This window comes from Polyodon spathula, chromosome 29 (assembly GCF_017654505.1).
Source record: "Polyodon spathula isolate WHYD16114869_AA chromosome 29, ASM1765450v1, whole genome shotgun sequence".
Classification (NCBI taxonomy): domain Eukaryota; kingdom Metazoa; phylum Chordata; class Actinopteri; order Acipenseriformes; family Polyodontidae; genus Polyodon; species Polyodon spathula.
In genome coordinates, this window is record NC_054562.1 from 7,722,805 (window position 1) to 7,862,737 (window position 139,933).

The 139,933-nt window shown below is 45.0% G+C and overlaps 10 protein-coding genes across 17 annotated transcripts in view; 2 read left to right on the top strand and 8 right to left on the bottom strand.

Moving 5' to 3' along the window:
* Positions 1-8,141: 8,141 nt before the first annotated feature.
* LOC121302199 (progonadoliberin-1-like) lies at positions 8,142-9,238 on the bottom strand. The gene is made up of 3 exons (XM_041232019.1): positions 8,967-9,238; positions 8,739-8,831; positions 8,142-8,226 (listed from the first exon to the last, which is right to left on the bottom strand). Exons 1-3 carry the CDS (start codon positions 9,108-9,110, stop codon positions 8,185-8,187), a joined length of 279 nt encoding a protein of 92 aa, XP_041087953.1. The 5' UTR covers positions 9,111-9,238; the 3' UTR covers positions 8,142-8,184.
* A 2,079-nt stretch (positions 9,239-11,317) lies between these two features.
* LOC121302196 (BTB/POZ domain-containing protein KCTD9) lies at positions 11,318-18,443 on the bottom strand. Its single transcript, XM_041232014.1, has 12 exons — positions 18,276-18,443; positions 16,973-17,094; positions 16,591-16,634; positions 16,336-16,432; positions 15,943-16,001; positions 15,708-15,836; positions 15,103-15,170; positions 14,918-15,013; positions 14,484-14,633; positions 14,259-14,364; positions 13,547-13,680; positions 11,318-13,111 (listed from the first exon to the last, which is right to left on the bottom strand). Exons 1-12 carry the CDS (start codon positions 18,321-18,323, stop codon positions 12,995-12,997), a joined length of 1,170 nt encoding a protein of 389 aa, XP_041087948.1. The 5' UTR covers positions 18,324-18,443; the 3' UTR covers positions 11,318-12,994.
* A 985-nt stretch (positions 18,444-19,428) lies between these two features.
* LOC121302197 (beta-centractin) lies at positions 19,429-26,209 on the bottom strand. Its single transcript, XM_041232015.1, has 11 exons — positions 26,033-26,209; positions 24,841-24,905; positions 24,368-24,443; positions 24,046-24,171; positions 23,645-23,769; positions 23,099-23,315; positions 22,840-22,932; positions 22,577-22,751; positions 22,241-22,302; positions 22,007-22,047; positions 19,429-21,047 (listed from the first exon to the last, which is right to left on the bottom strand). Exons 1-11 carry the CDS (start codon positions 26,078-26,080, stop codon positions 20,945-20,947), a joined length of 1,131 nt encoding a protein of 376 aa, XP_041087949.1. The 5' UTR covers positions 26,081-26,209; the 3' UTR covers positions 19,429-20,944.
* Positions 26,210-26,684: 475 nt separating this feature from the next.
* Positions 26,685-31,407, top strand: LOC121302198 (E3 ubiquitin-protein ligase MARCHF5-like). 3 transcript variants are annotated; one of them, XM_041232018.1, is made up of 7 exons: positions 26,685-26,774; positions 27,886-28,013; positions 28,464-28,666; positions 28,947-29,077; positions 29,625-29,808; positions 30,079-30,251; positions 30,618-31,407. In XM_041232018.1, the coding sequence occupies exons 2-7, from the start codon at positions 27,985-27,987 to the stop codon at positions 30,777-30,779; spliced, it is 882 nt and encodes a 293-aa protein (XP_041087952.1). In that variant the 5' UTR covers positions 26,685-26,774; positions 27,886-27,984; the 3' UTR covers positions 30,780-31,407. The 3 variants fall into 3 exon arrangements, with proteins under 3 accessions (XP_041087952.1, XP_041087950.1, XP_041087951.1); XM_041232016.1 differs by having other exon boundaries at positions 26,743-26,890; XM_041232017.1 differs by lacking the exon at positions 26,685-26,774 and adding an exon at positions 27,512-27,622.
* Positions 31,408-34,938: 3,531 nt separating this feature from the next.
* On the bottom strand, positions 34,939-37,455 carry LOC121302458 (neuropeptide Y receptor type 1-like). Its single transcript, XM_041232448.1, has one exon. It carries the CDS (start codon positions 37,324-37,326, stop codon positions 36,169-36,171), a length of 1,158 nt encoding a protein of 385 aa, XP_041088382.1. The 5' UTR covers positions 37,327-37,455; the 3' UTR covers positions 34,939-36,168.
* An 8,160-nt stretch (positions 37,456-45,615) lies between these two features.
* LOC121302203 (cytochrome c oxidase subunit 5B, mitochondrial-like) lies at positions 45,616-47,502 on the top strand. The gene is made up of 4 exons (XM_041232024.1): positions 45,616-45,749; positions 46,520-46,590; positions 46,713-46,812; positions 47,162-47,502. Exons 1-4 carry the CDS (start codon positions 45,650-45,652, stop codon positions 47,272-47,274), a joined length of 384 nt encoding a protein of 127 aa, XP_041087958.1. The 5' UTR covers positions 45,616-45,649; the 3' UTR covers positions 47,275-47,502.
* A 738-nt stretch (positions 47,503-48,240) lies between these two features.
* On the bottom strand, positions 48,241-62,700 carry LOC121302337 (AT-rich interactive domain-containing protein 5A-like). 3 transcript variants are annotated; one of them, XM_041232245.1, is made up of 7 exons: positions 62,316-62,700; positions 58,785-58,864; positions 54,491-54,656; positions 54,170-54,222; positions 52,770-52,867; positions 52,304-52,472; positions 48,241-51,213 (listed from the first exon to the last, which is right to left on the bottom strand). In XM_041232245.1, the coding sequence occupies exons 1-7, from the start codon at positions 62,317-62,319 to the stop codon at positions 49,702-49,704; spliced, it is 2,082 nt and encodes a 693-aa protein (XP_041088179.1). In that variant the 5' UTR covers positions 62,320-62,700; the 3' UTR covers positions 48,241-49,701. The 3 variants fall into 3 exon arrangements, with proteins under 3 accessions (XP_041088179.1, XP_041088178.1, XP_041088180.1); XM_041232244.1 differs by having other exon boundaries at positions 58,785-58,867; XM_041232246.1 differs by lacking the exons at positions 54,170-54,222; positions 54,491-54,656 and having other exon boundaries at positions 58,785-58,867; positions 62,316-62,698.
* Positions 62,701-80,742: 18,042 nt separating this feature from the next.
* On the bottom strand, positions 80,743-90,742 carry LOC121302470 (drebrin-like protein B). 2 transcript variants are annotated; one of them, XM_041232471.1, is made up of 15 exons: positions 90,578-90,741; positions 87,119-87,174; positions 86,658-86,770; positions 86,311-86,385; positions 85,714-85,860; positions 85,223-85,300; positions 84,412-84,563; positions 84,264-84,315; positions 84,088-84,162; positions 83,594-83,705; positions 82,955-83,071; positions 82,515-82,583; positions 82,015-82,124; positions 81,853-81,934; positions 80,743-81,482 (listed from the first exon to the last, which is right to left on the bottom strand). In XM_041232471.1, exons 1-15 carry the CDS (start codon positions 90,658-90,660, stop codon positions 81,340-81,342), a joined length of 1,464 nt encoding a protein of 487 aa, XP_041088405.1. In that variant the 5' UTR covers positions 90,661-90,741; the 3' UTR covers positions 80,743-81,339. The 2 variants fall into 2 exon arrangements, with proteins under 2 accessions (XP_041088405.1, XP_041088406.1); XM_041232472.1 differs by lacking the exon at positions 82,955-83,071 and having other exon boundaries at positions 90,578-90,742.
* Positions 90,743-92,439: 1,697 nt separating this feature from the next.
* Positions 92,440-101,378, bottom strand: LOC121302451 (ubiquitin-conjugating enzyme E2 D4). 3 transcript variants are annotated; one of them, XM_041232433.1, is made up of 7 exons: positions 101,160-101,378; positions 100,141-100,204; positions 99,382-99,413; positions 99,121-99,198; positions 98,309-98,414; positions 96,045-96,138; positions 92,440-92,635 (listed from the first exon to the last, which is right to left on the bottom strand). In XM_041232433.1, exons 1-7 carry the CDS (start codon positions 101,181-101,183, stop codon positions 92,617-92,619), a joined length of 417 nt encoding a protein of 138 aa, XP_041088367.1. In that variant the 5' UTR covers positions 101,184-101,378; the 3' UTR covers positions 92,440-92,616. The 3 variants fall into 3 exon arrangements, with proteins under 3 accessions (XP_041088367.1, XP_041088366.1, XP_041088368.1); XM_041232432.1 differs by lacking the exon at positions 92,440-92,635 and adding an exon at positions 92,886-95,298 and having other exon boundaries at positions 101,160-101,374; XM_041232434.1 differs by lacking the exons at positions 92,440-92,635; positions 99,121-99,198 and adding an exon at positions 92,886-95,298 and having other exon boundaries at positions 101,160-101,375.
* Positions 101,379-108,796: 7,418 nt separating this feature from the next.
* LOC121302353 (transcription factor 7-like 1-B) overlaps positions 108,797-139,933 on the bottom strand; it is a 34,854-nt gene continuing 3,717 nt past the window's right edge. Inside the window, exons 4-12 of the mRNA XM_041232271.1 lie at positions 123,649-123,732; positions 115,114-115,246; positions 114,386-114,488; positions 113,536-113,619; positions 112,434-112,577; positions 111,641-111,800; positions 110,597-110,704; positions 110,396-110,450; positions 108,797-109,645 (exon numbers count right to left, since the gene is read on the bottom strand). Of these exons, the coding sequence (XP_041088205.1) occupies positions 109,182-109,645; positions 110,396-110,450; positions 110,597-110,704; positions 111,641-111,800; positions 112,434-112,577; positions 113,536-113,619; positions 114,386-114,488; positions 115,114-115,246; positions 123,649-123,732 (1,335 nt within the window). The 3' untranslated portion in view covers positions 108,797-109,181. The remainder of the gene's footprint in view (positions 109,646-110,395; positions 110,451-110,596; positions 110,705-111,640; positions 111,801-112,433; positions 112,578-113,535; positions 113,620-114,385; positions 114,489-115,113; positions 115,247-123,648; positions 123,733-139,933) is intronic.

Sequence of the window (139,933 nt, forward strand, 5' to 3'; positions counted from 1 at the left end):
TGCCACAACACCATCGTCAGCAGGGAACTGCACAGGTGTAGAATGTGCCACTAATCATCAAACCAGTCTCACTCTCTCACCTTTACACATTGATGATGCAGACATCCCCCATCGGGGGTTAGTGAGAAGAATCTGGGAACAGTCTTTAGTACAGAACACATAGCAATAAAGCTGGCTCAACCTTTTAAAAAAGTTTCACCTGATAGCGATCAAAAAAACAACCACCAAAATAAGACTTGGAAACCAAACACCCTGAACGATGCATGTGGGTGAGAGGGTAGTTTCATTTCAAACAGGTGCAGTCAGCATTCTGGAGTACTGTTCTCCCCATTGCAAACTGGTCCCCTTGGCGTGGCCCTTGTGCTACCAATGCCACTCAGTGCATCTCCACTCTGACTCCACTGCCTCCCTGCACTGCCTTGCGAAGATAATTTGGTAAGAAAGGCAACAAAGTCTCTTAACAGAACCCCGACAGGCAGGTAATCCAGATCATCTGTTAGCCATCACTGCTGGGAAACGCATTTAGAAAAGCCTTCGCAGCATTCCAGCCATTTAGATTGAAAGTGCTGAGGGTCGCAGGTTAATCTAAAAGCCAGAAGCAGCTTGCTCCACCTTGAGGCCCCAGAGAAAGAGAAACATTTAGAGCTTGTTTTAGTTCTGCTCTTCAGAACAGAGCTAGACGTCTCTGTTTAATTCTACTGGTGCCAAGGCTTGCTGCTAGAACACAGTTAGCTAACAAAAAAAACAAGTAATCAAACATGAAATAATATTCACAAGAGGCGTCGATTTCAATACAGTCTAGTATAGAGAACTCAGTGCTGTACTGGGGATCTGAGAGCAGCTAATTCAATACAGTCTAGTGTAGATAACTCAGTGCTGTACTGGGGATCTGAGAGCAGCTAATTCAATACAGTCTAGTATAGAGAACTCAGTGCTGTACTGGGGATCTGAGAGCCAGCTAATTCAATACAGTCTAGTGTAGAGAACTCAGTGCTGTACTGGGGATCTGAGAGCAGCTAATTCAATACAGTCTAGTGTAGAGAACTCAGTGCTGTACTGGGGATCTGAGAGCAACTAATTCAATACAGTCTAGTGTAGAGAACTCAGTGCTGTACTAGGGATCTGAGAGCCAGCTAATTCAATACAGTCTAGTGTAGAGAACTCAGTGCTGTACTGGGGATCTGAGAGCCAGCTAATTGAGTTCACTATACTGTTCTGAGGTTGTAGGTGTCTTCTCATGTCTGGTCAGTAGGGGGCAGTGTGCGGCACTGATTCAGGGGCGTGTTTTTGGTCAGCAGCGGAAATGAAGGACTTGCAGCTCAGCGGGGGGGGATCAGAGGGCAAGGGGGGGGGGGGAGGGTAGGGGGGGATTGGGGGGGGGGGGGGGGGGGGGGGGGGGGGGAGCTGGGGGGGGGAGGGGGGGCGGGGGGGGGGGGGGGGGGGGGGTGGGGGGGTAGCAAACACCCACTCCCCTGACACCGGGGGCCTGCTTGGGGGGAGAGAGAGAATCTTCCAGATCCCGGCTCTAACTTTTTCCCTCCCTCGGAAGATTTAAAACAGGCCTCACCCACAGCGAGGTTTTGACACCGAAATATAATCTCTTAGTGTCTTTTCACAACAGTTGTCCCGCTGTAACCTCTCAGCTCTGGGGAAGCAATGTGGTCTGTTACATTAGATCTGTGGCCAAAACATTACCGTCTCTGTGACAGCGTAGCAGCTACTGAGGGTTATTACCTACAACCACTTCAACAACAGAAATAAAGACTGTTCTGAAGAACAGCCTCCCGGTACCAGCCATGGCAACACAGCGGACCAGGAGCAGAGTCTGCACAGCGCAGCGGGCCGGACACTGTAGAACATTGTCTGTCTGGTTCTGAGAGTAGAGCGTGGGACTGCAATGGATTCATAGCATTGTCAAGATAACACTGTCTTGCTTTTTAACAAGTGGCAGCTTCATCCCATTGTATCTGTGCTGCCATGCCCTATTACCACAGACCCACTGTCGGTGCAGCACCACTCTCTGGATACACTCTCAATCACCAGAAAAGCTTGAGCAGATTTCCCAGTGCTTTTCACCTCATCTGAAAGAAGATTCACTTAACAGAAAACACTCCCATTTCAGAGCGACAGAAGCCATTCAATTAGCCATCAGTGCCGCGGCACCCTGGAAGAAGAGTCTTCAGATCAGAAGGCGGTTATTAGATTACCACAGGCCAGCTCCATTAGATAAAACAGGGGCTGCTCCTGCCAGGCGGGGAGAGAGGCTCCAGCTTTCAAAGAGGTCCACTTACCCAATTACTGCAGCTTCAAACGGACCCTGCTCTCAAGAGAGCCGGAGAGGACAATGCAAGACAAAGGCTGTCTGGCAGCTGTAAAGACCTGTTATGTTTATTGCCATGTTGTTTTAATAACCTCCAGCCCTGTCAGACTCAAACAGACGCCTCATTTATCCAAATACTCTAGAGGCCAGTCCGGGTCTTGTGCTGCTCTCAAGTGTTGTTAGCTCATCAGCCTCTAGGGGGAGCTCCATTACAGTGTGGTAAAGTATATTTTAAAAAACCTTGTGCACTTAGAAGCATGGGAAAACTGCAGCAACACCACGGCAAACTTTTACAAGGGAAAGTTTTGCTAACGGTGCAGAATGGAAACTGCGGATGTGTAGAGGGTGGAGGTGCACAAATTAATCCAGAAAGCTGGTAGTTCTGCTGCCAGTTGAAGCGAACGTTGTTTAGTTAGCTGCCACTGGACCTCCTGCCCAAACCACAACCCACAGCGACCGTCTATTTAGAGACAGAATAATATCCTCAGCCGGTCTGGCAGGACTCGATGTTGAGGAAGTGGGATTTGGGCGGGTGAGGGACTTTCTACAGTGCAAATAAACCACAGAAACAGAATCCAAATCCTTCGAACCTCTCCACTTTGAACAGAGCTCCTCCGCTCACAGCAGGACTGCTCCATTCAGCGGCAGGGGAGAGCTTTCTCTTTGGCCAGCCCTCCCATGATATTTGATATGGTACTGCCCTCTGTGCAAAGGAAAGAGAGGTCTTGGTTTTTAAAAGTTTTTTTTTTTAAGTTTTGAAAGAAGCACGCATTACAGCAAAGCATTTTCATTTTAAAAAGGGGTAGGCCGCTAGGTTCCACATGCTTCTCAATCTGCCTGCCTTGCCTTCCCAAAGATTTGATAAAAACGTACAAAAAAATAAATGAAAAATAAAATCAACTCATTGAGAAACATTGCAGGGAAAACTGGTAATCTTACAAAAAAGGATTTAAAAAAAAACACACACACACACACACACACACAGCTTTGAAACCATCACATTCAATTATTTATTTGTAGTTGTGTAACAGTGCAGAGGCACACAGTGCTGGAGAGGAATCTCAGTCTAATCACACCTCAGAGAGCGGTGGGAGGCCCGCAGCAGGGGCTCGCTGTGGCTGTCTATCCCTCCTGCTGGCAGCCCTGCTGTTTATTGTCACAAGCACTGGGTGTGCTTTCAAACAGAACCCCTGTATTTAGAGTAGGCTGCACAGCAATGAATAAAACCCACGTCCGTAGATAAACAGAGCGGCCCATTCCACATGGGGGGGATCTCTCTGTCGTCCGTACCCCCCACAGGGGCTGCATATTTATTATTACGTATTGATTTGACTCCTTTATCCCAGGTGACTTGCAGGTGTTACAGGGCAGTACAGGGTTACAGTGCCAGCTTCACACACAATACAGTACACTGTATAGAAAGTGCAGGCGCCTGGGGCATTGTAGAGTCAGTGGATGCCGTATTCGTTTTGGTTACATCTTGAAAACAGCTTCTCTAATTGGCAAGAACCTCAGAGTCGGTTATTTCTTTTGCTTCAGTAGTAAACAGATACCACAGAAAAATATGCACATTCTTTTCAGTTTTCCCATGCGTTTTCCCCATGCTTACACTACGCATTTAACACAGGGAGCCATGATTTTTGTAATATGCTTTACCAGACCTCTCTGTGCTTTACAATGCTTCCCTATGCTTTACCAGACCCCTCTGTGCTTTATAATGCTTCCCACCTAGGGGAGAATCCAAAATTAAAATATCATTTGGGAACAACATAACACACACAATCACCAGAAATGTAAAGCCTCCGTAAAACTAAGAAGGCGAAATAATGAAAGGGCAACGAGATCCTTTCTCTAGATCTATACTGACGACTACCCCGATAAGGAAAGCAATAATCCACAGTTAGATTTCTGAATCAGGCAGCCCCTGCACGCACCCCCCTGACCCCCCCCCCCCCCCCCCCCCCCCCCCCCCCCCCCCCCCCCCCCCGGGGGTGTGTCGTAATGAGATCCAGCCCCCCCCCCCCCCCCCCCCCCCCCCCCCCCCCCCCCCACACTCCCCCCCCCCCCCCCCCCCCCCCCCCCCCCCCCCCCCCCCCCCCCCCCCCCCTCTCCCTCTCTCCGGATTGTGGTTGTGGTACACTCCACAATGAAAACACGGACCAGCCAGATGTGCCCAATGAAAACTTTCCAGATTCACGTGTGGTTGCTGTCAAACCCCGGTGTGCGTCTCCCTCTCCCTCTCTCCTCATAGCCTCGGGGTTTGTATCCTACACAGAAATCAGGAGATTATTGACCATCAATCAATCTGAACTAACGAGAGCTTTTCAAGCCCTCTCTTCCCACTCCTCTGCCTGGCAGATGCACAGGTTTTATGCTGTTCCTCTCAAATTTTTTTTTTTTTATTTTGACAGAACAACCGGTCCAGATAAAAATATCTAACTGACACCACAATGCTTCCATAATCTTTACCATGCTTCAGTTCACCTTGCTGTGCTTTTCCATGCTGAATGAGGCTTCTCGTTGTCCGACAAGAACAGCTGGACCTTTGAGGCTGTTAATGCATTGGGGTACCTACCAGGGTCTGTGCTTAGACCCTCAGTGTTCCTCGTTTATATAAATGACCTGGACCAAGACTCACACTGCAAGGTTGTTACATCTGCACAGGATACCAAACCTCAGGGTGTGGTGAACTCAGAAACCGCAGCCCAGCTAACTCAAAAGGGAACTGGGCAAACTTGTGGCGAATTCCTGTTAATGTGAAGAAATGCAAAGTATTGCAGCTTCCACAGCACTGCAAACCCAAAGGGTAATGAATGCCTTCCACATTGCACAGCCCGCTGGCTCACACAATTTTTTTATGAATGGTTTTTAAACCCAGACACGCGATTCAATGCTCTGCCCCTCAGCTTCACCTCGTATCTCGGGAGCTACAACACGAGGGCGGTCGCCCGTCTTTCCAGACCGGTTCATTCTAACACCGCACTCTGTTTAATCACCCTTTCTAATCAAACGAGACTGACGTGCGCCACACTGGAGATTTATCTGCTGCTTCCCACTGGACAGCTCCTGTGCACTCATACTGCGGATCAGCGCAGCGAACACACCCGGAGACGAGCGCACAGCTCAGGACGCGGACACTGCACGGCTTCTGCAATTTATTTAAATGAAAGTGCCGAGGCAGTCTGTGAAATTGATTTCCTTTCTTTTGCATATGCAGGAGCAGCAGAATCACCTTCATTCATCTTTTGGTTTCCGTTGCTTCTCGGTAATTACTTTGCTGTACTTTTACCTGTGCTGTAGGCTGCAGCGATATCTTGTTTTTAAATTGGCTGCAAACTTTCACAGCAATAACATTTGAAACATCAGTAATACTAGAGTTTAAGCGTTTGGGGATTTGCATGAAAACTAGCACCCTTAATATTAAGCTGAATTGAAGCATGCACAAGTTCAAACCTGGCAGAACAACTCCTGGGCAAAATGCAACTTCTGTCCGCTAGCTGGGCCAGGAGATGTTTACTGTTCCACTCCAGACTTCACATATGAAACACTGATTATTTATTGTCCTGCCGGGGGTGGCCGCAGTGCCAGTGGAAAGCAGAACCTTCCGACCACACGGCGCTCCTGCGGGAGGAATCAGCTAAATGCAGGAACCTTTCTTCTAATTACAATTTTCAGAATTATTTTCTCAAACCATTCTAAATGGTTCTTATTGCAATTATCCAGATGCTGTGGTGGTTTGGTTTTTTTTTGTCTTAAGCAACTTATTGCCAGCAGCACTAAAAGAAATTTGATCCAAAATTGCACTGCCATTCTGAAAAAAAAAAAAAAAAAAAGCATTGCAATATAGATTACATAAATAGGAACCTTTTCATGGGGGCTTCTCAAACTTGGTCCTGGGGAGCCCCTGTGGCTGCTGGTTTTCATTCCAACCCTCAATTACTTAACTATACCCTTAATTGAGCTAATAATTTGCTTAATTAGACCTTTTTATTTGTTTTCAGCTCTTAAACAATTGCAGTTCAAGTTACTTATCAAATGTTACAGCTAACTTGAAATATGCAAAACTGTTCAAGAGCTGAAATTAAGTAAACGGGTCTAATTAAGCAAATTATCAGTTCAATTAAGGGTCTGGTTCAGTAACTGAGCGCTCGGTTGGAATGAAAACCAGCAGCCACAGGCGGTCCCCAGGACCGAGTTTGAGAAGCCCTTTTAATGGTCCAAGTCCACACAGGGAAGGGGATAAATACTGTCTGATCTAGACTGTGTTACACTGGAACTACAACAGAACAGCAGCTCCTGATCCAAGTTAAAAGCACTTTCACAGTATTTCCCATAAGAATCTTTCAATTACTGTAAAAAGGGGCAGTACTTCTGCTCTGAGAACGTCTTGCTGAGTTCTGTTCATTCTTATTAGGGACTTTGCTGCCATCTGCAGGTCATTGATGGAAATGAAATAAGCTCAAGCAGAGTGATTATGGCTCCCTCTGGTGTCCGTAAGACGCACTGCAGCTCAAACAGCAGACAGTGCCGCACGGAGAGGCTGTCTGTCTGCTCGCTCGTACATGATACTAATGTATTTCTTATATAGCGCCCTTCACACCGCGACATCCCAGAGCGCTGTACACTATGAATAACATAACGAGGCAGCTCATGTGAACAATACACTCCAGTGACAACCAATTATACACAAAGCACATTCAAACACCCACTGAGACCCGAATGGACCTGCAGCGGGAGGGGAGGGCAGTATACCGGTACAGCGCAGTGCTTCACTGCCCATCAGCAGAAGCGGGCTTGCCCATGCAGACTGACTCTTACAGTTTTGCTTGGTCGCTTTTATGCTATAATAAGTAAATATAAAGTCTGTGCTCAATGCACACACAAGCCCGTGGAAGCATGGTAGAGACACGTGATCGCACCTCTAGGTTCTGCAGTCTCTAAATCCAGCAGGGAAATTCCGCATCAAAACGCGTTCTGCACAAAAAGCGCGCAGCCTTCCCGGCCACCGTAATTATACTTCCAGACACACCAGTAATTACGCTCGACTTCTAAAGGTTTACCACACCGAGTGTTGTATTTTCATTATTATTTTAATAACCTGGTCAGGCACTCTGCAAAACAAAACCAAAACAGAGGTTACTGTGGCCGCCATCTCACACAACATCCGTGAACGTGGATTTAGTAATCAGCAAGTGGAATTACAAACACTGACCACTGGGTGGCGTGTTAGCAGGACTCAAGCATAATAAATTGTATAAGAGTGCATGTTAATGCATAACAGTACATCTGTACGTAGTTACGTGTTAGCTATAGGTTACCATGGTCTGGCTGTGTTTTACGGTTTACGATGCATCCTTGTGCTTTACCATGATTCAGCATGCTTTGTTACGCTTTGCTGTGATTTTACTGTAATAAACTTTTTAACGGTTGGCACAGAAGCACCTGCCAACCGAGCACTTTCTGTCCACCCTCTATCAAAGTATATACAGAACTGCTCTCAGGTGTTGTATCTGCACAGTGTCAGGATCGACCATTTACACAAAAGTATGTATAATACAGATAATGGTTTTATTATTATTTTAAAAGCGTGTATAATACAGATAATGGTTTTATTATTATTTTAAAAGTGTGTATAATACAGATAATGGTTTTATTATTATTTTAAAAGCGTGTATAATACAAATAATGGTTTTATTATTATTTTAAAAGCGTGTATAATACAGATAATGGTTTTATTATTATTTTTATTCCAAGCCCTGTAGCTGTTTGCACTGTGGAAAGACACACACACACACACACACTCAAGTTATTTAATCTTTTATTACAGAAGAGTTTTGATTTGAAACGTGTTTTTTACACCCTCTCTAAATCCTTTCTCCTGCCGATTCTCCGTCAACCAGACGTTCCTGAAAAAGAAGATATTAAAAATCTACAGGCATCTGCAGAAAATCTACCACTTATTTTACTCGGATAATTTTACTTTTTTTTTTTTTTTTTTTTCAATAACAATTCACAGAAATCTACACAGACAGGAACAACGTTCCAGTAATAAAGTCATTATTCCTGGAACAGGAACAGTGATAATGTTGCTACTGCTAACAAGATAATAATAATAATAATAATAATAATAATAATAATAATAATAATATCTTTATATAGCACCTTTCACAGTGGACCACCATCGCAAAGTGCTTTACAGAGATGAACTGTGCATTATATGCAGAGTCACTTACAATAAGACATTGATTTAACATCTCATCCACAGGACGGAGCACAAGGAGGTGAAGCGACTCGCTCAGGGTCACACACAGTGAGTCAGTAAGTGGCAGCGGTGGGATTTGAACCGGTAACCTTCTGGTTATAAGCCCTGAATTTTAACAACTGGACTACTCCACTTTTTAGTTTGTGCATTACTCACTAGCACCCCCTTTAGGCCGCTGAGTTGGCTGTGATGGAAGCTCATACCGCACTCCAAGTGATCTGCATTGGCCAGCTTCTCCGTGTCAGCAATCTGCAGAAAAACAACACAGCAATTCAAACAGCTCCCCGACACGCACATAACTAATTAACACGCAGTAAAATACACAACACGCATTTGTGCATCGTGCATTTTTACGTAATTTCACAGTTGGGTCAGCGGGCGTACCTCTCGCAGGGTGTCCAGCAGGCTCTCCGCCTCTCTCTTTCCGCCAGGCCGCAGTCCGTACGACCAGTGCTGGCCGTAGCAGACCTCCGACACGGCCGTCAGAGTGAGAAGCAGCCACACGAAGGCACCTCTGCTCACTGCCATGCTGAAACAACAATCATTTCTGGATCTCAAAACTGCGCCAAGTTTTTAAGGATCCCAGTAATTCAGCATCCACAGCATGGCTAGGCAACCCATTCCATCCCCACACCCCTCTCCTTTCCCAGTGTCTCCTTTCTCGGTCCCAAGTCTTGATTTCCAACTGCGTCTCTAGTCTTGGTGTCTGTGCCGAGTTTAAAAGCATTGGTTATATCAGCCAGCAGCATCCTTCAATCCCTTACACTAAGAGTAAATGAGAGTGCAGTAGATTTCCTGGGAACTGGGAAGCTGAGGACTTTCCCGAACCTAAAGTAGCGCAGATATTACAATGAAAAATGCAAAATGGACCATGCAAAACAAGGCGAGATACGTGGTACTGTTTTGTTAGACGCAAATACAAACTTACCTTTTCTCTTGGGCTGTGTGGAGTGCCGTGACAAGCGCTGATCTGCTGTGTGCTTGCTGTTTATATTGTGTGCGGACCAGCCCTCAGCCTCCAGCCCCCAGCCTTGTGCCACAAGACCCCCTGGGCTGGGATTACCTCCACAACAGGCATTGACAAGGGAAGAGTAGGGCAACACACACACTCACACAGCCCTCACAGAGATACAAACCTAACCTGCCGCTCTCAGGATTACATTAAAAGCTAAAAGCTTAATCTTTTCCTTTTCAGCTCTAAGTGCTTTGTTATCTAATAAATAAATAAACAAACATGTCAGAGAAATTCAGCCATAGCTGTCCATTCAAAATGAGAGATGGCACATGATCACCACGACAAATATCCACTGCAGGAAAATAGATCTGTATGCTTCATATAGCTCCAGATTCAGATGTTTTGCACGTCAGAATAAAAGGAAGGTTTGGAAATGAGAAAAGGCAGTTCAGCCCACCCTACTAGACCCCAGTTCACCTGCCAGGCGAGTCCATGCATTTATAACACCGTGTTTGACAAAGTGCTCGGTTCTAAACATACATTTACACAGCTTCCATGTCTGTTCTTCTCTCTGTGCTCAATTTGAAGTCGTGTCTTGGGTTAACATTATCTAGACCATTTAGGATTTGAAAGACTTCAGTCAAGTCCCCTCTTTCTTTTCCAGGCTGCAGAGATGTCCCTATTTTATCCTGTCCTCTTAGCTCATGGCATTCAGTCCTGCGATCCACCTAGCTGCCCTGCTCTCTACCTTCTTAAGTGCATTATTAGTGTATCTTAAGTGTATTATTTTGTAGAGAGTTGGCCAAAACTGGACACAGCATTCTCGATGGGGTCGACTAGAGCCTTGTATAATCTTAGCATGACCTCCGTAGACTGAAATTCCGTCCCTGTGAGATGTACCATGTAAAATCTGTCATGCGTACCAAGGGACTGGAATGTGGCAAAGTGGCCTTGTAGTTAGAGCTGAGGGACTGGGAGGAAGTGAGTTTTAAACAGTTGTTCAACACAAGAGCAAAAGAAAAAGTTAACTTTTGGATTCATACACTTGAATAAACCACTCCTGTGTTTCCCTAACTAACACAGCGCAGGAGACAGATTAACAGACAAGCCCTTTCTGTCATCCAGCCTCTAACGAATGAATCACCTGCTGCGATTTATCATTTGTAAATCTGTTTAAAAGGTGCCTAAGAAGATTAGCCGTCTGACACAGGGGAGGGTTCGCTGTTTTAATTACAAATCTGTTTCCGAGAGCCAGCTGAGACCTGCAGGAGGTATGACTCAGGACCAACTCAGAATAAACAAATAACTCATAATAAAAATTGTAGATTTTAATCCAAACTAGATGCCCTAATCCAACAAGTTGTGGTAAAGTATATCGCAGCTTGTGCATTTACTGCTTGCTCTTCCAAGATACAACTAAAAATGTGTTCCGTACAGATGCAGCTAGAGAGAAACCTCACGCACTCCTGCAATCTGACACTCTCAAGATCGTAATGCAAATACTAGCAATACCAAAGTTTCATCACAACTGGGTAAGCGGTTCTTTCAGAGAGGTTTGCCATGCAGAAGCACGGCAATGCATTCTCATTTTTCAAAGACTTATTTAACCCTTTGCGGTCCACAAGGAAGGGAGCTCTTGTGCAAGGCTCAGATATGCAGTATAAACATGGGCGTTCTCCATTGCTAGTGGCTTTGCTGGCTTTGTGTGTGTTTATTATTATTCTTCTTCTCACAATCACAGCACTCCATCCACAGAAATAAAGAGACACACAAACTTGAGGGATTGGTAAACTTGGTTTATAACAGTCTGTTGGAGCGAATACAATTCTGGGAACCGAAGTGCAAATCCACAGCTGATTATTATTATTATTATTATTATTATTAAGTGCCACGGTTTCAAGGCTGTGTAAAAGACAACCGCGTGCAGGCAGAACCCCAGCTTCCACTGCAGAGTACAGGAATACAGTCTGATATCCTATCACGATAAACAGCCTTCACCCTGCAAATCGCAGGAGTCCGACTCCACGCTGCCTCACTCTGGAAGACAATGTTACTGCCCCTTGCCTGCTATCGAAGGAGCGGGCCTCGCTACAGTCTGAAAAGCTGCGGCCCCAGCCTGCATTAGCTTCCAGTCACTTCTAATACTCTTCACTGTGAAAAGCCTCTGAAAGCACAACACTACACGACCGCCTTTCCCCTCCGCATTGGGGAGTGTCACTTTCCAGTTAGAACGCCACTGAATCACATTGCCACACTTGCTTCACACTTGCTGATTTATTCATCTCTATCTCCACCCTCGGTCTATCTAATCTATTAAGCTGATTTTTTCTATCTATTAAGCCATTTTTTCAGGAACAGCGGCTTGAAACCTGGTTCCAGGAGACCACAGGGAGACCCAGTTTGAGGATGCTGTATCAAACACCCAAGTCTCCCCTGCTGTGCCGTGCAGTGGCCTGAAACCTCGTCTCCTGCAACCAAGTTCCAAGCCACAAAGTGGCTTTGTGTTCCTTCAGCTTTAAGAAGGTGTCTACAGCCTTGCCCAATTGGCCAGGAGATGGGTCCTCTACCAAGCGGGCTGGAGACAATAAACGTTCATGCCTTTATGTTACAGAATTACTAACGATACAAATTCTCTGTGATGTTTCTGAGTTGTAGAGGGGGTGAGAGACTGCTGGAACTCTACCTTCCTGCTGTTTCACTGAAAAAGCGGAGAAGAGGCCGGCTCTTTACTCTCGTCTTTTCAAAGAGTATTAGAAATGAAAACCGAGCTAAAACAAAATCACAAGGGTCTGAAGGGTTTTTAAAAAGCTGCAACATCTTTAAATTCTACTATGACTGCCTTCGTTAGATGGCGCTCTCAGCGTTCCCTCTGTATATTGCTGTAGCATATCGGACTGTAAGGACCACGCCACATACCCTGTACGTCTTTCAGCTGCACCACTCGCAAGATGCAAGAAAAATGGCTTCTTCATTAAGGACAAGCCCAACCGCCCCTAGTTACTTTGGAGGGAGTGAGGGTAGCATGTTCACTCCCATTGAGGTGTGCTATGGGGGTTAGGAGGGGTACAATACCCCAAAATTGGAGCAAACTACTACGTCCCGTCTCAGAAAACACAAAGAGCAACAGCGCTGGATTAGACCGGGATCGGATTTGCAACTCATCCGAACAGAACAAACCTGCAATGCCGTAGCTGTCTTCAATAACCCCAATAAGACATTGTAAAATACATAACAATGCTTGCATCATCCTCATCATCACTGGCGTTGAGCAATGATGCCAAAACCTGTCTACATGACTTGGTTTCCCATAACAAAAAGATTGATCTTGAAGGCGCAGGGGGGAAGCAGCCCTGAGAGAAGCCGGCGATCAGAGCCTGGTGTCTGGGAGTCTGGTCCCAGTGTCAGGGAGAGAAGCAGCTGGGGAGGGCAGGGAGGGAGTGGCTCTGTCTGTTTGTGGTTATCTGACGCTCTGAGACATGTGCAGCGGCGTCAGCATCTCCTCGAAGATGGCCCCCTTCACGTTGGAGCCTCTCAGGTTTGCCTCCTGCAGGTCACAGCCAGAAAGGTCGCAGTTCTGGGGCAGAGGGAAGGCAAAAATGTAGAAGGGTGTGAGAGACACACACACACAAGGACATTCAAGCATCTTTATAGTAAATTAGAGATAGTGTTGAACACATTTCCCCACCCATGTTCAAATATTCTTTCAAAATGCTTTTTCTGACAGATAAAAATAAATCATTCATAACATGTTTACTAATGAAGCTGAAACGATTAGAATGTGTTAAATGCTAAAAAAAAACTTAAAAACTCTTCAGAAATTAAAACACAAACTAACTGAATCCCCAGATCTGGACGACGCACTAAAACAGCTTGTGCTGAAGACTGTCTTTATCAGACCCGAGTTAGGAGACACGACAGCTGCATCTCAAAACGACTTCACAGATACGAGATCGTGTTCCCACCCCCTCGCAACCAGGTCCCGTCCCACCTTGCTCCCGGTCCCTCTCACCTCCAGGTCGGTCCCTGCCAGCGTGGCGCCCCGCAGGTTGCAGTTCTTCAGCTTGGCGTTCTTCAGAGTGGCCACTCGCAGGTTGATTCCAGTCATCTGGCTGCCCTCCATGTCCACATTCTTCAGATTGGCGCCTGGGGAGAGACGCTCGGCTCAGTCCCTGCCCGTCACCTTCAACAGGCAGCAACCCGAGAGAAAAGCTGCAGCTGCAGCCATGCATTTCTCCATCACCCCGTGGAATGAACTCGCCTCGCTTCGTGTAAACTTTTGGCCACAGCAATATGTTGGTCCACTAACACGCATCAACTAAAGATTGATTCTTTTCTTGAAAGTGGAAAAGACCAGCGCTGAAGAGGCCTTAGGCTAAGCTACCAAGTTTAAACTTGCTTGCCAAAACAATCAAGCTCTTGCTAATCATACCTCCAGCAGTAGGAGGTTATACATCACCTTCGCCAGCCTTGACATAGCTCCGGAAGAGACGTACAGAAATGTTACAGCTCTGGTCAAAAGTTTAGCATCGCCCTATAGAATGAACTCATTTAGCCTCAAAGTTGACTACATTCTGAATTACATTCTGCTTGGTATTTTTCACATACATTTTTAATAAAAAACTGGCAACAAGTAAAAAAAAAAAAAAGTGACAATTCAAAATACTGCGTCTTGGAGTGCCCCCTCCCACTGCATCTCAAATTGCCCCCTCACACTGTTTCACCTTCCAGGTTGGCCTTGAGCCCAGAGGGGTCCTCGAAGTTGCAGCCCCGGAGAGAGGCGCCCTCTGCATTGGAGCACAGCATCTTCACCCCTTGCAGGTTAGCACCCTGGACAGAGAGAAAGAAAGATAGAGAGTGTGAGTCAAGGAAAGAAAGGAAAGCCCTCACTTCCAGGTTGCAATGACGGACAGCCCTCATCTCCAGGCTGCAATAACAGACAGACTCGCCTCCAGGTTTGCTCCGGACAGGTCCGCTCTCTCCAGGTTGGCGCAGCACAGGTTGGCATGGGTCAGGTTGCAGCGGCTCAGGTTGGCCATCTTGAAATTTATGTAGCGCAGGTCGAGCCGAGACAGGTCTGCACCACTGAAATTCAAACCCTGCGAGAGAGAGAGAGAGAGAGAGAGAGAGAGAGGGAGAGAGAGATGTTCATGTGTGTACAAATAAGCATCTTTAAATATTTCCGTACCTTTTTATATAGATTTACTTTCTGTAATCATTTGGTGTGATGTGTGTTTTAATGTATTTTGTAATTGCTTTGGTAATACTGCTGCTATAGCGAAATTGAGACAGAGAGATGCACAGAGAGAGGTTAGCAGTTAGAGTAACACAGAGCACAGTCACATTAACTCAGGCCCCCGCGCTGGTTCTTCCCTTCCCCTACCTGGCAGCGCAGCTCAGACTTGGTGGGAGTGGCGAGCAGGAAGCGCACAAACTCCTTCCGCGAGATGGGGGAGTGGTCTTCCGGCGGCTGGGAATTCTGGGAAGCAACAAGGGGAAGAAATTTGATTTCATATCTCTCTCTCTTTCTCTCTCTCTCAAACAAATCCAGCCGTCGGGCTGCCTTACCTTGATCGCAACCTCCAGCTGTTCCACCAACTGTTCTATCCCAAAGAACCGAGCCTCTTCCAAAACCCCTGGAGAGACACACAGTCAGTGCATTTCAATACCATACCGAAAGAGCCGTCCCGAAGACCAGAGACACCTCAGAACAGGTCAGAGTTTAAAAAAAAATTAAAAAAGCAAAGAAAACAGCCCCTCGGTATTTCTGCGCTCGTCAAACGGGTTACACATACACAACATTTGCTTTTTGTCTCTTTGACATAAAGACAAAACGCACACACTGCAGATATCTACACTTTCCCAGTGGTTGAAGTCAGCACAGACAGGAGTTAAAGAACGCTCCCTGCCTGCCTCTTACTGTCAGGTATTCCGTCACCATTTCACTTCCAAGACCTTTTCAACTCCGCGCTCCCTCAAAGCAGGTCAGTCACGAGGGGAAGCAAGTGGCCCTGAGCAAGTCTCTGAACCTCCTTGTGCTCCGTCTTTGGGGTGAGACGTTGCTGTAAGCGTATAGCTCACACACCCTAGTCTTGTAAAGCACTTTGTGATGGTGGCTCACTCTGAAAGGCGCTATATAAAGACTATTATATTGCTATTATATTTCCACACACCCAGCAGGTTGATGCCCTCGTTGACGATCAGCTGCCCATGTCGCAGGTAGTTGAGGATGGGCTCAAAGTATTCAGGGCTGCGGTCAATCAGGTAAGCTCCTCGGGGGTCTTGCTTGTTCCCCCACAGCTCTGAAGGAGAGAGGAAGCGGGATGGGGGGGGGGTGAGAACAGGAGGAGTATCCCTTTGAAGGCTGCTGCCTGGTCTGTGACAGTGAAGAGGTGACGAGTGACCCACCTCTGTCTTGGAACATGTGCGCTAGCATGCTGTCTGGCTCCTTGCTCACCAACGTGGTCCTGAGGAAGGGGAAGGAGGGACAGAGTTAGGGGACAGCATTCACATCTGATTAATTGAATTAACCCTAACGTTGCCGAACAGGGGGGTGTTAACAGTCTAGAGTTTAAACATGGTTAGCTCTTTGTGTTAAACGTTTAAGCCAACTTATTTCATGTTCAATAGTCACTGTCTTTCTCATCCCCAATAAAAGGCTGCACACATACAATCTTCTATAAAATCGATGTTGCAGGAGCAGTGGGTTCTTACACCTGCTTCTCTATGCTCAATGCAATTACACCCAGCCAGCTGAGTCGCTCTGCCTCACACTGTTAGTGAAGGGGTGATCTGTATTACCTCGTGGTCGTGAAGCACCGGCCCCCAATGTTTAGAGTCAGCCAGTCTGTGTTTGCACCAGACGTCACATCAGCAATCCTCCCATCCACCTGGGGGTCTGTGGAACACAGTGCAAAACATCAGCACGACAGGCAAGGCAGGACTCAGCCAGGGCAAGAGCCACAGGCGGGCGCCACCAACACAGGCCAGCAGCTTCTTTCATCCCAGCCCGACGAGTTTGGTGCCCCTCCGCCCTGCTGAAGCTAGTTCACTCACCTATGAAAGAGTCTCCTTCAGAAACATACAGCACGTCATCATCTCTGGAGGGAAGGAAAAAGAGGTGTTAGAATGACGAACAGCTCAGTAACTCTCAAACACTGAGAAGGCCGTTAGCCCGGTCGTCGCTGAGTGAGCCTCTTGTTTGCTGATCCTCTCCCCCTGTGGGTCGTGGTGCAGTTTTACTGTGTCGTTTCAACAGCGGTACAGGGTGCACAGGGGCTTCCCAGAGTGCTTTTGGGAAAAAAGCGATCCTTGACTGTGTGTCTTGTCTTTGGGGATGGGACACGAATGTGCCAACAGGTAATCAAAACGTCATTCTTCAACAGTTCAGCCTTCCTACCCTGCGGACGGTGCAGTGTGTTTCCACTCTCCCTCTCACCTGATGAGGGCGATGTCATCGATGAGACCCCCTTTCCCATTGTACAGGGCGGAGGCATGGATTCCCAGTTTGCTGCTGGCAACGGACAGCAAGTCTGCCAGGGTCCCATAGACTGCAACCACCTGGGCAGGAGGAAAGACAGGGACTGGTCTGTTAGCGCCACCACCTTATGGAATAATGCAAACTCAATAAAAAAATAAAACTCTCATTTTCAAGCTGCAGGGTGGTCCAGCCAGCACTTTGATGGCATTTTTCTGAGTGTGATGAAACAGGTTGAGAGAAGGAATGTGCCCCAGAATGTGCCTGTCTGCCTGCGGGTCATCTGAAGCTTGGGGATCCCAAACAGGTGGACCAGCCTGCCAGCCATGATCAGCACTCACTGGGGACCTCAAACACGAAGCACAGCACATCACAGCCGGGCCTGTACCGCGGGAATGTGCAGCCAGACCAGCTGATAGCTAAAGCATTGCGAGAATGTGGACACTGACCGGTTGGTATGCAATGTATGCCACCGAACGCTGCTTCACAGCGATTGCTGTGTGTCACGTCATGAAAATACATATCGCTTGCTGTCCACAGTGTACTGTAGAATTGCAGTTGGCAAGCAATTGCTTTATGCCATGTATTGCATTGCTGGAATGTTTCTACAAATAGATTATGTATATGGATAATCTCATATATATATATATATATATATATATATATATATATATGAGTATATATATAGATATGTACTGTGTGCCACGTTTAGCATGTTCGGTTAAATATTTATTAAATACAGCACAGGGGAACCTTTTTAATATCACTTCAACCGGACTGAGCAACAGAAACTGTGACAGCAAGCAAACAGAACAAACATATCTGTTTTTGGTGTGGGATATTAACAACAGAAGCCAGTTGTTGTCTTAGGGATCAGATACACTGTGACTCGTTCCAATGTGGACCTCTTCCCGTTTGTCGTTTCCTGCAAACACACACACACACACACACACACACACACACACACACACACACACACCACACACACACACAGCTCTGTGCTTTTGATTAAAAGCAGCATAATTACCAAGTCGGTGTATAACTTCTCATATTAAATTAGACACCCAGCTTTTAGTTAAATCGGTTTTAAATGTATGTCTATTGCTTTGACAACGAGCAAGCTGCAGATCTCGATCACCCCCGCTGTCGTTAAGATCCGCAATGCGGGCTGCTTCCTTGCACCCCCCGCATGAATTCATTTATTAGTTCCCTGGTTGTTTAATTCAATCACCACATCACACCCCCCCCCCAAACTAATCCTTACCTTGCCACTTCTGGAAGTCCCGTTCACGAAAAGAGTTACCCTCCTCATTTAAAAAAAAAAAAAAAAAAAAAAAAAAAGCTTATAAAAAAATAGATTATTTAAAAATAGATATTTACAAAAAATATATACAAAACTTCACACAAGAACTGAACTCAACTACCCTAAAGACAGCCTAGAACACGAGTGCGGGCTGAGGGCGCCGCGGAGCCAATCATACAGCGGCTCCAGAACATCTGGGCTCGGCGCGTCCAATCGGCGGCCGAGTTCCGGACCAGGAATTCAGCAGGTTTGGTTGGCTGGAACACGAGTCCCTAATTTCGTCAACGTCATGAGAGTGTCATTATTTATTTATTTATTTATTTATTTATTTATTCTGCAGTGGTATATTTAGTAAAGCTACGTGTTATTTTAGCCAGTAGCAATCCAGCCCTGAATCAAACTTAAAGCGGCATTCATGACGACATCTCGTACTGTCTGCATAAGGTAAAAAAAAAAAAAAAAAAAAAAAAATAGCACTTTATTTTAAGCATCTCTTTCCAAATGACACGCATGCAATGTTCCCATTTAAAGATGCACTATTCCTCACGATGTTGCATTGAACTCCAGCAATGACCCGCTCAGAGCTTGATAGCTTGCTGGTGTTCAACTGGTCAGCCTTACAGCGTCGACTCCCCTTCAGAAATCGTATTATCCTTATATGATGTGGAACTATAACTGGAATATATTATAACATATATCGCTTTTGGAAAAGCAATACGATATATTTGAGTTACCAGCAGTTGCTGGAATTCTCTGCTGGGTAAAATTATTTGCAGACGGAGAGGCCAGCGCTTTGCAAAGCTCCGTGAAAATGAATGTCCAGGACAGAGGTCCCCTACTCCCCCAGCAAAGGAATCTGGAAAGAAATCAAAGGAAGTTCCTGGAAAAAATGAGCCTGCTGATCTGTGACAGTGCCAACGCCGGGCCTGACCCGCTGCAGCTTATCCGCGATCAGCCAAATCCAACAGAATATCCCCTGCGATTATAAACCAAAGCGATACTAGCAGAAGCTTGTCCCCATTGACTCCCATTATAACCATGCAATCCAAAAGAGAATCCGTCTCACCCCACAGGAGTAGGGTTTGGGCAAATAAAAACACTCGAGACTGTCGTCATTAATTAATTTATTGTTATAATGAATTTACAAAATGAAAAGTACAAGCAAACGCTTTTAATTTATTGTACATTTCAGTCGACTTTTTTTTTTTTTTTTTTCCAAACCACTGATTATACAGGTGATGCAGATCCCTAATGGAGGCAGATGGTATATTCCAATATACACAGGCCAATGGGGCGAATCAATCCTTCAGGGGAAAGGGGGGGCGGACGATTACATTCATCAAAACACTTTAGTGTCACTTCAAGGGAGTTATATAACCCCGAGGTGTTATCAGCACTGCTAACGTCATCACTGCCCTCCCTTGTCTTGTGCAGATTTATTTAAATATACAACACTTCCTGTGCTGTCGGTCAGATTCACTCCAATCTTCCCACACGACCTACAGCACAGGAAGCGACTAGGAAGCAGCAGTTTAAAACTTGACTGTGTTGCATTTGAAAACCGCAGAGCAAAAGAGCCACGCGATTTCTAGTAAACAGTGAGGCAAGAGGATTTTCATCCAGCTAGCGCTCTTTACAAACCTCCCTCTGCAGGGTAACACTCAGACCCGGGGTAAAGCTGGAAAAGCTTGTCTTGAGGATCAGACTACAGGGCTGGCTCCAGGTTCCTTCAGACACCCTCAGTGCTTGCCCACACAAGGAGAAAGGTGTAAAACACACACACGCACGCGTGCATACCCCTCGCTTAAACCCGGGAGTAAAGAAGGTTTGCTTAAGTTTTGGGGAAATCAATACAGTGCACCGTTTGTTAAAATGCTCAAGACTGTTAAAGAAGCCACCATCGCTACACAGAGTTGTTACGCCACTTCATTTATTTCGTCGTTTTGCATGCAGAACGCAATATGTGCCCTCCAGGAGACTTCTGTAGGTCTTACACCGATATGGAGATTATTTTAAGCACTTCTGAAATCTATACAGTTCTGCAAACAAGCTTTAAATTATCGCTCACTTTGTATAAACAGGTTACCCTTAACAGACCTGAATCGCTTGCATGTGAAGGTTTGTATGGGTGCATGTACAGTATGAAAGCTTACCACTAGCTAGATCACACTCCTATCATAAATCAAACATCGACACGTAAGTGTTATGTTCTTCTAGTGTTGGGAGGGGAAGGGAGTTTGGGACGCGCCCCTTTTTCGTTTTAGAACTTACCCATTCCAAACATTCCGGGCGTGACTCTCTGCTTACTCTGAAAGGGGGAGCTCTTGCAAACTAGAGCCCTGTGATGTGCAGCCAGGATATGACAACCAAATTAATTTTTAATAAGAAAAGGACGGGGGAGGGGGGTTGTACAGATTTCCTATTTGTTTTGCATTTGAGGAAGTCATTGAATGTTGACCATTTTACAGATGTACAGATGGCAATGTGTCACTGCTAATCCACTACAGAAGGGGGAAGGGCAGGGAGTGAAGAAGGCATGCCGATCTCGACCCCCTCATTCCTCTCTCTCGGGGTGCTGGAGCAATCCTAACCCACACTCGGAGGGTCCCGGGAAGCCCCTCTTCCTCCCTCTAAAAGGTCTTCCTGTGGATAGCCCGGGCCCCGTCCTCTTCGTACTCTTTCTTGGAGACCCACATCTTCTTGAAGGTGTCCAGAGAAGCCAGGATGGAGCCCCTGCGCACACACAGCACCGCCCAGTGAAAAACACAGCCAGCGAGACCGGGGGGCGTGGGCTGAGTTGCCCTGTTTCCCTCCCCCTTATTAAAAATACTCTAAGATTCCTCTATAGAAATATTCGAAGGGTTTTAATGAGCAATCCGTCTCACAAGCTCAGTGCTTCCCTAAACATGACTCCTTTACTAACAGTCACTGGGTGGAGTATTTGTCCTCTATTTTGCCGAGCAGTGACGGCCAAGCCAGGCACAGTACTCAGTGCAGTGTCGTCCTGGGCAGTCCTGAGCCAGAAACTTGTCTTTGAGGGTAAACTGAAGAGTGAGTCCTATTTGGGGGCACACAGCACTTTTGGGACAGACTGCTCATTAAAAATATACAATGGATTTTAAAGATGTGATTAGAGGATACCAGAGTATTTAATATGCAAGGGTTGAGTGAGGGGAAAATAAGAAATACAATCCACACCCCTAGTCTTGCTGCAAATCATTTACTCACTGTATATATATATATATATATATATATATATATATATATATATATATATATATATATATATATATATATATATATATATATATATATATATATATATATATATATATAAATACATATATTATTATATATATATATATATATATATATATATATATATATATATAATATGTATATATATATATATATATATATATATATATATTATAAATATCATATACGCATATATATATAGATAATATATATATATATATATACACTATATATATATATATATATATATATATATATATATATATATATATATATATATATATATATATATATATATAATATATATATATATATATATATATATATATATATATATATATATATATATATATACATATATACACATATATATATAGTTGTACAGAAGAAGAGACAAACGTTCAAAATTAATAAATGACAAGACGGCTGCATACCCGATCCACGTGGAGTACAATCGCTCCTGAGGCGCGGAGATCTGAAGAAGGGAAAACAAACAGGAGAGAGAGGAGGAGTGTGAGTGGGGGAGCAGAGGAGCCGATTCCTGTCCTGTCCAGTTAAACCACACAAGTTCAGGGCTCCATGCACCACAGCTTTTGTTTGTAATGATATGCGCAGAATATAACGAGGAGAGGGTGCAGCGCAAGTGGGACCCGCGAGTGCACCCTTACCTTAATTTTAACATCTTTGGGTGCCAGCTTCTTCACTTCGCTTAACAGCCGGTCACCGAAGCCTGGAAGAGAGAAGAGGTCAGGAGTCAGATCCACAGAGTCCACCGGACAGCGCCAGATTCTGAGACCTTCAAGAACGAGAGCTATGGAACGCTGCCACCAAGTCCCATCACAATCGAATAAGCGCTTCACGAGACAGAAGACATAATGCATTTCTGCATTCTGATGTTTACAGTAACGTTGACTCCACGTCAGCTCCTTGAAAGCAATGTGATTTGATGTCACTCTCCTGTGTGTGATTTGATGTCACTTACCTGTGTGTTTTGAGGCACGTACCTTTGAAGAGCGTGGAGCCCCCAGACAGCACGATGTTTGAGAAGAGGGTGCGCCGCAGGTCCAGGTCCGATTTCTGGATGGAGAAGGCCAGCACCTCATGGATCCCCTCGCTCTCGTCTCCAATCAGGTCGGGCCGGAACAGCAGCTCTGGAGCCCGGAACCGAGACGGCCCGATCTGAGGGGAGCAGAAATCAGAACTGGAGAACAACACTCACTCACACACACAGACAGAGGCAGACACACACACACACACACACACTCACATCCAGAGTGCTGCCGTCAGGTAGAGTGTACTGAGCCTTCTCCGTCTCCAGTGTCTCGTCCTTCTGGGGGTTGATCGACAAGTAGCACGCCCTCTGCAGGCGGGGAGGAGAACAAACAACGCAAATTACACCCCGCGCTTGTGAACACACCAGCACTGTGAACGAACGAACAGCTCTGGGCTGCTTCGTGGAATATCTTTCAGCGCCCACGTGCCTGTACGGTTTCACAAAGAAAAAATAAATAAAAACCAGCCGGTACCTCTTTGATGGTGCGCACCACCTCGAACTCTGCCGAGGTGTGGAAGTCGTAGCCCTCCTTGCGCAGGAGCAGGCGCAGGTAGCGGGACACGTCCCTCCCGGCGATGTCCACGCGCATGATGGAGTGCGGCATGGCGAAGCCCTCGTAGATGGGCACCGCGTGGGTCACGCCGTCGCCCGCGTCCAGCACCACGCCCGTGGTCCGGCCCGTGGCGTACCTGAGCGCAGAGAAACACTTGCAAATCGATCACTAGTTTTGGTGCCGCGAAAACGTTCAGTTACGGAGAGAACTGGGTAAAGCAGGAGGTGATTAAACACTTGAGGGATTGATTGAATAAGAAGTCTCGTGTGATCTCTTTTGCTTGACAGTTTCTAAAGACTTTACTGGCAAACATGCTTGAGATATTAAAATTAGAAGTAAATTGTTGGATTACAATTATTTTCACTTGATTTATATTGTTAGAAGCCAGCTATTTATACAAACACTAAATCCGTAAGATGCAGTGTGAGCAGAGCAGTGGGGTGCAGTGCAGTGCAGCGGACTCACAGGCTCAGCACGGCTTGCATGGAGATGAAGAGCGCCGGCACATTGAAAGTTTCGAAGAACACCTCGGCCGCGCGCTCGCGGTTCTTACTGGGGTTCAGCGGGGCTTCTGTCAGCAGCACAGGATGCTGGGAAAACAGAGGGGGACACACTCAGCCAATCACAAGACCAGCCTTCACAAACTCAAAGACACAGTCGACGTGCCTCAGAACAAACACTGACAACACACATGTGTAGTGCTGGGATGAACTTTTTTTTTTTTACTTTTGAATATTCTTTCAGAATATTTTGAATTAGCAGGAAAACAGAAGTAGAATCATAGCATTTTTACAGTAATTTATTTTTTTTTTCTCCCCGAAGTAAAATGAAACCAATGGGTGTGATTTATTCCAGCCTCCTCTCACCTCCTCAGAGAAGGTCTGCAGCTGGTCCTTGGAGTAGACGTACTGCCAGATTCGCTCCATGTCGTTCCAGTCCCTCACAATGCCGTGCTCCATGGGATAGCGCACTGAGAGCAGCCCCCTGTGCTCCTGCAGCAACACACACACACGGGTCAGTATCACTGGGGCAACCACACACACACACACGGGTCAGTATCACCGGGGCAACCACACACACACAGAGTTTAATTCCAGCACACTCACACAGCCACACACACACACAGATATGAATGAGCTGGTAGAAGAGAGGGAGAGAGAGAGAGGGAGAGAGAGGGGACAGGGTTACCTCAGCTTTGGGTCCGATGAAGAGGTCCCCCTCCAGAGCGCCCGCCATCACCCGCACGTGTTTGGGACGTCCTACACTGAAATGGAAGCAGCAGCAAACGTCAGCCGGCACTAACGACCTTAGAAGCAGTTTACTTCAAACAGGGATTGTGCAAGGACACTAGAGTCCGGCTTCCTGCTAGCTTTCCACTTCCTGCACTGTAGGTCACGCGATCTCATTGCAGCGCGACCACTGGACAGAACTGAACCGAGAGCACAGAACGTGATTAGCGATCCTGAAACAACAGCCTTTTACATTCTGCACTTATATTTGAAATATCATTCTATCTAAAAAGAACCAAAGCAACGATCGCTGCCCTATAGAAATGGATTTGGAGGGTTTTGGTCAGCACTCCATTAAAGAGGTCCCACGCAAAGGCGTTTTCTGAAGGGGAAACCAGCTGCATCCGTAGCAGAGCGGTCCTTCATACTTACTAGTTTGGGAAGCAGTATTTTGGGATCTGGTCTCCTGCAAACCCGGCTTTGACAACCCCAGATCCCTGGGAAAGGGAAGCAAAAAAATTAAAGACTGGAAAACAGGACGTTTAGGAGCAAGAAATTTGCATTTCATGTTTTTTTTTTTTAAGTATTCTGTGTTGGGCACAGTCACGAGACACAAGCCCAGGCTGAAGAAGGGATGCGTGTTCAACTGCAGGGGTGGGAACAAGACTCCCAGTGTGCAGCCGTTAGAGCCACTGCAGGGCCTGCACCACACACACACTCAGTCCCTTCAACCCCAAGACAGGCAGCTGGATAATCAGGGGTTCAAATAAAAACGACCGGGCAGTTCTCATATGCGGAATTGCTCCTTTTCTCTAAATAATCAAATACTTACCTGAAATATATACTGTAATATATATATATAATGTCCAACTTTTAAAGACAATTCTATTTTCACCAGACAGGCAGCCAGAAATGCCACATGCTTCTAAGCTTGTTGACAGTAACGCTAGTTTGCCCACATGCGGTCTTTCCGGCTCTCTTAATATCTTAGACCCCGCTATATTATTGTGTTACAGCCTGGGCACAGAACCCCTTATAAACACGCCATCAATCTGAGGGCTGGAGCTACACATTAAAAAAAAAAAAAAAAAAAAGAAAAATCCTCCTTAGTGTTAATGTGTGTAAAAACAAACACCCCAGCGGTGCACGTCGCTAGGACGCTTGACTATCTTGTTATAAAGCTGGGTGGAGTCATATTAAAGACAGTATACTCTTAATACCTGACGTTGCGTTTAAACTATGGCATGCCTTGACAGGGAAGGGGGAGGAGGTGTCTGATTAATAAGGATATCAAACCGACACCTCAGCAATTCCTCATAATAATAATAATAATAATAATAATAATAATAATAATAATTATATACAGATTGTTTTGTATAAAATAACCGACGATGCTTCAGCTTTAAATACTACACACAATAACAAAATCAGAACTGCTAGTTACTGGCAGCTAGAAATAATACACAAGATATGAAGTGATTCGTGCATCAATGAAAACGAAAGGCGGTGTATTATTATGAATTGCCCGATGCGCAAATAACAATAACAATACAGCAATAGCCATCTCTCCATTCCTCCCAGCCCGGGGCTGCGGGAGATTTCAATCAATAAATCGCAGACTTACATTATCGATCACCACGGGCTGGTTGGCTATGATGTCGTACGACTCCATGGCTACCTGTGTTTTCAGTGCAAACCGCAATCTGTCGTTTTATTTTTGCAATTTTCGTTCACTGATATAAAGCTCGCTGCCAGCCTGCCGCTTCCTCTGCCTCTACCTAACCCGCCACCACCCCAGGACGGGCAGCAGCGCAGACCAATAGAAGCGGCTGCTTGGGCGAAGAGGCGGGATTGCAGGGAGCAGGCAGTCTCCGAACCAATAAAAGAAGTGAGTAGGTGGGGAGGGGCGGGGCTCCGAGGTTGGTTGCAGGGTAGGGCTATGATGTCATCGGGGATGACGGCGCTGCAGGTCCAGCGCTATGATGTCATCGGGGATGACGGCGCTGCAGGTCCAGCGCTATGATGTCATCGGGGATGACGGCGCTGCAGGTCCAGCGCTATGATGTCATCGGGGATGACGGCGCTGCAGGTCCAGCGCTATGATGTCATCGGGGATGACGGCGCTGCAGGTCCAGCGCTATGATGTCATCGGGGATGACGGCGCTGCAGGTCCAGCGCTATGATGTCATCGGGGATGACGGCGCTGCAGGTCCAGCGCTGGCAAGGCTTGTGCTGTAGAGGCGCTCTCGAATATTTCAGCAGTAGTTTCTAGGATATAATTGTGCGACATATTAATGTATCCGCTCCTTTAAGAAAGAACAAGAGGAGCCGGAATCAGGGAACCGAGAGAGAGAGAGAGAGAGAGAGTAAGTAAGTAAAGGGGAAGTCGGGTCGACCCAACCTGACAAATTAGCGACAGCAAGCAAGCAAGTATTCAATGCATTTATATAACACACATATACAGGCTGAAAGACATTTGATGGTAAGGACAATGCCGAGCTGTGTTTTCATTTCATTTCAGATTAGTGCATTGCAACTCGAGGTACTGTTTGTAGTTTGTGGCGTGACAATCTTTATGTTTTGTGATGTTTTCAGCGCCCGGAGTTACTGTTTTGTTTGCTAGGAATACGTAAGGTGGAAAAGGGATTGCAAAGATGTGTTTACAATGAAAGGCGACTGAAATAAACACAGTGTTTTATACAGTTGAACGTGCAAATATATACGCGTTTCTTTAGGCAAATAAAGTAGCGCTTCAAGCTTCTAACGATGGCGAATTTAATCGCCTGTACGTTTCGGTATGTTACATTTATATGTTATAACTTATTTAAAATATTGCGTCAAAATGAAACTTCAAAAGAACGTGCGTGGAGCGTGTTTATATAGGGAGTGCTTACGCAATGCTTTAAAATTCATTATTGTTAATATATTAGCTGTATTGACATTATGGTCTGTTCTGTGTTTGCTGCTGTACGGCTGGCTGTGTAATTATTTCAAGTGCCAGCGCAGAGGTAAACTCTGTGCGTTTCTGCTGTGGCTGCGCAGATCTGCGGCACACGTGGCCCAGCCGCCGCGCAGCCGCATCTCCGGCGCGTATTGTTCTCTGCAGGCTCGCTGTGTGAGGAACATTCTAGACTTCGGAACAGCTGGTCCTATATTCCAACCTGAGGACAACCACTCGAGCAGAAGAGAAGACTGCGGCTAGTGCTGCTTCTCTGTGCGTTTCATTTACAGCGTTCAGCAGGGTCATGTAATAGTTATTAACAGCAAGATGACGATAAACGATGCGTCGCTCATTTTTAGAATTTTGTTTTGCTTCCCTGAGCTGCAGTGGAGATTCTAGAGGAGGTCCATAACCTCCAACTGCTGCAGGTAAAGGGAAGCTAACTCCTGTATAGATAACTTGACCCCCCCCCCCTCCCCCTCTCTCCCTCCCTCCCTCCCTCCCTCCCTCTCTCCCTCCCTCTCTCCTGTGTTTAGGAACCCCGTCTGCTAGTCCCAGGACAGAGAGCCGCCTGGTTTCCGCTCCAGGAGACCCCATGAGAAGCAGGGACGGCAGGGAACCGTGCACGCTTCAGCATGGCTTCTGCCGACGAGGCTTCAGAAAAGTGAGTCGCCTCGGGGGTTGGGGGGGTTGGGGGGCACAACACGTCAAGGTGAATCTGAAGCAGTTGAAGTCGTATTAGAAAGAATACTCTTGAAGTCTCAAGCAGGGCTGTGATTGTGAATTGGCCTCTTGAGCAGGCAAACTGGAACACAGGCCTCCAGAGGAGAAAGGCTTAACGCTCTAGTGAATTCATGTTTATTATATATTTATATATATATATATATATATATATAAGTAGACCCCCAAACCTGTTCAGATTAGTGGTTTGTTAGATTTTGCTCAAATTCTGTATTTGTTTTACAATTAAAGACGCCACGACAGAATCAATGCGGCAGGTCCTTCCTGTCTAGCCGTTGCAGTGGGAGGATGGAGGCCCCCTGTGTATCTGTAACACGGTGATGCCTGTGCCAGTCTCAGACCCCTGCCCCTCTCTCTCTCTCTCCCTGCCCAGGCACTGCTGGGTGTGCTTTGCTACGGAGCGCGAGGACCGGGTCTCGGAGTGGGTGAGCCCTTGCCGGTGTAAAGGCTGCACCAAATGGATCCACCAGACCTGTCTGCAGCGCTGGCTGGACGAGAAGCAGAAGGGTAACGGCGCCGGAGGGGTCAGCTGTCCGCAGTGCAGCACGGAGTACAGGATCGTCTTCCCCAAACTGGGTAACGGGGGAGCGGGGCTACCTGTTGCATTGAATTGCCATGCTGAGGCGCTAGGGGGGGCCGCACTTTGGTTTAAAAAAATTAAATGTACGTTTCAATAACAAAACCAGACCCATCTTTTTGAAAGTATTGCTGAGGTTCGTGTGCTTGTAAGCACTGGTGGTCACTTTAAACTTGCCTGCAGTATAGCTGTGATGGAGCTCCTCGGTGCTTACCTGGGCGATTTACCCAGCGTGTCTACAAGCGGCTCATTTCGTCTCCTTTCCCTCGGTCTGCCCAGGCCCCTTGGTGTACTTCCTCCAGCAAGTGGACCGAGCGCTGTCCAGAATCAGTCCCTTCTCCGCGGCCGGAGTAGTTGTAGGCACGGTGTACTGGTCAGCTGTGACCTATGGAGCGGTCACTGTAATGCAGGTGAGCAGGGCTGGTAAGGGGTGAATCCTCTTCAGGCATGGCGGGCTTGTACTAACCCTGCACCCACTCCCGGGATTCGGAACTGCATTTAATATTGAAATGATCCAGAGTTTGATGAGGAATGTGCTCAGTCAATTCAGAGCACATTTCAATAATGTCCCAACACTGCCTGTGCCTGCGGGAGCGCCAGAGGGGGGTGTCTTGATAGTGTGTGGTGCCAAGTATTATAAAGGGTGGAGGAAAGTACTGTGGCTGGCTTCACAGGAACAGAATGTATAAGAAATATACAGTGCTGCGATCCTGGTTGTTTCCCATTATTACTGGATGGCTTGAAACACTTGTGTGTAATTCAGTATGTTCACATAACATTATTCAGCAGGTTGCATTTGACTTAATGAAGCCAAATTTAGTTAATTCTATATAGAGGGTGGGGCAAAACCTTTGGCTCGAGCTGCAGTGCCCCTTGCGGGTTTGAGCGCAGTTGCTAAAGCGATCAGTCTGTCTCGTTCGCTCCGGACCGTGCTCTCTCTCGTTCTCTGCTCCTCAGGTGGTGGGTCACAAGAAGGGTCTGGATGTGATGGAGCGGGCAGACCCCCTCTTCCTGCTCATGGGGCTCCCCACCATCCCCGTCATGCTGGTCCTGGGCAAGATGATCCGCTGGGAAGACTACCTGCTGCGACTCTGGCAGAAGCACTCGGGCAAGCTGCAGCTGCTCAGCGGCATCGTGCCAGGTAGAGAGCATGAGGAGGGAGTGAAAGCTGAAAGGGGCAGAGGGGCGGGGGGGGGGGGGGGGATCAGCCACGGCCGGTAAAGGAGAGGAGGAATTGGGAAGAGAGGATACAATAAAGGAGTTAAATACTAAAAAAGCCTTCTTTCCACACTGCCTCAATGTATTTAGAAACATCGGTTGTGTAGTTTGTTGTCCTCGTTGGGTTTGTTTCTAGAAGGGGCTGTTTTGTTGCCCCCGTGCATTGACGGAGGGGGTCGTCCTGTCTGCGCAGGTATAGGGCGCACTGTGCCGCGGGTCCCGGCTGAGGTGGGCGGCGGCTATGCCAGTGACCACCTGTCCGTGTCTCGCACCCTGTGCGGCGCCCTGGTCTTCCCCTCCGTCGCCAGCCTGGTAGGGAGGCTCCTTTTCCGAAGAGTGCCGTCCAGTCTGCAGCGCACCGTGCTGGTGAGTGAGGAAAACCAGGATTCCAGGACTGGGACCCAGGGTTTAAAACACATTATCCGCCAGCAGTGAAGCCAGTGATAGCGGCACAGAATAGAGGGAGCAGTGCTTAACCTTTTTCTATAGCTGGAACTCCCTTAAACAGGTTTTAAGTTGACAGCTGTTAATTAAAACACAGGAGAAACCTGTTAAGCTAATTAGCGAAAGATTTTTTTTTTTTTCTGCACATTATGAAGTACCAGTCCTGTAAGAAGACAGCAGTGCAGTGCTAGTGAATACACAAGCTAATAGAAGCACTGCTGTTTTATCCGCTGTTTATTTGTCTCGCTCAGCAGCCTGCGTTTGGGTGGGTGTGTGTCTCTGTTTCAGGGTGGGATCGCCTTCATCGCTATCAAAGGAGCTCTCAAGGTTTATTACAAACAGCAGCAGTACCTGATCCAGGCAAACAGGCACATCCTGAACTACTCCGAGAAAGAGGGGGGAGCGCGGGAGGAGGAGCTCGGAGAGAACGAGGACAGCGGTACTGAATAGCCATGCTGTCCCCCTGCGATTCCAGCTGCTGCAGAGTATTTATTAAACCCACTGACTTTTTTTTTTTAAATTGTTTGGCATAGCTTTAACTTGATCTGTGTTGCTGGGTGTGTCCGAATCCTGGTGCATGTGGTCTGATTGTCTGTGTTTTTCTGCAGGTTCCGCTTTGATTTTTTTTATATATACACTGCAGACCTGTAGACAGGTGCTGGATGCTCCACATCCAACAGTTAGGTGTCTTCAGAGATACTCCGTAGTGATGGGAACTGGATGTACTACCCACTCTAACCACTAGGGGGAGCCAAGACACCAAGGGTCGCTGTTATATTGGGAGAGGGATTGTCTGTGTGCATTGCAAGGACTTGGTGCCCTCACAGCTATAGGGCCTGTGTCAGTTCTTCATAAGGTTTTTTTTAACTTTTAAAGTTTTTATTGCTTGCATAGGACGTTGGCGATCCATGAACATGTGGAATTTGCATTCGTATATCTACACGTAATGGGAAGACCTCAAAAGCTTTAGGTGTCGGTGAATGTAATCTTTTTATTGCTGTTCTTTAAAAGCACATGTATATAGCTCTATATTTTGTTGAAACGTACAGAGCAGAAATAAATTTCAATTGTGGCTGTTCCATATCCTTTGCTGTGATTTTGTTTTCAGTCTTGTTTGTGACGGGTGAATTCACTAGAGAGTCAACCCTGCCCCCTTTGTTTTACCTCTTGTTACATTCCCACAATGCAGGAATTCCCCTCACAGCTGAAGGGTCACTCTTACACTCGAGAGTGGACGTGAGCAAGCTGCTGCCCTCTGGAGGACAAAGGCCAGCCCTGCAGGTGTCTGCTCTGAGCTCAGCAGGTGCCTGGCCAGCAGGCTTCGCTGTAGCGCGATGAAACGGTGCCTGCCGGTTTTGCCTCCCTGACCCACGGGAGCGCCAGAGCCAATGTGACGCTCCCTGGAATCTTTTTTAATATGTAGATTTTAGGTAAAAGTGTGAACATAGCCGGGAGTAAAGCTGCATTAACTTCTCCTGGATTCATTTTGCTCAAGTGAACGATGTTCGTCTCACACTGTGGGGACTAGGAGAATCATGTAGAGAAAATATTGCTGTGAGCTTTTCTGAGCTCAAACTAAGGATTTGAGAATGCAGTACAGGACAGAACACCACACGCGATCCCAAGGAGAGAAGGTGATTTCGTGTTCTACCACCTTTTTATTGTATTTTTTTTTCTCTGTGGCTGAGTGAGTGTAGCACAGATTTGTTTTAAACAAGTGACCGAGAGACATTTCCAATGCTAAATGGGACTTTTAGCATTTTTTTGCCAAAAAAAAAAAAAAAAAAAAAAAAAAAAAGCTGGCAGCATTTTTGCCTGGACTTGAGAGCCCATTTTAATTGGTCTCTTGGAGACTGGAGAAAGTCTCTGACATTTTTTAGATAAATTTACAGCATCCAGAGGCTTGTTGCTTGAGGTAATTGGTCCAGGCTGAGTCCCTTGGTGTAATGGTGTCAAGGGTTACAGTAAGAAATGGAGGGGAATAGAGGGGTACAGATTGAGGGAGAGTTTTCTCCAGGTAATGAGTCAGCTCCAGGAAGCAGGTTTAACATTGCCAACAAATTCCCTTTTCCTATAACCTTTACATTCTACACGGTGTTCCCAGATCACGCTCCCTTCTGTAACAAAGCTGGTTTTCTGTTCGCATTTCAATCAGGGCAGCAGCATTGTTGCAGGAGGGAGTATGGACCGGATGCACCATGATCCTTAGAAAAGAAATTTTGCTCCTGTTGAACGCTCCCAAGTAATTCTTCAGTGGATTCCCGTATGTGTGAACAATAACATCAAAACAACCAGGATTATATTGGAAAAGATATCGTTGAGACACGGACACCAAGGGCCACGGCAGAGGGAATGTGTTTCATTTACTATACAGAAAAGCATTGCATCACCCTATAGAATGAACTCATTTGGCTTCATAGTCAATGCAACCTGCTGTATAATGTTACCTTGACATGTTGAATCACACACCGCTTTGGCGTTTTCCCACATGCTTAAAGGAAAAACTGACGAATTGAAAAATATGACATTTTCAAAATCCAGCATGAAATACTACTGTACGGCTATGAAGACTTTGGTGATTGCAGTTTATTTGATTACATGATGTTATATAAAATATCTAAATTATGTTCATATAGTTTCCTCTTAATCCTACAATCCTAGGTGGCGCAGAAACTTTGTCCAGAGCTGTGCACTGATAACATGCTACTAGTTAAGAAACTTTTATTTCAAAGTTCCAGCAACTAAGTTATTACCTCGAAGCTTCCTACTGTGTTCCTCTTGTAGAAACTCGCATCTGCACAGAACTATGGATCTGGCCAGCGAGTGGAATGAAAGCCCTCTGTGGTTTTGCAGCACAGCAATTCCTGAAGAACACAGGCAACACTGAGTTTGTCTTGTGATGTATTTTTTAAAGCACTGAAGACTGGAGTAATCGAAGCAGCTCAATTCCAAATTCCTTCAGTAGACAGCTCGGGGCCGATCAGACATCTGCCCGCTTTCTCGTTTTCCTGCGTGCCCTAGATTCATTTGATGTGTGATTTCGTACAGACAGGTAGAGGGGCAGAGCGTGTGAATTATTTACGATCTGTTCACTTCTCAGGAATTTTAATGCTCCCTCGCTTCAAGTCTGGATTATTTTAAATAGATTAAACCAGGCGTTATCCTCTGTGATGGAAGGTACTGAAGATTTTTTTTATTTTTTCTCAATTTATTATTTTCTTACAGGACACCCAAGGTGCAGACAAACTGTTAGATGGGGAATTTAGAGTGGCAAGTTAGCTTCAGTGAAAATCAAGACTAGAATCAACACAGCAATCTTCACCTCACTAGCAAGGTTTGCAAAATAACTGGACTGTCTACCCCTCATTAGCTTAGGTAACATTTTCAAAGCCTTGGAAATAAAACCTTGTGAATAAAGATGTCGCCGTTCTTTTTTCATTGTGTTTAAAAAGCAATTTGTTCGTATATAATCACCTCTATTCTTCTCTGAATCCGATAAAGACAGGCCGAAGGGGAGTGTTATCACTGTTTATAAAGCTGCCGCCCCCGTCTCCTTTGTTAGACACAGAGTACATGACGTAGCTCCGACAGCTGACGAGGGAGATCACTGAGAGACAGCCATTCACAATGGATCTTGAATGGAAAACCTAGAGGCAGCTGTTTGTAGCTAAAAATGAATCTTTACTCTGCCTGACATGCACACCCTGTAGCGACGAGTCAGTGCAGAATGACTGGCTGCTTGTTACCTCACAACTTATACCCCTGGTTCAATACACGGAAATATCTTCAAGTATTCATGTTATTAATATCAAACCCAAATCTGTAAACCACAAAAAAACATCTGCATTGAAATGAAAGGCTGACCAATCCTCACGCTCGAATCTTGACACGCATCTTTGCAATAGCATTAGAATTTATTGTCGGTATACACGGAGAAAGTCATATTTACAAACTAAAAGCAGCTGTTTTTTTTTTATTTTTATTTTTTTAATGGAGGCCACTTGCGACACACATACAGGCTGAATGGCAAAGTTAAAAAGATTGAGCCCGGTTCTATGGAGACCCTGTGTCCAATATCACTTAAAGTAATTGCAGCTACCAAATGAATTTCATAAATATCACTTGTTTTGCAGTTTCATCAACTAAATAGGTCTTAAGTGTGCAGTTTTGAAAGAACCACGTGTTATAGCACACATGAATAAAACACAGTTTCTGGTATTACTTTAGGTTAAAGGAAGTTCTCAGTTTCATGCCTTATTCTCTGCTTATCTGTTTGCACTTCCCGAGTCATTTCACCTTAGCAGTGTCTTCTGGGTCAAAGCTTGTTGCAAGGGGAAACAGCTGATTGGTTATAAAATGCTGATCAAAAAGAAGCCACTGAAGGAATGGGGACAATCCAGGTGAAATGACCCAGCTACAATGCTGGAGGCTTGGGGGTCAAGTGATTTAAGCAAGGGGCTTGTTACCAAGAGGTTGAACCCCTGGTTCAGCCACTGACTCGCTGTGTGGGACCCTGACCCTGAACCTCCTTGTGCTCCGTCCTTCGGAGGGGCTGAAGGTCCTGTTGGAAGAGACTCTGCAGCAGCAGCGGTTGTTGATGATGCAGAGTTCACCCCCCTAGTCTCTGCAAGTCGCTTTGGATAAAAGCGTCCACTAAATGAGTAAATACTCATCATAATAAATGCATGGCTTGCAGTATACCATGTTTCAAAATGCAATTCCAGGTTATTTCAGACCTAGATATACAACAGAGAACCCTGCCCTTCCAGTCCAGCTCTTTTTTTTTTTCAACCATGGGCTTAACTATTCAACTGAACCAATTCACCCTAACCCAATCAAACCTCAACTGAGCCAATTCAACTGGAGTTTACAGCAGTAACTGGCCAATTCCTTCATACCTTTTTGTTATTACCAATATAATATTTGTTTTAATTGTGCTGACGATCTGTTGGGAACTGAAAACTAAGTCCAGTACCAGATTTTCAAAATGAAGATATCGGTTTTCTTCTTTACAAACTGCACATTTGAGAGCTAATGATGTTGGAAAATTTAAGTATTTCATTAGTTACAATGACTTAAATACCTTTAATATGAAAGCATAACTCAGACAGTATCAGCACACCCCTTAAGAAGACACCATTAAAGAAGGAACGGGGGCAGAAAACGCCCTTCAAACACTAAACTGTGCTGTGACTCAGCTTTCCACAGATCACTGGCCCACAGCGTTGAGTGTGTTCCTCTCACAGGGCTCTCCTGAGTAGGTCAGGTCATTAGAGCACAGCAAAGTTTCCACTAGCATCTGTCCGTTGCCTTCGTTTCCTCAGCTGTCGAGCTGAAGGCATTTCCTCTGAATTCGCAATACAAATACATTCTGGTGACCTGAGGTGGGGTCACCCAGGGAACCCAAAGAGCCGTCGAAATCTTGGCTTGGTGCTCTGCAGGACCATCTGAGGGACGCTGCAGTTAGCCAGTAGACCTCAAGGTCCTTTCTGAAGTAGTAAGACCCAACAAAGGAAGAGTTTCAATAGGATGACTAGCACTGAAAATGGTGTCATATTTTGATATGCCAATGGACTTCCAATGGGATAAACTCATCCTGCCCTGATCCCAGCAGTATATGTGTGATGCCATATCAGGATCCCTGGACCGCACACCATGTCGTGCTATCGTTGTTGGTAATGCAGTGGTCTGTGGAACAGGGTGATGGGAGGGGGTTCATTGTTTGTTGTGGACTTTGCAGTGCCAGGAACGGTCTGTCACATGCTGGCTGAAAGGACTAAGACAGGTAAACTACAAATAAGATCCTCCAACAATCATAGAACAACAATCCCAAATAATCTTACTGTGAAAAAACAAAGTCTCTCTCCCTCTCTCTCTCTAGGCATCGAGGCTGGCTGGTGGGTGCTTTGGAGACCTCGGTGCTGACGGTGGAGAGTGGGAAGTTCTCGTAGCTCTCCGGGGTCCCTCCACAGCGGCAGCGGTACAGGATGGACTTGACCTCCTTCTGGAAGTTGCTGTTGAGGAACCCGTAGAGGACAGGATTGACACAGGTGGAGGCCATGGCGGTGAGGTGGCAGAAGGAGAAGACAAGGTTGTGCTGGCAGGCGGGGATGGCCTGGTGGTTCCAGTCGAAGAGCGTGTTGAAGACGTTGAGGGGGAGCCAGCAGAGGGCAAAGACCGCCACGATGGAGGCCAGCATGACATTGACCCGGTGGCTGTTCCTCCTCCCCGACTTCCTCCCCCCGCTGCAATCCCTGGAGCGCTCCACCATATCCTTCCTCCGCAGGAGCCTCAGGAAGATGCGGAAATAGCAGAAGAGGACTAGGGAGAGGGGCAGGCAGTACTGGAAGAGGAGGAGGCAGGTAGCGTAGGCCAGGCGGTGCTTTTCCGAGGGCCAGAGCTCCATGCAGGCAAAATGGTCTGGGAAACGATCGAAGGACAGGCTGAGATTCTGGAAAGGGGCGTCCGTCAGGATGTTGAAGGACAGGAAGGGCAAGGAGATGAAGCAGGCTACCAACCAGGTGATGGCCACCGCCAGGTAGGAGTGGCCCACCGCCGGTTTCCAGCCCGTGGGGTTGATGATGAGCTGGTGCCTCTCCAGGGCAATGAGGACCAGGGAGAAGATGGAAACGGTGACCGACATACACTGGATGAAGGGGGTGACCTTGCACAGCGCCTCTCCCAGGATCCAGCGGTCCATCAGCGTGTAGATGACGGTGACGGGCAGGCACACGATGCACATGAGGATGTCAGAGCAGGAGAGGTTGGCGATGAGGATGTTGGTGACGTTCCTCATCTCCTTCTGCCGCGAGATGACGAACACCAGGCAGGTGTTGCCGATCAACCCCACGGCGATCACCGTGCTATAGGCGACGATCAGGAAAGTAGTGCCCCCAGCAGAGCTCCTGCACTGGCTGGCTTCCAGGAACTCTTCCCAGGCTTGGGCACTGTTCCTCCGGCCGGTACAGTTCAGGTACAGCAGCTTCGGGAGCTCCATGGCTCCAGGACTCTGGCGTTGAAGTGGCTGAGTTTAGTGGGTGGATTGGAAGTTCAGAATTGGTTTTACTGGGACAGGAGCCTCAAAGGAGACCCCACGGGTCCTCCATCTACAGGCTGCATCGTCGCTGCTGAAAAACAAAAAGGTCTGGTTTCGAGTTCTGATTCACGTAAAGGTAAATGTATTGTTTTTATTACAGGACCATGCTACACCACTAACAAAACCTGACCAATGTAACCCCAGCCAATGCTTTGGAAATGAAGTGGAGACAGACTTAGGACAGAGAGTAAGAGACACTTTTTACTTTAATGGATAACCAAGCCATGTTGTCGATGCTGAATCATCTCTGATTCTTTGAGATGCTACTTGAAGTTTTGGGATCAATAAGCTTCTAAGAACCGGACAAGCAGGACAGGACGAACAGCATCCTCTTGTTCCTAAAAATGTTCCCACGTCCCTCTATTAATTGGGATTATTTAGTTTAAAAACTAATATGATGACCCTCCATATTTTGTGACACGTACAAATCAATACTAACATAGTTTCATAAAAAATATTAGGGTCAGTATGAAATTGGTTTCAGAAAGCATAATCTATATAATTTATTTTAAACGGAAGTAACAAAACGCGCCAAAGAAGAATCTTCCATCCTTTCAGTTTTGCAAGCAAATGAATGCGACCTTAGCCACAAGGTATGCTGGGAAAGAACTGCCAGCAAACGTCAACGCCTGGCGTTGTGTGGAAACTGAGCCTTTTCCCAAGACTAGACTATCGATGGGGGTCCAGGACGAATCTCAGTGCATTATCCTGTAGAAATCCTAGCATGAGCATTGCCAGCAACACAATAGATTGGAAACTCAAACTGCACCCCATTGCATTTCCATTGTCCTAGTTGCATATTATTTATGAACTGAAGACGGTGTTTTCCAAAACTTTCTTGAAAAGGCGACTTGAAAGCACTAAGATCCAATGGAACACAAAGGTAATTGTCAACCGCCAGAGAGAGGAGATAACCATTTAAAAAAAAAAAAAAAAAAAAAAGCCATCAAACTGACAATTTACTTTTGTAATCTAAAACTCTGTCAGGGTTTGAAGTGCCTGGAATGACCCTGCATTGAAATGCAGCGGGGAAAGGCGACTGGCTTTCTGATAAGCCACTGGTTTGGCTGGGAGTGATAGCACCGTGTAAATTTTTGTTTACAGTATAATCGTAAATCTCGAAAAACTACTCACTTCTAAATCTTTTGTAGTCATTTTTGTATTACTTTAGTATAAATACATGTTAATTTGGATTCATATGTTGTTTTTTTCTGACTTTGTGAACGAAAAGACACACATTTGCCCGTTTTCCCATTGGAAATAGTGATATTTTGAAATATCACTGTCCTGGTCACAAAAGCAAAGTTTGTGGGGAATAATAGCCATTTTCTATACTTTTGAGGCATAAGCAATTAGGAAATAACACTTACTACCCAGGAACAAAAAAAATAATAATAATAATTGTTACACGGTGTAATAATAATAAAACTCTATAAAGTCTATTATGCAAGCCCGCGTTTAATTACGTGTTCCAGATCACTGCATAATTTTAAGTGCGGCTTTTCTTTGGGTGTCGGGCTTGAATAATATGCGACGGATATTCGGAAGACAGTCAGACCATAACAGCATAATACAGTGCTCTGTCTGGCTTCTACGCACTATCTATAGTTATTCAATTATATCCTACAAAGTAAATGCGAAATAAAAGCTACGTGTGTTCAATGACATTTTATTGATTGTAATAAAATATATCTGTTGACTTTAAATTATCTATACGTTTAATCACCCATTCTAAATAGAATTCAACATTCTAATTCCATCCTATGCCATATTCACACATCTTCAGCAGTCTTCAAATAATAACACACCGTAGCATTTCTGTATAGTATGTGCATCTGAAACAGCGCTGATATTTACCGTGAATCAAAGCGGAGCTGCTTCTCAAGAAATGTCACTTCGGCACCCGGCTTCTCAGAAGGGCTCAGCCGCTGTATTGAAACACGCCGCCAGCTCGCCTCTACAAACCCCCAGACCCCCCGCGGCGCGCAAGTAGTTTGAAAAGGGGCTGGCAGCTTTTTTAAATCTGAAAGCAGAATCTTTCTGAAAGGAATACAGCTCCCGAATTCAGAATCGAGAGCAGGGGTGGCAATTAAAGCAGGATAACAACTTATGGCTGCGCACATGCAATTGTAAAATATGTAGATTATTTGTTGCCCTAACGCACAGAAACCTTGCAGGTGACATCCATAACCTCCAAACGCTGTAGGTAATCCTTACTATAACCAGCAGGGGGTGCCACTTTCCCAATTAGACCGTGCTTAAAAGGTTTTTTTTTTTTTTTAAACAGAAAGGACATTCTCAATTTGATGAAGCCATTTCTTACACATTCGCTGTTCTTTGTGAAAGTCTTTGGTACGTTTTTTTAACTACCCGGGCTTGCTTTGCTTCATTTAGATATTTAATGACCCAGGAGACAGTGTTCCAAACAGAAAAGAAACCGTGAAAGATTGCCAACAAAACACACTCATCTCCCCTCTCCGTTTCTCAGTAGACTCGCAGTGTAGTTTTGCTTCAAATGAATCGAAATGCAGTCAAGAGTACCGGGCTGTGCGCCAGCAGCTGGAACCGAGGGGCAGCGTCTGAGCTCGGCACGACAGAAATAATGTAGGAGCCTGTCAGGGAATCAGGTCTGAAAGCAAACAGTGAAGTCAGTAGCACGCATCCAGCATCACAGCAGACCGGGCTTTGCAAACGAGAGCTATAGCGGTATTGAAAACGCTGTCTATCGATCTTATATTCTCAAAAGCTTCTGCTAAGTCATGTTAATACTGAGTTGCATGATAATTGAATAAGCAGTTCTCCAGACACGTGCAAAGGCGTGGGTGTGACATACAGTTGAGTGGATAACCGACACACCTCCATCACTCTCACAATCGGCTAGTCTCAGTAACCTGGCCAAGCTACAGAGTGGTACTTTTTAATGACAATTGGTTGTCAGTGTGTATGAAGAAATGATGAGGGCAGACAGGGGGTGATCAGGAGGCGCTCTCTCTCTCTCAATTTCCACGATAATCACAAATAAATGATCTGGTATTAAATATTTTATTCGCTAATCACCGCCGCGTTTTATTGCCCACGTGGTTCCCCAGTCAGCCTGCCAGCGTTGCATTTTTTAATACACTGCAAGACACTATCGTTTTGTTTAATTTTGTGTGGTTTATGAACAAATACCCCAGCGGCACTGAGCTCAGCTCTTCTATTACCGATATTCTCTTAACATTTTTTTTTTTTCATTGAAATATTAAAAATACCCTCATACGGGGAGTTCTGAACCCCAGGACCGGGTGCAGCAGGGCGGGCGTGTGTGAGTTTCTAGCGCTTTGAACAGGAGGTTATCTGCAGTGTCTCAGCTGGAGAGACGATGGGAGCCTGTAATAAGTCATCAGTCCCCAGTGAGCTTTTTAAATTGGCTCAAGATTGCTGTCAAATGGCTTTATTAAGAAGATGACAAGGCGTCTGGCTGAGATGGCCTGTTTGTAATAAAAATCCAGCTCGAGGGACGCTATTTTTTTAATTTAAAGCGAATTATTTTTCTACTGGATCTTAATCCTTGGTGTTGCCGGGAGGCAATTCGACAAGCAGAATGATGAAAGCGCGTCTGCAGCTCAGCTGATCAGAACGCGGACCGGGAGCAGGTCTCAGGGGCTCCAGTGAAGAAGACGTGGGGGGAAAGACTTCTGGTCCACCGGTTTGCATTTCTGAAATAACCCCAATTCAAATTCATCTTGTAAAAAGTGAATTGATGTGTTACGGCGCTTCGCTGTCATGTGTATATATCGCGCGTCCCACATTATTCCCTATATCCGGAGAACCGCTTATCCATGTGTCATGAAATCTGGCATGAACACTGAACGCATAACTCGTTGAGAGTCTCACACCAGGGGGGTATAGTGGGGCTGTTTGTCTGGCACTCTATCAAAGGGAGTCGGTGGATAATGTAATAAAGCTAACACGAGATAAGGAGGTTGATTTCAAAGTGCTCCCAGTCTCCTGGCTCTGTCAAACAGGGTAGACGCAGGAAGTGTGGCGAGCAGGTAACCGGGTTGGGGTCCCGGCAGTAATCTGATCAACACTGACATCCTGACTGAGGATGCATTGAAGTTCCTTATCTGAAACGGGAGGAATTTAATTACCGCGCTGCATACGGCTCTCTGCTGCACTGTCATCCCAGAGGCACGCCGCCCACCCCCGCTCCCCCACCACCAGCACACAGACCCCCCTACCCTTACAGGGGCGCTCCGTATGCAGAGACACGACGTCCCTGACAGTAGTGGGTTCTGTGGATGACACACACACAGAAACACACTCTGTGTAACTGGATTTCAGAGAGAGAGAGAGAGAGAGAGAGAGAGAGAGAGAGGATGAAGGGGGTAAGCAGATAGAGCTGTCTCAATCTACATCTATGTCATCTGGTTTATGTTAATTAGACTGAATTTTAAAGAAATGAAGACACAGGGAATTAAAAGGTTGCTTACATTTACAATCGAGCGCCACTCAACTCCAATTAACTTCTGCGTTGAGTAGTTTTTAAAAAAAAAAAAAAAGCGTTTGATAACAGATTGATAAAAGAAAGTAAGAGATGATCCTACACGAAATACGAATGTGTTTTTTGTTTTCTTTTGTCAGTTTGATCACGACGGGTTCCGTGTTAAATCACGCTGTCAGATTGTTATTAACTGAAAATCAATAATCGCATGAACGAGGGGGGGGGGCTTTAGTTTGTGTTAGTTTGTGTAAATAACACGTTTTAATCCATTTGAATTAATACCCGACTACTTAAAACATCTTAAAATGAAGTTACTTGGAAAATATATGCACAGACTTACAAGATAAGCGGTGGTCCAGTGGTTTAAGAAAAATGGGCTTATTACCAAGAGGTTCCTGGATCAAATCCCGGCTCAGCCACTGAATCACTGTGTGCGACCCTGACCAAGCCACTTCCCCTCCTTGTGCTCCGTCCTTGGGATGAGACGCAAAACAAACGAGGTCCTATTGGAAGAGACTCTGCAGCAGCAGTTGGTAACCCATAGTTCACTCCCTAGTCTGCTAAATGACTAATAATAATAATAATAATAATAATAATAATAATAATAATAATAATAATAATAATCCATTATGGAAGAGAGTCCCTGCGCTGTGTGTCAATGCTCTTGGTGTCCTGTGCTGTTGTAAGCAGGATTTCAATCACAATAGCTTGCGGTTTCCTGCTTAAACAGTAATGAATCCCCTGCGCACCACAGTGGCTGTAATTGAAGACCAAGCAGCACACATTAGACCGCTTTGTGCATTAATCAGTAACCCTAAACAACTAAAGTCTCCGGCGTTTTCCCACGTGTGGCTCCGTGTTCATTTTCTCTTACTGTTTTAAATGAATTGCACGTGGAGTCTATTAATCTCAATTTGACTGTCTTGACCATTTCCAAAGATTTTCAGCTACAGTGGTTTGATTTCACACGACAAATCTAATCTACAGAAGCAACGGGTGTCTAACACGTGCTGTACAACACACTTGTGTGGCAGTGAATACTGAACTCCCACTGTGCTGTATCCCTGGTGCTAACGAGTGAAAGAAACAAATGATTTGTTTGCACTCCTTTAAACGGTGAAACAGATGAGTGAATTTTGCATAGCTCGGAAAGAATGACAGTTGCACGTCCTTCTGTGAAAATCTTTGGAAAGCAATTTGCAAGCCCGAAAACGATAAAAAAATAAATAAATAAATAAATACATTTTAAAAATTTTTTTTAAGCTTCCTAACGGGATTTGCAGAAACAGTCCCTGGGAGTTTTAATAAAATCTTTTAATCGTCTAATATAATAATAATAATAATAATAATAATAATAATAATAATAATAAAAACAGCTCTGTCAAATGTCTTGCAGAGTAACTGTTTAAAAAAAATGTGTACGACGTTTCTGAAAAGCGTTTCATGCATGAGGGCTATAACCACGCGTCCTTGTCGCATTGAGTTCCCTTCTGCCTGCAGAGCACCCGAGTGACTCGCCTTTCACTGGTCAGAACCACAAACCCGCGACAGCCATTGTGCAACCAGCAAAATAAATCTCTTGTGCAAGACTGGATTTAGAGTCAGGCTAGGCTGGGCATCAGTGCGCAGCTCAAGAGTCCGAATAAGCATTTGAATATGGACCTGTGATTGCATGTATCCCTTCATTGCTGCATGGGCTCTTAATTGAAGCTGCAAACGATATCATTGTTAACTAACCAACGCTGTTGCATTTATTTTCCTTTTGTTGATTGGAAATGTGATGTGAAGAATTTGGGTCGATTAATCGCTATATATAAGATTAATATGGATTGCAACTTAAACCAGGGCTATTATTAGATGGCGATAGATAGTCAGCGTCCACGCAGGGTCTTGTAAGCGAGTTTCCGTCGTTTACAGTTATCACTCTCTATTAAAGGCAAGAGACTGGAATTTTCCCTTTTACATAACTTGACACAAAGCACAAATTCAGTATGTTAGCGTAACATTATTTGACAGGTTTCATTTGACTTTATGAAGCTAAATTAATTCATTCTATAGGGGGGTGCAGAGCTGTACCTGCTAAAGGTGTGCCCGAGACTGAATCCCGAATCTACACCATACCGAATGAAAGAGTTTTTGGAATTCTAAGAGTATCATTTTAGAAAAGTAATCCGTTACAGCCACAAGCTACTTGAACAAGACTGTAGCTAGTTACAGTAACGCATTACTTAAAAAAACAATTATGGTTACATATAGTTACTTCTCAGAGAGATTTTTTTTTTTCAGATTGGTCAGGCTGCAGCTCGAAATATTCTTTGAATTTCCAGCCCGTTCCTCCCCTCCTGTGACGCAGTTTCCCAGCAAGATGACCAGCGCCTTCATGTGACAGGTAAGGTTTCACTTGCAGTGTTGAAGCGTTTTCTGATTTTACATGTAATAGGTTAGCTGTAACAATGCAATTTCTTTTTTCACATAAAATGTAATCAGTTACCTGTCTGAAAAAGGAATCTACAGTTACAAGTTACTGGAAAATGTATATATATATATATATATATATATATATATATATATATATATATATATATATATATATATATATATATATAATATATATATATATAATGTATCTATTAAATCCGTTAATTACTTTAGGATTAATGAAAATTATAAACATTTGTCTACATTACGAATACATATTGTAGCTATATATATATATATATATATATTATATATAATATATATATATATATTAGATAACATCTTATATCTATAATATATATATATATATATATAATATATATATATAGACCCTGTGGAGAACAGAGCCCCACGCAAACCCAAGCAGCTGTTTCTTCACTTGCACCTCTAAGCCGTTCCCAGCGCGCTTCATTGCCTTTTGTTTTTTGTAAACCCTGTTGAAAATGGCTCCACAGTGCCATCTTGTGGAATAATAGCGACAGGCCAGGTTACAGAGGGACGAGGACGCATTTCTATGGAAAGTGGAGTGTGAGGTAACATTAAACGGACTTTACAACGTAAGTAATTACGGATTTTTTTAAAAAAAAAAATCAGTAGTTAGTTGGTTTGATCACGACGCGTTCTAGATTGAATCGCACGGTTATTAATTTGTAGACCTGGACACACGAGGGCCGGCTTTGTGTTGTGCAATAAAGACATTATTTAAAGCGGCTTAATTCCATTTGAATTAATACTATAAAGCACGTTCAAATAAATTACTCTGGAAAACTCTTGAGTATCTGCACCCATCGCATAAACAAGAAATCAAACTGCAGCGTTACCATCTGCCATTATAACAAACCTGCAACCATTAAACATGTGGAAATTTTATCCCCAGACAGCAGAAACAATAAGACGCTCCAGAAATAATATTTTCATGTCAATCCCCTGGTTTCACCTATATATACAAGATTAATGATACGATCCTCGCATACGGATAGGTATAAAGTTCTCATTTAAACTTACTCTCCGCTATCTGGCTCGCCGATAAAAATACAGTTTATAATAATAATAATAATAATAATAGAATAAAAAAAAAGTCTATTTGCAAATGACGTTAGAAAATAAATACATAAATAAAAATAATCTGTTATTTTCTAAGCGCATGTGTCCAGTGTCCTGCTGTCACATGACAGCCGCCTCCGTTCCGCCCTCACCCCTCACACGTGACTCGTGCGCAGCCGCAGTGGGTGCGTGATTCTTTTCCGTCTCTTCCTCGGAATGGCTGCAAGGTTACTGCTGAGATCCGCCGTGCGCGTCGCGGCTCGCCGGGCAGGACCCGCCCCGGTCCCCGCTCCCGTACGCGGCATGTCTGCTGGAGGTGAGTCCGGGGAAGGGGCCGTGGGAGCCGGGGAGCTTGCGAGCAAGACGCACCGGGGAGGGCAGCGTGGCAAGCCGGGGCCGGGGCAAGGACGGGCGGCGCATTGCAGGAAGCAGCGCCGGGCCTCGCTGAGTCCGAGAGCGGATTATTGCATTTATTATACTTACTCGTTTATTTTATTCATTTAAGAAGTCAAATATTTTTTTTAGGGAGGCTTGTTTAAAAGTAGATCGAGGCGGGGATATACCGCGGGCACAATGTGCTGTTTTTATATAGCGGAAGTAATTGCGTTATTCAGTAATTATTTCAGTTTTTTTCAAGACAAGCTGAAGTAATACATATTATTTTACAAGCGTGGGGAGGACGGGCACTCGTGTTGTCCTTGCTTGAGTAGATTTATTATTATTGTTATTATTATTGTTATTATTATTATTTTGTAATTCAGTACAGCGCTTGATGTGTTGTTTGAGCCTGAGAAATGCGTGTGTGTGTGATTACACTGTACAGCACTGGAAGCAGTTCAGTGTTGTGTGTGTTTAATGTTGTCCTTCAGTGTGTGCCGGTGTCTCAAGGGCAGGACACTTCAAGGACCGTCACGCAGTACCTCTGTGTCTTCACGCAAAGTCGCTTTGCAGCTCGGCTCGTTACCGTAATTGCAGCTATGGCAGGAGTTTCTGTGTGGCAGTGCAGTGTTTTAGAAATGGGCTCCCTCTCCTGAGTTTTTGTTTTTGTACATTTTCAGTGATGCATTTTTTTTTAATGCTTGACAGGCATCCCGACTGACGAGGAGCAGGCTACTGGCATGGAGAAAAAGATCATCCACGCTCTGAAGACTGGCTCTGTATGTACGCTGAGCTGCACGGCTCTTACGCTTTTGTAGCCAGAATGACAATCCCTGCTTTGGGTAACGCCCCGTATTTTGTCGAGCCAGACTCCCGCTCACTGTGCTCTGTTCTGTTCCAGGACCCCTTCAGCATGTTGAGACCCAAGGAGTACGCCGGGACCAAGCAAGACCCCCACATGGTCCCCTCCATCACCGACAAGAGGATCGTCGGCTGCATCTGTAAGCGTGCTCGCTAATCTCTTCATCTGGGGCTAACATGCGAAACCCTTTTAAACCTGTGCAGTTAGGCTGAGCCGATTTTACTGTTTAAAAAAAAAAAAAAGAGATTTACAAGGGATGCATGCGTGTCCCACGAATTTAAAAATATGCTAACTTATTTTTTTGCAGTGAGGTTTGGCACAAAACAAGGTTTAAAATGTACTGACAAGCTATTTGAAAACCTTTTTACTTGGTGTACAATTCACACACGATAATGAAGACACTCTGTACTGTGCTTGCAGTGGATTTGTAATGGTCTCAGACACTGATCAGCCCCCAGTTCATCTTCTCTCTCATTCTTTCTCTGCAGGTGAAGAGGACAATACAGCTGTAGTTTGGTTCTGGCTCCACCAGGGGGAGGCTCAGCGCTGTCCTTCTTGCGGCTCCCATTACAAACTGGTCCCTCATGAGCTGCCCCATTAACCTCTCAATTACTCTTCTTAAAGAAAAAAAAAAAAAACAACCAAGAGAATTCCTTTGAAACAGTGTGACCTCATCTCTGTTTTTCTTTGACTTGAAATATTTATGGTTTGGGACACACACAAGTATACTTCTATAAATTCCAGTTGTGACAGTTTACAATGATGAGAAGTACTGTATGTTGCATTTGTCTGGATCCTCTAATAAACCTTACAGCGTTTTAAACCTCAACTGCCTGCATCTTTTTTTTTTTAATTGTTAGTTATTTTAGCAGACGCCTTTATCCAAGGTGACTTACAGAGACGAGGGTGTGTGAGCTGTCCGTAAGCTGCAGAGTCCCTTACAACAGGGTCTCCTGAAAGACGGAGCACAAGGAGGGTCACGCAGTGAGTCAGGGACTGAGCTGGGATTTGAACCGGGGACCTCCTGGTTACAAGCCCTTTTCTTTAACCACTGGACCACGCTAAAATGTATTTCTAGTATGAGAGTAAATCTTCGGATTTGACAAAGATAATTTTAAAAGGCACATTGATTCTCAAGACAACACAGACCTTGCAAAATAGTTACTCTCGTTTTAATATTTTTTTTTTACAAAAATATACAGTGAACATCTTCAGACTACTGCACTGTAAAATCTTTTTTACATACCTGCGTAAGAAAACATTTATTAGAATTATAATTATTATATACACATAGAAAAAACAATTGTCCTTTTGACTTCCAAACAGCATGATGTGTGAGACCAATGTAACTATATACAGATTTTAAAATCAGAATCACTGATTTGCACTGTAGGGTAGAAGGGAAATAAATTGTTTACAATCTGCTCAGTAGAACAGACTAGAGCTCTGGCCAAATGTTTTACATCCCCTAGAATTTTAGGATTGAAACAGTTATATATATTTTAGCTCAAAGAGCCAGCTGCCCTATATATATATATATATATATATATATATATATATATATATATATATATATATATATATGTGAACATAATTTAGATATTTATCAAAGAAACTACTAAATGATATCACAAAAGTCTATTGGAAGATGTAATGGCAGTATAATATTTCAAGTTAGATTTTGAAATGTCACTTTTTTCGTTAAGTATATGCAAAATTTCAAAGCGGTGTGTAATTCAACATTTTCCCATTAACGTTACTGCACAGGTTCCATTTGACTCGGAAGCAGAAGCAGACTTGATTCTCAAGCAAAACCTTTGGCTGTAGCTGTAGAACTCGTTCTTAATGGATCCAAACGGCTGTCGCTGTGCATGTAACAGATTCAGACTGGGTGCTAAAAGGGGTGACTGGTCTACCTGCTAAGCAGCTATAACAGGTGCTAACAATTCCCCAGAACACTCAAGCGTCTGCAATGCATTTGGCACGTAAACACACTCAAAGCCTGAGCTGCAGGCTTTCACAATAGATTAGGAGCTGTTTATCGTGTTTTGTTTTTTTTCAACTGCGTATCACACAGTACTGTATACCTTGTGAAGAGATTCTTCCAACTCCAGCCTGCTGGATGTATTGGGAATGTCCAGTGGCAAAGAAAATCTCGGTTTACACCTCTGCACAAAAGCAGGGACAACTTCGAAGACGAAGAAAAATGTGATTCAAAGTAAGCCATCCACAAACTGTCGGTGTTGTGTTGGGCGACAAACGCACCTCTTTCACTCAGAGGTCAGGCACAGTACATTGCTGCTGTCTTCTGCATTGGCTGCTGTAGTGTGAACTGTTCAGTGTGCAATGTAAATACATTTTTTTTTTTTAAAAACCCAGAAGGTACCGGACTGGAGTTTCACAGCATTTCGAATCGCTTGAGAACGCAAACCCAGTTTAACAACAGCCCCTCCTTGAGGGAAACGGTTTTTTTGGAACGCTGTTTCCATGGTTACAGAACAGCAATCCATCACCGCCCAGGCCTGGCAGTCAGTATCCAGATTATTATTTTTTTTATCCTCGAGTCTTGCAGGATCTTTCGTGGCGGAGCTTTCAAAACACACTCCCCACAATCTGACCTTAACTGAAAAGTCTTGATAAATGAGATCTTACACCTCAGTGTGTATGTCCTCCTTAAATATATTCAAATATTAATAACACCAAGAATAATATTAATAATAATTATAATAATAAACAGATGTTTAAAAATCTTTTGAACTGTAGGGCTTTGAAAATGAGATCCACTGAAAGGGTTACTTTGAGTCAACTGATCTTCCCCCTTTGCACTGCCGGATCAATCAGGTTCTCAAAATGCATTTGGCTACAGCTCAATATACAATATCAACTACAATAAAGAGCACCTTATCCCATGAATGGGGAGTCTGTATCATGAGCAGTTCATGAGATCGGTTTTGAGGTAAATCCAGTATTTGTTTCCAACAATCCAAAAGCGCTGCGACGAAGACTCTGTCCAGTTCAGCCTCACAGCTTAGTGTTTAGAGGGGTACAATGAATGCAGGCCGGCGATGGCGTAGCTGGCTTGGGGGTGCCAGACGTGCACGGGATAGAACCTCGAGCTGTGAGGGGAGGACTCATAGGGAGAGAGGAAGGGAGGTTCACCTCCCACAGCTAGGTGGCGGTACAGCGGCTCAGGTGGGTGCGATGCAGCGGGCGGCGCGGCTAGGTGAGCCGGCAGGGAGGGGAAGACGAGAGGGTGGAGGGAGGGGGGCAGGACGGAGTAGGGTTTGAGCTGCTCTAGAGGGTAGCTGGCTGGGGCTCTAGTCCTGTTGTAACTGGGGAGCAGGTAGGAAAGGTGGTGGAGGCTGGCCTGGGAGTGCAGCAGCTTGTGAGTTGCGAATGGCTTGGGGAGATCCGCTTTGCCCTTGAGGTCTCCTGAGTCTTTAGGCAGGGGGGGCACCACCCGCAGTTTCTTCTCGAAAGCAGCGGAGGAGTCGGGGTCTTCTGCCATCCTCTTCTGGGGCACGTGAGGTTTGAATCCCTGGGCTTGGGGGCCTGGCCGGGGGTGGAAGATTGGTCGCACCACCTCCCCTGTTTTGGGCTGCACTTTGGTAAAACTCGACATGGGGGGAACCCAGCAGGCTTTTGGCCCAAAGCCAGCCAAAGAGGAGGGAGGCTGGCGGCTGTACTTGGCAGAAGGGATTCCATTTTCCGTGCCTTTGCTGTCGGGGCTCCAGGCGCTCCGGGGAAGGCTGAGGTCAGTCGGTTGTTCCCGGGAATCTCTGCCCGTGTTCCTCGCGGCCAGATTCCTGTAGGGATTCACCTCCAGGAACCCCCTGGGGGGTTGCAGGAAGCCGGGCAGGTCCTTGCCAGGGTTATGGCTCAGGGGTTTGTAGATGCCATTCACGCAAGGGACGGAGGTGATGCTTGCGTAGTAGGCAGGGCGATCAGGGGTCTCTCTGCAGTCGTCTGGCGGGGAGGTGCAATCTTCAGAAGTGGAGCAAACGGACAGACTTGGGGAAGAAGGGGGCTCCGGAGATCCATCGTCAGAGGCCCGGCTGGAAGTTGCGAGGCCAGGACTGAGTTCCGGTTGCTGGGCACGGTGGATCACAGAGGGCCTTTCGGGGCTGGAAGACGAGGGCTGGAGACAAGCTCCGGCTTTGCTCCCCTCTGCCTGGAAGAAGCGCAGAGACCCAGCCTCGCTGGCCTGCGCCATCAGCTTCTTCTTAACCAGCGGGGAGATCACCCCGCCATGACTGCCTTCCAAGTGGAAGTTGGACAGCAGGCTTTTGATTGGCCAGGATGATCCGCAGACAGAAGCCGTTTGGTTTCCTTTATGGTTCGATGACGAATGGGAAGCTCTCAGTCCGTTGGCGGTCCAGTCATCGTGAGCTCTCCTATTCCCAGACTCCTCTGGAGTGCCTGCCCTGTCAGGATTCGGGTTCTCTGGTTTGTTTCGTATTTCTGCAGGCATGGATCCTCGAGGCAGGGGCAGGCAGGTCCCAGACTCACACCGGGTGCAACCAGTCTGCTGCCCCGTTACCTGCAAGGGGGACCAAAACGAGAGGCATCACAAACAGCGCTTTACAAAAAGTGCTTGTTGTTCTTCATCCCCAAATGCAACCCAATGCTCTGCCAACATTATAGAATGCATGACAAATAAATGCCCATCTTTGAGACAAGATGAATGTTTAAAGAGTTGACAGAGTTGCACTGGGCGTGTGAACTCCCTTCTACAGCAAATCGTTTGTGCTTGGATCTGATCTCCCTCAAAAGGTCTCGATAGGTCTGCTGTACTGTATTAAACTATTTAGTGGCGAGGCAGACAGTGGCATTATAGTAGCAATGGATTAGCGTGCACATTGTGGCAATGGTAAGGCTAAGGCACTATTGGGACTGTGCTGCCCTTGGTAGAATGGTATCACAGCGGGACAATATCAGCCCTAGACAGATGCTATCACACTGTTTTCCATTGATGGTAATGCCGTGCTCGGCCTGAAAGACTTTAAACAGTGACAACAAGAGGGTGTAAATCACACCGGCAGCAAAGAGGAAAAGGAAACAGTTCTCATCTATTTCAGATGTTTGCAGCTGGAACAAAAACTACCAGCGTAATTCACCCAGGGTTCCACCGCTCAGGAAGTGGCACGAAAGAACTTATTAATACCTTTCTTCAAGTCACAGACACTGCAGATTAAAAACACAGCCTTACAAATGCACACAAATATGAATGTACAGCATGATATTTAACAGGACCAAGTCTTTCAATCACAATAGGGATAGCGGCTCTCTAGATAGATGCAAACCCTACGTTGGGACCTTTGCCTCGACTATACCCCCCTTTGAAATAATGATTACAGATATTGCTATATAAATCCGCTCTCCTGTTCCATCTCCCTCCAAACTGTAAAGTGGACTTCTGCAAATCCGATTTGATGGTAAACAAACTTTAATCTCAATATATAAATCTACATGCACACGAGAAAGAAATATAAATGGGAGGGATTTGTGCTGATTGTTTAAAAGACCGGCCAGCTGTCCTGCCTTCCCCTCTATATGATGAACTGTGGAGCTCAATGAGGGCTGTGTGTCTCAGAGCCCTCCGCTCTGATATAACTGGCTCCCGCGTGTACCTCATTGCAGTCGCCGGATTTCTGTGCCTTCTCCTCCTCGTTGCTTCTCTTCCTCTTCCTCTCGCCCTCCTTGCCCTCCTTGGCGCTCTTGTACTGTTTGCGAGGTTTGGCGACGGGCAGCGGCTTGTCCTCCTCCCCCCTCAGCCTCCGCTCGAATGGCAGCACCAGCCTGTGGGACGGGCGCACAGAGACTGGTATTTTTCTCCCTCACTCCCTCACTGAAGAAATCCCCACAACAGCTCAGCAGAACCAGTCCAGAGGGGGTCCTCTGATCCCCAAGACAATTGCATCTTTACACCCATTTCAAAATACAACCCCTACTTCTTACAGTAGACTTTTTGCGATATCATTTTGTAGTTTCTTTGATTACATGCTGTCAAATAACGTTCTCAATCCTAAAATTGTAGGTGATGCCAAGCGTATCGGCTGAGGTCTCGCACGCAGGTCCTCACGGCGGGGTCCTTACCTCTCGTAGTGGCGCCGGGTGCAGGTGGCAGCGCTGGTACTCCCCGGGCTGCCCCCCAGCTCATCGTACACGTTCTTCCACAGTCTGCGGGCCGTCACCTGGGGAAGGGAGGGGGCACAAGAAGACATGAAGATATGGGAGCAGGCAAGGGTCTGGACAGCCCTTCTAGGACAGTATAAAATACTCCACTGGGGTCCCATCACAATACAGAACTCATGAATAACCATGACCTAGATTCAGCATTAAACCATTTTAAAAAAAAATATATATATTTTGAATGAACGAAGGCAGGCACCAGGATATGCGAGAGAGAGAGAGAGAGAGAGAGAGATGACCACTAGACTGTGCCCCCTCCTCCCTTCCTCACCCCCCTATCCCAGTCAGGAGATCAGCTGGTGTGTCTTGGGGGAGCTCCACTAACATGTGCAATGGGAGTCAGTGATGGAGCCACACTCCCAACCCAATCTTCTCTGTCTGTCCTCCCGGCCAGCTGGCATAGCGGAACACAGATCCCTGGGGAACCACGCCGAAGACAGAGATGAACGCGGCAGCACCCCGCTCTCTGTGTCCCGTCAGCAATTCCACATTCCCCCGGCCCCGCGTGCAATAACTCATCCCAGCAAAGCACCTGGTCCCAGAGGCGCTGGCTGCACGCCCTGCCATGCAGCACACACCTTAATCAGCATCAGCGCTAACGAAACTCACTTTGAGACCAGCCAGGCCAGGGCAAATAGCAGGCTTGTGATGCATCAGCTTCTCTGAATATGAACCACAACTGAAACACTGACAAGTATTTCCACTGCTTTTCAATGTCACTGGAAACTGTAAAGTGGGACACTACAGGGTCTATATTATTCATCTAAACCGTGGCAGATTTAAACACAGATGCTCTTAAGTTTCTAACCTGATTTTCAATCAGGGCTAAATTCAAAACCTTTAAACCAAGTCTAAAGGAGCCAGTGGTTAAACCAGGAGGTCCCCGGTTCGAATCCCAGCTCAGCCACTGACTCCCTGAGTGTGGAAGTCTTTGCTGTGAACAGCCACCTCTTCAATGTGGATGGGGGTCAGGGCATAAGGCAGCATCCCCATGCAACATAAACGCTCAGGTTTGCAGTCCCAATATCCCCTAATCACCCATTACCAGGACGGTGGACAATGCTTCAGAAATATCCTTCTTATGTATTAGGACTAGCAACATCATCACCTTGATTATCGTGTTTGTCTGAATCTTTGATTCAGGAAACGATATGCGTTTCAAATGCCAACAGTTTCAATTAACAGGCGCTGCGGTTCCTCTTTTAAAGACTTGGTTACCCCTCCTCTACCACAGTAAGGGCACTTTCACCCTTTGTTTGGGCAGTGAAGCACAGTTTGGGATCGCTCTGCCAATGCGTGCTTACCGAGTCATATCCTCCCAGTTTCTCCACAGCCTTGTATATCCTCCACAGGTTAACTGCAGGAAGCAAGCAGGGGAAAGAAAGTTTAGGAAAAACTGCTGGCATCCCATTCTAGTCCCAGAGTATTACCCTGAAAATAAATTTTCAAAATACTAACCTAACCCTTTTTAGAATAAATGTTGCATGCATGTAGCATGTCAAACTGAGCTCCCTGGTTAAACAGTGTTTAAATCTGCAGTGACGTGCTGTCCAGTTAGCGCTGTAGGCTGGTGGGGTTTGAGAAGTCTCTCCTCTCTGAGCTCTGAAGCTGAAACATCAACCTACCCTGCTTGAAGCCCAGGTGTGGAATCCTCTCGATGGGCGTGTTCCTCTCCTTCATGAACGCGTAGAGATTGGCCACAAAGCTCTTCTCCTCCTGCTCTTCCTGCTCCGATTGGCTCTCGCCGCTCTTCTCCTCTGTGGAGCTGGATGATTCCATGTCAGCGCTCTCCTGCTCACAAACAACAGAAATCAAATTGAAAAGGACCCTCGTGAAAGGGATTGCTCGGGTGGGCAGCACGCTCATTCAGTCGCCTCTCAAGCCTCTCGCCTGCGGAGGCTTCACTCCAAACCTGGTTCACTTTGTGTCTCTTGCCTGAAAGAAAGATGCTGCAAATATCGAAAATGATGATTTTCAGTTTTTTTGCCCAATTCTTTTGCCCCTTTTTCTCGAATGTCCAGTTACGCTCCTTCACTGCAGCAAACTCCCCACCACAGCTAAGGAAAACGAAAGGTCGGTGGACGTCCTCCCAAACCGACCGGCCCTTCGCACCCTGGAGATTGACAGCGGATGTCGGCGAGCTACCAGCTCATGGAGAGCATACAGCTCACCAAGCACTGTGAGGAGACTCCATCCTGGCCGACTTCCCTAACCCACAGGAGTGCCAGAGCCAATGCAATGATCCCATCTGGAATCCGCAGTGAAGACGCAGGGGTAAAGCCAATGGCCATCGATGGAACCCAAAACCTGTGCGAATCCATCTGGGTCAGGGTAACTAGGGGTGTGCTACAGACCGCCAGACACAGATACCAATGACAGCGACCTGACTGCAGAGAGGTCTTCGACCGCAGGCAGGAAATAAACACTGTGGACCGAGGTATTCATTTCCACTTCCAACAATATTGTCAGCAGAAATTAAAACAACAATACCAGCTCCTGAAATTTGTCATCGAAACCCTTCATGCAAGTTTCACATCCGAACAAAATCGGAAAAAACCTCCCACTGTGATTGCTTGCTAAACATCTCTCTCTCTCTCTCTCTCTTTCACTCTCTCTCTCCCTCCAGCCTGTAAACGATATTCAAGTTGCCTAGCACAGTTATGCAAAAACTGCAGACGCGTTTATTTCCAAAGAAACCTAAAACATTTCCAAGTGCACAGACATTTAGGGTGATGCATTCATTAGGGCTGGGATTGTACAACCGGGACAAAAATGTTTCCTCCCTTCTGTTCTTACTTTTGCTCAGCAGTTATGCCCTTGAGTGAACAAAAACTAAGCATTCCCGGGGGCATCGTCAAGGGGAAATATCACATCACAGCTGATCGAATGGTCTATAAACACGAAGAAAAAACAGCAGCTTTAGAAAATGACTGGCACAAAAAATAAAGGACGGTACCCACGCCTGGACTTGACAGAGAGAATCACAGGATACAGCTGGAAAACACCTCGGTCTTTATCGTGCGGAGAAGTCATGCCAGCGGCGTGTCAAACACGCTGATAATATAAATTCATACACGCTGTGCTCGACTGGTACCATTACTGCAACAAAGCCAATAATAAACGCAAGAACACTGCTGTGAAGCTTTGCACCCTTTCTTATAATTTCCAATGATACAGAGATGTTTTTAATCTGCATAGTGGTGTAAAACAGACAACACAAGCCCCGCCTTTCCTCAGCGACGCGACAGGTGGATCCTCCAATCAGCAGAGAGGAGCTGTTGCCGTGGCAGCGGTTTCAAACTGAATCAAATTCTCTCAACCAACAACAGTTACGAGAAATGCGTGGCAGTGAATCATATCAAGCTTTTCCTTCTCAACCAGGGTAGCCCTGTCTTAGTCACCACAACACACAGCTGCTCCCATGCGCAACTGTTATCAGCCTGCTGTTTTGAGCAGCTCTGGTTTGCATCTTGACCACAAACCGAGTTCATGTGAGATTTGAACCGTTTACAGTTTCTCATTTTTTTTTTTTCTTTTGTTCTTTCGCTGACAATATCGCTGGAGCTACGAATACCTCAGGCAGTCAACAGTGTGGTGTTATTCCCCCCCTGAGTGATGTGGAAAGGTCGTGGGTTGTAAAGTCGTTCACTGTAATGTATACGAGGCCTCGTTTTCAGTTTTCTACAGAAAAATTCCCTCGTTTCTCAAAAGCATTTTTTGTTTTACAGATTTTCACCAATTTGGCAGAGTAAAATGCCATGCCTCTGCATCAAACGCATGTAATAAAGCGATGTGAACGCGATTTATCGGTCTACAGGGTCAAGGCGTTTACTACTAGATTACAGCCTGAATAAATTAAATTAAAAATAATTTAGTAGGGATAGCATTTTTTCTTTTCTCTGTCTGAATTTGACTTGCAGTAGCTCCCCACATATGCTTCAAATTCTCATCAAAAGTCCAATTTAAATGCAATTGACTATTTTCCTGTCCATATGCAGTATCTACTGCCACAATGTTTCCCTGAAATAAATAGGAAAATATGTATTTATTTATTAATAAAACACATCAAATAATTTAAATAGGAAAAATGACCTGACCTGTATACAAAAAGGGTGTATTGTGACCAAACTAAATTTCAAATTAAAAATACATTTAAAAAAAATGTCAATATTGCTTCTTTGTGTCTTTCTAGTACATAACCATTGCATTACACAAAATACAGAGAGAACAGGAAGTGCCTCACAGGATGTGACATGCGTCACAGCAACCAATATAAAATAATTTCTCATTTGGCGATGTCTGGTTTCACAGCTTCTTAGCTGGAAAGACAAACAATCTGGCAATACCCCTCTGCAACACTCATCTCTCTCGCTCCACTGACCTTAATAAAGACCCTATTATCAAAACCAACGCAGACTTCTTGACAAAATGACTACATTTCACAATTACTGGACTGAGGGAGCCCCCTTTCTCTTAGGGGGGTGAGGGAGGGAGCAGTTCAGTCTCCATGCCTCTAGTCTGCCCTGGACTGGAGGGAGCCCCCTTTCTCTTAGGGGGTGAGGGAGGGAGCAGTTCAGTCTCCATGCCTCAAGGCCCTGGACTGGAGGGAGGGGGGGGTGAGGGAGGGAGCAGTTCAGTCTCCATGCCTCTAGTCTGCCCTGGACTGGAGGGAGCCCCCTTTCTCTTAGGGGGGTGAGGGAGGGAGCAGTTCAGTCTCCATGCCTCTAGTCTGCCCTGGACTGGAGGGAGCCCCCTTTCTCTTAGGGGGGTGAGGGAGGGAGCAGTTCAGTCTCCGTGCCTCAAGCCTGCCCTGGACTGGAGGGAGCCCCCTTTCTCTTAGGGGGGTGAGGGAGGGAGCAGTTCAGTCTCCATGCCTCTAGTCTGCCCTGGACTGGAGGGAGCCCCCTTTCTCTTAGGGGGGTGAGGGAGGGAGCAGTTCAGTCTCCATGCCTCAAGCCTGCCCTGGACTGGAGGGAGCCCCCTTTCTCTTAGGGGGGTGAGGGAGCAGTCTCCTGCCTCTCTGCCCTGGACTGGAGGGAGCCCCCTTTCTCTTAGGGGGGGTGAGGGAGCAGTTCAGTCTCCATGCCTTAAGCCTGCCCTGGGCTGGAGGGAGCATCCTTTCTCTTAGGGAGGTGAGGGAGGAAGCAGTAGGTTATGGTTACCTCTTTAGGATAATACCCACAATATTCTATTAATTTCAGTGGAATTCCTGTTATTCCTATGGTGGTCTTATTTCAATTCATTTTGATCCTGATGTCACTGCGTTAACAAGGCATGTTGCATTGACATGCCTCTGAACTTGCAGCCACTGACTATTCTAAGCGTTACTGGCCTGTGCAGAATGGGGTTTGCGTAATCTTGCTTTTCAGCAAAACCCTGCATGAAATGACTGTTGTTTTCGAAATGTGCCGAGCAAACATCCCATTCAAATTTCCACATCCGAATTCCGGATAAGCGCGTGGGTGCTGTTGATGTGATGGGGCTGATAAGCGCGTGCGTTGCGATTGCTAGCGGTGCGGCAGGGTAGATGCGATCACCTGGCCAGCTGAACCACAGAAACCACGACGCTTTCATCTCACAAGCTGGGCTTGGAAATTCAGCAGCTCGGTTTGCTTCTCAAGCCCATTTACGAGAAATCTATCGGACTGCAACCTGACTGATACTTTTTCCACGAATTGCCTAGAACGTAGAACTTATCTGGAGTTTTCTTCAGCTATGAAAAGTTTTTATACCAGTTTTCACACAACATTTTGGGACTCTTTGTGTTCATATTTCCTGGGAGTTTAACAGCGTTTATTAATAAACACATAAATAAACAAATAAATAAGAACAAGCAAATAAACAGACAAATACATAGATGAAAAACCTCAACTCATTTCGGAGTTTCCCAGGTAAATATCGGGAGTAATGGGCTCTTACCTCGCTCTCCTCGGCGCTGTCCGCCTCAATCACCTCTCTGGGATCGGGCTGCTTGTGGGCCCGATCGCTCGGGTTCGAAGCTGCTTCCAAAACCAAGAGACAACAGCGTCAGCAAGCACAATGACAGTCACCCTAATATCAAATGAAGCAAACCTCATTAAGGGGGGGGTGCCTGGTTCGTGCCGATTGGGGACAAGGGCAGAAAACACATTCACAATGACATAGCACACAGCCAGGGAACAGACACTTCTGAGCTTGAAATAAAAGCCTTGAAGCAGGAAAGCTTCAGTTTCACTGAACAAGCAGGTTCTCCTGGAAATAACCAACGCTGCACATTTTCTAAGAATCGCACCCCCCCCCCCCCCCCCCCCCCCCCCCCCCCCCCTCCCGAACAGGAACCGCCCCCCAGAACAGCATGGCCTAGTTTCAACCACACTGTTACAACATGAGAACTTCCTGTCTTGAAATGAAAGATTTGCCTCTCACTGACTTCTGGGGTACGAGTGATGTTCTGACCTTTAGAGAACCCCCAAAACTTTGGGGGTTCCTCTAAAGGTTGTAAAACACAGGGAAGCATTGTAAAGCACAGAGAGGTCTGGTAAAGCATAGGGAAGCATTGTAAAGCACAGAGAGGTCTGGTAAAGCATAGGGAAGCATTGTAAAGCACAGAGAGGTCTGGTAAAGCAGGGAAGCACTGTAAAGCACAGGGAGGTCTGGTAAAGCATAGGGAAGCATTGTAAAGCACAGAGAGGTCTGGTAAAGCATAGGGAAGCATTGTAAAGCACAGAGAGGTCTGGTAAAGCATAGGGAAGCATTGTAAAGCACAGAGAGGTCTGGTAAAGCATAGGGAAGCATTGTAAAGCACAGAGAGGTCTGGTAAAGCAGGGAAGCACTGTAAAGCACAGGGAGGTCTGGTAAAGCATAGGGAAGCATTGTAAAGCACATAGAGGTCTGCTAAAGCATAGGGAAGCATTGTAAAGCACAGAGAGGTCTGGTAAAGCATATTAAAAAACAAAAAAAAAAACACATGGCAAATTGTGGTAAGTTTCTGATGCTTGAACTAGAGCTCTTGTGGTTTATATGCCACCAGAAACCCATTGATGGAATTACAGCCTTATTGTGTAGCTGGGTGTATATTATTATTATTATTATTATTAATTATTATTATACTGTACACATTTGCTGTTCATTTTCGAAATTGTGTTTAATAATTAATCATTTGAAAAACCTTACGGCTATTCTCATTATTGTAAACACTACTGGAATTCTACTGGTGCCGGAAAAAGTGTTTGTTTACAGACCTCTCACCTCAGAAACCGCATCTATCTTAATACCGCCTCTCCCCCGCAAACACGCCCTATTATTATTATTATTATTATTATTATTATTACTATTAGCACGGTTTCACTTGCATCAAAACAACAACAACAACAACGAAATGTGTTGAGAAAGTTTCCTCTTTCGAGATCACGCATTTCCTGGCTGAGAGGAGACGGCAGCTTCCTTATCTTACCTCTTTATCTTGTTTTGTTATTTTACACCCCAGCGTCGGTTGTGTGTGTGCGTTTCCATTTAATACAAGAGAACTGGTCTATACGGTGGCAAAAAACACACTGATTGGTCGACCGCCAGGTCCTTAAATCGGCCGCCACTTTCCAGTTGGTTCGCCAAATAGAACCATGTGAATCGGGGTAGAGCTCAGGTACATGGAAGCATGATAAAGCGCACCAGAAGCCAAACTCAGTGCAAGAAAGGATGGTGAACGCATTGTATCTGCACGTCAGCACCGGCAATCTGCAAACTTCCCAGGGCTGCAGCCAGTGTAGTTATACTATGCATCATACAAGAGGCCCATACTGACCACTGCATGTACCGTGACACATGTACTGCGAGCTGCAAAACGAGCTCAACTCTTACACGCTGCCAGCCAGCACTCTACACTGTCCAAAACCACCCGCAGCGGCAACGCAGACAGACACTGGCACGGCAACTGTAATGCGAAAGGTTCTGCGAGGGCAATGGGGTGAGGTGCCCTGGGTCTGATTTAAAGGGGCAATGGTCGCACTACAGACCGTCGCTGGTAGAATGGAACCAAAATTAGATCACTTTTTTTTTTTTTTTTTTTTTTTTTAAATATATATAATGTATATTTTAGTCGAGTGAAATCTCTTTGCATCACGTGGAAATTACTTCACATTGAAACGCGCTTTCATTTCTAACTGTATTACACAAACTGCGGCACGGTGTGAGATTCAAGCTGTCCCCTGATGCCGTGGCTATCCTCTTGTATCGACTCTATACGATACCAAGTAAAACTCTCAATGGTAAACCAATGCGTGATATCAGCTATCCGCGCCGGACTGACAGCGCGTCAGGACTATGGATCATATTCGGAATTCATTGTGCTATTTGGGGTCTGTTTGGGCTTAGACAGTTCAATGCTACCTGCATTGTACTTTTCCTGTGCGGTAACCAAGCTCCAGCCCAGAAGCCCAGGGGGTGTGCAAACTGACTGCCCCTAGCTAAATCGACAGCCCAGTGAGAGAGCACCGCTGCTTTGATGTACTGTAAAAGCGACCGACCACATCCACAGTTCTACAGAAAACCTACCGGGAGCAGGGAATCGTTTCATTATACTACGATTGCGCTTCTGATAATAGCTGGGTAACACTTTCCATAAGCGACTCTAATTACTGTGTATTTACAGAGCAGTTACTTAGTAAATACATGTGCGCTCACACGTCATTGCAATGTGATTATGCACAGTTACAGTGTATTTGACGTGGAAATCTTTTTGCACGATATATGCACAATTGCAACAGAAAGGGTTCAGGGTGCTATCGTGCAAACAGATTAACGCGTTAAGTTCACTGTAACGATGCATAGTACGATTGTAATGCTGTGTAAGTACCACACGCATTTACTATATGTAAACACTCAGTAACTAGAGGCACTTTGCAGAAAGGGTTACCTAAAGTTGTTTAATCTATGTTTTATTTGATATTTCTTTTAGAAATCTCGCAGCCTGGTTGCGCCCTGCAGAGCGCTCTATACAGGACTCGCGCGTCAGACTCTTCTTAATAATTCGGGAGCTTCAAAACTAGCCAAAACATGGGATTTGCACACAGCAAAGCCGCTTCGCGAATTACCGGTAAAAACAAAGCGTGCAAAACACCAGAAAACAAGAGCGTTTAAGCCCTGTCAGAGTGTCTCTCTCCTAAACGCGGCAATTTCAACAAATAAATACATACATTATGCGTAAATACCTGGATACCCTGAGCTTAGTATAGCCGTGGTGCAAAACCTTTTGGGTTAAAAACAAATTAAATGCATTAATAAATAAATAAATAATAAAACTGGGCAAAGTCCGCTACATAACATCACACTAAACAGTTCTTTTTATATTAGTCTAAATATTCCAATATTTAATTTTCATTTCGTCCCGCCCTCATTAGCGCAGACAGCATGCTAATAGCAATGTTAACTACATAACGAATGGATAAGTAACCAGCTAAAGCAATTAAAACATACCCATGGTGAAGAAGCGCTCCAAAAGAAGAAAAGAAGCGCTCGGTTTTAGTTTTGCTCTAGGTAAACAGTAAACAGTGCGTCCACACCCCGAGTGAGCCGGTCCATTGGAGAGCTCTCCGCTCACCGCTGCCACTCTCTCTCCGTTTACAAACAACTCCGCCGCCGTGCCAGGCTGTAGCGTGCGTGTGATTGGAAGAACCGGGCTCGAACCGCCACGCCCCCGAAACGCAAGCTCTCCTGGGTATTGTAGTTTTCTATGGGTTTAACGCCGTTCTGCTACTTCTGTCCGGTTGCCGGTGGTCAGAATGAAAAGAAATACCACGTGTTTTGAAATGATTACTTCTAGATACCGACAAACCGTTTAGTAAAACGTGTGTATTATTGTTATTATTATTATTATTATTATTATTATTATTATTATTATTATTATTATGATGTTCGTGTTCCTCTGTCTGTTGTATACACTCCTAAATTGATCTGTTTGCTGTGAACCGTGTCTTGGGTTTGATATAGAGTATATTTTACAGAAGTTTTGATTTGTTGCGCATATGGAAACAAACCAGTGAATTGAATATTGTCAAAATAGGGAAACTAGTGATTGTCTAATTTAATCCATGAGTCGGTCACACACTCACTTAATTTAAACTTCAGTCTGAATGTAATGGTTTGTCCCTCCGTTCCAAAAGCAGTAGTCAATTCAAACTCTTTAAAAATCTGCTCCCCAGCTTCGTTCTTTGCAGCAAACGTGTATTTTCATTTCAAAACACGGTATCTGCTCCCCCCGGCAGGTTAACTACATTTCTCTTTGCTGCTTCCCCCGTTGACCATCAGGCTTTTCAACCAGTAACATAACGCTGCCGAGGAGAACTGACTCCCAGGAAGTGTAACAGCTATCATGAGAATACAGCTTATAAACTGAGAACCTAACGCGGTACCAAGAGATCCTGTTTTAAAATGAAATATTATCTTCTTTCAAAACTCCACACAAAACAGCTAATGGATTTTTTTCTTCTTAGCTACAATTCGCTTAAGAAAAGTTTTGCAACAGCGGACGTTTCCTGGGTCGGTCTGGAACTTCTCAACAGCACTCGGTGTCGCAATAGTAAAAGTGTTTTATTTATATGAGGTTTCTAGTCAGGCAATAACCTTTGAGGTTTACGGTATCTCTTATTTCCGGAGTGGTCTTTCTTGGCTGTGGTAAAGCGCATAGAGAATTGCACTGCAGCACAAATCCCACACAGAGCAAGGCTGATCTTTAACATGACTGCATATTGCACGAAAAGAAATTCCAAAGTTATCATTCACGACAAGACATTCCCCAAATCTCTTCTTAAACTCTTCGATGCTCCCACGCGATTCTCAAGAGCTTGTGTGGGTCTTTGGAGTGAAATTGACCTACAGCAAACCTATTGCTCTGATAGAATCAGGAAGCAGCTGCCAGCTTTGAACTGAGAGAATGGCTTAGCGCCCCTTTAAGTGCGCATGGAGAAATAAAGACTTCATTTCCCCGAGGTCCTTGCACTCGTGGGCGTGTCTTGAGCAGTTTTCTCGGCATGACAGCGTTGGAGTTTGAACGTCACGTCTGGGAAAGGCGTTGGAAGCTGGCCAGGGGTTCAGAGCTCATGCGTAATCGCTTCATGTCATTCTGCAGTGCATCACACTCTGTAATAATATGTTATCGCTGGGAACTCTTTCCACAGCTCAGCAATTTGGAGCACTAAAAAAAAAGCCTGTTCTTAGAATGTGTTGTATTTATGGAAATTGTTTGAACTCCTTTGAGATTTTCACAAGCAGGGAAGGGTAACTGTATTTAATGGTACAGGCTTAAGCTGAAGAAACACAGAGAACTTGGTTTCAGGAGACGAGGTTTCTGGTTCCACTGCACGGCACACCAGGGGAGACTTGAGGTTTGATACAGCATCCTCAAACTGGGTCTCCCGGTGGTCTCCTGGAACCAGGTTTCAAGCCGCTGTTCCTGAAAAAGTGGCTTTGTGTTCCCTCGGCTTTACAGGGAGTGCGCCCATTTACAGCTTCATCCAGCAGATTCACACCGCCGTGTTCCCTGAAAACAACTTCCATTGTATTATTAAGAAACCCCATGAGGGAAAAAAATTCCAGTGATAATGCACGTGTAACTAGGCACAGTGTAACCTGGATGCAGATTTGACTTGCAACAGCAAGCTTACAGTATTGCAATAACTGTTAAAGCACTCGACTGTGTTCCGTTTGTTAAAAGAAAGAAGTAATGACCAATCTTTTCACTAGAAGCGTCTTTGAAGTGATTAGGTTACTTTTACAACAGACAACCCGATTGTGCAGCTCAAGATGTGTACCCGGGGCTGGAGGAACAGATGCTTGAGAGAAGGGGCATCCTCTCGTTGAACACTACTTGTTACAAAGCCAGTCAGGTCCAGTGAGAGGATGCACAGCGCATACCCACAGGATAGCAGCACCCCCATTATAGATGAGCGCAGATCCAATAGGATCACAGCTGGTGTGGAAACCTAGAGAGCCTAGCCAGATGAATCAGTCTTGGAGAGAAAGGGTATTACAGCCAAGCTACGTCTTGTTTGCTTCTCACCACTATTATCTCATTGTATCAGGGCGAGTTCAATATTGGCATGAAGTAAATAACAGCTACTCTCCTGTAATGCAAATCATGATTCAGATTCCTAAAAACAAACATTTGCATCCAACCGTGGGAGTGCTTTGAGGGAAATAATGTCCTTTCTGCGTAAAGGATTGGACCTCATGTAAACAAAGCCATTAAATACAGCACCGCAGGGTCTGTTACAGATGACTCATGTGTGAATCATCTTATCACAGTACGGTCTGCTTTCAGGAAATGATTGCCTTACAGTGAAATCTGAACAGGCATCAGTCCAAATGCATCCAGGCCCTGTAGCAGTAAACCACAGGCTAATTAAAAACACAGCAGAGATCGGACAGGCAGCTCACTCTGCCCCAACCGACACAGTGTGGGATAACTCTGGATGGACCCATCATCTCCAGTGAGCTCAGAGCGGACACCTTCAGGGCTGGTCTTTAACCTCCAGAGGGCGGCATCCTTGGATCGAAGGATGCCCGTTGACCTTTACTCCTCCTGTGAAGGGAATTGCTGCGGTGAGGGGAACGTGATTCTAAATTGGGTTGAAATAACTAGGCGAATCCACCTCTGTCTCTTTCACGCATGTGTAAAACACAGATTGCAATGGAACGCACATTCAGAGCATTAAAATAGACAGCAAGGTTATAAAAACCTCCGCCCATTACACACTCAACACACTGTTTAAATTCAGAAAAGCACTCCCAGCTAAATATGCTTGCAATGTGAAAAAAAAAAACACATTTTTCCAGTACCCTAACCCTAACCCTAGCCTTATCTGAGCTCCATTTATCATAAATTTAACCCTTCCCGTCTTAAACTTTGTAGTTTTTACACAAAAGTTGGTTCTGAATCATAGTTGCACAGTGATGCTGATCTGTAAATGTACCTTGAGTGTGTCCTGAGAGCTGGTTTCTCAGAAACTAACACTGTAAAACAAGCAAGGAAACTGGACTTAAATGTTCTTAATGTGCTGTACTGAGATTATTATGAGTCAGATTCACAAAGCTTTTGCACTAAGAGAAATCTATAATATCTTTTATATATATATATATATACACACACACACACACACACACACGCACGCACGCACGCACGCACACAAAAACAACATGGTTTATAACAAGCGACATTAATAATTAAAAAATATGCACTATGTAGAACATACTTGTCATTGAGGGGATGTCATCTATTGTACATTCTGATACATTCCATTCCTTATCACCTGGTATATATATATATTATTGTGTATAGATATATATATATATATTATTGAATGGCCACAGTTGCCATTGTTGTCATAATTTTACAACCCAGATGTATATACAGCTCAGGACAAAATCTTCAGACTGAGACATTAAAAAAAAAAACTATTATAATTTATATTTTTAATTAACAATGTGAAATCAAATAAACTACAAAATGATATCGCAAAAGTCTACTGGAAGCCGTAATAGTAGCACAGTATTTTAGAAATGTCAGTTTTTTAAAATGTCACTTTTTTTTTTGGTTAAGTCTATGGAAAACTACAGGGTGGTGTGCAATTCAATATGTTAACATAGCATTATTCAGCAGGCTTCATTCGACTTAATGAAGGAAAATGTTTTAATTCTATAGGGTGATGAAGAACTTTTGTCCAGAGCTGTGATATTCAGCATATTGAAGTGTTTTTGAGTTTTCTATTGGACTTGGTGAATGTCTTCACAAGGTACTCCCTGCTTGGTTTATCATGATAGTTTTTTTTTTTTGTGTCATGAAGCATGGACCGATGGAAAGGGGTAAGCACTCAGGACAGTGGATAAGGGATTTTTACACCAAGCTGTAGAGACACCAGTTATTAAAGCTGACAAATACATCTTATGCAGCAATGGAAATGCATCTGCATATCCACGCAGAAGTTTACAAACAGCGGCACAGTGGTTGGGATTTTTTTAGGCAACATAGGTTTAGCTATGACAATCTCACTCGCCGTCTCATTTCTGTCAACAACTGCTCTCACTTGAAGAAGCTCTAGCATGGTAGCATCAAGATATGGACCAGGGTAGGAGGCAAGACAAAGCCTTCATTACATCCAGATTCTTTTGGGAAAATCTGTTTTCCACCTCTGATACGGCTCCGTGTAGAATGCTTAACATAGGTCTCTTTATTGCCAGACTACAGTCAGATTCAGCAGTACTTCCAGAGGGTGCATGTCCTAGTGTTGAAAGCACTCCAGAATCAGCTAGCTGCTTACTCATGTTTCTCTGTCTCTTTGTAGGATGCACATATACAGGGTCCAGAAATCTTCATCTTTACCAAGATTTTTAAAATGTGTCTACTGATGCTTTTATCACCTCACTAGCAGAGCACAGATCAACAGATTGTGAGTGAAGAACAGCACTGGTGGGCTTTAAAACACCAAGAATATGGACTAGGAACTTTACAAGAACAAAGGAGCTCTGTCTCTTCAGCTGAGAAAAAAAAAACAAGTCTAGGAAAGCAGTCTCCCCCTTTGAGGCTTCTGACAGTATATCAAGAATGAGAATCCGATTATCAGCAACATATTTGGTCCAGCGAATTTCCAGCTATCTCTTTAGTGAAGGGCCCTTGTACCTTTCAGTAATGCAATGCTGATGAAAGAATGCATACAGAGAATTGTTCTTGTGCGCTGCCCCTGGCTGAATAGAGTCTGCTGTTTTGCGAACGAGATCTTGCTGTGGTCGTCTGGCTTCTACGTTCTACTCATCGTTACAATGTTAATAATGCACAGAGTCGCTTTTTCATTTTCTAATTATATTTATTTCAGTTTTACACTGAAATATTGAGTTACTATAGCTAATATCAGATTCAATGTCAAATCTTTCAACACCTGTTTAAAACTGCATAATTTTCCTCTGTTTGCTTTTGCGACGGACTTTCATTGCCGGTGCTGGTGTGAGGCTTCTTTTTGTCGAACGAGAATCCTGGTGATGCAGAACTACAGTATCAGTGAATAAAACTGTACACAAGTCATTGATATAACTAAATAAAATGAATGGATGGCAAAAAAAATATCTATTTCCTTAGCAGTGAAGAGATAATTTCAGCTTCTGTGCAGATCAGCACTAACCTCATCTCTCTCACTCTCGCTAACAACTTCTTAACCCGGATGTGAGCTTTTAAGATGTGTCAAATTGAAAATAGAGTAGGCTGGTATTTGTGGAATAATTTGATGTGATTTGCAACTATCTACACGCAGGTGTGTCACTCAACTATTTTGTAAATACTGGCGACGGGTTGAAAAATGTTTAGGATAACATTAGAAAATGAAATAGGGACGATAATACGCATTTTTGCCCCACTCAAGCTCATGCCTTTTTATAAACCGCTAAGGAGAGTGAACTTTAAACCCAGGTCAGAAAATGCATCCCGGTAGCATTTGCTGGCGTTGCTGTGTATCAGATTTTTGCAACCGTCAGAAAATGCTTCCCATTCTATTATGGGGGTTCATTAAAAAATATATCATTCAAAATAACAAAATAATATAAAGTACATTTTTGAAATCTTAGCGTCTTATTTATGTTTGTAAGCAGGAAAAGAAGACAGCTGCTACACAACTCTGGCACGGCTATACTTATTAACAGAAACACTTAGAACAAATCAACTAATTAACCCAGTTCAAAAATATATTACTTTACTTAAACAGTGAAAAGAAGGGTCAGTTTTCAAATACATGATTTAATACCAATGTTATATTGAAAGGAAGGTTCAGCGTGTTCCCAGAAGAACTGATGCTATTTCCTGCGATGTCTGTTGACAGTGGAAAGGCTGTAGGAACAACAGACATTAACAGACAAATGTTTCGCATATTTAAAGAGGGAAAAGTTGCTTTTTTTAGAACACCGTAGCCTTTCACACAAGAGCCAAGAAACAGCAGCCATGCTCATGCCTTTTGTTTTGCACACTTTCTCACACAGAATACACAACTCTCCCAGTTATAAGACATAGCCAACCCAGACCAAAACAGCCCTACAATGCCGGCACAGCGCCTTCTTATAGCCATAGCCACGCCCCTTATTCAAATCAGGGTACCGCAGCTCACGCACATTCCATTGGTCCTCAGCCGCGCACTACAACCAATGGGCAGAGAAAAACAAAACACCAAACAGATAACAGCCAATCACAGGGGAGACACAGAACGCACACCCGCAGGCTGGGATTCCACAGGCACAGGGGACGGGACCGGGACCGGGACCGGGACCGGGACCGGGACACACAATTACAGCGGGAATTACAGGATCAAAGCCAACTGCACAGACCGAATATTTAATGTGTGTGTGTGTGTTAGGACCTTTTTTTATTTAAGGGACGCAATTTCTGACGTCACACCGGCACTTAACTTCGATATAACCCCCCTCCCGTTAAAAATACAATGATACATTCTGAAAAATATAATATAATAATAGTATAATAATATAATATTGCATTCCTGCCTGGCGCTGTATTTTTTTTTTAAATGTGTCGTTTTTATTAGTTTTATTATTATTATTATACGAGATTGCTAATATATATTATTTATTAATATTCTATATATATTTATAATATCATTATATAAGGATAGGAACAATCATATCCTACGTTAGATATGACATTTGTAAACTGACATAAATTTGATAGCTTGCACGTAACATTGTTTAATATAATAATAATAATATATAATAATAATAATAATAATAATAATAATAATAATAATAATCAGCAGTATAGTTTACCTATTCTATGCAGCAGTGCATGTAAAGTCACCCTGCACCACAGCACAAACCCTTGCAATATTTCAGCTTTTCGGTCTTATTTTGTTCCTGTGGGGACTCCCCCTGTAACAGCCTGAACGCGTCCTCTTGTCAGGAGTCTGCAGTGAAAGTTGTCTGCAGCCCGATAGTGTTCCTGTGCCCTGCCCACAAGCCCACACTTCACGGTCACCTAACGAACACTTTCCAATCTTTTCGGAAACTCGGTAGTTCACAATGTCGCGACTGGCAGCCGAGCTCAAACACTTCTTCTGGGTCGCACACGTATTTCCCCCTTTTCAGTTCTAATGTTGAAAACATGTCGTTCCAAGCGCTTGTTTTACAGGCTCTCGCTTAGAGCAGGTCACCGTGGTGTTTTTGCACGGTATTTGCGCACTTTTGCTTTGCTTTTTCCATGGTAATAGCGTGCGCATCATTTCCCCTGGTTTACCCCGTTAAACAGCATGCTTTACCACACCGTTCTTTACGTTGCTATGCTTTCACTGGTGACTTAAAACCCGTTAGAGGGAAGTTCTTGTTGAATCGGATTATCTGCACAGCCTTGCTTTTCATTATGCCGTGTGTGCTCGCTGTGACACTACAGATATAGGGTTTAGGGTTAAAAACCTCATTTGGGGAATAGCCTATGAATGCGCTTTTATAAAATCAGCTCTGCTGCAAACCCAAAACACACAGAAACAGCACAGCCTCCACTTTCTAATCCAGATATTAAATGAGATAAGGAGATGGTTGCTACAGTGGAATGGTGTGGCTTTCTGATCTCAAGTTAAATGACTATTATATTTCAATACAGCAGCAACTGTGTTCTATTTGAGTAAGTGGGCAAGCGCTATGACTGTAGTCTACCTCGAATCATGCAACCATACTTCCAGTATTACTAATCCTTCGAGTTCAGTCCGCATGACTGTGTCCGCTTTGAAAAAAAAAAAGCACACAATTATACCATGCTGCGTATATTACAGTACGTTGCAAGTCAATTTGCATAATAATTTCCCATGCTTTTCTCTATGCATTTAACATAGTGTAACACGATTTGTCATGTTTTTAATCCATACCTCTCTGGGCTTTTTAAATTGTAAAACCCTAAAACTTGCAAGCCTCATTTGGTGATGCTTGGTATTTTTGGGGCAGAGCCATATCGGACACAGTTATATATCTTCAACACAACGCACTTCTGTGGTACTAATGGCTCTTGGTAAGAGATGGTTATAGAGGGAGAGTATGTACATATTTCTAGGAAATGAGACTCTAAAGAATTTATTGTTGATCAGAATTCAGAATCTCCTCATACCCCACACTTGGTCGCTTACATATATGCTGAATAATAATTTAGAATAATAACTTGGGAGAGACAGAGAGAGAGAGAGAGAGATCAGAAAAGTTAAGCAGATCTTTTAAAGTATAAAAAAGTTACCAGATTCTTATTAAATACTGTGAAAATAATTTGGAAACACCTGTGCGCTCGTTCCAGTTCTGAAGAAATTCTCTAAAGCTCAGATTGCAGCTTTTATAAAGAGATGCTAATTTAGTGGATAATTGAACTCACAGCAAGCACAGGAGGGGAAGAGATTCAGAATCGCACTGACGCACATGCAAGCGAGGCAAACGTTTTCATAAAGATGAAGTGGAAATGATGTAACGAGTTCAAACTCGCGAGCAAGACGAGATTAGAGGGAAACATTTCAATTAGAAGACATGAGAAAATAAACATCTTTAAAAGTGTCTTTAATCAAAGTAAACCCATTTCAACCCGGATCTGTTTTAAAATAGTTTCATAAATAAGTTATTGTAGAATAATTAACCATTCACTGCCCTCCTCTCACAGCTTAGGAGGGCTGAAGGTCAGCGGGCGTCCTCGGATCCCACGAGCCAATCGCCTCTTCACACCCAGGAACTCGAGAGCGAATGCCAGCGAATTACTGGTCTGTGGAGGGAAAAGGCCAGCAGACGTCCACCTGAAGAGTCCGCTGTAGTAGCGCGATTTTGCCTCCCTAACCAGTGGAAGCGCCTGAGCCAGAGAAAATGCAACGATCTCTCAGGAATCCCCAGCAAAGACCAGCAACTTCACACAGCCAGGACCCTGCGTTCCCCTGACTGTCTGACTCATTCTGCACACCACACGGGCGTGCCTTTACCAGGAGAGCCACTCCGGGTCCCTAGAAGTTCATTTAACCACACCAAAATTTTGCCTGAAAGAAAACCCACATTCAAACTGGGCTGAGCACAAACCTGTATACAGAATCATAATGATGATTATTATTATTATTATTATTATTATTATTAATGAGTCATTTAGCAGACGCTTTTATCCAAAGCGATTTACAGAGACTAGGAGGGTGAACTCTGCATCATCAACAACTGCTGCTGCTGCAGAGTCTCTTCCAATAGGACCTCGTTCGTTTTACGTCTCATCGAAAGGACAGAGCACAAGGAGGTTCAGTGACTTGCTCAGGGTCAAACACACGCAGCGAGTCAGCGGCTGAGCTGGGAATTGAAGCGAGACCTCCCTGTATCCAGCTACCACCTCCTCGGTTTGTAGTCCAGGAAACCAGAGTGATGGTACAGAAATTCGTTTATGCAAATTGCTATTTCTCCAATTGAATTCATGTTTATTCTCGTTCGTTAAGGTTTTTATCGTTTTATTTATGAGAGAGTTAATAACGCCCTGAGCCAGCACTGCAAAGCAATGTTTTCATTTGCAGAGCACTGGAACTTTTTTTTTTCAAAAAAAATAACGACATTACAAAAAATCCACATTAAAACAATTGTAGAAAATCCCCTTTTTTCGTATTTTTTTTTTTTAAATGCCACTTGACAGGAGTTGTTTTTAAAGCACAGTTGACATATTTTCGGTTATTGTTGTGCTGTGTTTCTTTCAGAAGAATTCTCAAGAGGCTCTCTGCCTCAAACACACCCCATTCTGACATTTGGTTCACGATAACCTTTAAATGTCAAAAACACATTTCTGGAGCTTGGGAGGTGATTGGCATGTACTGTACATTATCGGTAGCTATTTTTCAGGGCTAGCCATCAGATAATCATTTAATTCCCCAGTTGCAACCGTCGCTCGGTCAGAAATCTGGAGGTACAATTAACCAAAACGAAGGAACACGTGTATTTTTTTCAGAGTTACAAAACAGAGAATTTATTCAATAACTTGTGAGTGCTGAAGAGAGTGGGATTTCTGGTAGAATATATGAATGGCTGGTCCAGATACAAGCAGTAAATGAGGGATATAATATTGGTGCTTATATAATACTAGCAAGGGTATAACAGGCTCATGTTTTGCTGAACGAATCTGTCAGAACTAAAGACGATGTCTTATCTATCTATTTAGTTGCATGCAGATAAAAGTATTTGGGCAGTAATAATTTGTTGTTTTATAATAAAACAACAAATTATTACACAGAATGCAAAAAATGAAAAATAACAGACAAAAAATTAATTTCATACTTGGACAGAAGTATTTGGGCAATCAGCATATTTTGCTTGAAACCCATTCGTTGCTAATTATTGACAATTATCATGATTAAAAACCGACACCTGATCATAATTATAGAACCAATAAATAAAGTGCTGAAAAATAAACTGGAAATTTGTGATTCAAAAAAGCAACAAATGGCTAAAACTGAAGAGTACAGCGAGGAGCTCAAAATGGCAGTGACGCAACTAAACGAAAAACGACCAGACATACAGCAGAAAGCACCATGTGGGCTATCCTTGACAAACACAGCAGAACAGGATCTACTGCAACTAGCTCCAAGCGTGGAAGACCAAGAAAGATTTCTGCAAAATCGGGAAGAAAAATCGTTCAAGCAGCCCGGTAAAATCCTCGGATTACTGCAAAAGATTTGACACAAGAATTGAGTGAAGATGGTCAAGAAATTCACGAGCGAACAATCCAACGATACCTTAACAAGATGAATGTCCATGGGCGAAAACCCAAGATGCAAATCTTTGTCAAAAACAACACACAAACAAAAGATTGGACTTTTCCATTGGATACCTGAAGAAGCCTGATAATTTCTTCAACCACACTCTATGGTCAGACGAATCCAAAATAGAATTGTTTTCACCAAGAAAGCAACAAAGTGTTTGGAGGAAGAGAGGAGATGAATTTAAAGAAGAGTTCATCGTGCCCAGTGTTAAACATGGTGCAGGTTGTGTGATGGGATGGGCTTGTTTTTCTTCCTCAGGCACTGGCAATCTTTGCATTGTAGAAGGATCAATGAATGCTGCAAAACACCAATACATTTAACACTCTCATTTGTTACCCAGTGCTAGAAGGCTTATTGGACAGAAGTTTGTATTCCAGCTGGATAATGACCCTAAGCATTCTGCAAAGTCTATAAAGAAATTTCTGAAAAAAAAAGGAATTTATGGATTGGCCATCTCAGACTCCAGACTTGAATTCCATTGAGATGTTGTGGATTTACTTGAAGGCTGCTGTTGCAAAAAAGGAAACCAAAGTCAATTGCAGATCTCAAAGCTGTATGTGTTGAAGAATGGGCAAAAATATCTCTGGAAAGACAGGAACTGGTTTCAAAATCCAAAAAAAAGACAGTAAAGGAAGAAAAGGGTGCCCCAAGACTTTTGTCAAAGTATGAAATTAGTTTTTGGCTGTTATTTTTCATTTTGCGCATCTTATCTAATAATTTGTTGTTTTATTATGAAGCTGAATCTCTTTTTAATTTATATCTTTCAATAGAACAATTAGAAATGATAGAATTCACTTTCTTTTTGTTTAAATCTTTAAAAATACATTTTAAATATAATATTAGAATGAGTTAGTGCAATAAAGCACCAGGGCTGGTGTTTAAACCCTGGGCTGTACAAAAAGCAAGTCTGGATATCAAACATAAGGACGGCTGAACTATCGTAGGAGTCTGAGAACGGCTGGAGAGACGCCTTCTGACCGTGGTAAAGTTGCCTTGATATTTATTCGATATTCATAACCATTACATCAACTAGACTTTCCAAAACAACTGTAGTGTGAAGCGGACCAGTTGTGAATATATTCACAACCTTTCCTGTGACTGTGAATCCTATCAATAAAATATGAAAATCCACATATTATCCCATATGTACGTGTATAAACATATATAATTAATCTTTGTATTGGGAATCATATCACCTCCACAGACACCAGGTTTAATGCGAACCTGACCATGAAAACAGTTAAGAAGGAAAAATATATACAGTAAGTGCACTGTTTGACTTGCTGTAACCTGGAGCTGGCCGTCTATAGATAGATGATATAGTTCATATGAAACCTCCTCGTTCATTTATAGGAGCCACAGTCAAAGGGAAGCGTGCTGTCAACGTGCGTGTAAAATGTTGCAGCTGGTGCTGACCCATGGTCATTAAACCAAGCAGGAGTTATTTATTGATCACGACCGGCGCAACACTAGTAATCTGGAGGGCACAGTGGGGTGGTTCTGTTGAGCTGTGTGTGTGTGAGGAGATGGATATGAAGCTTCACAGCGCTGTGTGCGATAGAGGCTGCTATCAGATTGAGTCAGGCTTGTAGGCATACGGTGATTTCAAATGTTCCACACACCACACAGGAAGCAGGGGCCCATTCAACTGGGGAGCACGCAACAGCAGAGACACCAACATGTTCTAACACTTACACTGTGCTCAAAGCCTCCCCCGCCGCTCACCAAAGAACACCTTGGATTTCTTTTACAAAACAGGACAACCAAACCGCCAAGCCGTCCAACTGGAGGTGCCTTAGATGGTTTCAAGATGTTTCATGTTGCTGTAACATTGCACTCCCTTGCACAAAACTTTAACCCTGGAATGCCCGAGCACTTTTGAAATGAGAAAACACTGCTTTTCTTTATACAACTGCAGCTGCAACTTTTGCATCATCCTAGAATTTTAAGATCGAGACATAATTTTAAAAAATAAATAAATAAATAAACGAACATAATTTTGATCTTTTATTTTAACATCATGTAATCAAACAAATGACAAAATTTCATTGCAAAAGCCTACTGGAAGCCATAATAGTAGCACAGTAGTATTTCACGTTAGATGTGCAATGTAGTGCCCCTGTCCCTCTACATTGCTATTGCAGTGCCCCTGTCTCTCTGCATTATCATTACAGTGCCAAAGTCTGTCTGCATTGCCACTGTAGTACCTCCATACAATTTGGTAAGGCCAGATTTAATATAAAAACCATTTTGAGATGTCTGTGGATGAGTCACCCTTTTCTGGAAATATTTGTCAGAAGAGATCTAAGGAGAGCTGAAGATGTTTTTTATGAGAAGGCACAGAGAAAGAGGTGGGGAGGGGGGAAAAATTCCAAGCCATTCATTTCAAGCAAGTGTTCTGGGGGTTGTCTTTTCAGTCCTGAAAGGGTTAATCAGAAAGAGCTGAGCTCGTCACACATTCCACTCAGCTCCTTCCTTCAGACATGAGTCAGTCTGGGAAACCGTCTTGACAGAGCCACCTGCGCCACTAGCCTCCTCCTTACCAACCTCTTCAAATATTAACAATCTCATATTACAAATACTGGCCCTGATATATCTACACTGGCAGTAATGTCAAACTGCTGGGACTTTCACATGTAAAACACATCATTCTTGAAGAAGACAGCAAACTGGCCTGCAAAGCGTGTGGCTATCTTTGGCTGACGAATTTTCGGGTTAGGTGTTTATTCTCAGTTTTTTTGTGAAAATTCCTCAGGTTCTACAAAAGCTATTTTGAGATTTTTTTCACCCATAATTTGGGCCAACTCGACAATGTGAAACTCCCCTTTATGTACATAAAAAATAATGTTTTAGTGCAACACGAGACACAAACCTAGAAGGAAAATCATGTCTTCACTGATAAACTGATTATTTGTTTCAAGTCACCCACTAAGAGCCACGTCTAATTTAATCACGTAGTTGGCTATAGAGATTTCATTCAGAGCTGCTGGCTGATAAAATTCTGCTGTGGGGAGGTCACATCGCTACAACGTGGGCATGGAAACACGAAAAATAAACATGATCTGGCACGCTGTACCGGGGGGGATAGAGACTCGGAGAGTTCCCAAACAAACAAACAAACAAACAAACACTCAGACTCCTTCTCACGACGAACCCTAACCGACTTCATACACCTGTGGCTGGAGCCTAATTCCTCATCAGTTATTCCATTATTCAATCAGACCACATTCTCACAAGGAGTGGGCAAGGAGAGATTAACTCATTCCCTGTCAACTCAAAGCAAACGCCTGAATGTATCAGCAATCCTCGTCTCTCATCGCCTCCTGACTGGATGAAATCAATGTGCTTATAAAAGTTCAGATCAACTGTTTTCTAAAATCTTGGTCAGCGACCCTCCTTCAATATCGCAGATCTGTACCAGAAATACAACTGTGATTTCACACCTCAAGTGAGGAAATGCCGAGGGTCAGATATCAATGCTCCGGCTCTCCGGTCCACTCCACACACACCCACTCGAATGAGTCACCCGATTCCCAAGAAAAACAAGGTCACAGGATCTCGCAACTCCGAATGCAAACACACACAGGAAAGTCGGCTGGGAATTGTGTGAAAGCCGCGGCCGCTACAAATCTCGATTCAGGATTTGTGTGTTCTGTGCAATGTTAGCCAGGAAGAGCACACATACAACACTGACAAAGAAAAATATAAAAATACGCTACTTCATATATATATATATATATATAGCAGTGCTGAAAATAAATTGATGTGGGTTCGAGACCAAAATTCTGATCAATGTCTTCATCAATGCATTATTAAAAAGATATTCTCTTGGGTATATTGCTGTAAAATACCCTTCCTCTGAAAGGCTGCATAAAACCGTTAGTCCTGTCATTGCAGCGCAAGTCAGAGCAGAGAGAAACACGAGATCTGACTATACCTCGTTCCAGGTGCTTTTCTTACTTATGCCTATTGCAGTAAGACACAGCGAGGGTAAAAGACTATATTACAAAGGAAACAGGAGTTCAACTCCTATTCTAATAATCTAAACTCCTAAATTAACAAGTTTCTCACCGAACTTATTAGCAAGTTTCTTGGGGTGTTTTTTAAATGTCGTGATATTTGGTGGACACGGGTTTGACCTCGTAACACAGAGATACCGTATTATAGAAATGCGAGTCTGGTTAGAAGAATATTGCGCTGAGCTTCTGAAATGACAGATCAGAGAGTATCGCTCTGAGCATCAAACTGCTATTCAGAGCTTCACTGCAGCCGAGAGAGTCAGACAAGTTCCTGGAACGAGATGAATGTACAATAACACGCAAACCAGGGGATTTTTCTTGTTTTACCTTTGTTTCAGTTTAAAAGAAAAAAAAAGAACACACTCTCTCTCTCTCTCTCTCTCTCTCTCTCTGTGAGGTGACTTTCCGCCCCGTTTCCCAGTAATGCTGCTTTCCAGCCAAACCTGGACAGCGTCATCTTGTGGAAGGCATTCTTTTCATTTTCTTCAATTTGTTATTTAATGCTGTTTTTCTCCCAGCTGTAGTTCCAACAAAGCCAGTTTGTAAACCAGAGTTCTATAAAATATATTAATTTGTCAGGTTTTTTTTTTTTTTTTCTCTCCCCCCTTCAGTGGGAAATTCCTCCAATATCTTTCCCAGAACCTCCTGACTCAAACTGTAAAACCTGCCGGTAACCGAAGGGTTAAAACATTGAATTCGAAATTTCTCTGCTTCGGCGGTTTCTTGGTTTCCTGTGTTGCTTTTTTTTTGGTTTTCAGTCCTAATGCAGAAATCACCCAGGGCGATCACCTAGATTGGTTAATGGACTAGCCTCCAAGACCAGAGCAGCTTGGAGGTGCAATCTTTCAGGACAGACAGACAGACATCTTCCATCCAACAAAAGACGCGCTCAAGTTTCCTCGCAATGAAGCAAGCTGTTCTATAATCTAGGGATACGCAAAAAGTGAATCTGCAGCATGCAGACGGTCAGCCCCACTTTACCTCCATAGTCTGATCTCAATAACCAGAGCTACAGAAGCCCTCAGCAAGCTTCGTTACATTTCAAGAGGTGCTCCACTGCTGTGGCCAAACGCTTTGCATTCCCCCTATAGAATGAACTAATTCTGCTTCATGAACTCGAATGAAACCCGCTGAATAATGTTACATTAACAATTGCACAATGCTCTGTGGTGCGCCCCCCAAATCTACTTAATGAAGAACTGACACAAATTGTAAAAATGTGACATTTCACTATCATGAAATACCGTACTGCTATTATGGCTTCTGGTAGACTCTCTGCGATATCCTTTTGTAGTTTCTTTGATTACATGATGTTAAATAAAAGATCTAAATTATGTTGAATTGATTGTCTCTTTTCAGAGCTGCAACACTTTTGGCCTCCCCTGTAGACGTGACAGATAGCATGCACCCTCAACAAGGTGCTTAGCGCATTTAATCACAACTCAAGAAGCAGTTATCTAGACATAAGTAATACTGTCCATCCTATTCAAGACACATACAACAAACGATGCGTCACTTTGATCGATTGAATTTTTTATTTTCAAAGTGGCAATTCTAGTCATTATTATTTTCTTTCATTTTTAAAAACATAATGTGCAGATTTCACAAAGCAAAAAATTAAGAGTTATTGACACCTCTGAACTTTGTGCAGTCAGACTCAACCTAGAACCTAAACTCACCTCAACCCAGTGGAGGCTTCGCTCTACCTCGCCCATCACTCAACTGCGCTGCATTGAAAAAAACTCAAAAGAAACTCCGTCAGTTCAATGGCAAACGTTTCCACTACAAGCCTCTCTCGCAGTAAACGTCAAACCACACTGAGAAAGCCTTCTGGTCGAAACGTTTGTCGTGAAGCTAACGCCGTTTCTTTTTCGCATTTCTAAATTTCGGCTGGGCCCACTATGAAGCTGTGAACCGATTCGTTATGAGCCTCCGTGAAAAGGCACACTTGTTTACTTGTCAAATTAGACCAGTTTAAAAAATAGGATTAGCTCTGCTAGGGAATTGTTGTATTCAGGTATAGAGCACTACCAGCACCCGCCAGAGGGCGCTGTAGTGCATTCAAATCCTTTTAAAATTGCATTTACTACAAAGGGCTACTCCAGGTAATTATGCAAATAATGTAAAACTGTGCTCCCCTTTTAGTAAGAAATACAGCATGTGCTGAAAACACTGAGCAACACACTGAAGGCATTTAGCAGCTCTTTAAATGTTAAACGAAGGGCTACTGGTAAACTAAACAGAAGCATGTACGAGTTTAACCCTTGCAGTGACCACAGCCATCAAAACAAGCCCCTACATTCCCCACACCATGCTCATCCACTCCCTGTGCAGGTCTCAAAAGGGACAGTTTTGAAAGAGAATGTTTAAGCAGACATGTACTCTCACTTAAAAAGCACCTGGAACTTCCCCTGATGACTGAGGTGCTCTGCAGCCAGTTAGATGCTCTGACCCCGAAGACACGGCTTGCTGGGGTGAAACGACACAGGAAGCGCAAAATTTCCTGGAGGGGGAAGCAAGCAAACTGTGTACTTTATTTGACCTCCTGCAGTACCAGAAGGCAGGTTTCAAAATAACAATGTTTGTGAGATCAGGTTTCTTGCAAAGCTGCACATTCGAGACCTCTACACACGCACACGACAGGCAGGAGTGGGTGTTGAGCTTCATTCCCTGTGCAGGTACGAGGGCTGATTAGATCTACACCCTGCAGGGAGAAGCCACAGCTGGATTTCAATGTAGAGAATTTTACAGCACCAGGGGAATCCCAGGGTGCTGTAAAATGCTCTAAAACGCCCACAGCCTTCTCAAATTTAATGGCAGCAAATCTGGTTTTCCCAAATTTTCCAGTCCCAATAAAAAAAAAAAAAAAAATATATATATATATATATATATATATATGATAGAATATCTCTGATTAAGGACTACCGAACTTGAAGAGGAAAATGATCTTCTTTTTTTAACTTCCCTTTTGTAATCAGAAAATCCCAGTCGGGACTGCTATTGACCCTTGAGGGTAAGGTGACATACTGAAAGAGAGCTCACTTGTTTAGGGAACTGACACGGGCCACTGGCATGACTCTAACAATCACCGACCTTTGCCAATGACCTCATGACTCTCACAATCACCAACAGCCAATAGCAGAACCCCAGAGACCAGGAACTAAGCAGGGATTGGCAACCAATAGCAGGCAACCAATGAGCTTGTTTGTTCTTCATCGATGTCCGTATGCGTTTGACAGCAGTAAAAAAAAAAATCTTATCTATCCAGGCGCAAATAACATCTCTATGGGTTTTATACACAGTGTCCTTTATAGAATGGCTTCAAATTGGTCCTTTTTTTTTGGCAGAGTTTATGGAGCCTCGGTCGGCAGTTTCAAATTGAGTCTGTTTTTAGATTTCGATGGTTTCAATAAAGCTTGTTATTCAAGAAAGGACGCTGTTTTAAAAGCCACACAATTGTTATTTGTCGTGCTCAGGAGTTGCATTCAGTGCGGCCCCCAGGGCAACTATGGCTATGGTTTAATCGGTCCTCATTATTATATTACGGCTCCCCAAGGACTGGTCTACCGTTACTGGTCCCATACTAACCAACAGATTCATTTTTTTGTATTGTTTTTTTTTCTTTCTTTCGGTCATTTGTGAAAGCCTATCCTCAGCCTCCCTGTGATTGGGTCATCAGGTTTAGCGGGGGCGTGTTCAGGCATCCAGGATCTCCACATAATTGGCTGGGAACATTCCGAACCGCCCATCCGGGGCATAGCCGCGCCACCAGCCCTCGTCAATCATTTCAATCTCTGTGATGATGTCGTCGGGGTCGAAGGAGATCTCTGTGTCATCCGCTGCAAGAAATCAATCAATAAAATCAATAAATAGTTGAAGCCACTAACCCTACACCCGCAGCGGTGCGAAGACATATTCAGACTGTTTCCCTGCCTTTCAGCGTTTACAGATCAGTTCAATTGCGTTTTCTCTATACTATCATTAGCATCATTCAGAACATCCAAATTCTGTACAGCAGCTTACTTACATTTCATCCACCTTGTATCAAGGTTTTATTTCCCCTGCATGAGGTGGAAATCAGTGCTGTGATAATAACTGGAGCGTGATAACCAAAGCGAGTTCTCGTTGCGTTATATAATAACATTTGGGACGTTTCAACGATAAGAGCAGCAACATTAAGTTTGGCTTTCCAGCAGGACGAGCACCTACCAGCCTGGTAATCGTACAGCGCCCGCGCGCACACCCCCTTCACAGCGGCCGGCTCCTCCGACACTGCGCTCGCCTCCTCCACCTGAGCGAAACAAAGAGACGGGTCACACTGCAGCCCACTGCACCCTGCACCCCGCCCCCCTCCCCGGACCGGGGTCCCACCTGAGGGGGCTCCTCATACAGGTTCTCCGGCTCCTCCTGTCCCACTACATCCTCGTACAGGTCTGCGGGCGGGCTCGGCTGGGACGCACGCTGGCTGGGGCTGCTGTTCTCTGGAGCGGAAACAAAGCACAGGGTCAGTGGCATTTCACCCACGACCAGGGCGGTGGGTCTCAAAACAGCTTATTTCACGATGGCACATTGCGTTTATTGAAGCAGGAAAATAAACAGCACTGTCATATTCACAAACAATAATTTTCCAGAGAGTTATTGTACCTGTCACATTCAGCAACCTGGCAGCCAGTTCAGTTTGCTTCCAGTAAATGACTGAGCACACACTGCACAGAGCTGCAATGTTTCTTTAAAGCATAGCAGAAGGGTAATATTCATACAAACTACTTCCTTCATTCCCAGAACCATCCGTGATTCAGTGACTCGCCCGTCACGACAGCCCTGTTCTATACAGACTGCGGCCTTCAGTATACAAGATGAGCTGAACCCACCTTTCAGATTCTGCTGAGCTGGACCTTCAGGTTCACACTGGGAGCGGGCTTGGTCCAGAACGCTGGGCACTAGACAGAGACAAAGGGACAGTCAGTCCTCCGGAAACGGCAAGGCTGTTGGAGGACCCCAGCTCCACTCTCCCGGACTACAACTAGGACTAAAAGGGTTTGCAAAGTCATTCAAGCTTCTGCTGGAGATGCAGGCAGAGAGAGGAGGCTGGGGGCCCCTCACTCAACACAGACAGCAGGGACGGAAATAAGACTCCTATTGCATAGCTGCTTCACCCACTCCAGGTTTTACTACAAGCCTGATTAGCCCCAGTAGATCGGTAACAAGCTCAGGTGTCTTATTACAGTAAAACCAGGAATGGATCACACTGCTATGCAGCGGGAGTCTCACTGCCGTCCCTGGGAAGCATGCAGACAGACAGGCAGCAGACCTGCAGCGCGCACGGGCGAGGCGGGTGTGGCATGGAGGGGCGAGGCCTGGCGATGGGGGGACAGGGGTGGCTCCGGGTCACTGGACTGTCTGGAGAAGAAGGGGCTCCTGAGCTTTCCTAGAGAAAGAGAGAGAGGGAGCGAGAGGGAGCGAGACAGGGGCCATCAGGCACATGGGAGAGGCAATTGCAGCATGGACTCTAATCACAGCAGCACAAACACACACAGTTAGGGATCAAACCTCTCCCAGCTTGGTAGCTAGACAGAGAAAGAGCAACAAGCAAATACAGAGTAACTGTGCAAGCAAAACAAGAAAAACAAAGCATGCATTCAAAACATAGGATATTCTTATGCAATCTTTATAGAAAAAAAAACTAAGAAACTTCTTTATAGACATTAACATTAAAGGATAAAAACTCAATTACACCAACAGAAGATCATAAAGACTGGCAGTGGATGTCGGTGCGCTACTGACCCCTAGTGGACACAGGCCAGACCTGCAGGTGTCTGCTTTGAGTTCAATGGGTGGCCTGGCCAGTAGGGGGAGATCTCCGGGAGTCTACATTAAAAGGCAGGATCAAAGGGCTGTCTTTGCATGAGCTTGGTTTCCTGCAACGCGCCTGGGATCCCCGCTCACTCACCCGGCTGTGGGCTGTCTGGGAAGTCTCTGGGCTCGCTGGCCATGGCTCTCTCCTTCTGCTTGAACATGTCCCGAGGATTCTGCGAGCGCTGGGAGATCAGCGAGGCTGCCTCCTGCAGGACACCGAGGGGCATTGCGGTTAGACAAAACAAAACATGCAAAGCATTTCCTGCACTCTGCAGAACCCCCACCCCCACTACTACACAGAATGAAACTATTTAAAACATTCCTTTAGCACTGAACAGTGCTAAATTTGAGTGAAATTGCTGAAAACATTGGACCTCAGTTTCTTTTTGTATTTCCAAATTGTTATTTAAGCAATAAAGCCCCCCTGATTGCTGTCTGGTCGTTAAACTGTCTTTACAAAACTAAAAAAACATACAAATGACAGTCTGGAGTTAGCACTACCCAAGCGTGCTTTTTCTGAGTTTGCAGTGCCATCTGGTGGTCAAAAGACAAAACTGCAGATGCCACAGTTTGAGCACAAATACTCACGTTTGCCTTCTCCACAGACGCACCTCGCTGGAAGCCTGGCTTCCGTGCAGCCTGCTGCTCCCTCTCATATTCCTCCTGGGAATTGCAAACACACCAGTGTTAGTACAACAGCCAAACCGAGGCAAACTTCCAGACAAACAGGGAGGGGAAAATCCAAGAACCAACGCAAGACTCACCCGCTGCTGCGTCTCCTGCTGGCGGCTGCCTGCTTCCTGCTGCTGCTGCACCCTGAGAGAGAGAAAGAGAGAGAGTGCGCAAAGTCAGTGCAGCCTGGGCGAGAGGCATGCCTCCCCACCTCCCTGGCACCCCTGGTCAGTTACTCACTTCTGCTGGTCGATCTGACTGGCCCGCTCCTTGTCTCTCCGCTCCCTCTCCACCACCTCCTGCTGCTCCCGGGCTCGTCTCTCCCGGTCCAGCCGCTCCCGCTCCTGTGTGTCCTTGCTCCGCTCCTCCAGGCGGCGCTTCTCCTCGTCCCTCTGCAGAAACAGGCCCCGTTACACCCCCCGAGCTCAGAGACCCAGCAATGGGCATCCTGCTCCACCACCCCCCCCCCCGCCTCCGCCTGCTTCAGGCCATTAAGAAATGCATTCAAACTCCTTATATTGAACAATGACAGTTCTGCATACTACTGGAAATGCACAGCGTGTAGAAAAAAAACACAAACGCTTCGGTTTTGTCATTTCAGGTTTGCAGTTGACGCTTCTCCCGTGTTTGATATTTTGGGATTAGAAGCAGCAGACGAGGCTATGGGAATTACACAGCGATTTTAATGAACGTGTCAGAGTAAGTTTGAAAGGTTTACAAATCTCAAAACTCAGTAGCTGGGCTGCATGTTAGAATGTTTCAGCCTTGGTTTCTGGGTGACGTTCTTAATGAATATCAATGAAAACACACAGGCAACTTGCTTTTGCAACTTGCTTGAAACAAGTGTAGTCATTCTGGAATTATTTCTCTCAGGAATCCTGAACACTTTCCTCTGCAGCGCAGCGCTGTTATCTCCACCTCCCTCTGCAGCGCAGCGCTGTTATCTCCACCGCCCTCTGCAGCGCAGCGCTGTTATCTCCACCGCCCTCTGCAGCGCAGCGCTGTTATCTCCATCGCCCTCTGCAGCGCAGGGTTGGGACAGCTCTCTTACCTCAGTCTGTGCCCAGAAGGTGTCCTTGTTGGTTTGCTTGATTTCAGACATGGCATTGGTCTTCTGGTACACCGAGCCCTGCCCACACACACACACGGGAGGGAAGACACATTGAAGTTAAACTTAAGAAACTTTGTAGTCTTGTAGACAAACAGTTGTGCAATGTTGTAATAATGCCAGCAGCACACTGTTTTTTTTTTTTGACAAGGGATAAACGTTTCGCTAAAACAAAATGTTTCTGGTCTTGGCTTATTGCTTCAGCTCCGAACGAGCGCCCCCTAGCTGACAGAGTTGTGCCGGAGCGGTGTTCAGTTGCTCCGAGGACAGGTTTCACGTACAGAGGTTATTTTATTTTATTTTTTTTTGAGTTTTGCGTTGCGTTTGCGTAACGTGAAACGCGTAAAGCGAGCACCTCCGCTACACGTATACAAAACGTGACACTTCCACACGCGTGCTCTGGCTCCTCCCTGCAACCGCAGGGCAGCGCTCACCACGGGCCCCTGGGGACCGGCGTCCCGAAAGCGGTCCGACTCCTTGTGAAAGCTGTAGTTGGCCCCGGACGCCTTGGCTACTTTCTGCATGATGGCCTCGGGTTCCACATCGTCGTCGGACCGGGCATTGATGGTGACGTGAGCGCCCTGAGAGAGAGAGAGAGAGACAGGGCTGGAGCGAGGCAAAGCACATCCTCACCTAGAAACCATTCAAATCCAAGCTTCAAACTATTAACCCTGGCTTTCAAATCCATTATGAGCACCAACGTGATTCCCTGCCTTTCAAATTCATCTCCTTGCAGCATCCTCACTGTGCCCCCTTCAAAGGAGTGCGAAACGTGGCTCCGAAATCCCTTTTCTTACTTTTGATTTTTGGTTCTTAGCTAGCTTTTTTTTCTGTACTTTAATTCAAAAGCAGCTCTATAGATTAAAAAGGTGGCTGCAGCTTGCTGGTAGCTGGTCACTTCCTGTGCTGTAGGTTCAGCTGTCTGGTCGGTGGTTTTGAAGTAACCTGACTCCCGCTGATCTGTAGAAAGAGTAGAACCCTGCTGTGCTGTGCTTTGATTGGTTGTTGTGGGCGTGTCTGGAGGACAATACCTTCAGGAAGTTGGCCATGGAGCTGACGTGATTGGCACAGAGTCCTTTCCTGGAATCCTTCACTCCTTCACCAGTCTGTAACAGATCACACACAGAGCAGGCAGGATCAGTCTGTAGCAATCGCACACCGAGTCAGACAGCTCAGAATCACTAAAGCTGAGGGAACAGAAGCCACTGTGAGGGTAAGGTTGCTGTATCAAACCCCCACCCCCCCAAGTCTCTCTTGGCGTGCCGTGGCCTGAACCCTAGTCTCCTCAAACCAAGTTCCAAGCCACAAAGCGATTTCGTGTTCCCTCAGCTTTCCACAGTCTAGTGGCCGGCACCCCCTTTCTGCGTTCGATACATACCCAGTTGATGAGGACGTACTTGGGCAGGCCGGAGTTGGGGTCCTGTACCCTACAGAAAGCGTACATCACCTTCCCACTGTTCAGCTCCTCCACCATCTCCTCCAGACCCCCGTCTGAAACACAAGCAGACCCCAGTGAGGTTCTGCGCCAAACCTACTCCTGGACCATCGCTTGAATATCAAATCCAAGTCAAGCCACAGTATCCGAACACAGTCAGAACAAATATTATTATTATTATTATTATTATTATTATTTCAACATTACAAACTGCAGACAGTCTGACAGTACAGGTCTGCGTCGTCTTCATTAGTGGAGGCTAGAGGTCTGAGCTGGGGTTTAAAAAACCTTCACGACAGGATATACCCCTTCTGCAGGGCGGACGCTGCCCAGTCCCTATTGACAGTGTTATGGAAGGTGTTTCTAATTTTGTGTCCAGCCCCCCCACAAACATCACCACTCACCTCCTTTCTCTGCCAGTCGTATGTCATTGCTGTTCCCCTCGTACGTAAACAGAGCCCTGCAGAAAGGAACACACGCCCAGTAAACATTTAATCACTGTCAAAGCATCCATGTGAAACACAGATGTCAGGCTTGATAAACTACAGTGGTCATTGTACTGGGAGACGCCGTGGCCTCACGGTTAGAGCTGCAGGGAGCTATGCTTCATCACCTCTGGACGGTACCGCAGTCAGGTTTGGCATCACCCATGGGACAAAGTGGGGTAGGGTTTGTCACTCAGGAGTGTTCACACTGTCTTCTTGTGCAAAACAAACACTGGGCCCCAGATATATTTCAACAGGGCTGGGCCTGTATATTTATTCATGAAAACACAAAACTAACCCCATCCAGGAGTACTAACTAAACTAAGTTTTCTAGTTATCACTGGACAGCTATGCTGTTTACCGGTTCACATCCACACTTTGCAAGTATCACTATACCTTTCACAGTCTGCACTCCGGTCTCTCCACGGGACTTAGCCTTCGCACAGACCAAGAGCTGGTTTATACACACCCGCCTCCTTTATTACCAGCAACTGTTTCTAAGAAAACTACAGCCAGGTGATTCGCCTTCTGGCTCTGCTCCAACCCCGTGGCATTCTGGGGGATGTAGTCCTGCACCAAACCCCAGAACTACATCTTTCCTCCCCCTGCTCTGCCACACCCTACAGAATCAACTCCTTTTGCTTCGTGAAGTCTAGTGAAAGCTGCTGAATAACGTTGCGCTACCACATTGAATTACACACTGCTTTGGAGTTTTCCCAGATTCTTCACGAAAAACCGGCCAAATGATATTTTGAAATCTAACAGGAAATACTGCACTGCTATTACGGCTTCCGGTAGACTTTTACGATTTCATTTTGTAGTTTGATTACATGATGTTATATAAAAGATCTAAATTATGTACATCTATTCATTTTTATAACTGTCAATCCACGTAGATGATGCTCAGCTTTTAGAGCGCTTTTAGACAGAGCTATATATATATATATATATATATATAATATATAGAATATATATATATATATATATATATATATATATATATATATATGGGGTGTATAGTAATTGTTTGGAATGACGCTATTGTTATTTTATTGATTCTGGTTTGCGTCGGTCTCTCTTTGTATTGGTGCTGCTCTGTTGAGATGCTCCTGCGCTGGCCCTGCCTGGGGGCACACAGTGATTACACTAAACCACCCCGACGCTCCTTTCACTAAGCGGTACAAAGGGATTGCTTATCCTGTATTTAGTGTGGCCATCACAAGGCCTTACCTGTTTGTGAGCGTTTCAGATAACAGTCACATCTTGATAGCATGCAAATGTAGCCGAATGCCAATTATATCTGCGGGCAAGCAGTGATCTTTTTATGCGCCGTGCAACCATCTGCCTGGGATAGGCGCCCCCTATGAAGCATAATTAAACACCTTAAAAGGGGAGTAGAGAGTGGAATTGTTCGCCCATCTTTGCATACAGGCTTGGCTGCTTTGCTCAGCGGGCCCTCAAGCTCCTGCAGCAGCAGCAGCCCACGCATTGTGTCCAGCCTGCTTGTGAGACAGCCGTTCTGAGCACAGCGACACCTCAGCCAGGCTTGATGCGGCTCCACTCCTTCCACTCAGAGCTCTTCCTTTCTGAGAAACACCTGCCGCTACGATCCGCTGAGGGTTAGCTTAATGTAGCTGTTCAAACCACAGGCGAGAGGCGCTCGCTTTAAACCGGTTTTAAAAAAAGCTACATTTATTTTGCTCCTCTGCTGCGCAGACAATCACTGTTTGTGACTGGTGAGGGTAACAGTTTAATATTACTCGGGGCGTTTGTAGGTTTGCTTTTGGCATTACCAATTACACGATATCTCCACAAGTTCTTTTTTTTTTTTTTTTTTCTTTCTGGTTGTTTTGACAGAGATCGGACGCATTTTTCAAGTGCATCGTCTTCTTTTGAATTCTCTGCTGCTGACAGCTCAAGCGCTCCTCCTAAACGAGTCACCAGCCGAGGGGCAAATTAAAAGATAATCCTGCTGAAGAAGGTGTCTGCACTCTTTTTAAAACTTTTAAGGATTTTCCTGCATCGCATGTTCGCAGAAGGATGAAGGTACGGTAGAATACAGCTGATTTGAGTAGAGCTGTATCATAAAATATTGAGGAAGTGTTCTCTCAAAAGAGGAACAGAAAGCAAAGCTTACAGCTGAAGCTCCCTGAAGAGCTTTCTTTACTGTAGACTGACTGCACTATCCCCATGCGGTTATATTGAGGTTAATTACCACACACTGTTAAGAACCCTAATGAACAGGAGAACACTGTAACTAAGTGACTATGATTTAATTCCACACACTTACTTGGTCTGGGGAGTTACACTTGGACAGGTCCCTCTCTCCACCTCACTCCCTCTGTACTTAGAGAAAAATAAACTGGCATAGAATTGAACTTGACTGTTATCCAGGATACAGGATACCACCTACCACACAAACGTTTGCGTTTATAATACATCCCACTTCAAATACAGCCTGTTTCAGTTGCCTAACTGCAAACAGCAAAGTGCAGGGATGGAAATAAACCTTCCATTGCATAGCAGTTCGATCCGTTCCTGGTTTTACTTTCCCCGAGTTTAATAAAGAGACACGCCTGGGGCTCAAACCGGTATTTCAACCTGGAATGTGTGAAGGGGCTGTGGAATAGGGCTAGATATACACCACTCCCCTTGTTTTATGTTTTATTTTACATGTTTGTTTATTCGGTAAACCAACAAAAACACGACCTCGGCTATTACAAGTTCGCTGTATCTCTGTGTGTATTGTTTTTTTGTTCTGTTTTAAATTTGTATTTATTAATTTGAGGTTAGTGCACCGCAGGCTCGACTGACTAGATAGCAGTACTTGAACAATTAAAAGTAAAGCAGAAATACAGTTAAAACATAAAAAACAAAAATGAAGATTCAACAACGGGTCCTAACTGACTAACCAAACTCGCCTCGGTGGGGTTTTTTTTTTTTATTCATAATTAAACAGTTCTTTTAAAAACACGTGAAAAAAAAGGAACTGTGCAACAAAACAAAAAAATTCAAGCAGGAAGTATTTTGTTTCAAAATCAGGTAAGCCATTTCCCACAAAGCATTCCTGTTCCTACTTAAAATGCATATATATATATATAGATAGATAGATAGATAGATAGATAGATAGATAGATATGGGATACAGGACGTAGCTAGTTCTGCTAGCAAATCTTTAAAATGCAAACTCTCGCTGAATTATGTCTGATTAATTTCCAAGGCAAGAACCACCATATATATATATATAGCCGTTTCATTTTTCAACCAGGAAATCCCTGCCTCCCTCCCGTACAGAAGTCGATGCGGAGAGGAAAGCGACTGTCTGACTGCAATGCATCTCCAAAAACAGGGCGAGCCGGCGTGCGGCTGTTTCTCTTACCAGTTCGTGCTGGACTTCCCGTCCACCACCTCATTGTAAGCTGCCTGCAGCGCCGCGCCGTTTTTGCTCAGGTTCACAGACATGGTTATATCTGGTGCAATCCTCACAGAAATGCCTTGCCTCGACACTGCTTGCAGTTACTTACAGGAAGCGAGTCGAATCGAGCACAAACACACACAGAACACGGCTTTCGTAAACTGGTGCCCTCTCAAGGATTGGAGGAGAACCTAGCTAAACGATATTTGTTTTACTGTATGATCCTGGAAAAAAAAAAAACTGCTGCATCTCCCCATTCGACAGTAAATACAGAGCCATGAGCGTGTAGTGCAGTGATAGCATTGCTACTGCAGAACCAACAACCACGCACCAATACAGAGCAGAGGGAGGCTGTTCACAGAGTATAAGAGCCTCCCTATCTCATTCTCTGCTCCACCAATACAGAAAGAGGGAGGCTGTTCAGAGAGTATAAGAGCCTCCCTATCTCATTCTCTGCTCCACCAACACAGAGCAGAGGGAGGCTGTTCAGAGAGTATAAGAGCCTCCCTATCTCATTCTCTGCTCCACCAACACAGAGCAGAGGGAGGCTGTTCAGAGAGTATAAGAGCCTCCCTATCTCATTCTCTGCTCCACCAATACAGAAAGAGGGAGGCTGTTCAGAGAGTATAAGAGCCTCCCTATCTCATTCTCTGCTCCACCAACACAGAGCAGAGGGAGGCTGTTCAGAATATAACAGCCTCCCTATCTCATTCTCTGCTCCTCCAACACAGAGCAGAGGGAGGCTGTTCAGAGAGTATAAGAGCCTCCCTATCTCATTCTCTGCTCCACCAACACAGAGCAGAGGGAGGCTGTTCAGAGAGTATAAGAGCCTCCCTATCTCATTCTCTGCTCCACCAATACAGAGCAGAGGGAGGCTGTTCAGAGAGTATAAGAGCCTCCCTTTCTCTTTCTCTGCTCCACCAGCACAGAGCAGAGGGAGGCTGTTCAGAGAGTATAAGAGCCTCCCTTTCTCATTCTCTGCTCCACCAACACAGAGCAGAGGGAGGCTGTTCAGAGAGTATAAGAGCCTCCCTATCTCATTCTCTGCTCCACCAACACAGAGCAGAGGGAGGCTGTTCAGAGAGTATAAGAGCCTCCCTATCTCATTCTCTGCTCCACCAACACAGAGCAGAGGGAGGCTGTTCAGAGAGTATAAGAGCCTCCCTATCTCATTCTCTGCTCCACCAACACAGAGCAGAGGGAGGCTGTTCAGAGAGTATAAGAGCCTCCCTATCTCATTCTCTGCTCCACCAACACAGAGCAGAGGGAGGCTGTTCAGAGAGTATAAGAGCCTCCCTATCTCATTCTCTGCCTCACCAATACAGAAAGAGGGAGGCTGTTCAGAGAGTATAAGAGCCTCCCTATCTCATTCTCTGCTCCACCAACACAGAGCAGAGGGAGGTTGTTCAGAATATAACAGCCTCCCTATCTCATTCTCTGCTCCTCCAACACAGAGCAGAGGGAGGCTGTTCAGAGAGTACAAGAGCCTCCCTATCTCATTCTCTGCTCCACCAATACAGAGCAGAGGGAGGCTGTTCAGAGAGTATAAGAGCCTCCCTATCTCATTCTCTGCTCCACCAACACAGAGCAGAGGGAGGCTGTTCAGAGAGTACAAGAGCCTCCCTATCTCATTCTCTGCTCCACCAATAGAGCTGAAGGAGGCTGTTCAGAGAGTACAAGAGCCTCCCTATCTCATTCTCTGCTCCACCAACACAGAGCAGAGGGAGGCTGTTCAGAGAGTATAAGAGCCTCCCTATCTCATTCTCTCATTGAAGCATTAAATAACACCACAGTCCTATCAGGCTGGAAAATAACGTTCAACGTACTTATAAAACAAAAGGAGATGTATTTATTTATTTAGTGTTGTCACATTCTAGTTTCTTGTTGCTAAATTCCTCTTGCAGGTCCTCGCTGGGGGAGCGCATCGACGTGATCAAAGTGTAAACGAGGAGTGAGCGGCGTCCGCGTCTCGTGTCTTCAATCGCTGGACATCAACCGGGCTTTCAAATGCAGCACTGGCACCTGGCAGAAAACAAACAAACAAACAAACAAACATGCGCTCGCACGTGCCTTCGGGGACAGCGTGGTACGAAATACACCGATTTGCGTTTTTCAACGCTCTTCCTTCAAGAACTCCAAACCGCGGCCAAAACAAAGGCTGACCGAACCATTGCACCTTTTAGGATTTTTAGAACGCACTCAAAGCTGTGTTTCTGATTTCTCCGGGCAGAAAAACAAAGCTGTGGGAGAAAGTCGGAACTCCCTTTTTTGTTTTGGTGGGGGGCCGGTCTACTCCAACAGCCCGCCATGCTTTCAAGAATCCTTGCAAAGACTGTGGTGAAGGAATTACCGAGCAATGACAGCAAGACTTAAAGTTAGCACACCATGTGCCCCCTACTAAAGGGCTCTGCTTTGGCATTACAGAGTCATTGCTTTTTGAATATTCCCAGTGTCACCTGTTAGGCCATGCATTTATAACGGTCTTAAAAAAAAAAAAAAAAAAAAACACTGAGCCTCTGATCCAACTCTTTGCAAGGATTCCTCAAAACAAGGCCGGTCAGAGGAACTAACGGAAGCTGCGAGCGCACGCCAGTGCAACAGGGATGAGCAACTTTAGCGTGTTGTGAAGCTCACAGCAGTACCTGGAACAAGCATGTAACCCTTCCTGCTGCTGGTTAACGAGGTTTTGAAGGAGCACAGAGAACAGGAAATGCAATCCCTCCGTTTCAACAAAACAGATTTACTAACCAAGCACTTAAAAAAAAAAAAAAATAACAATAATTTCTTCCCTCATTTGCATACATGCTCACACTAACCCTATTTGTATCGTTTCCCCCAAATGTTCACTTTGACACTGAGCAAATTCACTCCCAGTGCAGCAGGTGTTGAAGAGACAGTATCACGATTAACCCTTCACAGTGCTGCACGTACATTCTTTATGCATGATTGCATCTCACCTGTGTTTTGTTATTCTCTTTGTTTCCCTGTAAAAAGAGAATCCTGCCTCCTGCAAGGCTATACCTGAGAAATCAGTTTATTTGCAACACGTGCGCAAGGTGTAATACCTTTGTCGAGGGGAAATGTGATTGAAAACTAACCTTGGGGGTACTTCTAAGCTACTGATTCCATGGTAACTACACTCACTTATTTCTATTAAAATCTATGAATGTGCTTGTGATGTCATTTACTGTTCTGTTAATGATGCAACAATCTACTATTCCTTTGTATTTAACCCTCCAGGTATCATGCATGGTGTGGAGTCTATTTATCCCATTGCTTTTCAATATTCTGCTGTATTTTACTGCTTCTAAAACTACAAAGTGTAGCTATGCAAAATCAAATGTCTCCGTGTGCAAACACTTCACCGCTGTTTCCACAGGAGCGAGCGGTGCGGTGCCGCAGGGCGGCTGCAGGAGACGTCCAGCCGGCTACAGCCTGCAAAGCGAGCACAGGGGAACTGGAACCCAACATGCGCTCTCTCTCTCTCTCTCTCTCTCTCTCTCTCTCTCTCTCTCTCCAGTGAAAACAAACAGGGGACTCTGGCAAGCGCACCTGGCTGCTGCCCGACGGGCTGAAAGAAGATGCTAACTTCAAGACTGTGGCTGAAATTTAAAACAGACGGACGGGAAAACAACAGTAAAGTTTTAATGCATCTCGCATGGTCTGGATTTTAAAAAGGCGTGATACTGTCTCTTTAATACCTTATCTGACTCCCCACCCACACAGCGGGGGGGTGGGGGGGTAAAATTCATCAATCAGAAATATCTTGTTTGAAAGTATTTTCACCAATGAGAGGTATGAACGTTTTTTTTGTTTGTTTTTTTTTTAAAAGCGCTGGTTATGACATCTTTCTAGGGTTTGGAGGCACAGTATATGCTGCGGTATGCATATAGTACAGAACTGTGATAAAAAGTTTTTTTTAAAAAAAGCTGAGAATCCCTTAATTAAAAAAAAGAATCTGTTTGCGATACAATAAATAAATAAATAAATAAATAAACACCTTTTTTCTGCTGGCAGCAGAGAATGACATGAACGTGGAGTTCGAATACATTTCACTGAAACTTCCTATTAACTGTGACAAGCAAGCTCCATTTGTGGCTCAAATAAAAGGACGCCTGCCTGCCACAGCACTGATAGCTCTAGCCTCCAGTAACAGCATATACTGTGATACCCCTGTCCGCATTGCCAAGGGTTCAAGAACGTACCAGTTTAACTGGAGAGGCGGGCAACTTCTAAAGCCTTTCCAACTCCTAGCCCAGACTCTAAGCATTCAATACTTTAAAGTAAACAGTACAACAACAATAATAATAATAATAACAAAATAATAATAATAATAATATTAAAAGACACAGTCGTGTTTCTGAGTTTGCAGTCTGCAGTGTCTTCATCCCCTAAGGTTGTGTTTTGTGTGATCTTCTCCCCACAGCTGAGAGTAGAAAAGTCATTGCAAATGGCACTGGGGCACCAGGTAAACAAACGGCATCCAGTCTGGGGTTTATTTACACTGGAGTTTGGATTTTCTCTTTCAAGGATCTGCTGTCGTTTCTTTTTTTGTTTAGTTTTTTTTATTATTATTATTTTGTTGTGTTGTGTGTGTGTGTGTGTGTGTGTGTGTGTGTAAAACGCTCTCTTTTTTTTTTCACATTGCATATTTTTGCGTCCATTCTCTGGCTAGTCTGTTATATCTGAAATCAGAAAAAAAAAAAAGAAAAAAGGCAACAGGTATTAGCAATTTATATTCTGCATATGAAACGATTTGCTGCTGTACTTTTAAATTACGATTTGCCCGAAGGACGAGCACACAATTATTTTACCATCGATTTTCTCCTTAATTTAGAATGTCCAATTCCCCTCACAGCTCAGGAGGGCTGAAGGTTAGCGGATGTCCCCCGATCACCTCTTCACACCCGGGAACTCGACAGAGAATGCCAGCGACCTCTGGAGGGCTAAAGGCCAGCCCTGCAGGTGTCCGCCTGAGCTCACCTGGCCAGCAGGGTCCGCTATAGCGTGGTGTGGAGGAACAGTCCCTGTCGGGTCTGCCTTCCTAACCAGCAGGAGCGCCAGAGCCACTGCAAAGCTCCCTGCGGAATCCCTGGCAAAGACAGGCAACTTTGCACAGCCAGGACACGAACCTGCGCTCCCCTGACTGCATGACTCATCCTGCACAGCACTCGGCCGTGCCTTTACCAGGCGTGCCGCTCCAGGAACCCCATGAGAAGGGACAATTCTGCTCTTGTGACCTTTAACCTACCACTTGTAAAATGACATTACAATGCATGACATTTATAAAAATTGAGAGTAACAGATTGTAACAAGATCAATATTTCTCTGTGCAATGTCAGCTGGCACCCAGGGGCCCAGCTTTATCGACCACTGCACTACAGGATAGAGGTTTGTGTTGTTTTAAGGCGAGATTCTTCGGGACACTTACTTTTCCCTGTCAGCTTTGTAGGTGTGTGCGATCTCTGGGACCAGTGGATCGTCTGGGTTGGGGTCACAAAGCAGCGAGCAGATGGATAATAGAACTGTGCAGCCGAGAGAAACAGATAAACACACCGAGTTAAAGACACTGCAGGATTAGTCGGTATCTCACTTGACATCAATGTGGAAATGCACTCCCACCCCTCCCCTGTCTTTTAACGAAGAAGTCCTCTGCTGAATGATCACTTGATCTCATTATGCATCACGCAAGTAGCCCCTGAGGACCAATGCAACCTGCACATTGTGATCGGTACAGTTACACATCTACTTACACCCCAGGTCTGCTACAACCTTTAGACCCCGTGTGCTTTTTATAAAGAAAGCCTAAAGCTCCATCACTGGAAAAAGTGTCCCCATGCGTTCGAACCTTCCCGTCTGGAGGGAGCCGTCGCCAGACCCTGTGACTCCAAAAATCGAGGCTCGTTTAGTGGCAGAAAATCAGATACAGGCTTGCCAACTAATTGTTGCATCTGGAGCAAGCAATCAGTGAAAGTATTGATGGAGACGCATTCACTCTAACTGAAGGAGGTACTGCAGAGCAATTAAGAGCCACAAAATAATAAAAAAAAATGCATATGCACACAATTCTCAGCTTTGATCTGCTTTTCCATGACAACGAGCGCTCAGGCACACTGCCACAAACTGTCACAAACAACGTTTACTAAAAAAACAAACCCCAAGCTTTTTTAAGAACAACGACGGTCTATATTTGTCTTGGTATTGAACATGATACATAATTTATAATTTTTTTTTAATAGGGTTGTTAATAGGAGTTTAAACACAGCGTTACAAGTGCTTGTGTGTTCAATATAGGCTTGAGTTTGTGCAATGTCTTCCATATAAAACCAAAAAAACCAATGCCGTACACGCTGTCTTACACACGCAGGCACACGCTGTCTTACACACGCAGGCACACGCTGTCTTACACACGCAGGCACACGCTGTCTTACACACGCAGGCACACGCTGTCTTACACACGCAGGCACACGCTGCAGCAATTTATAAAAAGTGATTTTTACGACACATTTTCTGAACGGGAACAAACATTCCTGATTCTGCAAGTTAAAAAGCTTGAACATTTAAAAAAGCCGTTTAAGCCGATAGTAAATGCAACAGAAACCTTCCCAGCTCTCAGACGCTCTTCCTCGCTAGTACAGCATTCGCAACACAAGCTTCGAGTCTTTCTCTGGGAGGAAAAACCATGAGCCATATTTTCTAGGTGTTAACTCCAGTCTTTAATTAACTCCTATTTTCTTAATGACAAAAATTCAAGTTATACACGAAAACTGAGAATGCTTCAGGAGACCTTCAGTTACTTTGATCTTAGCGTGGTTTGAAAATATCAGCCCATGATATCAGCCCCCAACACATAACAGAGAAAGGCATAGCTCAGTTTCCATAGCAACATCCCATAACCCTTCTCAATACACACACAGACGAAATGTGAGAGGGTGGTAAGATTGAGGGTGATTCATGATACATATATAGAATATCATCATTGAAAAGGCATAAACTAGAATCTAAGCATTTAAAAAAAAAAAAAAAAAAAAATAGCCAACCAATTATTTTAAAGAGTAGGCTGATATTTGCTACATACAAAAAACAAAAAAGGTGAGAAAATACCATGTTTCTGGTTTCCTCGTGTGTTTAATTTAAAATGCTGAAACGCACCTTGTAATTAGTGCACTCTGTGGACAATCGCCAATTGTAAGTGAAAAAAATATTCAAAACAAATGCTTCCTTGGTGGCATTCGTTCATCAAACAGTATGTATATATGAAGAAGATGCACAAGGGAATAAATGCATAAATGACGTCTGAAATCAACAACACACGTTCCTGCTATCCAGAAGAGGGTTTTCTCTTTCTCTCTCTCTCTCGCTCGCTCTCTCGCTCTCTCTCTCTCTCTCTCTCTCTCTCTCTCTCTCTCTCCACTGACTGGTAAAACAGGACAAACCCTACTTCGGAGTGCACATGGTCATTCTGCCTTCCATGTGAACTAAATTCCTGCTGCCAGCGAGGGGTTAATATTTTGTTCCAGCACTACAGCTATATGATGTGGTGGCTCACAGGACCCCAGCGGCTCTCTTAGTAAAGGTGCTGCCTGTTTCGAATCTTGGCGGTGGGAGGGGCCCACTGAAGGGCTGCACCGCCCCCCCCAGTGGTGAAGCGATGCCAAGGCCAGTCAGAGATTGGGGAGGGGGAGGGAGTCTTACCTTTTGATACTGTGAGTGCGGGAGACCACTGCGACCTCAGGATATCGAGGCAGATGCTACCGTTGCTGTTTATATTGGGGTGGTAGATCTTCGTCGTGAACGCCACCTGAAACCAGGACACGAGGTCAACACACCGACGACCCCCGAGAGAGCGCTCTCTGATAACCCTACAGCACTCCAGACAGACACATCTCACTGAAGCGGCGACTATTAAGAACAGTGTAAACGAGAAACCGTTCTGAAGAACTCTATCCTGGTTCGGCTGCTTTTGGGGATCGGTAATCCTTTCTAGAGACAGCTGCTGATTTTCAGCTAAACTTTCCCCCAGCTGTTCCTATTAAAGGGGTAGCGAATTCTTTTTAATGCTTATAAATATCAACACAAGGAAAATAAAAATTATGTACAGCTAGTTTCACAGACCTTGGACTGATCTTATGCAATCACTAAAATACATTTTTTTGGGGAGTAACGGATTGCGTGGGGCGTCTTGAGAACAACCGAAGTTATTCCACATACTGGAAACCTTGATGCTATTGACATCTAGGTCTTAAAACACAGCTTGTTAAGTGTTTATTAAACAATTCAATTTCTCATTCTGTACATGTCACAGTCATGAACTCCTTCACTCTGAATTTGCGGCCGAGGAAAGGGGTGTACGTTACTGACCCTTTTTTGGTACCCCTTCATTGAAACCCTCCCTTTAGCCTCCCCTCAGCTGCAGGTCCCATCTAAAAGCACACCCCAGGCTTGGTAGACCCCCGGCTATCCCAGGATGGCTGCTGAAACAGACCCGTGTCATTACAGCGGCTTACCTTTGGCGGTTTGAAAGGGTAATCTGTAGGAAAGTGAATAGTCAGAAAGAAAACCCCACCTTGGTATGGACTGTCGTTCTAAAAGAAAAAACGAAAAAAAAAAGAAAAAAAAACAGCACAAGGGTAACGATTAGAAACAGAAAAGCACAACGCGACAGCTGAAAAAAAAAACAGCGATATACGCAGAGAGACAGAGAAACACAGAGACAGAGAGACTGAGAGAGACAGAGAGACAGAGGGGAAAGCGCTGCTTCTACGTACCGGCCCCATGATTGTCGCCTGCCAGTGAAATACTGAAACACATTAAAAAGAAGAGGAGGTACGTCAGTGCATATAAAAATCGATGCAACATAAGAAACGTTTGCTCAGAGACGAGGCCGTCTGGCCAGTCAAGGCTTGTTCCTTGTTAGCACACCGTGTGGGCGCGGGAAGTGTCTGATTTGACGATGGTCGTTTGTTTACGTGCTCACACTGTTTTAAACCCCACTGCATCGCCTGGTAGGCTGTCCCATGCATTTGTATAAGAGCATAAGGATAAAAACAGCTGAATCAGCGCGCCTGTAAACGCTGCCGGCTCTCAGCCAGTCTAAAGAGGTTCAATGGTCCAAGCAGAGCGCCTGCAACTGTGGCTTTTATATCTGGAATCTAAAAATACAAGTGTGGCCTCAAACAACTTCTAAAATGCCTTTCACCATTTGCGGTCATGTGTCTTTTTCTCTTTCTATTTTAAATGAATTGCATGTGAAAAAGTCATCAATTAGACAATCGCTAATTTGCATTACGTTAAATAAAAGATCTAAATGTTTATATATATATATATATGTGTGTGTGTGTGTATATATATATATATATATATTTTTTTTTTTTTTTTAATTATGTTTTAAACCCTAAAATTCTAGGAGATGAAAAACTTTTGATGACTTTTGGTGCAGGGGGGAGGACAGAACATTAGAACTGAGACAGTAGGGCAGCTCATGAAGCCTCCTGTTTAACTCAAATCCATTCTGAACCCATACTTACAATCATCCCCCACTGGCCCTGCTGAGCACTGTGCTGGAGGGTCTCTCTGCAGATCTGTCAGTTCCTGCCAATGCAAAAGACACCCAGTTATTGGGAAGCAGGTTTTGCTCCAGAGCCACAGGTCATGCAGGCAGCTATAATCCCTTATAAAAATTAACCAGTCAGAGCATAGCAGAGCAAAAAAAAAAAAACAGCACCGTTTCATTTCCAAGTGAAATGTAATCAGATTACAGCATTGCGTTACCGAGTTACCCCCCAACAATGCACACAGAGCAGCCTTTCAATTCGCATTCACTGGCTGTGCAGTTTTAGGGAGCTGTGTGTGGACAGCGGATGATGCTGCAATTAAGACAGCACCCTTGTCAGCAATCGCTGTCTGTGTTTGCGATGCAGGTGCACCGGGCGCTGCTGTGTTGCAACGACATCAAGAATAAAGCATAGCCCATCCAGCATCTGGCACACACTACACGTCACTACGCGTGGATTTAATCGCTCATTCGCGATTTCTGTGCAGTGTTACTTTACACTCGTAGAGGTGGCGGTGCAAGGCAAGGCCAGATATACACACTAAAATTGCTGTTATACCCCCCCTATTCTTAAACGACTTAATATCGCAGCTGGCTGGGGTTAAAAATACCCTCCCTGCCCCCGCGCCCCGCTTCTCGCTCCTTATATGGGCACTTTGACATTGGGGTTCAGTATTTGGCAGCCTCGTCCCAGCTGTCAGTCGCCGCGCTTGCGCAGTAGGCGGCTCACTCACTCACTCACACAAGCCGGGGTAGGGGGGACACTATTTAGCAAACCCCCCACCCTGTCAGATTGAAACACCTCAATTTCAAACACACACAGCAACGCAGGGCCGCATTGCAATGCAATTTTTTTTTTTTTTTTTTGGATCGAATAAAAACACTGAGAAGGCGCAAGAAAAACAAGGCAAACGATTCAAGAGCAGCAAAACAATCCAAAGATAATAAATAAATAAATTAAATTAAATTAAATTAAAATTATAAATCACTCACCTTTTGGATCCTTTTCAGCGCCATTACTGGTTGATTTGCAATGTTTGTTTTTTTTTTTTTTTTATTATTTTTTATATATAAATAAATGAAGATAATATAAACAGCAATGCTATTGAACCTCTGTTCAGTTTGATTGTGGTGTTTCCAGTATATTGTGATTCTTTACCGGATTCAACTCTGCAGCTCCAGTCCGGACCCCTTCTCTCCTCTGACAGCGCAGCCGCCGTGCTCTCGCGAGAGCCGGCAAGGGCCGCGGCCGCGCAGGGTTCCCTGGGAATTGTAGTTTTCAAACGCGTTTCTCCTACGTGTGCGCGATCGTCTGCAAGTATTAAAACGCATACAGTTTTAAAGCGACACGCGTGCGGTGCTGTATTTGGGAAATTCAGTTTTAGTGTAGGTGTGCTTTCTAACGCGAGGGGGCAGTGTTCTACAGCAAACAGCAATGCAACCCTTTCGCACACAGCGTTGTCTGAACATAGACACCACTATCATTTTTATCGCATTCTCTTTTAGTCAGATATTTGCGGAGTCGAGGGGGGTTGGGGGGCACATGGCTCTTACCGTGGAACGTGTTATTATTAAATTGCGACTCGCGTGGGTCCAAACCAGTCCACGAGAAGACCGTGCAAGACTGCAGCTAGTCTGTGCTGAGCACGCAAGGATGCACGCACGCTTTTCAGTGATGCAAAATGAAAAACGTCCTTTAAAAAAGTCTGCGCAGAGTCGCTGGGTCTGTCTGGTTACTGGAATGGAGTGAGGAACCTCCGGCTGTTAGGATTCCCAGCAGAACCCAGCAGAACCCAGAACCGCCCGGCATGATCTAAGCAAACGCCATCAAATAGCACGAGGAGCAGCACAGAAACCAGAACCAGGGGATGCAGTTTGGAAATTAAGGGGAGAGACTTAGGACAGAGGGAAGGAGGCCCTTCTTCACGCAGAGAGTGGTGAGGGGATGGAATGGGCTGCCTAGTCGTGTTGGCGATGCTGCGAATCACTGGGATCCTTTCAGACCCGACTTGACAGAGTTCTGAGTTCATCAGCTTCTCGGAACCGGACGAGCTCTGGTGGGCCGAATAGCCTCCTCTCGTTTGTAAATGTCTCTATAGAGTGATCCATAGTCTGGATAGCGTTATAACTACTGGGGGCTTCAGGAAAGGGCAAGGAGGTGAAAAAACGAAACTTACAAAACACCTCTCCTCCCTTTACCGTTGCTCAATAGACTGCAGTGTTTCAGACATTATTTTCAACCTGGAGAAGCTACGTTCATCTGGCCTCCACACTAAGGATTAAATCGCTTAAACCACAAGAGGGCAGTGTTTTACAACACACACACACACACACACACACACACACACACACACACACACACACACACACACACACACACACACACACACACACACAGTACGGGCTTGTCTCTAGAGAATCTGTATGCTTCCTCCTGCTGGAACAGCTTTTAAAGTTAGTATCATGGCTTTCCATTCCACCACAGCTATATAAAGACATACATTTCATACTCATTACTCAAGAAAATATACATTAGCATTGGTTCCCCTTGTAAAAGCTTACTGCGGTACACATCATAGTAAAGCATGGTAAATCACAGAAGAGTATAGTAAAGCTCACAAAATTGTCCCTACCTCTTCCCGTCAGTAATCAACCAGCTGCTTCCCCTAATGACTGACATGCTTTTCAGCCAGTAAGACGCTTTGACCCAAAAGACACTGCTGAAGTGAAATTACTGAGGAAGTTCAAGTGTTACAGACATGCCCGACTCGTTGTATCTCATTATCAGCAGCCCGACACCACGCCATCGTCAGCAGGGAAGCGCTCTAAAGCTGAGGGAACATTGATGCTACTTTGTGGCTTAGAACTTGGTTTCAGGCCACTGCGCGGCACACCAGGGGAGTCTTGGGGTTTGATACAGCAAACCTCAAACTAGGTCTCCTGGAACCAGCTTTCAAGCCATTGAAAAAGTGGCTTGTTCTTCAGCATTACGTTTAGGGTCTGCAAAAAAGCCCTCGTGGAGAACGAGCCAGATGCATCTTGTGGTGGGGCTTTAGCAGATATTGCTGTGAACCTTGTAGAGGTTAAACTTTAAAAATAAATAAATAAATAAATAAATTTCCACACCCTGTCTATTTGAACTTTGCCAGTGTGTCACCAAGCAGCACACTGTTGCAGAAATAATCTGTTCCTGGAAAATAGGGCCGGCGCCTTGCATAGCATACTGCAGAATATGCTGACTCACCAGGGTGGAAATTAATAAGAAGTCAATTAGGGATCATGGATATCCTACTGGTGCTGCTTTCTGTTTCACTGTGAAGATCACGCTTACAGTGCAAAAAAAAAAAAAAAACTCTCCTCATGTTTTGTTGCAGACAAGACCTTTGTAACTTCTGTGGACAGCAATGGCACAGCTAACAATGCAACGCTGATGGACCCTATCCGCAACACTACATTCTATAGGCTAGTGGGCACAGTGTCAATAGACAGTCTCTTGAAGGGTGCTTTGAAAAAGCAGACTTCATGACTTCATCAATCTTATAGAGCTAGCTCCAGTAAATCCTTCCTAATCTGCCATCACTTCATAGATACCGCATGCTCCAGTAATCAAAGACACACGCATTATGGTTATCTTGTAGATATCTCACGGCTGATGTCGCTACCCAGCATTGCTCTACAAAGAGGTCATTGGAAAAGCATTAGACTTTCATGTAGGTTCTGTGGCTCTGCCTGGTAAAAGTCTCCCGTAGTAAAAGCATGGCAAAGTATAAAGCAGCACAGCGGAAGCCTGGTGAAGGTGTAGTGAAGAATGAAGCCCTGCTCTGTCACCTGTGCTGTGCGCTGTGCTCTGGGTCTCTCTATGTCATTGCTGTGCTTGTCTGTGAAGGGAGTCTCCTAGAGACAGAAACGGGAAGAAGTCCCGCTCTGTGTTTTGCTGTCTTCGCACTGTCCATTTTCCACGGCACTCCGAGCTCATGTTGAAAATGATTTTGTTCCTCTTTCAGTGACGAGGCCGCATCCTGCTCATACAGCCCAGCGGAGGTTAATAAATGACGGGGGGGAGCTGGTCTCGTGATCGGACTACTGTCAGCTAAAACACTGGAGCTTGAAGCTTTGTGGACCTCAGTTCACTGGGGGCCAATAACTCAGCACTGGGTAAAAATAAAACGCAGTGAAAGCATTGTAAAGCACAGAGAGGTCTTGTAAAGCATAGGGAAGCATTGTAAAGAGCAGAGAGGTCTGGTAAAGCATAGGGAAGCATTGCAAAGCACAGAGAGATCAAGTGAAGTACAGGGAAGCATTGTAAAGCACAGAGAGATCTGGTAAAGCATAGGGAAGCATTGTAAAGCACAGAGAGATCTGGTAAAGCATAGGGAAGCATTGTAAAGCACAGAGAGGTCTGGCAAAGCATAGGGAAGCATTGTAAAGCACAGAGAGGTCTGGCAAAGCATAGGGAAGCATTGTAAAGCACAGAGAGGTCTGGCAAAGCATAGGGAAGCATTGTAAAGCACAGAGAGGTCTGGTAAAGCACAGAGAGGTCTGGTAAAGCATAGGGAAGCGTTGTTAAGCACAGAGAGGTCTGGCAAAGTATAGGGAAGCATTGTAAAGCACAGAGAGGTCTGGCAAAGCATAGGGAAGCGTTGTAAAGCACAGAGGTCTGGTAAAGCATAGGGAAACGTTGTAAAGCACAGAGAGGTCTGGTAAAGCATAGGGAAGCATTGTAAAGCACAGAGAGGTCTGGTAAAGCATAGGGAAGCATTGTAAAGCACAGAGAGGTCTGGTAAAAGCACAGGGAAGCATTGTAAAGCACAGAGAGATATGGTGAAGCACAATGAAGTGTAATAAAAGAGCACTAACCAAAGGTTTAAAATCACTTTCTTCCCTTTTATGATTATTAGCAAATTGGTTTCTGAATTCCTGTATCTCTTAAGGGTACTTCCTGTGCTGTAGGTTGATCTACTGCAGTGGTCCGTGCTGCAATCAGACCAGGGGACCTACAGCAGAGGAAGCAAGGGATCAGGGTCCGGTAGTATATACAGGAGTGCTGGGTTTGAAAATGTGCGAATCAGAGGCAGGACACGGGGTTTCAAGTCTGGATAGTTCAGGGGAAGCAATTGAATAAATGAATTCGAGGTGCATTCAATTGATCTAGAAAGAGGCAGATCTAAATGCAGCCGGGCCTCAAAGGGTTAACCTGCCAGGCAGTGAAGATCAAAAGAGAACGAGGGGGAACTCAGCGAGCGAGTGCAAGAATTTAATGAGGCTAATTAACATTTATTAAACCTGACCTCGTGCTTGCCAAGCAGATGTCTAATCGAAGAGGCTAAAAACAAAATCCATTAGGCAACTGGCCAATCTTTTCATGTCTCTCTCTTTCTTCTTTTGTTTTTTTTTTTTAGCTCCCTGTTATCACTGAATTGATGAAAACCTGCAGAGTTGAGCTCTGCTTTTCTAGAGGCCTAGTTAGCAGAACCATCAGCAGAGCACAGCATTGCCAGCCATGGGAGCAGATACTGCACAGAGCAGGGGTCCTGATTCAGGAGCACACTGTCTGTCTGGTGCTGATGGGTGTCATGGTACTAGATTACACACCACTGGTTCCTGCCACTGTGATACCACAATATAGAAATGTTCCCAAGGTGGTACCATGAAGCTATGCCCAGAGCCTGCCCTGGACTGGAGGGAGCACCCTTTCTCTTAGGGAGGTGAGGGAGGGAGCAGTTCAGTCTCCATGCTTCAGGTCTGCCCTGGACTGGAGGGAGCCCCCTTTCTCTTAGGGGGGTGAGGGAGGGAGCAGTTCAGTCTCATGCCTCAAGCCTGCCCTGGACTGGAGGGAGCACCCTTTCTCTTAGGGGGGTGAGGGAGGGAGCAGTTCAGTCTCCGTGCCTCAAGCCTGCCCTGGACTGGAGGGAGCACCCTGGATATGTGATGGTGTTTGTTCTGTGGTGTGTTGGATTGAGTTAAGAGAACTCACTTCACACTGTAAATCTGGAATAGTTTTTATTCTGAGACACTGCTATTACTCGTTGTTTTCCCTCCTTTGGTTATTGTACCGGGCGGTGTGTTCTGAAATCCAGGGAGAATCCTCTAACAAGTGCTGTCATGGCCTGAAGGAACTCATTGGTGAGTCTGTCTGACAGCTCATTGCCTTTCAGTGCGGCGGTGAGGGCTGGGGAGCGATGGCAGAGCTTAACTGCCCCTCTGTCTGTCTGTTCACAAGCCAGGCGTATTCCGGCTAAACGTGGCTTCTGAGAACGCAACCCCCGCCGTTAAAACGCACACATTCTAGACACGATTCAAACTGGTTTCCACTGCTCCAACCCTGGACGGGAAATAAGCTGTCCTGACTGCTGGTCATGCTGCCGGATTTATAGAATGGTTTTGATTAGGGTTTTTTGTACGCTTGTTGGATACTGAAATAGTTATAAAAACAGTACAATTCACCACATACCATCCACCAACCGCACATATCGCATCCTCTACAGTCGCTGTGTGTATAACTGTACATGTGCTTTGTCCTACCTATGCTATATTTCATAATGCATGTTTCTTCACAATCTTGGTCGGGCAACTTTCCGTACCCTATCAACATTTCATCATTCGAAAAAAATAAAATCTACAGGGAGCTGTACAAATGAATACGCATACAGAGCCAGTCAGTCTGTCTGTCGGACGCCCACCAGACTGCAGTAAATGCGCAGAAGTAATGGGCAATACAGTGGTGCATAATTTAAACCACAGGTATAATTTTGGTGCGCTTGTGTTTAGAACTGGGTCCCGAATTAACACGCTGCTCACGTCTGGTCCACCCTTGCTGAATCTTGCGGGTGCCGAGGACTCGCCCTCAGCCTCCACAGGGGGGCTAATTGCAGAGTCCCTGGCAGGCTGCCCCGTCCCTCGGCCACTCGGAGCCTGAATCGACCTTGTGTGTGTTTCGCTAATTGAATTGCCTAATGAGTTCCCAGGGGCCGGCTCCTCAGAGTTAATTTAAGCTCCTGTGTTGAGGCAAGCAGCAATAAAACGTTTAAAAGGGAAAAAGGGGCGAAACTAATATGAAAACACTTCGTGACCTGTTGTGTGTTTGGGGAGCCGGCGTCGGGAGCGAACCAGCTGTTTGCGTTCTTTCGGTTTGCTTTGAAAAAATCAAAAATAGATGTATCTTACGAATTCCCTTATAAAATGAATCAGGAAAACAGTCCTAGATCTACAGTGACAGAAACACTTGGATACTTTTTACTTTTCTTTCTAGACACACACACACATCAAATCCACACACACCACAGCAGTCGTGCACACTACCAAACCACTACAGGAAAGGAGGACAGGGGACCCGCCCCCTGCACAAGTCAAACGCAGGATAGCCTAAACGCAATGAACGAGAGATTTTCAAAAGACCTCCAGTCGAAAGGTTCGTCCTTGTATTGAAGTTTCGTTTAGTATTTCTATATTTAAATCACCACTCCGTGTTTAATAGCTATGGGCATGAAGTTTAACATACAAAAAAATAAAGAGAGAGAACTGCCAGGATCAGAAGACATCACCCCCACCTGCACACACTTGTAAAACACACACAGTGTACACCCAGATTGCACAGCCCTCAATGAGAATGTCAGTACCAAGTTTCATTACAATGATATGAGCAATTCATATCTAAATACATGCAGAGCAGTCCGACTGACTGCAACTCAAATCTGCACAGTTGGTCAGGCAATGGAATTGAATAGCTTTGCTCTCCTTTAAACTAAAACAAATAAACAAACCGCCTGGGCTTGTTGCCTAGCAGACAAAGCAAGCCCTGAATCAGTCACACTCCCCCTGCCTTGCTGAAGAGCCCTCCTGTACCACTCCCTCCCTCTTCCATCTCCATTAAGCCTGTGTCCTTTTCTCAGGATGCGAAGCCAAGCTCCCTCTCAAGTGCCCTGGTTCTTGTCTGTAAAGTGCAGGGCTCGTTTGGCTGCGTTTCCAGTTTCCTTCGCTTTCTCTCCTGTTAATTGGGTTATTGGATTCGAATGCCTGGCCCCTGTACAGCAAACTCAATGAGATTTTTAAAAATGCAGGTTTTAAAAAAAAAAAAAAAATCCTTTATTTCATTTTAATATTCTCTTATATTTCTACTTCAATCAGAACACACTTTCCAGCAAAAAAACTAATTAAAAAAAAACTTAATTTCTGACACTACTTCTGTAGGAAAATGTTATTTGGTTATAAGAGCTCCTATTTTCCCCGCAAGTCTAGTCTGACGATTGCACACAAAAACATGAGAACCGAGAGCCTGTGTTTCCCCCCCTCCCCGTAGGATTGGATTGTGATGAAGCCAGAACATGCAGTCTCTCTCTCTCTCTCTCTGTGCAGATTTCTTGTGAAAGTGTAGTTAAACTTGATATCTCCAACTGTTTAACAGCTGAAAACAATGGGGAAAAAAAAAGGTTTAACTAAAAACACACATTATTAGTTCAACTAACGGTTTAGTTAAGTAATTGTGAGCCGAGCTGGAACGAAAACCAGGAGACCCTGCGGTTCCCCGAGGACCGGGTTTGAGAAGCCCTGGGTTAGAGAATAATCCATTTTTAAAATCCTTCATAGCAGTTGAAAAAGGTGGTTGAGTTAATGAAGACAAGCAGACCGCAGGGTTTTACAAAAGAGGATTTCAAGGTTTATTGAACACGTCTCTCAAGATTGTTCACACACTCAGTACTGGAAATAAAACTCCCAACTAGCCTCCCGAAGATTAACTAAATTAAAAAGAAACCTTTAGAAAACATTTCTTTTTCTACATAGTCTGTTGGATAAATGCATTTAAAAAGAAACAAAAATACAAGAAAAACATCCCGTTCATGAACTGTGGTAAACTTTACACAAAAAAAAAAAAATTGGAGTTGGTGGTCAAATATTGACCAATAATAAAAAAAAAAAAACTTCCTTTCAGTAATTTTTTTAAAATTTTGTCCTTTAATAATAACTATTAATGTAAAAAGCAATATACAGCATTTAAAAAAAAACATTAATTCTCTTTTTTTAGTCAGCTGATTTGGTTACCAAGGACAACGGCTGGGACTGGAGCAATGCATGGTGGGAATGGAGGGCTGCCTGATGAAAGGAAGCGGGAGGAGTCAACATGGCGTGTTGGAGTGAGCTGAAGGGGATTGGCCGCGACAGGATATGCGGAGATTGGCTGCCCGGAGAGCCAACTGACAGCGAGAGGCCGGTTTGGGTGGAGGAAGGAGAGGGGCCTCGGGGCTTGCTGGACAGAGAGAAGTGGTGGGGAGGGGGGTGCGCCTGACCCGCTGGTTTGGTGGTCAGGGACAGCGGCTGTGCCTGCTCCGAGTGTGTGGCCGCGGGGGCAGCAGGAGAGGCCAGGGCCACGGAGGGAGTGGCGGGAGAGTCCAGCATGCTGCCGTGGGACGAGGCCGGGCTGTCGCACGTCTTCTCAGGAGGCACGTACTGTGCACACGGCTTCTTGTTCCGCGAGGAGAATTGATCTGAAGGGATAAAAGATTTTAAATATGCAAGAAACTCTGCTAGATTCTGCAGTACATTTAAAAAAAAAAAAACAATCTGCGTCAGCAGGAGTTAATTCAACATTTAAAACACTGGTTATCCCAAGAGAAAGTGAAACCAACTTTCAGCACTGGAGTGGATTATACAGAATATTACTCTGGTCTGCAGAGTCTTCGTTTGAACTGTACTTCTGGGTGAAGGATACTAGACATACCTGTCAGTCAATGCTAGCACTGAATCTCATAGGCTGCGTGTGTGCAAACAGAGAAGAGAGGAGGGGAGAGACGGTTAGTAGATCATTACTAAATGAGAGTACAGGACAGCAAAATCTAAATAGGTTAGTGGAGGAAAGACACTGCAAGGAGGGAAAGCAAGCTGTGAAAATCTACAGACGCAACACTAACGCAACCGTTGAAGCAACTGCAAGTCATTTCAAGACTGTGCTTGAAATGGTGTCCACGTGAGCTTCAAACGTTTCTCTGCGTGTTTCCTGTACGCCTCGATCAGTCATTTTGAAACAAATATTTCGCCATGCAGGAAAAAATAAATAAACTACAGGGACTGGTGTGGAATACATTGCAGGTGTGGTTTGGAAGGGAGGTGGGTCGCTGCAGTGTGAAGAGACACATTGTAGACGTGGTTTGGAAGTGAGATGGGTCGCAGCAGTGTGAACAGATACATTGTAGACGTGGTTTGGAAGGGAGGAGGGTCGCTGCAGTGTGAATAGATACCTTCTGGCTCTCCATCTGGCTGCTGCTTTTCCCTCTTCCTCTTTTTCCTTTTGCCCTGCATGGGGAGAGAAGCGCAAAGAAAAGTCAGCACAAGAGAATACAGACCAAAAAAAAAAAAAAAAAACCCAAAAGGAACCTGACGCAGACGTTTCCACAGCACGCTACTTTGACACGCAAGCGGTGGGCAGAGCGAATACTCACGTAGTTATCTCGTGCTGACCAGCCAGGGTAGAGCTGCGAGTGGAGCTGCCGTTCTTTGCGCGCCAGTTCATAGTACTTGGCTTGCTCTTCTCGTGTCAGGGAGTGCCACTGAGATTTAAAAAAAAAAAAAAAAAAACAGGACACAGGCGAAGGGTTAGGACTGGGGCTCTCCTTTCACCCCTCCCTATTCCCCATTCAAGATCCTGCTTCTAAAACCAGTCTATTTCCTTAGAATGGTTCATTTATTGAGCGGCAAACAAAGTTTCACCTCGATCTTAAACAGGAGAGGGAAGCAGTCAGGACTATGAAACACTAAACACCCACCCCACCCCCCAATTCCAAACCAACTTCTAAACACTTGTGTGTATTAACAGGACATGCAACACTAATATTTAAGAGTGCACTCTAAATGCTTGACGAGTACAGTGGTAGCAATGGCCCGCTGTAAAAGAAGCAGAGTAGGGAACATTATGGTCCACGATGAAACCGAGGTCAATGCGCTGTGCAGTTTAATTTGCCCGTCTCGGGCGATGCATCAAAAGCTCTTAGTTCATGTATAAAACAACCCTGCAAACAAAACACCTTGACATTTTGCAATAGAGAAACGTTTTCCAAAACCGCGTTGAGCCCGACATTGAGAAAAAGACCGGAAAACAATGGAAACTCATGGGAAAGAAATTGTCATAACACAAATATAATCAGTAACGCGGCAGTACCAGCCCCCTGATAAATATTATTTAAAAAAAATATCAAAAGGGCAACCGTACCCCTTTACGCGTACAAAAACTGTAGCATTTCCCCGCTTTCTTTTGTGGAACTAATTCAGCCATTTCAAAGATGGTCAGAAAAAAAAAAAACCAGGGATTGGTATTTGGGTGTTACCGCAGCGTGACAGTCTGTGCATGTTGTGAGGTCATGTCAGATTTACTGCAGGCGGTGGGTTGGATATTGTACTGTGGGTTTTTTTTGGCCCCCTTGAATCTCGTCTCGTTTCCCGGAGCTCTTTCTCGTGCTCTCCTCAGCTCTCTCTCCCCCCCCCCTTACCCGTCTGCCCAGTATCTGGTTGATGGCTGCGCTCTCCTTGAGCGTGCACTCTGCCACCACTTTGGCCCTCATCTCCTTCATGTAGAGCATGAACGCGTTGAGTGGCTTCTTCACGTGTGGTTTCTTTTCCTCCTCTTTTTTTAGGGGCGCGGGAGACTTCCTGCGAGAGACAGAGAAGAATCCCAGATCAGAGAGAAGCTGAAATATCAAGAATGCGAAACCCAGAGTCTCTTTAAAGATAACGTACAGCTACAGACAGAAGTTCTGCAGCAACAAGTAATGAGCCCTGCTGAACAATGTCATGTTAATATGTGGAATTACACACCGCTTTGTAGTTTTCCCAGATACTTAACCAAAAACTGACAAATAGAAAAATACAACAGTTCAAAATCTAATATGAAATACTGTACTATTATTATGGCTTCCAGTAGACTTTTACAACAATTTTGAGGTTGAATAAAAGATCTAAATTCTGTTCATTCATATGATGTCTCAATCCTAATTCTAGGTGATGCAAAACTTTTGGCCAGAGCTGCATTGTCCAACTGCTTTCTTTTCATGCACTATGCAGGAACGCCTTTACAAAATAACACTTATTGGAAGACCAGCCAGTTTTCACAGCTATGGATGTCATTAATTTTTTTTTTTAAATCAGTAAACACACACAATGGATTGCCCCAGTGCAGAGCGTCGGAGAGGTTCCAGGTGCACAGAAAACGCTGTCGATAGCACTCCTTCAGTACACAATGCTGGGTCCTGCCCCAGCTCGGCTCTGTGATCGGGGTGTACTCACGGGTGCATGGAGGGGCTCAGGTGGCCCTGGTTGGGCTCCTGCTTGATGGCGGGCGAGACTATGGCAGGGTGAGGGATGCCCGTCTGGTGAAGACTGTGTGGGTGATGGGACACCATGTGGGGGGAGAAGCGACTGGACACCAAACTGTGGAGAGAGCAAGAGAGAGAGATGAGAAACTGGAATGAAACCAGTAAGAACACAGAGAAGGGACTTCAGCCCATTAATGCTCTTCTGGGTTAAAAGCAGCTGATTGATCGGGCCTTCAAGGACCCTAACCCTAAAATGCAGGAGATGCCCTAGCTAAATAAACCACAACAAAACTGTAAACAAAAATCTAAAACAAAATCTGCAATGCCTGGCGTACAGGAGGCACCAATTAGCTTACTGTTTAAAAAAAAAATGTTTGTTATTTTCTATCTCGTCTGTTTTCTTGTGGAAAGGTTCCAGGCATCTCTGCAATCGCAGGTCTGAGTGACCTGCAATTAATATTTCAGGAGCTCTGCTTCAGAACTCTGTGCGCTCTCCACCACGCGTGGAATTAACAGTAAAATCAGCATCGCCGCTTTCATTAAAACGAACAGGCCAGGTCCCAACCCATCTCACACAGACAGACCCGCGGACAGGACCGAAATTAAAAATAAAACATGCAGAAAATGCAATTAAAAAATCGGCAGTCAGGGCTTTTTAAATGATGTGTTTTGAAGCCGGGGGAGAGCAGGCTGACAGACTGGTGGAGGGAGTCCTACTGGGTCAAGGGAACACTTAAGATTTACACTTCAGAGAGAGAAAAAAAAAAAAAGGAAGAGAGAGAACAGAACTGTCAGTCTCCTTTCCCTTCCCGGAGATGTTTCATGATTCTCCATGTTGTTTTAAAAAATATATTAGAATTAATGTGTGTGTGTGCGTGTGCGTGTATTAGGACAGGACAACCTATTCTGTCAACAGCTTTGAGAGGCGTATAAAATTCAAAACCTCAAATCTAAACCCTACATAGGTGTACAGAAAGGAAGATAAAGAAGAAAGGAAGAAAATGAGCACAAGGGGGAGGGGGGGGGTGCCCCTCCCCCCCCCCACGACCACTCCCCCCAGCTCCGACACTCACCTCGACATGGACGCATTCATTGCAAGAGCTGGGTAGGGGTGTCTGAACCCCCCCGGAGGTATCGAGTACATGGGCTGGCCCTGCCTGAAAAAGACCAGGAGAACCATAGTGAGACAAACTGGAATGAATCTGGACAACATTCCTACTGCACAGCAGAGCGCCAATCCAGCAAAATCGCTGGCAGACGCTGAATCAGAAACACACTTTAAAATCTGGTTCATTTATTTATTTTAAAACAAAAGAAACTCGATGAAGGATATTGCGAGAGACACTTGTTGAGAGGTTTCATCTACCAGACTGTCATTTAGCATTACGCTAGGAATAAATAAAAACGACTGGGCAGTAAGAAAAGGCCGTCTCCTGGGGTTTGTCCTGCCTGGGATCGGCTGTGGCTGCAGGCACAGCCTCAGGCCAATACAGCCCCCAGGGGGCAGGAGGAGAGCCGCCCCCTGCACTGGCTGTCACTCAAGCGTCATCTGCATTACCAAGCTTTCCTTCTTAGACCTGCCCCCCCCCCCCAAAAAGAACTGCGAATGAATTGCGACATGTTTACTGCTACAGCGCTGACAGGAGGCTGCCAGAAACAGCACAAGCACATTTCTCAATGCTGAAAAAAAACACGCAGTACAGGGCAAACCAAATCACAATGTGAAATACAACACACCCTGGACTCCTGGCACATTATTAAAACACCTAAAAAAAAAAAATAAGACAATGTATTCCTGTATTGGTTTTGATTGTGGTATTACTTCAATGCTAATCTATGCACTGCGAGGGGTTTGGATTCTGCAGTAGGGTTGCAGCTTGTCGTTCTGGACAGTGAGAACAGAAGGAAGGAAGGTTTTCTTACTGCGGTACCAGCCACCCCAGAGGGTGCGGGATCTGCCCCACAGCGCCGGGGGACAGCGGGTAGTAGGGCGAGAGTTCTGAGGGGTGGGGCGTCCTCGGGATACCTGCAGAGGGGCAAAGGAAAGACAGAATAGGGTAACCCTGACGACAGACAGAGGCACGAACACACACAGACACAGCATTTCCAAAGCACAAGGCTGTACAAAAGCAACTTGACCAGTTCACACCCCTCCCCCCCCTGCGCTGCAGATCAGCCAACTTCATCCATTGGGTTAATGCATTTCCAAAGCACAAGGCTGTACAAAAGCAACTTGACCAGTTCACACCCCTCCCCCCCCTGCGCTGCAGATCAGTGACGTTTGGCAGGTAGCAATGGAAGACCACGGCGACGTGGCTGGCACAGAAGTCACTGTCGAAAGCACACCTGTAGGTGCCCAGCGTGCTCCACACCTGCTTGGCCTCATTCTCGATTGTAGAATGCCATGAATGGTATGCTATTCCAGCCAATCTACTTTGAGGAGAGCCCTGGCAGAGTTTACTTGCTGCGGGATGCTGGGTGCCATCCACGCCAATCGCCTTCAGCCGCTACCCACCACAGCACTGCAGCCCCATGTGTGAACAGATATTTCATGAACATGGAAGAAGTGGGTAACAAAGCGGGCACCATAGAAGGGGCGTTCCTCGCTGAGCCAGCCCACAGGTGCTGCTCCATCCAGCTTCCAGTCTCACCTGTCTTTGGGTCGATCTCTGGAGAGAGGTGGGAGGGGGGGGTGCCCGGGGAGAAGTGTTCGTTGCTGTAGGTGATGAGGGGGGTCAGGGGGTGCATGTGGTGGGGGTGTTGCACCACCGGGACCTTGTTCGACTGCCGGGAGAGAAACGAGAAGAAGAGAGAAGCAAATCGGCGTCAACGACAGGACAACAAGCACGTTTAAAATTCAAATAAGTTTAGTCGGCATCCAGCAAACTCTATAAAGAATAAGAACACAGAATATGAAATGATGAAACAAAAAAAAAAAAAAGACAGCATTTCCGGTAAACTTCCAGTTTAATTCTTCCTCAGGGGTTTAGACATAAAAAATAAACAGGATTTAAACTTTGTTCTATTTACAAGTCTGCTGGGTACAGGAAACTGAATTAGTTTTTTTTTTTTTTTTTTTTTTTTTATTTACCCACTACTTAAAGAAAAGAAAGGAGACGCCCCTGTACAAACACAGTCCCAAAACCACAATGACTTTTCAGTTATTTGTAGTAAACAACACTGGAGTGTGTGGGAGGCGTGTGTGATGCAATCTGGAGACAGACCAAGGAACAGTGGAGATGTGGGGCGGGGTGCCAAGAGCAGCCCTGGTCATTACAAGGAGGAGAGGACTGGAGACGTGGAGAGAGAGAGAAAGAGAAAGAGGGGGGGGAGAGAGAGAAAGGAGAGAGAGACAGGGCAGAAAGGGAGGGAGAGAGAGAAGAAAGAGATGGGGCAGAGAGGGTGAGGTCAGGTTTTAAAATAAATTAAAAAAAACAAAAAACAGACCAGCGTCATTAACTCAAGCCCATCAGAAAAAAAGATGTTAAAAAAAACACTGGCAGTCATCCATAACTAACACTCAACAACAGAGCTAAATTCAGAAATACCAAAAGAATATTAAACTCGAGTTTCTAAGAAATGCTGGGCACTCTGAGAAACTCAAACCCTGCAGCGGTCAAAACAACACTGATTATAAAACCAGGTCACGACTGGAGAACGTGGTAATTTCTAAACCGCAGGACGATGTCGCCTCTAAACACGCTAGAAAAATATGAATACAGCCCATTATCTCAATGCTCTGTGACCGACTGTACCAAGGATCTCCTGAAGGCAAGGGAAGCAAAGGGTTAACCTCGCCGCTCAGCCCGGGTTTCCAGGAGTTTGCCAGAATGCTAGCAGTCCCTGGGTGAGAGGTGCATGTGCAGATGATAACAGTAATAGCCAGTGTCTCTCTCTTCATTACACAGTGTAAAGCAAGGCAGTGGTTTCCCCGTTGTCAGAGCTCTGAATGAGACGCTTGTTCGGGCCGGAACGTCACATGGGAGCAGAGCTGGAGAATGGAGGCTTGTTCCTTAAAAAAACAAAAAAAGCAAGAGCTCTTTAAAAAAAATATTTTGAAGCGGTGGCTTCTTGTTCATCCACGGGCCGTTCCACAGAAGCGTGCTTTATAAAAAAAACGTAATCATTCGATTCAAATTGATTTTATTTTACATAAAGAAATTAAAAAGGGTTTAGATAATGGCAGAATGGTTCAGGGATCGGGTCTGATGTCTACAGGAGCGAGTGCTTGCAACGGTGCTGTCCTTTCTTGTAGTTTTATGGAATTTGAAATGATGGATGAGACGCGTGTAAAAACAAGCAATATTTAAGAGGAGATGCTGAATTGAAGCAGGAGAGTAGAGGAGCACTTCTCAGCGTGCAGAGAACGGGTGTTCAGTGATTGTTCCGTGATGGCCCAGACACAGAGAGAGAGAGAGAGAGAGAGAGAGAGAGACACACACACACACACAGTGTCCGTCAAGCAGATCATGGAAATTAATCAGCTCTTTTGCGCCCCTGAGCGCTCCCATTGTCTGTAGGAGAGCTTAAAGGGAAAGGAAGAAGAGAAACCCCCAGTTGTTGCTTCAGCTTGAGCTAATGAGTGTACCTCGTTTAAATAAGAAAGAAATCCTGCAATCCCCACCCCCCCCCCCCCCCTCCGGGTCCAGGAACGCAGCGGTGTTTGTTTCCGAGATTCAACCCAATCCATAAAATGCCGGCGAACAAAAGCAGGCAGCGGTTCTGAAGGCGTGTGCACTGATCTGCAGGCTGGAGATCTGGGTTTATTATTAGGATCCGTTTACTCATTTCTTTTGGGAGGGATGAACGATTCCACTGTATTGCTCACTAAATGGGGATTCTGTTTTAAGCTTGGCACAGAGTTTGACTTTCAAATCGAGCGAAGCTGGCGCAATCAAACGACTACAAAATTTGAAAAAAGTATCTTATGCAGATGAAGTACAAATTCCAGCAATTAGAATCTGAAGTCTATCATTCCTAATTACATGAACACGCCCCCACCTTAAACCATGACGTGCCACGGTCCTCATTTGAGGGCAGGCTATGTCATTTTTAACACATATTTACAGGTCACTTAAATGTTCTCTTAAAACTGCTGTTATGATAACTTGTCTAATTTTGTTAAGCACACATGTAGTCTAAATGTAATTCTGCAGATACAGCCCAGAGGCATTTATAATGCCTCAATATAAAATAATAAACCAAACCCTCAAAACGATCCATTTCTTGGGATGACAGGTTAAGCTTCGTAGCCGGCGTGAAATTTCACTGCTCCGATTTATGGGTGCTTCTAACAGCCCTCAAAACAGGACGGAGCAGTTTGTAGCCAAAACAAAAGGATTTGAATATTGATGGAGAAAAGGAATTTGGTATTTAATGGGTTTAAAGGTATTTTTGCTCAGTCTTGTGTTTCCTGCAGGAACGCGAATTCCTCTCACCAGTTCGACAAGCGGCTCCTCCAGCCAGCGCAGCGTTTGCTCAGTGACTGCAGGTTAACGGGTTTGAATACCAACACACAACCTTCACAGCATCCCCGTTTACACTGCGAGAGGTCTCAGGGACGCGTTTAAAAAAACACACATTCCTCTTCTAAGAGAGAACAGAAGGCTGTTATTTCCTTTTCTTATTGGGTTAAATCGTCAGAAGCAAATCAATCGATATATAGATCGAATTTGATCAGCGATTGCGTATGTGTGTAGGTATCACTGATATTTAAATGATAAAAACGATAAAATCACCCTGAGAAATAACCCCACAGCCCATTGAAATAACAGAATGGTTTGTCATGAGGTTTTGCGTGTAATAATGGAGGCTGTGTGGTCCAGTGGTTAAAGATACAGGCTTGTTCACACGCCCTAGTCTCGTATCTTGTAAAGCGCTTTGTGATGGTGCTCCACTGTGAAAGGCGTTATATAAAAAAATGAATACATTTGAATACAGTTCAATGCCTTGCAATTAAGACCACTAACTGAAGCTACTGCAGCACATACTGTGCATTCGATACCAGCTGGTTTTGCAATGGTTTTACTTTGACCATTTATCAGATACCTATCCCAGTATCTGGGTGTTATGTTGTTACCACTAAGAGGCAGCACTGACACCCCCCCCCCCGAATCACAGAGCAGTAACGAAAGGTGTCAGAAACTCACTACAGGCTCCACAGCTGGACACATCTGTGCAACAGCAGCGAGCCGTCACAAACCCAGAGTCGCCGCGGAGCGAATTAGCGAGCAGATCGCGTTACAGCAAAACACAAAAGTTCACCAGCGCCAAGAGACGGATTCCAACATGTCTATTGGGAACGTACCAAAACAAAGAATTCGGGCTCAAGCACTCCGTCACGCTGCCAAACACAAACTGGGATGCATTTTCAGAGCAGGAAACAAAGAAAAAAACAGGGAGCGATATTCGTACCTGCACTGCATAACCAAAAAAAGGGATTTCATTTAGCTTGCTATCAAATATTAGAAGCAGTTTCAGGAGGGAATGCAGCTTTTCTTCTGGGGTTAAAAAATAAATAAAAATCAGCAAAAGATTGGATATCCCCTATCATGAGTAACAACAATAACTACTAGGAAGTATCTAACATGTTGAATCATAACACTACGATGAATGAGCGAGCTATCTTCTGCATGCAGTACAGTTAACACATTTTCACTCTAGTCAACAAAAAGACCATCCCAATGAGACTAATGAGACAGCCAGAGCGCTTCAGGGCGGATTAGCACAACCTAATTAACTGGCATGCAGACACTAGGCAGTCCTAAATTAGGGTTAATCCAGGTCGTTGGGTTCTTGCACTGAAACAATAAATTCAAGAGCGTTATCTTCCCTAGTGCTGTGCAGTACTCAACAGTCTTCAATGTTCAACGATTGAAGCTTTAAATGATGTTGTGGCTGTACCTGGAAATAAATCTCAGGCAGGTTTACAGCAAGCGAGGAGTTAATAACCTAAATACGAGATCTACAATTGCAAGGGGGGGGGGGTTCATAATTCATCATATAATCATTTCATGCAGGGCTGGGTAGCTATGTAGCAGAACACTGAGGGATTCTTAAAAAAACAGATGAAGGAGATTTATGTCCTAATCTCATCCGTTCCACTGCAAAACAAAAGATCATAATTCAAAATTACCCCCCTCCCTAAAAAAAAAAAAAAAAAAAAAAAAAAAAAAAAGGACAAGAAGAAATGGATCAAGCCAGTACCCCCCTTCTCAGACACCCTCAGCTAAGCAGGACTAATCAGGTATGGGACATCCTCGCACAGGTGGGTTTGGGGGCCCGCGAAATCCCTGGGAAAGCTCAACACTGGGAATCTTCTTTCTCTCCACAGGCAGCTAAAAATAAATCGCGGTGGTGTCACCCTGAAGAACCTCCCCCGTCCCAGAGGGAATGACAAAGATCCTGGGTGTTGCCAACACGAAATAGTATAGTGCTTTAAAAAAAAAAAAAAAGTATTACCAGGCAGGCTACCCCCGCAAATCTTGCGGTCACTCTCGTTTCCCCTCTCACTGCCTGACGGACTTAACCCCTTCACTGCCGTCGCAAACCCACAGCCTTGTTAGACCAAACTTCAATCGAACGCCACAGCATGTATACAGAAAAAAATATTTAATACACAAATATTTTACCTGATGCTGTACAGCTGTGGCCAAAAGTTTTGCATTTCTTAGAATTTTAAGCAAAAAAAAACAAACATAAAATTTAGATCTTTAGTTATCCTGCATTCAAAGACAACAACATTGCAAAAGAGTAGCGGAAGCCAAAACAGTAACACAGTATTTCATGTTGGATTTAGAAGTTTCACATTTCGTTTTTCGTGAAGTATATATAAAAAATATATATATACAAAAGTGGTGTGTAATTCAATATGTTAATGTAACATTATTCAGCAGGTTTCATTCAACTTAATGAAGCAAAAAGGAGTTCATTCTTTAGGGCGAAGCAAAACTTTGGCCAGAGCTGTACTCTTACTGCTGTAAAAAAAAAAAAACACAAGGCTAACGTCTGACTTACTGATTTCAGAAGCAAAACCCTCCTAGCTCTTGAGTTTGGCCAGACTGCTCTCAGCTGTAGCTGCTCTGGGCAGCTCTAGGTATGGAATGGGCTTTAAAAACTACAGCACACACCGAGCCTGTGGATCAGTGAAACGCAGCAATGAGTAACCCGGGCCACAGCACAAGGGAGGCTGTGCAGATTTCACAAAGTCACACCCGCTGCAGAACAAACAAAGCTTGTAATCTGGTTCCTTGCGAAAAATCAACAGAGCTGTGTGTGCCTTCGATTACCTCAACATGCCTGTCAATCAAGCACCTGGGCTCCGTCAATCAACCGACTGGAAGACAGCTCACCTGCTGGAAAGCGTGTAACAGAAGCGAACGGTCAAGCGCGATTCAGCATCGCAAGAGCTTTATCCAGGGCGCTATTCACCGAGCTAAAAAAGTCTAAAAAAATCTGCCTCAAGTACTGTAACCTGATCCGTTTTGCATTTTTCTGTATTTTTTTTAGTGCAGAATTCATTAGCATCTGGGCTGTGATAGACACGACTCCCCTGTTCTCCTGCCGGCGTGCAGTCTGATGTATTGAGGGGCCAGCCTCTCGGCGGAAGTGTTCAGATCCAGTGAAATGCTAACCAGCCCTCTGCCTCTCTTAGCACAAAGCCCTGCTAGGGCCCAATCCTGACCCAGGCGGGCTGGGTCGATTTCGCTCAACACCCATTAACAGGAGTATTTTTATGATTTAATTTTTTTTTTTTTTTTACTGATTTGCCGTCTCCTGACGACTTTATTAAACAAACAGTCTGCCTTTATTATGCTTTAAACCGTCTGCTTTTTATCCTTCCGTTGAGATGAGTTTCAGGGACTGAGGCGTTTAAAACCGCTTGTTTATTAATCTGTAGCACGACTAGGAATGGTTCTGAACAAATATTTAAAGACCCATAATCTAAAATTTGCCTTCTGCTTATCCCTGTGGAAAAACACCACAGCTAATATTTGCCATAGATTACGCAGGACTCGGGAACACAATACTAACTCCACTCCTCCTCTCTCATTCTCCGAGCTCAGTCTAAGAACAAACTCTTTCTCTCTCTGGAGTCCTGGCAATCACTTTACCAGAACCCAGACCTTCTGCCAAACTGTGCACTAGGAAGCAAATTCCATAACTTCCCGTTTGCTGACCGCATTACTTCTTGTGACTAATCCCTCCCCTCACCCTCCCTCAATGAGTAGACAGAGCAGAGCAGTGCGGGCAGAGGGCAATAAGACAATAAAGGGATATTGTGTTGGAGCTGGAACCCAATCAACAAAACACAGGCAGGGAATGCGTGCAATCTCAGAGAGAGAGAGATGCAGCCAATTTAAAAACAACAAGGTCAGCAGAATTATTTCTCATAAAAAAAAAGTTTTTTTTTTTTTTTTTTTTTTGTATAAGTTTCTGATCAAATATTCTCTTATTGGGTTAAATCGTTGGGCGCAACAAACTGCATTTGATCAGCGAATGCGTACCCCAGTGTGTGGAAGTCACAGATATCATACACAAAGAATAACACTAATAAAGTTGAGTAGCTGATACACGTTAAATCATTGCACTACGATGAATGAATCGTCTATTCTGCGGAGAGACGCACAAATTGTGCTACTGCGTGAATGTTAGCGTGTAGCAGATGTTCTGCACAGTGGGAGTCACAGACTAGGTGACCATGCGCTGCCGGACAGTATGAAGTAGAGCTGAACAGCAACCCTTCAAACTGCTTTGTAAGGAGGCCCTTTCTACTGTGGAACCAGTTATATAGCGGCAGGATCATGGCTCCCATTCACCCCATAATGCCATTCCCATATAAAACAGTAAAACACACAAGGAGTGCCGTGTGGGAATTCTCGCTCCCGACGACAGGATTTTCAAGGGGTAAACGTATACAGAACTGAACTAATCAATAAACACATTCCTCAAACTCTGAACCATCGTTAGAGTTAGGGTTAGGCCAGTTTTGAAGCAGGCTGTGGAAATGGTTTGGAAAGGGGGGGGGTCCCCTGATTCTCCGAGCTGATCTCTGGGCAGGTGAACCCCAGGGGTTTGCTTGAGCTGGCTAATGGGTTTCCAAGCTGCAGTGAGTGACAGGCCCTCGCCTTACCCCTCTGCAACACAAACAAACAGCAACTGGGAAAGTGAATTCATCCCTTCTGCAGCCCTGACAGGCCCCTGGGGGGGAACTCAAGACCCACTTGGCAGCCTCAGGCAACAGGATCTCAATTAAAAATCCAGACCCAGGCTTCACCCTGGCTATGGCCTACTGACAAGTTATGAGGGACTGTCAAATCTTGGGCCGTTGGCATTCTGACAATGGGTATGAACTTGATCTATACACCACTAGTCCACACTGCTTCCACCTCCCAGCGCCTCAGCTGGAATTACTGAACCAGTTTTAAAAAGGGGGTGGCCTGGAGGAATCCTTGAGAATGGAAACCTGGAAAACCCAGTGACTTATTCTTCCACTGCTCCTTCCCCTCCCAGAATTCACAATCAGGAAACCCAAGGAGTTGTCGTCGGGGTAAGATCGAGAAACTATACACCACTAGTCCACACTGCTTCCACCTCCCAGCGCCTCAGCTGGAATTACTGAACCAGTTTTAAAAAGGGGTGGCCTGGAAACTGAGAATGGAACCCAGCCCTGACAAAGCTCTTTAAGCCAGACAATTCTCCTGCTCCCCCCTCCCAGATTCCACTCAGGAAACCAAGGAGTTGTCGGATAATTCGAGACTCAGACGTCCGGCGGCGGAGGGATTTGGTGGCTGGGATCTGGGGGTCAACGTCTGACCCGTGTCATCTAAACAAGAGGCTCTGGTTACAGTGCTGCACTGGGACCTCCTCTCCAACCACCCAGTCCCTCAGCTCCAACCATCAGGCCACACTGCTCAACTGCCAGTCCCTCAGCCCCAACCGCTAGGTCACAGTGCTTCCTTCCCAGTCCCTCTCCTCCAACCACTTCGCCACCCAACGTTAAATCGCTACACAACGCTGCCCCTCGCAGCAAACCCAAAGCAGGCAACAGTAGGTTTTACAGTAAAAAGCAACGCCTGCCCTCTGCCTTGCTGAATAACAGCATTTACAGAAAAACTCCAAGTGGAAAGAAAATGCAGCGAAGTATATGAAAGTGTGCTGTGAAGACGCAGGGCTGGTGTACTCACCAAGTGTCCAGGTGTTGATGCCCTGGAGTCCTTCAGTCCGGCTGAGCCGGGAACATCGAGGAGCGGCCATTTCATCTGCAGGTACTGCGGGGAAGGAAACAGGCAAACAAATAAAATAATGGAATGAACAACGAGAACAAAAAATGATTTTTAACAATTAAAAAAAGGACAGTTCTAACAAAACATGAACAGCTCGTAAAAAGATGATTTAAAAATGTGTTTTAAAAGCAAGTGTGAAAGAGTATCAAGGAGGAATAAAAACTAGCAAGACATTTAATACTAGAAACCGTCTTGCTAGTTTAGCACCTGAGATTTTGCGTTGCAGTCCAGCGTGCCATACAGCAGGTCTATGGGAATACGAGAACGCAGAGCGAGCTTTTTAAATGGCACAGCGAACTCCATGCCTAGATCTCCGAGCACTAAAATAAACTGCTACACATCAGCCTTTACATAAGACACAAACTTTCATTTTAATGAAAATAGACACCCCCTCCCCACCTCCCAAAAACCCAAATGCCTTGCATGTCCTGGCACTCCGCTGTCAATCTGGAATGAGCTTGTGAAACAATGGGAACGGTGTGTGTGTGACAGGCAGCAGCAGGGATTGTGAAATCGGTGTGTGTCGAGGAATGTTGCACCGTGGGACCACAGCTGTGTGCTGCAACCCCACCAATGAGATGGGGGGGGGGGGGGGGGGGGGGTCTCTAAAAACAGCTGGGATGAAGTCCCAGCATGCACCAGGGGGACAGGGGAGGCAAGACAGACAATGTGATCCAGGCACAGGTGGAGAGACAACCGTTCCACCTACCGAGAGCCTGTTAAAAAGCCGCCACACAACGTCCGATCAGTTGGTGGGGGGGGGGGGGGGGGGGGAGTTGTGCAGCAATGCAATGTTTTTAAGGTTGCACGCACTCTCGACTAAAAAGGCAAATCTTTAAATGCCTCAAGATTAAAACAGTAAGGGCTCAGGAGTGCAGAGTGGCACGCAGTAACGTCACAGGGAAATGCACACTGCCAGCTTTACACTGTGATCGGTGTTGTGAATGGAAGACTTAACCAGTGTGTGGGCACATCCGTTTACTGAGAGACAGGTCTTTGATTAACCTCCAAGAAAAAAATTTAATAAATCCTGGATTACCTGATGTAACCTCAGGCAGGGTGTAATTAAGCAATAACATGTTTTCTGTGCCGATACCTAGTTTAGTGTTTGAAGAGACATTTGAAAGGCGAGAGAGACGAACGCGTTGTCTTCTTCCGTCTCCTCAATAAACTGCAACGGGGCAGCTGCTTTGCACCCATGTTTTTGCAGCATAGGAATGAAAGTCAAACTAAAAACAAAAATGGCGTGAGCCGAGAACAAAGCACTTCAGTTTGTTGCATTTTGCTTGCAGGCGTTGCGAGACAACAAAAAGCACAGGGTCACAGAGTTAACTTTGAGGGGGTGTGCACGTCTGTTTTCATTCCTTCGTTTATCACAAGGAAGGAAGTTTGGAGAGGGCCCTGGGTTAAAAATGGAAAAGACATTAGAGCAGAGAAAATAAAACACACACACACTAGGTCTGTGAGCAGCTTGTTTCCGGACAGCTGTGACTGAATAAGTTAAACAAGGCCCACGACCAAATCAGAGTACCTCAACTAACCCAGGCCCTCAGCTCAAACCACTGGCTTCCCAATACTAAAAATGAGCCACACTGCTTTCCCCAATCCTTCAGCTACATGGCCTGGTACCTTCCCTGTTCCTCAGCTTTGCACAATCCTTCGATAAACTATCTCAACATGTATGAGACTTCTGGTTGAGCAATTTGTCAAACAATTACATTTCTTTAGGTCTTAAAACATAATCGAACGTCAACTTTTACAGCATTGGACGGCTCGGTTTTAAACTACTGGCCTATTGCTTACAAAAAGACACACGGGGCAGTAAGACACACGTACACTGAATCAGAGTCCTGAGGATGAAGCGACCAGTAAAAATCTACACACTATAATCAGATCTAACTGCTGCCCTGGATTAAAATACAATCCGTAGTGAGTAAGCTCTGGAGAGAGGAAGACAAAACTGCAAGAACACATCGCATAATCCACGCCCCCAAAAACAAACACACACACAGACAGAGGGAGAACTATTCTCTACTTCATCCAGAGCAAGGAAGGAGCGCAGCCAAAATAAACAGCCTGGGGGTCTGAGGGAAGAAAGGGTGGGGGGTATCTATAATACTTGCAACAGATGCTTTTTAATCTGATGCATGCAAACTAGACATTCTACAAAACCACTACAGCTGTGACCAAGAGTTTTGCATCACCCTATAAAATGAACTCATTTCCCTTCATGAAATCGAATGAAACCTGCTGAACTATGTTACGTTAACATACTGAATTACACACCGCTTTGGAGTTTTTCTACATATTTAATGAAAGACTGAAATGGAAAAAACAAACTTGAAATACTGTACCACTCAATGACCCCAAAAAGCTTATCTGGACCGCTGTGCTACGCAGAGCCAGGAATGGCATCTTCGCTCTCTACAGAAGTCACGTCTTCAGCTCAGTACAGAACGCTCCATTAACGTTTAGTCTGGGTGCAGGGCGGGTCTGCTCCCCGTCACAAAGGTTTGAAGACCTCTAGGTCGCAAACGTTGTCATTCAGTTTCAAGTTTCTTTCAGTATTTCTAAAAGGCTGCATTCCCCCCATGCACCCTCAAACTGCAAGGATATCGTGCACCCCAAGCTGCACGCAATTCCTACTGAAATCATCCTTCGCTGTGATAAAATTGCTTCATTTTAAAACGCACACTAAACAGGCGATTAAGACTGGCATTGGTTTAACTAGGCAGAAACTACATATAAAAAAAAAAAGACTGAAGCTGGCTCAGCTTGAGCAATGGGTCTGCAGTGTCTTCTGCACAGGGAAGCGAATGGTATTTATTCCTGTATTTTAATCCCCATTCATTCACTCATTTAGTTATGCATTCTTTTCAGAGTATTTACCCCTGAATCCAATGCAATTCAGATGGAAGGGTCATGGCAGGGAATGAACCACAAAATGACAGGAACACTAGCTGACATCACCTCCAATTCTGCCAATCAGACGACAGTATTGGCAGCCCAGTGCCCCCCCGCCCCTCTTCCCCAGTATCTGCACTGCCCCCATTACCCAGCAAATGGCCCACACAGCTGGATGCAGTAGTTAGCCTCCATTGTCCTTCACCACACCAACAGCTCTGAAAACAATGGGCCCCAGGCCCTTGCATTACAACCCCCAGAGATTACATTGTTTTAGACCCAAGCACACATTATGCAAGCAATTAGCACCTCGGATTCATTTTGCTGGAGATTATACTCTAGGCTTTCAGGCAGAGACAATGCAATCTCCCACCAACCCAAAGTCTATTCAAACTCATTGGGTCCCGGTATGCTGTTAACCAAGGGGCAATCAAAAAGAGGCACAATTGCTAGGCAAACAATACTTTTAATTGGGCTAATTAGCAGTTAATTGGGTGTTTGTATGGCACCGCAGGTTGCACACGTGTCTCCTGGCCAGAGGACCTGCTCCATCTGCCCAAGTGATCTTCCATTGAGACTGCCAACAAAGAATTGAAACAAAACACAACGGTGATGGTTTCAGACTACAATTAAAACGCTCATACTGCAGTGGGCAAATGTATTCAAACACCTCAAGATTTATCCTTTATATACACCGACCTGCATGAAAACCTCTGGGTGGGAGAATTTCAACTTCCACTCAGTAATCTGTAGAAGCAATAGGCACTGAAAATGTTAGACTACTTTGTGCTTTAAATGAGGCATCTTAAAAAGCCATGCATTTAAGCACTACATTTTACTGCTAGCTGGAGACAGAAATGATCGACACAGCCGTTTCCATCATGCACGTTCTCTGCAGAGGAGCACAGCTTCACAGAAACTAGCAGGGCAAGAGAAACGATTCAGCTGTCGAGGACAGATGGATGGACTCTCACCTGGGGCAGGTGAATGCACTCCACAACCCTGGCTGCACACAGCAAGATACAATCAGACTTCTCTTTCACACTGGGGCTCCAGCTGCACTTTATCAAGCAATAGAAAATGATGCACTGTTAGCAATGGTCATAATGCCATCCACACCTCGGTTACACATTGCATGGGGCAGGAATATATTGCAAGTGTCCACTAATGCATGAGGAGGTGAATTGAACAACTACAACGGACCTGACCCCGCGCTGGCCGCACTACTGCAACACAGCCGTTTGCCCTCCTCTCCTATACACAGCCAGCAACAAGTGGGTCAAAGGGCAGCCATCTAGAGTGCTGGGGTTTCCACAGCAACGTGGCCCATTTAGGCCAGGCATACAGGCCTCTTCATATCCACTTTCATACAAAAGAGCTGTTAGCAAAGAGCGAGACACACACACACTCAGGGAGGGAGGGAGGGCAGTCTGGAGGGGCTGCTTTTCAGAAGCACGTTGTTAAAATCCTTCATGAGCTCTCAAAAAAAAAAAATTTTTAAGGTTATGCACTCCACAATGAAACAGCGACTGGGAAAGAACATTTCTCAGGGCTCCCAATCCTATAGGCCAGTGCCTGGGGGGGGGTGAGGAGAGCAAGGGTGGAGCGGGGTGACAAGGTGAGGAGGGAAGAGGTGGGGATGAGGAGGGTAGGGGTGGGGGGTTCTGCCCCATTTCTGCGAGCTTATTAGTGAAAAGGAGTAAAGGTCCGCTCACCTCGAGTTGGGAACTGTGCAGAGCACGTCTACAGCAGCTGAAATCCCCCTTTCACTGTTATTTTATAACGCTGTAGAAATACTATAGTGGTCTGTTTTTGTAAAGGCTTCAGTGGCATCAATGAGCTGTTCACACACACAAAGACAAAAGGCCCTTTTCACTACCAAACGCCGCTTTATTTTTGTATGGCTAAAGGTGTTAAACTATTTTGTTTCTGACAAATAAAAAAAAAAGATCCAAGACAGAATAGAGAAATCAGCAACAGCAGTGCGATCAATGAAACGGATTGAATCGCACCCCTGTGAAACACGCTGGGAGAGAAAGAGCGTCTTGTTTCAACACTGGGGTTAACATTCACACTGTGACAATACAGTCTCTGCAATCCACACTTAATTACTGGAGCTAGCAACCCCTCCACTTCTTATTAATTCAAAGACCCTGGCCTGTATTACACAGTGAAGGCGTTAACCCCCCCCATCTCCAGATTATCCCCAAAAACTCTTATTCACAGCGATGGACAGAAAGTTTAGCGTAGCCTAGAACTTGAGACCTAATAAAAATATGAACCTAATTTAGATCTTTTATTTAAAGACATGCAATCACAGAAACTACAAAATGATAACAAAAGGTCTACCGCTAGCCATAATAGCAGTACAGTATTTCACATTAGAAGAAGTATATGGAAAACTACAAAGCAGTGTGCAATTCAGTACGTTAACGTAACATTATTCAGCAGGTTTCATTCAACTTAATGAAGCAAAATTAATTAATTTGATAAGAGCCCGGTCCTGGAGAGCTGCAGGCTCTTCTGGTTTTCATTTCAAAACGAGCTCTGTTAATTAATTGCACCAATTATTGGTTTAATTAGTCAAGGAGAAGATGTTCCAGATCTTTAGCGATTGACAACGTAAATACATCTAGAAAACCTGCAGGATTGCAGCGGTCCAGGACCAGGGCTCGAGACCCCTGCTATAGGGTGATGCAAAACGTTTGTCCAGAGCCATACAAGGTGCAGCGAGGCATTATGGAGTTTAGAAGAGAGTTATCTCCCTGTGTGTGTCTCTCCCCCTCGAGAGATCACCGCACTGAATCCAGGAAGGGTCTATGAAGACACAAGGTGAAAGCACGCTGCAGAGCTGCCTCTCCCAAGTCTATTTTAAGACCGGTGTAAGCAACGATTTGCAAAAGGCGACATTTTGGAGACAGGAGACACTATTAGAAGAAAAAAAAAAAGAAACACTATTCTCTGGCAAAGGCAGCAACAGCCAGCTTTCTGAAAAAGGTGCTTTAAAAAATGTAAAATAAATATCATAAAATTATTAAAAAATTCAGTCTTGTAATGTAACCACAGTGCATTTGAATCTTCAGTTACACTGTTGCATAAATGCACAGTGCAGCATTAAACATGTTTTAAAAAAAATAATTTAAACTAAACCTTTTTGGCAAGGTGCTTATACAGGAGTCTTAAATTAAAAAAGTTAAGTCAATTTAAAAAAAAGTTTAAAATTGAAGGCATTTGTTTTTGCTCATACCACGATTCTTATGAAAACAGAGGAGTGATTGTGCTTCTCCCTCCCCCCTCCCCACCTCCACACAGCTGCCTGCAGATGAAGAAACACAGAGAGCCCGGCTCCCCTCTGCAGCTCTTGCTGCGCTCCCTCCCTCTCTGTGCTCCAGACAGCAGTGCATCTCGTCAACACCTCAATGCAGCCCTTGACTACTCCCTCACTGCAGAGCCTCCCAACGGGGGGGGCTACATTCTCCAGGGGTGAAAGGGCACCAAGGATGAGGGGCTTGTGTTGATTAGCAAAGGCTTCGAAAACACAGAACCTCGACATTAGGAAGAGGGAACCAGATCACCCCCAACCTTAAAAAAAAAAGACACCTCTAGCATTGACTTACGAGCCAGCTTTCAAATCTATCAGCATTACACCTATTTTCTAAAGGGGTGTTAGTTTCATGGATTGTAAGTTATATCACCCCCCCCACCCCTCAGAGGAGCAAAGCTCACAACAGGAAGGAGGGGGTCAGCAGGTCAAAGCAGGAACTATCCCACACAGCCTCAAGGTCCAGTAAATCAGCAGGCGGGAGATAGCAGGACAATGCAGCCGATTGCAAACTGGAAGAGGATCCTGAACCCATTAACCCTTTCAAAAACTCAACAGGCTGCCAGGCCCCCCGTAAATACTGCACCAAAGCCTGCCAGTGTTGCGGTAACGCTACCCAGCGAGGTAGTATATCGAATCCAGGTTTATTAGAGTTCTACTGCAACTGGAAAAAGAGTTCTTCCAACAACCGCTGGCTTGCAGCCCTTGCCAGGGGGAGTTTGTAGGGACAGTGTAATGTCGAATCAGCTTTCCAAAAAACGATGTTTATACATTGGAGCGCTAATGTTGCTTATTTTATGGGTTAAACAAATACCACGCAGATGTCCCAACACACAGAATCCACATCCAACTAAAGAAAAAAAAAAAAGTTTTTTTTTCCCTCTAACTGAACAGCAGTTTTTGTAAAGGGCCAGTCTTTTCACGAAAAAAAAAAAGAGAAAGTTGATTAATCTTAATTAGGTTAACAGAACCCAGATGAGACAGAAAGAGAGGCTTATTGTCAGAGGCAGAGGCCTATTGGAGCAAGAATAATAATAAATATTTTTTAAAAAAAGCAACTCCAAGAAAATTGAAAAGAATCTGCTCCAAGCTACCCCCCCCCCAAAAAAACCAAAACCAAAACCTAAACCATAACCATTTATTTGACCGCAAAAGCTGTACGAAAAAGTTTGTGTTTCAAATTTCTTATTCCCCAGGGCGCTAGCCTAATGGAGGCCCCAGTAAATGTCTGTGTGTGGGGAGTGGAGGAATGCAGAACGAGGTTTCGGGATCCAAACAGCCCCAGGACCAACACAAAGCCCAGAGTGTCTTGGCAACATTTATTACGGGGGACGGGGGGGGAGTTGAGACCCACAATCCCCCTAAACTCCATCACTAACTGCTGAAGAACCCCCACCACACTCCACCGACTCACTGCTGCAAACAATTAGAGATGGGGTGAGGGGAGGGAGGGGGGAGCAATTACTACAGGGATTTACAGCCTGAGAAACAATTTATAAATCACAGCACCTAGGCTAATGCAATCCAGATTGAGAGCAGCACAGCTGGGCTAGGGCTCCATGAAGCAACAGCAACCAGTGCCCTGTGAAAACAATCTCAAACCTTTTACAGGGGGGGTTCGGATTCGTCCGACAGCCCAACCACTGGACTCGAGGGAAAGGGGGGTGGTCTGCTTCGCTGTTGTATTGTCGTGTAGAGCCAGCCCAAGTTCTCTCCCTCAACCCTTGCTCGTAAATTGAGACAAATATTTCTGCCGATGCCTTCGTCAGTTACAGTGTTGCATACGAACACAATACCCTGCTTGACTTGGAGTCTTAAAAGGTTTTACCTACTGGAAATGATTCTGCAGTGTCGTTCTGTGTGCTGAAAGACTGTCTTCTGGCCAAGAGAGCCACTGTGTGTTGTGATTAATCCCAAGATTAACTGTCAAGCTGACTAGATATCTTGCACTACAAAACCCAACCCATGTATACATACAAAACGGTGCTCTGTATAGCTAGCTAGGCATCTTGGGAGTGCAGAACTCAACAAATTCAATCACTCAATCTATTTTATATAGCGCCTTTCATAGTGGACCATCACAAAGCGCTTTACAAGATACAGTAAATTCAACAAACATTTTGACTGGAAGTCTTTTCTCCATGTCTTAAGACTCCTAGTCAAAACGTTTTTAATTCGTATTTCTGTACTGCAAGACGCCAGGCCAACAGTACAATAACCGTGCTTTAAAATGAACTAAATTGGTTGGAAAGAAAAGCCACGTCATAGAATCGCCACGAATGAAGGAATTCAAGCGGCTGACCCCTGACCCTTGAGCCCGGGGTTAAGCAAAGCTCGGCGTCTCCTCTCTAAGAGAAGAGGGAGGCAAGACTCTTCTGTCGAGAAAGCTGGGGTACAGGGCTTCAGAGCTGGAATCAATAGAAAACAAGCAAGGATTTGAACCGCAGTGTTTTCTGCGATATTAAAGCTGAAAATGATCACTTTTCAGCGTCCTGTTGAAACATTCCTTGCTAACTCTGAGGAGATGTCAGCGATTAAAAGTTATAGATGTATTACCCACCCCCCTCCTCCGCCTTCTCTTAAAGAGGGAGGGAGTGGGGTCTGGGGACCTGGCTGCAGCCATTCTCTAGCTCTGCTGTGGGACTCGAAGCTGCTGTCCTGTGCTCTTTGTCCTGTCTTTCAGTCCCGTCTGCCTGGCTGAAAGGCTCTATTCATGGGCAGCAGCGAGCCTGCCAGTGCTCTCACACAGCCCAGAGCAGTCAGCTGAGCACAGCTTTACAGACCCCCCTCACTTCACACGAGAACCGGCCCGGCCCCGTCCTGCTTCAGGGATTTCCAATTGACGTCCCCCCCAACCCCCCAGAAAACAAAAAAAACCTCTCTGACTACCACGGCAATCAGTCCTGCACATCCATCACGCTGTAGGTAACCCCCGTCACCCCAATGCTTTGTGCACACCCAGCAGTGAGGGCCTACAGTGTACAGCAAGACTAAATAATCCACTAGAAAAACTGGGACACGCAACAGTTCATATTGGATGCTCAGTGTCTGCAGGACTACCATATGAGGACAGAACATTTCAGTAATGCTTCATTCAGATTGAAGAAAACCAAAACGTGCCACTACATGCAGAAGAGCCCAGTGCACTGGTTTACGAGTATCTTAACGGAAAGATTAAAACGTCTTCATAAAATGCGATTTTAAAAAGAACATCAGTGCAGATCCAGGTAAGCGGCTATCTATCTGATGCACGGATCTAACCAGTTCCACCTTGAATAGAAGGCACTGCCAACGGTGGTACCCCCCCCTCCCCTTCAGATAGCACTGCGTCACGATTCATGCCGGTTTTTATCTCAAGGCCATTTATTAACAAGCAGCTCACAATCAACAATGGCTGTTTTTCAAGATAGCTAAAAGGAAGGAACTCAAGAGGGGGTTTTGTCTTCCATTATTTTTTATTACAGAGCCACAGTTTAAAAAAAAAAAAATTCATCTGTCCAGTAGCAAGGAACGTTAATAAAATGAATGTCAAGCTAAAAGCCTTTCCTACAGGCTACACCTCCAAGCCAAGTAGTGCTGCATCGATCAATGGTGGCATGAATCGCACACTGGAGGACGGGGAGTGGGGGGGGGGGGGGGGGGGCACGCTTGTTGCAGTGCTGCACGCTACATGCCTACGTTTTGCTCTTTCTCAATGCCCTCCCCCTCCCCCTCCCTCCAGCCGCAGGAAGCTGCAACTCTGAGACACTAACTGAAAGCAGCTGCTCGGCATGCCAGACTGATGAAGGATTTCGTGTTTCTTTTAAACAATCGGGTTTTATTAGCATGGAGTGGAGCGCTTTATAGAAAAACGTTTTAAAAGACTCCTAGTCAAAACGTTTGTCGTTTTTTAGATACACACACGTATACAACTGCTTAATAAGTTGACTCCAAAGTCTTAGCCAGTTAGTGGAGCAGTTTCCTTCTCCGACATATTGCAGTACACTCAGTGTAGAAGTTAGTAGTTTTACCCGAGTACAGCATGTCTAAAAAGCCACTATTTGTATGTAAACCTCTCTCTTGGAAGAGGTTATGACCAGCAGTATGTGTCTACAAACAACTGTTATTGAGTTCCGAAACTGGACCAGAACACAATATTCTGAAGGGCAGGCCATAGTCGAGTCGGAACGATGTTCTGAAAGTCACACAACAGGCAAGCCAAGTCACGTGACTGCGGTCTCCCGCTCGACTGTCTGATTCAGTCAGCAGTCCTCTCCATGCAGCGCAGTCAGCATCAGGAGCTGCTTCTCTTGGAGAGCTTCTTTGAGAAGGCCGAATACGGCGACAGCAGCAGTGAGTCGACTAGGACTGTGGACACAAACAAAGCGCTCTGACAAGCTGGAGAAAGACACTGTGGAAATACTTGTAGAAATGAGAAATGGGCTGCTAGAATTTCAGTATACAGAAAGTGCATTTGAGTAATAATTCTTGATTAAGAAAAGAATCTATTTCAGAGGCATTCCGGTGCTTTCAGATTTAGGACTACACCACTGCTGAAGAGAAGAGGGGCAAAAATGCTAAGAGCACCCAAATTTTAAACAGCAGTCTGGGTATAACAATGTGCCAGCAGGACTTTATCCTTCAGTTCACACATGCCAGAATACACGCATGCACACCGAGACACGCACACACCCACACTAACAGAGGTGACTATATGATTTTAGTCTTTCTAGTAAATAGAAACCAAGTTCCTGCTTCCATTCACAACGAGAGATGTTTTCTTGGCATTTCCATGGTGACGCGCCACAAAGATAATCTAGCAGAAATGTCCGACAAGCAAAGGCAAGAAGGGCCTGAACAAAAGGGGTAGCTGAAGTGGGGGGGGGGGGTTCAGTGGAATGGCGGCTGGGCACAGCTCAGCCCAACCCTGGGAGCCACCTGAGCAGCACCTCCCTCCCTCTGCCCACTTCACCCACTCCGACTGCAGTAGACATGGGCGTGTTCCAGCACGGTCTGTTCCCGACGTCTCGCCGAGATGCATGTCAGACAGGATTGTTTTATTGCACGTTTTTCTTTTTTGTTTTGGCTTGATTGACATTATGAAAAGAAGTATTGCTTCACTGGAAAAGAAAAGCAGATTTAGGAGGCTCACGTTTACCGCTGGCCCGTCCCTGAAGGAGAGCACAACGCCCGCCCGCGCCCCCCAGATCGTCATTTGAAAGGAAGTAAAGCTGAGCAGCTTCTACGTCCATGCTATCGTGTTTTACAGAGTCTCCGACTGAAAGAACAGCTCTGGACCAACGCTTTGCATCCTCCCATAGAATGAACTAATCTTGCTTCATTAAAATCGAATGAAACCTGCTGAATAATGTTACGTTAACATATTGAACTACACGCCACTTTGGAGTTTCCCCATATACTTCACCAAAAAAAGACATTGAAAAATATGACATTTCAAAACCCATCGTGAAATACTGTACTGCTATTATGGCTTCAAGCGATACCATTTTGTAGTTTGATTACATGACAAATAAAAGATCTAAATTATGTTCATAATTATATATACAGTTCTATACTGCTGGGCCCCTCTCATGGGCACAGCAGGATCGACTCAAACCCATGGTGCAACTACACTGCAAGAAACACTGCTGGAAACACAAGCAAACAGGAATCAATGAACAAAACACAACCTCAAAAAAAAACAAGCCGTGTTGATTTTTCTAATCCATCATCATAAAAAAAAAAAAAATCACCACCAAAGGATGAAGCACCTGAGCCACTAGAATGGATAGAAGAGGATGCATCTCAGCACATCAAAGGGACTCACTGATGTCACAGCAGAGAGTGCAAGAGAGGATCTTCTACTGGCCATGACAGCGAGGGGGGGAAAAAAAAACACAAGATCTAGCGCAAGGCAAGCTCGGCACAGATCAGACGAAAAGCTTCAGACAAAAACACAACGCTAGGAACCAAAGTGCTGTGCTGTTTCAGGGCAAAATAATAAACATTTGCATAAATACAGTCCAAAAATGTTTTAGCAAGCAGTAGCTATTTGTCAGTGGATTAGGATTTTCACAAAAGTTTAGGGACATTTCTAATAAAATAAATCAATTCACACACTATACACAGCACTGAGCTGTAGCCATGCAGACCCAGCTAACCCTGATACGAGGTGTGCTCAGCCCTACCCCCTGTCCGCCTGGCTGTCTGTCCTGACTAAATGCAAACAGGCGTGGAACTGGCTGCGTGTCTGTCTGTGTGAGTGAGCGAGTGTGTGAGTGGAAAAGCTTGCTGTTGACAGACTGACTCTCCTAAAGGCTGTTTGTTTATGTAAGGAGGGGCCCTCACAGTACTGGGCAATCGCACTGTTTACTTTGCATTGTCTCCACTTCTTAAAATACCGAGACGTGCAAAAAAGACTTGTTCAAACATCATGCGCAGTCCGTCCCCCCTCCCTTTCCACCAGCCCCCCCCGTTATCGGGACGCAGTGTAGCTGGTGTTTTGTGCAGACCAGACTCCAGGATTAGGGGGAAGTTGTTTGGGCGAATGTGAAAAGCAGTGTTTACAGAGCTTACCTGGGCCCGACACACAGCAGCGAGCAGGCTTTGTGGGCTGTGTGGTAAACTGCTTTTGAAATAAGGGGCTTGTCAGTGTGTATTCTAGTTACCACCCACTGAGCTACTCAAACCCACTGCCTTCCACACTGCAGCCCAGCGCTCTAACCACTGCGCTACTCGAACCCACTGCCTTCCACACTGCAGCCCAGTACTACAACCACTGAGCTACTCAAACACCTTCTGACTTAATCCGCTAGAACTGGCTGTGCCAACTGCCTTGGGAGCTCTTAATGCAGCGCTAGAGTTACATGAAAAACACAGATACAAGGGAGTGTGAAAGGAAACAGCAGCTACACCCAAGCCAACTCAATACAGAGGGGCTTTTTACACTCAAAAACAAAAGACTACAGTAGTCCTATAGGGGTCCATTAGGACTATGTACCAGAACGTCAAACACACCAAGCAAATTCATAAAGAAAAGCCAGCCCTTTATAAGAACACACAGCAGGGGCTGTCAATACACAGAGCTGGTCTGTACATAATCTGACTTGGAGAGGCAGTAACCTTCATTGTGCAATTAAAAAAAAAATACTGATATATACATATATCATTTAATTAGATTTAAAAGATGTTGGCTGAAAATATCAGTTTCTAAAAAGCCCTGTTTTAAAAATCAAAGAAAACAAAAACTCATTCAAGGTTTTTGTGGGTATGGTCCACTGTTTACAGTCTCTCAGTTCTGCAAACCTAAGCTGTTAACATGGCTAGACCCAAAAGCTAGAGTGATCTTTGGAGGGATGCAAACAAACAGGACCATCATCTAGTCTGCCAATGCATTAAAACAGACCATTATGATTCCTGCAAAGGAGGCTGTGTTATGCAATGCAATGTTGAGGAGTGTCCACTCTATCTTGTGCAGTAGGTTCAGCTTTACAGTTTCAAGTCACATGAATGGAGAATCTGACAGCCCTCACCTCCACTCAAACATTGCTGACTGACAGTTCCAGCTAAGGGACCATCTCTCTATTCCCGTTTTCACTGGAAAATGCAAGAATTCCCATTTACAATCGCCAAGACGCATCAATTTATTTAATAACCCTCTCACTGGATTGCAACACCATCTGTTTCCATTTTCCATAAAATTTTAGGAGCCAAAGATTTATTTTTCTTTCCAGGGCTAAAATTAGAGGCGCATTGTAATGGGGAGCCCACAGCGACCCGTGACGTAAGGGGGGGGCACCGGAGTTATTTTGCGGGGGTGACTTTTTGGTTCGCTAAAGATTTGCTTAGGAATTCAAGAAAGCCGCACATGCGTTCACATTTTCCATGTGTGTGCAGAGGAACAAATAAACACACTCCCCAGCCCGCTGGAAGTGCCTGTAGGGGGGGGGGGGGGGGGATTACTGGCAAGAAATATTCACTACGCCTTTATTATTAAGCCTGCAAAATACACAACATGCCACATAATTACTCAGAGTCTGTATACAGTAGAAGTATAGTTCACATACATAAACATTTCTCCTTGTAAACATGTCCATAGCCAGACATCAGCAAAATGAAGCTCCTGTTTTAAAGTATATGCAAAATACAACATCCGATAAAACAGCAAGCAGCGAGTCAGGACTTTCACCCTGCCCACAACTGGTTAACAAGGCTGTTTCAATTACATCAGTTTCATACTTGAATTTATTGCATTTTTCACTGCTGTGTCCTCCGCAGACAGATTACTGTCCAGTTTGTTTACTTCCCCCCTAGTTTAGACGCAGCTGCTTTTCTCCTGAACCCTGATTTGCCACTTTGTTATTCTGGGATCCAAACAGTACTCGCACCTAAACCCCAATCATACCAGCGTTTCTTCAACAAGCGTCTTCCCATTATAATAACAGCATCCTCGTTAAAACGCTGGTCTTTACTGTTACTGTTAAGTCACATGTTACAAAAACAGCATGTGCGATCTCTGTGGTCAACACAGCATTGCTTCAGAAAAGGCTGTGTTTTGGCAGTGGGTGGTCCAGTGGTTAAAGAGAAGGGCTTGTAATCAGCAGGTCCCCGGTTCACTCGCTGACTCCCTGTGCGAGACCCTGAGCGAGTCTCTGAACCTCCTTGTGCTGCGTCTTTGGGGTGAGATGTTGTAAGTGACTCTGCAGCTGATGCATAGCTCACACGCCCGAGTCTCTGTGAATCACCTGCTAAATAAATAAATCTGCCCACGACCCCTTTTAAATACTGCTCTACATTTTTAAAAGGGACCCAAACCCGTGCCCAGCCCACCACTTCACCTGCAGAACCACCCCCCAAGATGAAAAGCCCCCCATTCAAGGTAATTAGCTCACAAGGTGTGGGACCCATGTCAATGAAGCCATCAAGAGCACCATTCAAACGACAATGGTCCGCTAACTCCTTTCTAATTGAATGGAGCGATTGGAGGTGGGAGGGATAGTTGATTTGGTAGCTGGAGAGCATGGGCAGGGGTGGGGGTGGGGTGCAATTTGTTCCCACTTGCTTTTAGTCTAACGCTTGGTTGATTTGGGTTAAATCACTTGTTTTTTGGGAGGGGTGCAAATACACTTAGCAATATCAATCCAGTTGCTTAGATAACACTGGAGTCTGTCACTTGCTATATGCTAGAATGGAGGCAGTGTGGGTGTAATACCGTCTTAAAATAAATACTGGCATTGTTTAAGTTTTGGCAAAGGCAGCGTGTGGGTATCACGCACAGTCCGTGCTGGAGTTTAAAAGCAGCAACAAAAAAATGAAAACGCGCAGCTTTATATTCCTGTTATCTAGTTGACCTGCTATCTGCGTAAAGTCGATTTACTTTATTTGCACAATTCAGACGCGTTGATAGAAAAAAAAGCTCCCAGTATCTCACTCCTCCTTTTGAACCAGATGCACTGAATCTAGCAATCTGACGTTGATCTAAAAGGGGTGACGACCTTCCCACACAACGAAAAAAACCTTCGACTTAATCAAGAATGTCGGCTTTTGTCTTGGGGCCCCTACACCCCCCCCCCCCCCAAAAAAAAAACGTACCTTTCAGACGCAGTGGGCCAGGGTATATAGGTAATACTGAACTGCATTCAACTCCAGGGAAACTATTGCAAAGTTTTCTCCACATAAACGTATTAAAAAGATGCAAGCTCTCCACAGTTGTGCGTCTCAAAGCATCCGAACACCGAGCCGCTCGGCGCTCCGCGAGTTTTTAAAAAATATAAATAAAAAAAAAAAAACATTTAAAAAAAAAAAAAAAAAAACCTCTGCTAACTCCCAAATTTAAAAGGTGAGGTCACATCCAATTGAAAAAAGACTACTACTATCAAATATCGCAAGAGCAAACAATGAAATAAACCCTTTAACTAAACACCACGGGTTTGTTTATTTTGCAATTATGTTCCCATTCTTTAAAAAAAAAAAAAAGGCTTT

Coding starts and splice junctions, on each gene's coding strand:
- LOC121302199 (XM_041232019.1), bottom strand. CDS start 9,110: ATGGCAGTGAGCAGAGGTGCCTTCGTGTGGCTGCTTCTCACTCTGACG. Junction 8,832..8,966: donor TGCTGGACACCCTGCGAGAG/GTACGCCCGCTG, acceptor GTTTTTCTGCAG/ATTGCTGACACGGAGAAGCT. Junction 8,227..8,738: donor GCGGCCTAAAGGGGGTGCTA/GTGAGTAATGCA, acceptor CTTCTTTTTCAG/GAACGTCTGGTTGACGGAGA.
- LOC121302196 (XM_041232014.1), bottom strand. CDS start 18,323: ATGAGGAGGGTAACTCTTTTCGTGAACGGGACTTCCAGAAGTGGCAAG. Junction 15,171..15,707: donor CGAGGGCATCAACCTGCTGG/GTGTGTGGAAAT, acceptor GTGTCTCTCCAG/GGGTTTTGGAAGAGGCTCGG. Junction 13,112..13,546: donor TGGCAGGGACCGACCTGGAG/GTGAGAGGGACC, acceptor CCTCTGCCCCAG/AACTGCGACCTTTCTGGCTG.
- LOC121302197 (XM_041232015.1), bottom strand. CDS start 26,080: ATGGAGTCGTACGACATCATAGCCAACCAGCCCGTGGTGATCGATAAT. Junction 22,933..23,098: donor TGGTGCGCACCATCAAAGAG/GTACCGGCTGGT, acceptor CCCCGCCTGCAG/AGGGCGTGCTACTTGTCGAT. Junction 22,303..22,576: donor GGGCTCCACGCTCTTCAAAG/GTACGTGCCTCA, acceptor TCTCTCTTCCAG/GCTTCGGTGACCGGCTGTTA.
- LOC121302198 (XM_041232018.1), top strand. CDS start 27,985: ATGGCTTCTGCCGACGAGGCTTCAGAAAA. Junction 28,667..28,946: donor GATCGTCTTCCCCAAACTGG/GTAACGGGGGAG, acceptor CGGTCTGCCCAG/GCCCCTTGGTGTACTTCCTC. Junction 29,809..30,078: donor GCTCAGCGGCATCGTGCCAG/GTAGAGAGCATG, acceptor CTGTCTGCGCAG/GTATAGGGCGCACTGTGCCG.
- LOC121302458 (XM_041232448.1), bottom strand. CDS start 37,326: ATGGAGCTCCCGAAGCTGCTGTACCTGAACTGTACCGGCCGGAGGAAC.
- LOC121302203 (XM_041232024.1), top strand. CDS start 45,650: ATGGCTGCAAGGTTACTGCTGAGATCCGCCGTGCGCGTCGCGGCTCGC. Junction 45,750..46,519: donor ACGCGGCATGTCTGCTGGAG/GTGAGTCCGGGG, acceptor AATGCTTGACAG/GCATCCCGACTGACGAGGAG. Junction 46,591..46,712: donor ACGCTCTGAAGACTGGCTCT/GTATGTACGCTG, acceptor GTTCTGTTCCAG/GACCCCTTCAGCATGTTGAG.
- LOC121302337 (XM_041232244.1), bottom strand. Junction 54,657..58,784: donor ACAGCGCCGAGGAGAGCGAG/GTAAGAGCCCAT, acceptor GTTTGTGAGCAG/GAGAGCGCTGACATGGAATC. Junction 54,223..54,490: donor ACACCTGGGCTTCAAGCAGG/GTAGGTTGATGT, acceptor TGCTTCCTGCAG/TTAACCTGTGGAGGATATAC.
- LOC121302470 (XM_041232471.1), bottom strand. CDS start 90,660: ATGTCTGTGAACCTGAGCAAAAACGGCGCGGCGCTGCAGGCAGCTTAC. Junction 87,175..90,577: donor GGGAAGTCCAGCACGAACTG/GTAAGAGAAACA, acceptor TCCTTTCTGCAG/GGCTCTGTTTACGTACGAGG. Junction 81,935..82,014: donor TGTATGAGGAGCCCCCTCAG/GTGGGACCCCGG, acceptor TGTTTCGCTCAG/GTGGAGGAGGCGAGCGCAGT.
- LOC121302451 (XM_041232432.1), bottom strand. CDS start 101,183: ATGGCGCTGAAAAGGATCCAAAAG. Junction 99,414..100,140: donor AGGGCCAGTGGGGGATGATT/GTAAGTATGGGT, acceptor AATGTGTTTCAG/TATTTCACTGGCAGGCGACA. Junction 99,199..99,381: donor AGGCGACAATCATGGGGCCG/GTACGTAGAAGC, acceptor TTTTTCTTTTAG/AACGACAGTCCATACCAAGG.